Source organism: Echinococcus granulosus, assembly GCF_000524195.1.
Source record: "Echinococcus granulosus chromosome Unknown EG_S00005, whole genome shotgun sequence".
Lineage (NCBI taxonomy): Eukaryota > Metazoa > Platyhelminthes > Cestoda > Cyclophyllidea > Taeniidae > Echinococcus > Echinococcus granulosus.
The window spans coordinates 1179370-1321126 of NW_020170385.1; the positions used below are offsets into that span (position 1 = coordinate 1179370).

Here is a 141757-nt window from a genome sequence, read left to right on the forward strand (position 1 = left end):
TGGGATTCCGGTGCTTGGGAAATTGGCACAATCCTACCGGTGTGGTGGAAGTCTCCAGATACTGCTGCTGGTTCATGTGTTCCCCTGCACACTAGAAGAGCGGAAATTTATATCTATGTGCAAGCAAAACTGCGTAAACTAAATTATGGATAGAGGGAGAAATGGCAACATAGATTTAAATCCGGCCGAAGATCAAACTTACGTATGAGCACTGGTATGATTCCGAATAAATTGGACTTTCCAAGCCTCAACAATGTATCAGTTTCTGCCGAAAACGATAAAAGTAGCAGGGACTTGGCTAAAATGTCTTGAAATAGGGAAATAATAGAGTCCGTACCATGTTCATCCATGTTTTATGTCTCGAGAGGAATTTGGAGTGCATACAATGAATACTGTCAAAGGGATGTCATTCTAACTTTGAGCCGCAGTTGCTTGATTCTTGGTCATAAGTAATGGATGATGTGTGCATTGGAAGCAGATTAAAATCACAGTATGACACTGTTGCTCTGTTATGATTAACTGCTTCCGAGCATTTATGAAACCCTCGAGCGGAGGTGAGGGGAGGTAAATAAGCTACCTTAAAAACAAACTGATCAGTAAATTTCTTAAAGTAGACATTTCTTACGCCTGGAATTTAAAAAATCGTTGAAAAACTCATAAGACTCTTACTGTATAAATCTCTAATTCCTTAAATTACTTATCACCTACCAACAAAGGAAAACAAGTGGGCATATTGATAAAATCGAAAGTGAATGTTGCATAAAACCCTTAGGACTGATAACAAGCGTTCTTAACTCGGTAGCGTCCAGCATCATGCTTGAAAATGCTAAACCATTGAGAGAGGTAACCGCAGATTCTGTAAATCAAAAAATATTCTCTACAAAATGAATATGGCATTGTCAGAGTAGGGTGTCGAAATTCTGAAGCCAAGTAATCAGAGTGACCCTATTCTAGAAGTATCGCAACAGTTTACCATTGTTGAAGTAACTAGCTTGTCGGGTGCAGACGTGCAACACAGGGTCGTGTGTTCACATTTACTGATAGGTGAATGCCGTACTGGCTTCATTTAAGTGGTGCCTTTATTTAGGGACCATTACGATCCTCTGAGAGAGAAATGTGACGCCAATCAACCGAGTAACAACACCCAGTTTAATTCCACGTGGTCTATCTTCGATATAAATATCAACTCTTCCAACTCTGAGAGATGCGAGCCCCCAATGTAACCGATCAGTGTAACCTTATCCACACATTTACAAACGGTTCCTGGTGGCCTCATAAAGTTTCAAGAAAGCAAGTTTGGGAGATTTTCACCAAAAGCAGAGGCTATTGACTAAAATACTCTGCCGTCCTTCAAAATGCAACCCATGACAGTTATCAAATGTTTGATGCGACACAATTCGAATTATTTGGGAACACTACTCTTGGCTACCCATACAAATGGAAAGACGATGGGTGAAAGTTTAGCCAAGGCGCCTAAAAGCCAGACAGACACTACTATCGCCTGTCACACCACCGAAGGTGAATGAATTCAGCGGAGATGCCTCGTAGATGAATTGAAAGAGCTGCCCATTCCCTTTGCGAACGCGCTCAAACCCCTGACGCAGCTCCTCGGCAGTCCAGTTGCAGGATGTTATCACCAGTATGCCACCGGGACGGAGAAGGTGGTGGGTGTTGAATAAATAGAGATTGCGAGACCTCTCCGAGACTCTCAGAGGGTTCGCGTCGTCGGGTGTCAAGGTGACGGCATCGAAGGTGCCTTTATCAATGGCAACATCAAATAGACCCTCTTGGGAAGTGAAATCGTAAACAGACTCCGAAGAAAGTAGATCCAAACACTAAAGTGGAACAAATAAAAATAGGTAGCTACCTACTTTAAAATTAACGCTAAGTAGGAAGAATAATGTAAACCTAATCCATAAGTAATTACATGAAAGAGAGTACCCTACTTAGCTCCCAAAACCCTTAGTTTGACCAGCTTTTTATCGGCAATGCGTTATTAATCACAACAGAAGAACCTTACGAGAATAGTGTAGCAAAGAAAATCATTTAAAAACTGATTGTGACAAAACGAAAACGACAATAACAAAGTTGTCAGCTATGCCCCTTTCGGGGAAGTAACAACTAGAAATGATGTGTAAGTCGAAAAAGAAGATAAAGTATTTGGTAAAATTTAGTGGGAGTACCTTAAACTTTGTACTTTCCGAGATTTGGGCAGATGTAGACAGCTTCCGCGCCAACTTAATGGCATTTTCGGAATAATCTATACCGACGACGGACACATAACCATGCGTCGCCTTCAAATACAAGGAAATGTATCAGTGGTAGATACTTCTTACAAGCTCAAGGCAAAAGTGACCGTTACCACTTCCCAAATCTAGTATTCGGGAATCCAAAGGAGTACCACAACTTGAGAGGTATTTGATAATGCGCTGTTCGCTCGATTTACCGAACCTAATTGGTCCTATGAGCAAAGATATTACTCAAAAACAATACCATATATCGCCTGTAGCATTAAATTCGACGAAATTCTCCAACTCTTTCTCGTAATGATTATCCCAACTACAGGAACATAATATCCATAGACGTGTTGAACGGACCTACTACTGTTTGGTTCCAAGAGGAGACGGTAGCAAATCGTCCATGAGAAATACAAATCCAAAATCTGAAATTACGGAACAGTGTGTATCTCGAAGACTGCCATGCGAAGGTGAGAGAATTACAAGTAGCCCCGGCGGAAAATACGCATAAAGGACATTGCATGGTAAAAGTACACAAGTGTTTGAAAAATTAAGTCCGTTTCTCTGAGAGTTACAAGAATACACCCACGTACCTGACAGCCTAAGCAAATGCCAACCGAGAGTCCTAAAAACAATTCTGGTAAACAAGTACTTAAAATGTCGCATGATATGGAAGGACTTTACCAGAGCGTCTGCATGAAGTGAAAATTTTAAAACGAATAATTGTGCAAAAATGGTCCTGTCTTCAGTCCTTGAAATCAGTCATTATTTATGGTTGAAGAAAGTTACAACATGAGTTCTCAAGAAAGTACATACTACTCAGAGCTCAGCATTTTAGAATAAAATTTCGTACAAAAATTGTATTAAATTGTAAATTTTCTTGCAAAATTTTTGTTTTTAACTCTAGACCTGCGTTTGTTTATGCAAAGCAATGCGTTTCATGTTATAAGTCTAGGGCGATGCTGCCCTGCTTGAAAAGCGCCGCACTTTAATAGCGGTAATGTCTTTCAATGGGATGTTCATCGAGTCTAGGATTTTCTTCACTGGCCTTTACAGGAACTAGATGGAGATCTTTTACCTTGCTAGGATTTTTCCTGATTCAAGTCATATTCGCATCTGTCATAATCTCCAATTCTTATTCCGATAAATTGACCTGGATTTCCTCAATCGTTGTACGTGGTTGTTATTTTCTTTTTGGAGGGTCCCGTTCTTGTAGTTCCAGTCGTGCCTATAGTTTTCTGTTGTCGCTTTAGACCTTTGAATCTTTACACCAGCGGTCTTTAGATGCAATTAATTCGTAGGAATAACCTAACAAATGTAGCCATCGTGTTTATTCTCCTTCCTATTTGATCACATTCGCGTTCGAGAATGCGGACTTTTGAAATATGCCAAACATTATACCAGGGTGCACGTCAAAGGAGCAAATGAATCCAAGTGCTACATTTTCTGCTAAGATGGTATCCATATAAATGTTTTTCGTGTTTTACATCGAACCTGGTAGCCTTGACTGCCTTTGAGTTGATAAATTTTTGAGTGATTCCTAATAGGCCCCCATTTGAATTTAGGGTAATCGGAGTCCTCCTCTATTTGCATATTTGCAGAGGCCCCACTCATCCAATGCGTACGTTTTAATTCTGTTGTGAAAATTTTTTTGCATTTCAAGGCAATGGTATGCTCAAAATCGCATAAGTGTTTTCAGATGCAGATGTTGTAGTGATACTGCCTTACCTAATAGTTTACTGGTGCACTGCTGCGCCGCATATTTTTTCTATCCTAGGTAAGACGCTAAATTTTTTGTGTAGATACTTTTTACGCGTTAGGTAAACTTATTCGCATATATTTCCCACCTTTTGTGGTATATCACTATGCTCAATCGGGATCTGGCTTTTTTCATGGCATTTTTTAAACAGGGTAAATTGTGACTCATGGGTGATTGGTAGCTTCCTGTTAAATTATAGCAATGCAGATGCTTGTGACAATTATCTGCGTTAGACCATAGGAAAGAGGAAATCGGAGGTTTTCAGTAATGCGCCTTCCCACTGAAAATCAGGGGAATTTTTACGGTATTTATCAAACTTGATCTCACTAGTCATGCTGTTATATTATCAGTACTCCATCCGAAATAAGTCAAGCATGTCTTGATTAAAACACTTGTCATTTTCCGTTGGTTCCAAAAGGTTTTTTCCCAGTATGCTGACTTGACTGGTCCAGCTTTTAACTATTTGCTTCGAACTTATCCCACTTTCATTTTGTTTAAGGTTTACTAATCTCACGCATCATTATGCGCCAATGGCACGCCTGGAATCTGCCATGTTATTTTCACGGGAACAACAAGTCAATCGACTGAAACGGCGGAATAAACCTAAAAGTCGGAGGATTGGTGAGTTTTTTCTCTGCTCTGCACTTTTGTGATGTGTTGAATTTTAATGTATCCACTACATCAAAGTGAGCCTTAAACCTGTCTGAAAATGTACAGATGTGCTAGGAACTCTGTTATTGATTATCGGGTATGTTTCTATTACTTATCTTCAAATTTCTACCACCTTTCTATAACACTTTGCGCTTTTATTGCACATTGATTCACTGAATTGTAATGTCACAGACGCACAACTTAAGTAATATCTTCGTCTGCCCAAGGGATTAATGCAAATAATAACCCCAGCAGTACAGCGCGTAGTTTCTAAAGTGTCTTCATTTTGATTTATCTAGTACACTGTGCTAAAACACCTGTGATCAAGCCACTGCACATCTTATTCACACAGATCAAATTAGAAGTTAGCGTTATCTCATGAGTGGCCATATTGTCAAGCTTGTTAATTTCTAATCGCAAATATCTTACGAGGTAACAGCAGTTGTTAAGTGGAGCTCAATTGCAGCCTTAGGCAAATTTATTTACAGAGACCGTTGTTTTTTCGTCCACTTCCATCCCTTGATGCGGGCACGTCCTTCGCCTTTTTTAAAATGGTTAATTATTCTAAAAATATCTGTATCTTGTTAATTGATTCTTGCAACTTTTCCCCGTTCTGACTCACTGCCCCTACTTTGCATGAATAATATGAATGCTTATATTGGCTTACGCTTTCGACTTAATCGGCTTTGGACTGTTTATTAAGAGTGCAATTCTCAGTTAATTCATTCCGTGATATTTGGCGTTTGCAGTTTTATCAGCAAGCTTTGATAGTAGTTTTTCACCCCTTCCCCAAATGGCGCAATCTGATGAAATCTGAGATCTTTTTCGAGTATGTTTAGGATAAATCGAACATATAAGTCATCTACACGAATGCTAGGCTATCTCGAAATTCTTGTAGAATCCTCTTTGACCGCCCCTCATGTTTACTACGGAGTATGGTATTACCGCGTGGTAGTTGCACGCCACCAATAAAGCTTTAGAGACGAAGAGTGGTTCAGACTTTTCATTTGATAGGAATTTTCGTGCTTAGTCATCCTAGAGATTGCAACAGTAAGTCGCATATTGTCAATGCAAACAGGACTTGCGATTTTGCTCTACTGAAATCTGATTTTCATTTTCCATCCGTTAAACTCTCTTTACACCGCTCGGACATGAGGCTCTGCATATATGACCGATCTGACGTTTGAGAACTTAATTTCTCATTCTATAAACCTCGTGAAAGTAGCACTTTTCCTTGCTTGTATTCTCATTATAATGTTTTGCTTGGTGACTGGATCTAGCTGAAAAAAATGCAGTCTTTCACGTAGAGAACCACGAAATTGCTCTAACTGAATTGTAAATCCTAGGAGCAATTCAAGATTACTAATGACAAGACTTCTGTATGATTTATGAGTCCATTAGATGGATTACACTTTTAAAATGGCAATTTTTCTAGTTCCTTCATGTTTCAATGTTTCATGTCGTACTCGAGTTTGTTTTGTTGGATTGATTCTGGCTCGCCTTGTACTCAAAGCATATTCATTGTTTACAGGGCGCATATTTTTACTATGAGAATATTTACTACGACCCTTTAGCCTATATTTCATGATATCTCTGTGCACTGTCATTGGCTCCAAATCCTATTTCTACCAGATGCCCGCTTTTTTGGGCTTGCTTGCAAATATCATTGTGTGGGTCGAATTACAGCATTTGTATCCACTTATTTTTTACATGTAGCTTACACTCACTAAATCCAACTACTGGAGTAATGTATACATGGATACTGAAAGTTCGATGACAAATCGTTCGAAAAGCTCTATTTGAATGAATTATTCAAACTATCGGTATGCGTTTCTGAGGTGGCTGGCGTACATTCCCCACGTGATTTGCGTTCATTTGTCTAGTGTCCAGTTCTCTGCTTATGCTTTCAAAAGAGCTTCGATATATGCGGTCAGGTAGCCGAAAATTCTGGCGTGTTCCTTTCAATTCATTTGTTCCATATTCACCATTTGCACATTTTTTAATTTGCAATTTCAGAGCAATCACCAAGGGTAGTATTTCGAAACATCACCGCTGCGAATAAAGTAAGTTAATCGCATTCTTGCGATTTCTTATGCTTTTGCGTTTATATCACCTACAAGGTGCGGAAATCTTGTGGCATTTTACGGCCGAATTACGACCAAATTTGCATGTTTGGTCTTTCTAAATATCAAGATCCTAGTCTTACTCTATTTAATCGCCTCCCATTTAGAACCTGTTGTAAGGAAGATCTTTACTAATATTTGGAACATCTTATCGTACTTGGATGATACCCCCAGCTGTTAGGCTCCTAACCACACGTTTTGCGGGTCTTCATATCCTCGTGTGTAATTTAAGGAGCAGTCTTTTTTCGCATGTAGCGAACAGCCCTCTTACATTGGCAATGTTCATAGCAAAGACTTAGTCATCTCCCCACACAATTTATCTTACGTCAGAACTTACGCAGGTTGGTAATTTGCTATCGTAGTGGCCTGTCCATTCATCTAAATCTCATTCCCATTCTCTCCTTATGACTGTGGCAGTGTTAGAAAGTAATTTCACTCCACTCCTTGTACGGGTAAGGAGTATGTAACCGTATATCTATCCGCAGAAATGAAATGTTTTAAGCATATTCGATCAAATATTGTTTGCTTACCACTGGAATTTTCTTAGTGAACTCTATCAACTCTCATAAATAGAGCACTAATTTAGAATTTATTTTCTTGAATCGTCGATTGCTCTGTCAAAAGAATTGTACTGTTCAGGTCAGCCTCTGATGGGGCAAGGTATGATATCTGCAACCTAATGTAAATTATTTAATGCCAACTATTGTCTGTCTTGCATAAGCACGTTTTTAGTCATAGTTTTCCTACCTAGTGCGATTAGTGTAGTATTTCGTGGGACTTGCCCGCAGTTGCAGATGCTAACGACATATGGTTTATTTGGCGTATGCATGCACATGTGTCACGTTAATTTTCCATTTAGTGAAAAATTGTTTTTCAGGGCCCAAAAACTCCTGGACAAGTATTTTTGCCATGTTTGTGAGACACCTGTGCCTTTTGCATAAAAAATCGACTCGCATTTTCACAGACAATCTTGGAGCATTAGCGTGACTTGACTTTGAAGAGGGCAAATACCTTTGATAAGTACCACCGATTAAAGCGCGTGGACTAATTGCTCGCCCTACTAAGAATTTAGGTCACTTGCTACTATCTGCGCACTTTTCTAACCTTCCCATAGTGATCAAATCCATCATCTTATATTTACTTAAATATCACAGACTTATGCACCGATCGCTCCTACTAAGCCTTTGGTAACAAAATTCGAGAACTTCAAGTTGACTAGCACCAGTGACTGCTCATAATGCGCTAACCCCTTCTTAAACTTCATGGTTATTTTATGTTATAAAACTTGTCATTTCGGCAATTAGAAGTAGTAATCTTAGTAACCGCCTTTTATAAAAAGCGTTTGCGGCCTAATTTATTGTAAGGCGACCAGTGCTAACAAAGAATAAGTCAATTTAATTGTCATGAGCCATTGTTCACTTATCCGTACTTTTTTGCATTCCAGCCAACATCGTCAAATTCTATAAGATGAAAAGCATTCTATGCTCATGAGATTTGGCTTATATTTTGATAAACATGGATTGTTGAAAAGTTCTTCATTTTCCGGGAAATTGAGTTTGAGTAGGATTCTAAAGATGCCGTTCCTACCTTGATAAATCAATGGCTGGGTGTGTACATAATATGGACCATGGAGTTACGTGATCTTCCGAACACACCAGTAATAACTTGAAATTTGAGGTCATATCAGCAGTAGTACTAATTACCACCAGAATAAGTATCTGTGGACGGTGAGATGCGCCAGGCAGCCGCCCTCGCTAGGCATGGTTTAGTGGAATATGGGGCATATGCAATGAGATTAGGCTTGAAAAATATTGCAATGCTATTTAGCAATTGGAGTTTTAGATCTGTACGCGATATCTCCCATCGCTGAAATGTACATGGTTCATGCGAATGGAATCCAGTACCGGGAAGTTGCCTTCAAGATAGCTGATGTCGCCTTGTCTCTGGAACTTCATTCCTCGACCATATTGTATTACTGACATGTCCTCTATTAAATGAAGTTTACCTGGGTCGTTCTGTGGTAGATTAAACAGGCATTAGTCTATCAAGAAAGTGTTAACAATTTCTTTGGGGCTTCCATCTAAATTTTACTTCGCTTTTGGTGGTCACCCAAACTATCCCATCCACTCCTAATGAAGAGCTTTTTTTGAAAATGTGTGAGTCGCGTGTATTGACACCATAACTTGTGCATGTGCGTGTTGAAATTCGGGGATTTTCCTCCATTTCCGTAACCTTCAAGTACAGAAGGTAACTTTACTTACGTGCGCACGTCCACCCAAGTCCAGGATACCTGTAGCATTAGCGAACTCCTTTCTTATCCTAGATCCTCCACCCTGTTCAAGTGTTTCATCGTCCTGGCGGGGAAGGGCCCTACATTGTGGAACTCTACGTTGTAGTCGACGAAAAATTTGTAAGTGTCCTTAGGTGACCCTGGCCATGCATGCACATACGCACCCACAAACACCCTTACACACCGGCAACACGAGGTTTTCTAGCCTTTTTTTGCTGGTCACTGTAGCACCAACACTTCCTCGCCTGTGAGCAATGAATGCTCCTCAATTCTGTTTTGGTGTGTTCTTGCAGGGCGGTGACATTTTGTCGGCCATGTGTCACTGGTTGGCATGAGTAGCCATTAGCGCGCCTCTTTATTGCGTTAGCCGACGACGCGATTGGTAGAGCTAGCCTCGGGTTTTTTTTCATAGCCGTCACGCCTATTCATCAGAGGGGTGTGCCACTTTAGTGCTTTCCCTCAATCTAAGTCATACGACGCGTTATCATTGCACATTTTGTGCAGTTTATTCGTTTCTTTTAAAGTGGACTGCTGAAGAAAGGCCTCAGTCTGTTCCAGATGGCTTTTAAAGTTGGGCGCTCGCGTCAGTGCTTTGAATGCTAAAAGGGTCAACCTAATTCGAGTACAATTCAATTAATCACACAGTGACTTCAAAGGCGTATCGTTATTGATAAAGGCATTCTGTCCAATCATCTTTTTCTTAATCTTTCGTAAGACTAAGTAATATTTTGTTAACTCATAACGGAGTACGTCTTTTCCTGGGACGTGAAATTTTAAGGATTTTCCTGCCTATTGACTCGCAAAAAACATTTCGTCAGCTCACGCTATTTATTTGTGCTCAAACTATCAAATACTTTGGCGAGGCGGTTATTATACCTCATTGTATGAGGAGTTCAAAACGTATTAACACTCTTTCCAACATTAGATCCATAGTGGAAGCTAGATTGGATATTTGAAGGAAATAGCATAAGCTTTGAACGTTCAGATGGCGCAGGTGAGGTTTAGCTGGGGTGAAAGTACTTCGATCTCAGAGGCGTTAATCTTAATGATAAAGCCATTTGGGATTTTTAGCTAGCAATCTAATTGACTTTAGTCACTCGGACGGATTTTGGAGCTCTACAGAGGGGCGCCCACTTCAATTTGGATATTAGTTTTGTATTTAACTTATGTAACAATAGTTATCTGCCTACTAGTTTTAAAATAAACCGATTTTTCTTCATGGTAGTAGCTTGAATCCATTTCCTAGGCCAATAGACCCGGATACACGCGTCTTGGAAATTACCAGACCTGGGTGATTGGTGGTGCCGGGCCGGCCGCCACCGCCGAAATTGTCGTTATGCTGCAACTGATTCTGTGCTTTGTTGTATCTAAAGGCCATATCTTAAAAATAAACAAGTTTAATCATTCCTATTTACGACAATGAAAATTCGTTTAGTTTGGGCTGGGAGACTTTAGCAATAACGCATTGCAAGGATTCCATACGCCATTTGAAATGAGTCAGTCTGTTGTCTGCCCTTGCCTGCCTTAATAGGCTAAGTTGACTAGCTGTGGACCATATAATTTATTCCTGTTTTCGTAATTCTCGAAAACGCCCATGTTATTTTGGTGTAGTTGGTAGGCTTCTGAGGTTTTATCATTTTACATCGAAGTTCATTGCTATGAATATCTATTAGAGTTTTCCACCACGATATTTTTGAAGAAACCTGATGGATCAAAGTCACTTTTTCTGTTGGATCACTGCCTGGAACAAAACTTCCAGTAATTTTCCATGTTTTCAGAAAAAGTAAATCAGATTGCTATCAAATCAGTGCGTTTTGTGTGTTCAAAATCGAAGATATCTACCAGTCAATGTTCATTTCCCCACTTCAGAAGTATTTCTCCGTATACTGAGATTGTGTTAATTGTCTTATCCTTCGATATTGACGGATCGAAGACGTTGTTCGCGATATCCATTTCGTGAAGAAACAGTAGGCCAGAGGTGAATTCTTTGCTTTAAGAAGCGTGCTTGTTTTTTTGGTTAAATAGTATGGCTAGATATCTCACTCGATTGGAGTTGTTTTCTACTGGTGATCCCGTGTAAGCAAATCATTGTGCCCAAAATTGTTCCTTGCGATTTAAGCGTTTGGCGGGATATAATGATGCTAAACATCTCAATAATCAGCTTCCCCTTCCTTTTTATCACATTCACAGTTGACGGCTTCTCTATCAAAAGCATAGTTCTACAGTGTCAAATTTACTCAGAATTATGCGTTTCTTGGATAATTTATGCTGAAAAATTACATCAACGCTCGCAAACTTCGGGGGATAAGCAGGACTTGAATCACTTTTAGACTTGAGAGCCAACAGTTGTTCAAAGCCTCTGTGTGAATGGCGTACTGGCAGTCAGGACAGATTACCTCTTATCTTTAAACATTGCGTTACTGAGACGCGTTGCTGATAAAACGCTTTTCGCTACTTTTCATACTTTACGTATCATTAGGTCAACTGGCATAAATTGAACAGAATTTGCGAACAAAAGCAGGCAATTTAACGTACGTTAGTCCTTGGTGCCGATGACAGTCGTTGAAAACGTCACGATTTGTTTGCAAGGCTTGAATGGATATTCTTCGGTTATTTTGCTATAAATAAAGTTGATAGGTGGTGGACTATGTTGGCTGAATCTCCTATTCTAAGCAATTTTTTGCTTGTGGTAATGGTGATCCACTTTCTGTAGTTAGCCCTGTTTATTAACTGCGTACATTACTTTTAACGTCATGCAGTCAACATGACTAATTATGCCTACGGAAATTAGCATAATTTCGCATAAATATGCCTTAGTCTCCTTTGCATTAGAATGTTTTATCCTGCCTTCGTAGGTGAGCTCTTTCTCTCACGATGTTGTACAGATCGTAACTCGCGTCAACAGTATCTTCCAGGCTGTAAATGGAGTAAGTCCATTATTCAGTTATGCGTAACGTTACCGTTTGATATAATGTATGATGAACTGACTTCACTTTGAAGTCTACTTTGTCAATGGAAGTAGTTAATTGGCCTTCCTTCAGGTCTGGAGGCTGCGATTGCTTTCACAATCAATCAGGTGCGGTAGAGATTGGCATGAGATCTAAGAGCTGTGTGCCTGTAATTGCGGCATTTGCAGTATATTTAACAATGGAAACTGAGGTTTGCAGTATAATATTTGACAAATAAAAGTGGTTTTGATTTGATTTACAAAAGTTGCTGCTGTTTCATTGGAGGATTGATAAATTTGTATGAAAAACACCTTCATTTAATTTCAGTTGTTTGCTCAATTCAATGTTCAGCTCATCATAGTGGGTCTAGAGATTTGGGAAAAAAATCGTGTGAATCTTGAGGCAGAAGAGCACTTTTTGAAAACACTTGCCAGTTTCAAGCGTACAGAGGTGAATGTTCGACACGACTGCTTGTTTGCCCTTCTGTAAGTACACTCTCTCCCATCTTAACAGGATTTCAATCCATCCAGATTTTTGTCGCTCCATAAAACTCAACACCATTTTAAGCGCTTGAAAATTCACGTGCTTTAAATTATCAAGGGTTGCATGGCATTTCGTTTGATCAGCTTCGAGTAGTATAAACGTAGCGCCAACTCGTAGAAACACAATTTAGTTTAGATTAGTCCAATTCTTTAGGTTTTTTTGAAATTTTAATTCAGGCAATAACTCGCATATTAAAACAGTCTTTAGTTGTTTCTTAACAAGAGATTAGGGAATTGATTAAAAGTCGCATTGCAAAACGGATAAGGAGAAGAGCTTTTTAAAACATGCATGCAATTTTTATTGAGATGTCAGCAATTGGATCACTTTTGTGAGGTGAACTAGACATATTACGCGAACTCCAGTTTATTGTTTTACAATTTAGCATTAGTATCCTTCCCACTCAAAACACAGTCATTTGGCCTAAGTTATATTTACAAAAGCTTTGACTGTACCATTTGTCTAACAACGCTTGATGAAGAAATTCTCATGGTTTTATTGGTTTATTTGGGGTTCCATTTCTCTAGCTCTACCAGCTCAGTTTATTCTTCTCCAAAAATATGTCTTCTTCTTCTAGCGGAGACACTGATCAAGCTTCAAACACTCGTGGTCGGGCTAACCGGGAGGTCATGTGCAAACACTCGTCGTGTGTCTCATTCGTCCGTGTAAGTTTACACCCTCCCCCCCCTCTCTCCCACTTAGTTCAGTTTTTAGTGGATTATGCATCAAGCTGAATGGGTTGGCGCCATGACCTTATCACCGTGTTTATGTGAGTTGCGTTATTTACTTGCTAAACTAAACACCACGCGCAAATGATTCCTTTTCTTTTCCTACTTTTCGATGTTGCTAACACCTAAAAAAAGTCGGCTCTGACGCGTTGGCGGGGGGCAGAGAAACGACTAAATGTAATGTAACGGGAACCCTGCCATTGCGCACCTTTTAAGTACAAGCGGGGCATAAATAATCAAGCATGCACTTTATTCGTCAGGGTGTTCCACGCATCTTCATAGATCAGCTGTATGTAACCCCATCCACAGTGTAAGAGGTGACTAAAGTATTCAGTCATCGTACGCATCGTTATCTCCGTTCCCCGTTATTTTTCACCATCATCATTACTTCAGCTGAAAGGTTGTCTTAACATATTACTTTCACTTACAATGATGCGGTCTTGACTACCTTATGCAATACAGGAGATGGCCTGGATACTATTTACGATTGTAGTAGCTGATTTGCTGGAACTCAATTTCACGTTTCGTCAACTTACGACGTGCGGATTTCTAGATAATATTAACATTACTTTTGAAGTAGTAACATCTCATTGCTTTCATATGCCGTATTTAAAGGTTAAATATTGATCTAGGGTTAAGTAAGGTCACACTCCTGAAGTAATTTACTTAATCTGCAACCGCCTTTTGAATGGATGTTTGTCGAATTTTATTGTGAATGGGGAAATTGGGTATCATTTAGTTACCTTACCTAATCTTCATCGTACAGTACGGTTGGGTAGTGTTAGTGACAATCTAACCACAACACTGAAGTGTGTGACCACCAGATCCGCTACAGTAGTCCAACATCTCAATCAATGGGTTGGACTTTCGGACTGAATCTGGAGCATTTTCATGTGATGAAAAGCACAACGCTTTCATGTGATTTCCCTTAAGGATTCCCAATACATGGAGGTAAACGAGACCGCTCGGACCGCGGCCCATGAGTTGGGTCACAATTTCGGCCTCCGACACGACACCGAGAATTGCGAGTGTCAGGGCTGCATCATGGCTACCGGCGTTGAGTAAGTTTGCCATTCAGACCCAAATCGATAGCCTTTCACCTATTATTGATTATTATTGTATTAATACAAATCGTTTGCATAGGATGTCTTTGCTTTTTGCATTTGATTGGCCCTAACCTAAAATTGGAATGCCGATCCCATTAAATTATATCGCGCATAAAGTTCATTGCAGCGTGTAAAAATTATCGGATATTATCAGATCTTTCTTAACCGATGCTCGTATTCCGCGTTCTGGCTTTGCCAAATGGCAAGACTGACAATGACGCTGAAATTTCCTGATTTTTTTCGGAATGCTTGAATTTTCTGAATAGCTGGAACTACTTTACTCACATTGACTCGTAACTTTTGATGGTCTATTCTTTTATGTACACGAATGAAAAGCTTCCATTCGTATAGCATTTAGGAGTTTCAGTCGTACAACATGTTTGCTTAGTGTATAGATTCCACTTTGGGACAGGCGGTGGAAAGTGTACTGACGTCTTTAAAGAGTTTTGTTTTCTTGTCCAAAATATAGATTTGGAACAGCCACAACGGAATGGTCCCCCTGCTCTATCCGCGATATGCCCAACTTGCTACACTACGGAATGGGTGCGTGTCTCCACGACGTTCCAGTACATTCACACACCAGCCTCTTACCACGACAAACTCGACTGCTCGAGGTCAATGGACCTAGTGTTATCCATACCTACACCGCAATGAACACTCGCCGAGGTACTCCGGAACTATTTCAATCAACCCCCACATCTCTCAAGAGGTCTCTCTGTGGAAATGGAAAACTGGATCCTGGTGAGGAATGTGACTGCGGAACTGCGTAAGTTGCATGTATAAAAATTACTTAACTTAATGTTTGTCCAGTCTATGAGCCTTTATACATCTTCATTGTGGTTAACAATATTTTGTTCATTAAATGGTTTTTAGTCCGCTATTCGCTCCGAAATTGCCGCCAGTTCATATTGAAACTCGGCTTAAGGTGTGGAGTAACTCAGATGATCATTTTCATCCATGACCGGCCACCTAACACTATCTTTGCTACCCACCTAGATCGGCTTGGAGGTTTGATAAGTTCTACGACCAGGATAGGGAAATGTGCTTATGGAAACAAATATATGTAGTCATCGCAAAGCGGATGTGTTGGGGTGTTTTGTTCAAGATAGTAACTTACAACAAAAGAAAACGTTGATGAACCATGTCATTCGTTTTCCCACGTTCCTCAAACACTTTGCAACGGCTCTTTTAAACGAAGCATTTAGGTCTACTCTGTGAATAGTTCTGTTTACATTCGGTGGTTCATAGGAAATTCTACTAAACGTAAACTTTTTGACTCGAATTGCTTTGAATAGCAAAGAGCTATTATGTCATGACATCTAGTAATGCAAAAAATCTGTCCTTAGGTTGAGACACAAGATCCTGTTATTAAAAGCACTAACTACAAACCAATATTTACGCATTGGAAGATTTTAACACACCGCTTATTAACAGAATGGAGATTTTTGTTATTCTTGAGGTTGAATTCTGTGTTTGGTAGTTGTCTCAATGCGCCCCCTCGTTAAACAATTGAGTCACAGTTTATGTCCTCACTGACAGTGGCGGAATTTATGGCTGCAGTCATCATGGGGCATGCAAGTGAGGCATCACACTGTTGTGCCCTCTACCAGATACCTGCCTTGATCAAGAGGCTTTAGCAAGGAATCGTTATAATTCCACTATAGTGTAATTTGCTCTTTTTTAATTAATCCCTCCATCATCAGTTAAGCAATGTTAGGTGCTTTCTCCGGGTATTCAGCCAGAATATTCTTTTGTTCTATAAAAATGCGTTAAAAATGTTAGCTTTCCCCAAGGCTGTAATGATAGCAGTGTTGAGTTTTGAAAAAAGTATTGAACTACAATTTCTTAAGCTCTTCCATGATTGGATGTGATATTTTCACTTCGTCGTTGTGTGTTGAATCGACTGGTTCGAAAAGATTAAATTTGCTGTTGCTGCTAAAGATGTTTCCAAGATTTCCTTGGTGCATGTTTTGGGAATTCAATGAAGATTTTTGAGGAAACTCCTTTGAAGAGCAATTTAAGAATAAAATAAAGTTATTTGCTATCTTGAATAATTCAGGATACCTTTAGTTATGTTAATTGACCTAATGAGAAGTACAACGCTTTGTTAATTTCCTAATACAAGCGACAAATATTTAGACATTAAAAACGAAAAAAAACATAAGTGTTTTTGTGATGAAAAGGACTATGGGCGGGAAAATTATTTTTGTGAACATGTCATGAAATTACTAATAGTTATTTCACAACCTTTTCCATTTTTTTATTGTTACTCCACTGTTTCTTGCAGCAGGTCCTGTAATTCCTCCAACGCTGCTCCATGTATACACACACGTATATTTGCAGTGCAGCAAGTATGTGCCACTTCAATTTTATTAAGGATGGTTTGTTGGAGAAAGTCTTAACTTCCATTACACTCCTTTGGTTTGAGCGCGACCCTGTAGCTCTGTAGCTGAAACAGATGTTTGGCATGGCCACTGCAACACTGACTAACCAACCACACAAACCTAAATGACAGGCTGCCTTGTATTTTTGACAATAAGTACATTTACTCGGCCGCGAGTGGAGTGGTTTTGGGGAGTTTTCACTACTTTTAGTGTGTTTAGGAAGTCTTTTATGGGTTTTAGTTCTAAAATTCCTTTTTAAAGCTTCATAAAATGACAAATGCACGGCACCTGATACAAGGATACGCTCCCAAATGGCCTTCAGTCGGTTTGGTGATATCCCACCCACTCAATGTGCAGAGAATCTCACTAGCCGTTTCTGCTGAATACAATTACTGCGTTGTTTTAAGAGCATGTTTAGGACTCCGTCGTGTTTGCGCTCGCGGGTAGTATCAGGTCAAGAAGGTCTTGGTTTACATGACTCGGCGTTTCAAGACGGCAGTATGTACTTTAGATAATAAGGTTTAAGGTCATTCCCTCAAGGTCGATAATTTGATAGTTTTTTTCCGGTAATTCACTTATACACACCCATTTGTGGCTCATCAAGAGACGTAGACAACGAAGTGTTGGGGACAAGGCCTGTCCGTGGCTTGTTTTTTGTCTTACTTTTTAACTCAGCCACCGTACTGATGAGGGTTAGTATCACAGTTTTAGTCATTAGCGTGTGTTGGTGAAAATGAGTCGGCAACCTATTTATTGTTGCATTATATTGGATTTATTGGGAATGGGTTCTCCTTTTTTACGCCGCGCCATTTTGTGTCGAAAGCTAAACAGTCCAGAAGTTGGTGTCTGCTGTTTATTTTTTTTCAGAAACACCGATCAGTCTATTGAGATGCGTAACATACTTCACCTTCCACATCTACCACTCAATTTTAGTCCTGGAGGTATTCTTCAGCATGTTATTGAAGGTGAATTTTGCCAGGACTACTCAAATTCTATTGATTAATCCTGGAATTTTACATCTAACGTAATTTGGGCTCTATTTTGATGCATGTTCGGAGTTTTTGGCCTTTGCAGCCCAACGAAAACGCATATTAGCGTAAACTGTAAGTCACTCAAGATTTGGTTTACAACCTCACCTACGAGCAATTGATCAACATGTAACTTATTTGTACACATTCATTTAATCAGAAAGTTGACGTGTTATTCATTTCACTTCTAGCAATGAAGTGTTATCCTAAATTCGTTTCTATGTCCTTCTATTTTTCTATCATTCTTTTGGAAGGGCTTGCATTTTACGCCATGAGACGTCAGATTCGAACCGCTTTGTTTCGTGTTATCACGCGCATGTTTATCTCGTTATTTCCACTTTAAAAATATGTACCTGTTCACCGTCTAGAAATAATTTATTTTCTTCAATTTACCCCAGTGCCAAAGTACGCATTGAAAATGGTTTATTTTTGCAAGTATGCAGCAGAAGCCGTGTTTTAATATCTCGATCCGATGTTGATGGTGCTATCCTCAGCTTATCCAAGTTAAAAAGGTATCAATAACGGTAGGGTTGGGTTAAGCTATCTTAAATGAAACCCCTCATTAAAAAAACGCTTTACAGAGACACCTGTCCAAAGGAAGTGCAAGCGTGCTGCGATGTGAAGACCTGTAGTCTGCTCGCCGGAGCGGAATGTGCAACTGGGCCCTGCTGTGACATCCAGTCAGCCTTTGGAGACCCATCCCATACCATTTGCAAACTCAAACAGAGCGGATCCGTGTGCCGTGAGGCGGGTAACTCTTGTGACCTTCCTGAGTACTGCGATGGGGGGTCGGAGTGGTGCCCTGCTGATGTATTTAAAACTGACGGTGAAGTCTGCTACACAAAGGAGGGCTATAAGGTGAGGTCAAAGTGCAGTTACCCTTAAGGCAGACGATCACGCAATGCCAGCCTAACAGTGCTCAAGGGGTTGCTGTCTAACTTTGTCTGCATAAAGTACGCAAGCCAAAGCAATAATGGCCTGACTTTTAATGCCATTTTACTGAAGTTTGGATTACTGTGGTAGCTCTATACCTTTTGCGGATAAGTGCGCCCAGCCGCCCTGCAAATGATACTATACCAGATCGAATAAATCAATTTATTCTACGTACTTAAAGTTTGATGCTGGTGGGTACGCATATCTCCCCACTTTTCCTTGTGATTTTCGGTGAAGGTTCGAGTAGATGAATTGCGTGAATTCTCAGTGTTTTACTTGTAATTATCCGCGATTTTCACATTGATAGAGAATTTATCAGATCCAAATGTAGATGGCGATCCAATGGTTGTCAAAATAGGCTACGATTTTAACACAAAGTATGCTTCTTTTGGTGATTACTTTTAATCAATCAGCTTAATCGGTTATTAAATTTTGACTTTTTAGCTCATTAGTTTCGTTAATCTACCCAAGGATTTGTCAACAGTTAGGGGTACTTCGAACGTGAATTTTCGTAAATATTGGTTCATCGTAAATGTTGGATTTCAAAGAGTTAAGTTTTTTAGTGCTAGGTATCACACACGGTTGTTCAACAATGGGATGTATCATTGCATTTGTTTGATGCATTTGTGATTTAATGTTTTCTTTTGTTGTTTTGATCTGCCTGTGAATCTAGTAAAAACTCAATAGAACGGGGATTCAAAGTTTATTCAAAAGTCCCGAATACATTGTTTGCTCAGAGTTAAACGCCAGGCGAATGGGGAGTTTGGCTTCCCGACATATATTAAAATAGTGGTTTTATTGTTTGAAGGCGGATTACTATTTTTTGGCGACTTCGAGATCGTATTTTGCTTTTTATGGTACCGAATTTCGCAAAGGTGACTTACCCCCGCTACCTATACTTGGCTTTGTGAGACATTTTTGTCAAGGCGAATTTGCTTCTACCATAATGAATCTGCCTTCTTCCCACCCAGAAAAAATTTTCTCAGTGCTTCATTAAGCCGATGGCCTTATTTGCATTTGGTGGTCAGTCCTTCATCGTATCTATCTATCTATGACGTCGCAGTCAATCCAAAAGTGATAGATAATCCTTTGTTGGCCAATTCATCCATACGCAGACCAAAAAAGCATTAATTAGAATGTATTCTCTGCATAATATCTGCACAGAATAAAGTGCCACTAAATAAGACCAACTCCACAACATTCACCGCTTTATGATCTCTTACAATTAAGTGCCACCGTTTAAAATTTCATCTTTCCATCTAAAATAACGACCACTACTATGCATTTTTCGAACGTCAAACCGTTCAAAAGTAAATATTGTTACGTAAGTAGCACTTAAGACGGGTTTCCTTAGGCTGTTCTCTACCTTTTAGCATTGCGTCTTATTTTGGATGTTATGGCCATGTGTATTATAGGGCGTGGCACCATCCAGTCACAGGCTTTACGCCATTAAATGTTTCTTTAGTCACTAGTCTTATGACTCGTTACGACATTCGGTATTTTAAACTGCGCGACATCAGCTTTACTAAGTGAGCATCTTTTGTACCTTTCCGTAGGTACTGTATTTGATTTCAAAGTCATTTTTATGAATGTATAAAAGTAATACGGTGGAACATCACGGCAAAAGCATGCAGAACGAATAACAGGGGATTAAAAAGATATACGTGCCACAATGAATGCTCAAAATAGATGCAATTTTGTTAAGCATTTCTGTTTAGGGTAGGTAATAGTTAAGTATTTTTTTGCTACAAATGATTCAAGTTGAAGACCTCGTGATATTTGCTGTCGAATGCTACATGAATATGCCAAGAAGTTACGTATTTTAACGCCTTCAAACTTTCAAAATGTATATTGAAGTGGTTTTCTTTCTTGATATGATCGAAAATGTCGCCATTAAGGGAGAAAAGAGTTGGGTTTAACAGTGCGTATGGGTGAATAAGTTGGTGTGCTTTCTCGTCTTTCAGTCTCACTGCATCCGTGGTGGATGCAATGCGCCGGACGAGTGGTGCCGCGTGCTGTGGGGTCCCACGGGCACGGCGGCGGGGCCGGGCTGCGTCGCCTATAATATGATGCGGGATGATAACCACGCTGTCGACAAGGTTGCCAACTGTGGACGTCTAAGACCCAGAGGCGACGAGCGCTGGCGTGAAATGGATCAATGGCCCTCCAAGGCCTGCAGTGATTGGCAAGTTTCTTTTGCCATCTCTCACCATATTCCCTCTGCAATTCTTGCCTCTCACAGAAAAAATCTTTTTTGGCAAGCAGGGTTATTATTTTCCCTGCCTCGAACATATTCAAAAACAAATGTGGAACTACTCTTCAAGTTGGAGTAGTTTATTTAGGCAACGGGAATAAAAGGCCAATTTCGATTCTTCTGCTGTTCTTACTTGATTGGGATAACTTCCAAAGAATTCTGCTTTTGGAAGAGCGTCTAACCTGTATTTCTCAGTGAATAAAAGTCGCTCGTTCAAACTTGCTACGCAGTATGGTATAGTACGCCTTAATGATAACTTACAATTGTTCCTATTGGAATCAAGAGAGTGCGTTATTTTCTTCAAAATCAACCGTTTATCCTGGCATTATTACAATGGAATTTGCTGTAGAGGATCCTATCTTGGTATCATTAAACTGGAGCAATGCTTTAACTCTTTTCACCCAGGTTTTGAGCGTTATTTTAGTCAAAAGTATCTTTAAGTGGGGAACAGTTTCTAACCATTAATGAAATTTTCTGCCCTTCTTTCGCCTGACAGGGCTGATGCGGAGTGTGGTCGGCTGTGGTGCACGCATCGAAACGAGAAGGCGATGCTGCTCGGTTGGCAGGAGCAGCAACCTCGTATGGAGCCGCACTCCCAGAGAACATGCGTGGCGTTGGTGTACGACCCTCCCGATCCCCTACAGCACTCTGAAACCACCCCCGAGACGGGCTTCTTTGGTCCGGGTTGGGGCGACGCCGCTTCCGTCACTCAAGATGCCGGTATGACTCCTGATGGAACGCCCTGCCAGCGAGGGGTGAGTCTCTCTTCCTGCATGCCTGAGCTTACTGTCACATCGTAGTAGTTACCAGTTTCGGCGCTTCATAATGTAACTTTTTATTAGTTCCCTAACTTGTTGCACAGTTTTGTGATTAACACAACATTCACAGCTGAACACCATTAATCATTCAAACATCACGTTTTGGTGGGAAGGCATTACCACATTCCAAACGTTTTTCACTGTATTACTATTTCGTTTGAGTTTTATTGATGAAATATCTTCATTGTTACAAATGTAATCAAGATTTTCCATTACTGACTGACCCGAAAGGCAAAAATTGTGCCATAATGATTATGCATGGGTGAATTATTGAATATGTGCCACTCTATCATGATCTTACTGGTACATACAAATCTGTAGGGGGTGTTATGATACTTGTGAAAAGTTTAACGCGAAATTGTGCCACCTTTGTGGACTTGGGACCTATACGGCGCCCTTAGGTCATCCTTGTTTACTTTGTTTACCACCTAGTCAATAAAATTAGTAGTCGGTGTTACGATACCCTTTTGACGTAACTACATAATTTGCCTTACGATTATCCGTATTTGCTAAACAGTTATGCTACAACGGAACTTGCATCAGGCGAGATCAACTCCCGTTTCGAAAAATGTGCAATTGCAACTACAATGGGGTAGGGATATCTAACCTTTTTACCATTACACGCTTTTGCGAGATTGAATCGCATGCACTTTCCTCTTCCGCCTGTAGGTGTGCAACAATCTAGGGCACTGCCACTGCAATATCGGCTACGCTCCGCCAGACTGCACGGAGAGCGGAAACGGGGGCTCGGTCGACAGCGGACCCCCACCGCCATGTAGGTTTTTTTGTATAGACCCGTCTTTTCGCACTTCACAGCCGTACTTTACTGTTAATAATAAGCTTTGGATATAGTCATTATGTAACACCATCCTTTCGTCGTCGAAACGCGCTCCTGGGAGTCCTCTCGTTCCCCTAAAAAAACTTTCACTTATACGTGACCTCTTTAGAGCTCAAGTGACACCACATCAAGTGGGGATGGCGTTTGCAGAACCGTATTTCATTAAGTGTGATAATTTTATCACAAGGTTTCCGGAATTGATGGTGCCACTGTAATTTCCCTTCACAGATATTCTGCATTGACACTTTGAAAGGGTAGAAGGAAGTTGCGATGCATCATAGGGACGGCCAAAACAACAATCAACATTTAGATGCTACAATGCTTCTTGACACAAACCAGATGAAGATAGGTGTGGCATTTGACAGGTTTGTACGCAATCCTGCTCGCATAGGAAGTAACTGAGCAAGTAACGAAACGCCTTATTATCGCTTTGTTAGTATAGGTTTTATTTATTTCCCCATTGTTATGCGAATAAAGGTTTTTTGTTAAATGGTCATACGTATTCGTTGCTCAATTCAGAGCTGCTTCGATCGGTAGCGTATGGCAAACGTTGGAGACCGTGACGGTGTAGAGATTTTGACAAAAATGTGTATACTGCTGTATTTTCGCGCTTTGTGACCTAGCGAAGGGGTGAAATGAGTGCGCGTTTCGCACCTGATCGCCCATCATGTGGTCGAATGCGCATCATTCCATGTGTGTAGTGCAGGCATGGATGCGGCGGATAGTCTGAATTACTGAGTTGTCGACATAGGTGAATATGCTTACTAAATATGAGTAGTCCCATAAAGCATCTTGTAACGAGTTGAGTGCTAAAAGTACTCATGTGCTTACTGCATTAGTGAAAACGTGCATTTTATTTGCTGTGAGCGGGAAGCTTCCCTCACCTTCTAGTATTTTGAATTTCTTTGGTGTAAGTTTCCCGGACGGTCTCCCACGACACCTTGATGAAAAGGACTGGTGATTACCATTTTTTGCATTGAGGACCTTTGATGAGAAAGTAATCATTTGGCTAGACCGGAGATTTTGTGCATCTTTACTTCTTGGTGATATCCATTTCGTCTAGATAAGCAGATGTGTGTATGATACTCTTCTTATTAATATCAATAGAGGTCCTCATAGGAAAATTGTTGAGTGCGTTGAAACCCTCATCCCTTTTCAGAAGTGAGCCTAACGAGATTACTAACTGGTTTGCTCTCGTAAAACCGTAACATATTACACCTCTTCACTCCATAGATAATAATGTCAAATCATACCTTGGTCGCAATACTTACAATGGATGATTCTCCCGTTTCCACCTGCACTCATTTCCACTTAATAATCTTGTACTTCTCTAACTATTTGACGTTATGATCGAAATACCAATTACGAAGGCATTTACCGGAATAAATATTTATAGTTCGCTAAATCAAGTGTCTTCCTTATTTGTCAGCAATATTCCTACCTTTTTCCGAATTTAAAACAATAACAGGTGACGAAATTCACGTGACTTGATTCAAATTTGATTTCATCTGATGATGAACGATAAGCTGAACTTTTCTCGCTCCACCAACTGGATGGCGTTCATAATGTCTTATTTCAAAACTTTTAAATAGGTAGAACAAAGTCCGGTGTTATTAAACGTATGCGTTTACTTAATTGAATAGCAACGTTTAAGCATAAATGCTTAGCTTTGATAAGACTTCCAACCTTGGATCTATAGATACGTATTCTCTCTACAATCCTTCATATTTTAGCGTGGCACGAATATGGCTTCATATTCGCCATATGCTTCATCGTATTCGTTCTATGCCCAGCATTCCTGCTGTGCATGTATTGCTTGCTATGCCGATGCCGAAAACGAAGGCTCATTTTCCCTAAATCTGGGCCCCTACCACCACCTTCCTCCTATGGAGAACGGTTCGACTGGGGCGGGTTCTTCAATTCTATATGGTATTGCATTCCGTAGCAGTAATCAAGCTACTTAAATGACTGTAATACTAGAATATATTAAACGTGTTCGCATTTACCAACCAGGCAATGCTGTCGTGAATGCAAGCCGTACTTTGATAACGATCCTCCGATAATCGTCGCGTTTGGACCACCGGATTCCAAGGATTTGATCAAGGTTGGTCACATTTTCACGACAAGTGGAAACTCCTCGCTGCGAAATGGTCATTCTAGGAAGGCGACCACAGCGAAGTTAAACGGCAACGCCTTACACGCGGTCGCGTACCCAGTGGCAACAAATGAGCCACATGGTTTCTCACCTGAGACCTTTCGTCGAGAGCTCATGCAGGAGTTCAGTAAGGGTAGTAAGAAGCCAGGCTTTTTAAGGTAAGATGTGGATACTTTTCTTGACACATTACAGCTAAAGATGTGCTTTTCTCACAGACGTGTTGCACAAAGTGCCTCATAACATTTGACCAATCAACCTTGGTCTCTCACTTCATAATCCGCCTTAATAGTGATAAAATTTACAACACGAATTCAGGAGTCATTTAAGTCTTCGACCTTGAAGGATTGTCCCTAAGCAATGCGATTATTTGTGTGAACAGGAATCTGGAAATTTTCTTTATAATACTAGATACTGAAAAGTTTACATTATGTACAGATTGTTAGCGTCGATAACTTTTGGGTATTTAATGATCCCGTACCATGCGTTAAGACTGGTAAATGTTTTCGTGAATATTGAATGAAATAACGGGTTAGTAGCTGAAAGAAGTAAACTTCCTGTAATATGAATGTCTCAGAGATCTTGAGACTGCATGGGAAGCGGCAGAGCGCGAGACGGGTACATCAAAGAACTCGTCTCTGGGTTCGTTGACATCCGGGTCCGGATCAGGCGGTGTACGTGTGGAAATCTCGTCGCCACGCTTGGAAAACACCACTTTCAAGGGCGAGACGCGTTCATTGGCTTTGGCCGCCCGGATCCAACAGCAGCAGCGCACCGCCCGCCGTCTGAGACTGGCGGACCCATCCATTTCAAAAACAACCGTCCAGGGCTCGCATCACCCCATCTCATCCATCGGTGGCATATCAGCTCGGACTAAGCAATACCCCACCACCCCCAGCGGACCAGCCAAGCCTGATATATCTGCGCCCACACTTCAGACCTCAACGTACAAGCATGATCTAGTGGAGCTTCCTGAAGCTTACTCCACCCTAAAGAATCCAAAAAAAGGTTAAGGAATCCAGACAGAGCAATAATTAAGGCCCGTTTGTATTAGGAGTTTCTGCTCTTGCACTTCTAAGTTTTCTTCAACTAGAGGGGATGTCCAGAGATCTACAGACGAACAACCATTCCACAACTCTGTGAATACCTTGGCTATTCCAAAACGTACACTATTTTCCTCTTTTTTGCCACCTACCCACCAAACTTGCGCATTTCAACGTCTTTCTTTAGTCAGCACAAATTACGTTTAACAAATACACTGGAGAGACCTAGGTATTATCTGGTGAACCGCTGATTACTACCAAGTCCGCTTTACTTCTTGCCTTCAATTAACCATTGACGCTGCACTTGCGCTAACACTGCTTTGGGATTGTCTCTTTAATTTTGATACCTATGTATATGTGCAACTACTTTTCTACGGCCAATTTCTGAGGTGTCTTGCTTAATTCTGGCCCAGGTAAACCCTGCTCTGTTCTCAGGGTTACTGAGCCTAAGCGATGAAGTTGCGCAGACCTCCCCGGCTAGCGAAAAAGTAGCACCTACTGCGTCCCTACAGTGCGAATGCAGTCAACTCTTCAGACATCACCTTCGCTGCATACTTCTATGCCGAGCAGCTCAGACTCCTTTTTGAAGCATTCCTCATATAGGAGTACAAACTTCAGTATACCCACTTACTAGACGCCATTCCCCACCACCTGAGTGCTGCACAGACTCCAACTTGGGATATGCCCCTCAGCACAATTTATCAAGTTTAAACTTGGAGAAGAAACGAGTAGTGACTCATACCGTTTCGCGTAATGCGATGTGTAATTCAGAATGAACGGAACATTAATGAAAAAACGAACTTTGTACAGAGATTACAATTTTTGAGCCTTCAAAGACGCATTGCAGTTAAAAGCAGTCTCGAATTCCACCAGCCTAAAAGCAAACATCATTAATCGGAGTTGAGAATACCAAAGATGTGCCTTAAGGACTATTCTACATTTAATAAAAATTTCAAAAGCGTGTTCAGTAGGTAATGTGATCAAGAAGTCTTCCTTATATTCGGAAGAAAAGCAGGCAGAGGGGAGATTTAATCCATTAGGAGGCATCTGGTGTAGGCAATTCTACAACAAGCAGTGGGGGGAGGGGTTAGGCGGCAGTGACGTACCGTGACCTGATAAGCGGCAGTGCCGGGTGGCCGACCAGGATGTTTGAGCAGTCGGGCAGTGCGGCGCTGCTCCGCGTCAGAGCCCTCTGCCTTAGAGAGGAGGAGGCGCACCGAGCAAATGTGTCCCCAACTCTCCCCCAGCGCGGGCACTAAGGTGCTGCGAGTGGTGGCAGAGGTCTCGCTAGTGACAAACTTCGTTGTTATCTGGTTTGTCATGATCACCTAAGTAGTACAAATAAGGAATCGGCGCTATATTCAGAAATGTGAAAGAGAAGAATAGGACGAATGCCGGTACAATATTATAGAAAGAGGGATAGCGCGGCTAAATAAGTTGTCTTGCATCCGATAACTAAGAAAGAATCACCAACGACGAGATGGTCGATTAGAGCTCGTTTTATCGCTGTTGGCGAGATAACTATTGGGAACTCAGCAGAGCCTCGAAATAACAAACAGTATTATTTTTTGCTCTGCTTGCACATAGGGAGCATGAATGGATTTTCAGCCTGAAGCGCTGAACGGATAAATAACACACAGGCAAACCTACAGCGGCGTTTTGCGCACTGGCAGTTGAGAGGAGGGATTGAGCAACGGCCGCCAACAAGCGGTTACGCTGCGGAATGTCCTCGAACTCGTAGCGGAACGGAAGAGCAATGCTATCCACTATAATGAGCCTGATCTACAAATAAACATGTGCTCAAATTCATGAACGAACAAGCAACTGAAAATTTCCAGCTGACAGTAATGTATCTTGAGATGTGGTGAGCTTACATTAGGGTGGTATTTGCAGAACTCCCCCAGTCGTTGAACAGCCGCAAGCAGCTGAAGATAACCGGTACATCTGATGTAGTGGACCTTGCTTAGTAAACTTTCTTCCGTGGGTATTCTTGACAAGGCCTCAAGGCAAGCGACCTTTTCTTCCGCATCTGCATAGCTATCATCTTGAAAGGAGAGAACATGTGTTATTACAACTGTGCAGCACATAAGGCTTGAAGTGGATCACAGACTCAATAAAACGCATCGTAAGGGATTTGGAGCAACCAAACCAGATTGGGCATACAAAATAACGTTTAACGAATCTAGGGCAAATTATGATTGCAATCATGTGGTGATTAATGCTTCGGAAAAAGTCTGAACAATGTGTTTTTAAGGAACCGCCTAAGGTTGACATTCTAATTTGATTGAGTAGTAACAAATGACTCGGAGTAGTTGAAATGTTTCAGATATCAGAAACTTGCCAAGTCCTTCCATGTACTGTTGGAGACAAGGGGCTAACATAGTCTGACAATGTTTGACTAATTCGACAGCCATTTGATGTAGGCGTTTTGGGATGAAGCTGCCCTCAGTATCGAGGAAAATGGCCTCCCCAGCCAGTCCGCCACACCACTGGGGTATCTGGACCGTCAGACAGGTTTGTAGACTACAAGCAATTAAGAGTGGACCAGTGCACTATGTTTATTTCAAGATGAATCATACTAACCTAAGTCGGAGACAAGGTGATGGCAAAGTGAATTGGGTTTCCACCGAAATTCTACATTGAGCAACTCGGAGATGAATTTTAACTAGATATTCCATCAATAACAAATGATACAAAGTCTACTGCATAAAATTGTTGAAAAAAGTAGAGCATAAAAATATACAAAAAGTGGGACTGACCAAAACTGTGTTTTACCAACGCCAGGTTGGCCACAAAGCTCAGTTATTCTGCCGCACGGAAATCCCCCGCCCATAAGATCGTCGAAACTAGTTTATGTGGCGAGTTAAAATGCAAAAAAACTAGTAATCCTAAAGACATAAGTGAAATTTGAGCGAATTAACTTGGAGACTACATCGTCTATTAACGTTTACAGTCTGATTTTATTACTGAACTTTGAAAAACCAGATTCAAAAAATGAACCAAGTACAACAGGACTCATTACACATAAGCTGAAAACATTTATGAGGATAAGTCTCCATATTATAGGCAAAACGGATATGTGGACAAACAGGTTACCTTTTGGACATGGTCAAGACATTTGCCACACGAAATTCGCTTGGATTGACTAGATTCGATAGTGAAGGATGCAACATTTGGAGAGCAGAACGAGGATAGAACAGATTCTTGTTGGGAAAATTCGTAGTGAAGACGCTGTCTTTTCTAAGACTAGCATGCTCCTGGATGATAGTAGCGATAGAGGCAGCTCTAGGCTTCGGTATCTTGCAAACTATTAAATGAGACAAATAAGAATACCTTAAACGTTTACTTCCAAAGTTGTACGAGCAAGGCTATTTCCTGCAATTCCCCTTGAGCTATTGGAATGCAATTAACAAGCGCTTCTTTTGGGGGTTAAAAACAAAGCAGATGGATGTAACAGAAAGATTATCACTACAAAATCAACCAAAAACACAAAAATTGCGGAGGATATACAACAGTGTTTAAGATAGGAGATAGGGGGTAAATTTGATAGGAAACTTGTCAAATATAAACAACTGAAGCCAATTTCCGTTCATAACATCTTAAACTAGATAAATTAAAGTGCGACGTGACAGCGGAAACAGGAACTTGATAGGATTAGTTTTTAGTCACTCATTCTGCACAGAATGATAACTGCCGTGAAAGGTGCAAATGTGCACTACAACTAGATCGTTTCTAATTGGTGATAATAAGTTTCATAATTATTTGGGTGCAAGCTTTACTCAGAATTCGCTGATTAAGTCGAGGCAATAAATAGAATAGATTATGTCCACGATTATCACCTTTACGGGCCTTACTGTACAGTGTTGCTTATGCGATCTTCCATCTACGACAGCCACTTAATAACCACACAACTCCAGCATGAATCAACCCATCCAATCCGAAACGATCAGGATAAAAAGTCGATAAAAACAAGCTACCTATCATGAAGTTCAATAATAGCATCCTATGACTAGAACCTAGGTAAAGTTGAAAGGTTACCTGACTCGATTTGCTCTATGGTTAATCCACTGATCTCCCCGACATTGCTATAACCAGCTCTGGATAACTCTCTGAGTACCGATGTTGGAAGGGGTAGCATCACAAGTTCTCGAAAATCGGGATCGGAAAGCATCGACAAGTAAGCCTTAGCGAATGAAAGGATAAGAAGTGACAAAATACGTGCAAAAGGCAAACGACAACAATGGGACATAGTGAATTTTAGGCCAAATCGCGTCAAACGTGTAACTACGGCAATGATAAGGCATTGGTGGCATTAAAAGCAACCAACGAACCAATTACCATTGTTCAATATGTGTTAACGAAACAGGAAGTCAAGGTGACTGAGGAATAAAGAGGCAACAATAAGTATAAAAAACTACTTCCGAGCAAAAGCTGTGCCACCTGACTAACGAGTAAGCCCTCAATTTGATACTAAAATGGATCAAGGTAATGAAGTCAATGAAAAAGATAGAAACGATATGAAGCTAGAAAGAATCGTTGCACTTAACTACAATGAAATACTGTCAAAACTGTTGGGTGAAAATAAGACAAATATACTCCATTAGTTACTCATGAAAGTCAGTTAGAACAATGCAAACTGCTCCTTTAAAAAAGCTAACAAAAGCGTTTCACAAACTTTCCAAAAAATTGATGTAATTGCACCAAGTGCTTGCGATAAGATGCAATGTAAGGCGAAGAATGACAAAAATCTTATTGTAAAGCCACGGAAATGAGTCAGAACCCGAGTATGCCACAGAGCTATGAATTCACGAAACCAAACGAATGGTGCCAATGTGCCAAGTATAAGGCAGGCCTAGGTACATCTGGAAGAAAACAACGGTGAGGATAACCCTTGAAGACTCGCATTTGATGTGACTAACTACAGTCCGATCCATTCAAACACGACATAAATAATTAAGGTAGGTGTCTTCCGAAACAAACGTGCATCACAAGTGCAGAAGCATAAGTCGATTTGGGGAAAATACAATTGACTGATGTATGTTAGTCTTGGTTAGTGAGCACTTTTTTTGAATTTTGTTGACCCATTGCTTCCAGGGCTTAAGTAAATAAATTCAACTGTTTGATTGTAATACATTCAATAAATACCAAAGTAAACTCACTTTTGGTGCCTGAATTTAGCTAACGATTCCATTGGACAGTAACTCCTGCTGCACTACAGGTTTCGTCATTATTTTAAGGGAGAAGTTTGTAATAGTTTTAAGTAATAATATTTTACAAGAAGTGAGAGGCATAATCTTTTAGTTAGAACCGTCCTATAGCAGTCTTACTAGCCCTTCATTCTACCCCTGTTTAAAGAATCCTAGATTCATAAGGTTTGTTTGTGCTGAATACTATGTACGGATGAAACGTGTAATTGTACGAGTAGTTTAGGTTTTGTAGGAAATCGGGTTCTAACACCTCCATGGGACCTCTCGAGCATGATGTTGACCCCATTTACTACCTAAAAGTGCAGTCAAATAACCATATTACAGCGTAAACTGATACTAAAGACCTCCCATCAAATTCAGAATTTTCTGTGTTTTGTGCGTTAATTTGTCTCAGTGGATCTGGACTGATCATAATACCTGCATTACTTAAGTTTGCAGCTCATTTATGTTAAACATATCATTCCGTTATTCATTTCAAATCGTATGGGTGCGTGTAACACTAATATGGGGGATTTTGTATTTGTGAAAGGTTTTTTGACCTGCGGAGGGAATGGTAAATCTTGTTTCTTGTGTAGGGATAGGATCTGCTTCTGTGCTACTTTGACTGACATTATTTTTTCAGTCGATTATAATCGACCATAGTCACATCGACATAGTCGACTAGAATTCGTATTTCTGTATCCATGGTGTTGCACCACTTCTACAATTTCTCTGGTATGTTGACTTCTCAGACCGTGACCACCCATTTACTACAACTGCGATCGTTCAAATGCATGCATTTATTCCATCTCCTCTTTGCCTTTAAATCCACTGCTTATATTACAGTCCATGTTCGATCGACTAGCAATAAGTAAGCTCCCAAAAAGCCTCACTTCTCCCTTCAAAAGCCAGCGTCAAAGTGTGGCTTTAAACAAACTGAAAACAAACATGTGGATGAAAACGACACTACTTTCAAGGCTAATGAGTGGCGCGAAATCCATAGAGGTACTCTCAACTGATGTTCGATAACCTGTACTGATTCCATCATCTCTTCAGTCTTGAAACTGAGCAATTATTCATGTTTTTCAAGCAATCAAAATGGAATTAGAGCGACGAAGAATGTATTCATCCAGTGTAAAACACTGGAAAAATTAATTGATAAACAGGGTGTGACCTGTCTAGGAATGCCTTAGTGTGTACAGTAGGTGTGGTTGGAAACACCCTTTTTGGATTAATGTTTCTTCGTGCCAATACTCTACTCTTTTACACGATAGCAATTTTCCGAAAAATTGACCCTACAACAATGCTCTTACAACTGTCACGAATGCGTGAATTAAGATTCAAACACAGGAATCCAATTACTAATACGGTTTGCATAAACTCTTTAAGTTGTTTAACTTATTTCGACAAGTTTGTTCAGATACCAGTGTCGAACTCACAATTTACCTCGCAAATAGTGGATCATGAAGTATCCTTGATGAGGGTGTATAATATGACTGTTAGCAACGTCGACTTTGAAGTCGTGACCATTATGGCATATGAAGTTTCAAGCGTCAGTCTACAGATTAAAGGATAATATTTATGCTAACATTATTAGGTAATAAATCACTTTTTGTATTTCGGTGAATGCCACCACCAGCGCGTGAAAGTAACTAGAGGCTTACTCGAGCAAAAGGGAGGCTAGGACGCGTAAGTACATCAGGTAAGTTGTGTTGAAATTTAATCGGCGCTAACCGCTGAACTGATCCTATAGACAAAATAGGCCTGAACGCCAAGACTTATGTCACCATAAGAGCAACAAGACATGCAATCGCACATTCGAAGCAAGTGCCACAATCCACGTCCCATTAATCGGTCTTTAGGAGTTGGCCATCCCAAAAATTCTTTGTTGTGGATTTCGGTGGAAATCACTCCCCCAGCCAGATGTTAAGGCCAAAGCTAAATAGCACTATGAGTCAATGTTTATTGCTCAAATCTACAACAACAACGTCGATCCTTTAAGTGAACTTTATTATGACCAGACAAAAATGTTGCCTTTTAATGCCCACTGCATGAACATCAGAGAAAGATGTTGAAGGAGCGAATAGATAGCTTCTTAAGTGATTGACATTAGTCCCCTTCAAGGTCATGACATCCAGGTCACGAGGATCACAGTTAAATTGCCTTTTTTAACTGGAGTGAGACCTCATATAATATCCGTGTACTGAAGCAATCCAAAAGAAACAACGGTTGAAATTGCATTCAACAGCGACATACACGACTTGACCCCCGCATGCCTCAAAAGAAAATCCTTTACAACTATGACGCTCATGTACACACATGAAGTAGAATAGCACCACCATCTCATATGAGCATGCGATGCACTTCGAGGTTCTAGAAGATATGAAATTGCATGAGATGACTGGCGACAGCACTAAGTAGTCACTGCGCCAAGTTTTGGATTATTTTAAAACATATATTGACTAGGCAGATTGCATGAAATCTGTGGGTTCTACCACTATTAACAAAGTTAAAGTTCGGAATAACGGGTAAAATCGATTTAAAAACTTTGACGATATGAAAGCCAGATGTTTTCACCCCGAAAACGAAACTAAAAGTGCGTAAAAAAATGTATTTTGTCTAAAGCAACATACATTTCACTCCTGTACTATATGGGTAGCACTATCACTAGAAAACTAGAAGAGGAAAGTTTACAGACCCTTGTTGTAGTAGACGAGTTTTGGTACAGGCTTATCACCAAGATCTTTGATGATCTTCTCCTGAAGGTCCTTCTCCAGTTTATTGAATGGTCTTGAGCTTAGTTGGGGGAAAAGAGCGCAGCACATGGGTGTCGTGAAGGTGAGGCTGGAAAAAAGACCGAACCAGGGGTTTCGATTCCTTTTCAAATTACGGTCAAGGATAATTGGTGATAGAATTTTAGTCCATCATTCTTTTACTTTACGCTTTAATGATTACTTCAAAACAAGTTGAAAAACCAGTGTAAAAGCAGAGAAACGACAGGTCGAGTAAAATAGAAAGCTTAATAGAGATACCCAAGGAGCAATCCAGCTACGTGGCGCATAAACAATAGCTACCACACCCTAACTTGAAAGCATGCGCAGGTCAGACTCATTTCAGCGCTGGCATTGTTGGAGCTTCGTATATGCAAAAATGGCGCGTTTATTCAATTGGAAGCAGGAGAAAACTGTGAAAATTTGCTCTTACATATAGGGAAGCTTCCCCAATGGAAAAAGGATGCATTTAAAAGTACAGTTCAAAGGGCTTACAAAATGCCGCAAAGAACAACTTGAAGAGGAGCGCTGATCCAGGGATAGCGGCGTAGAATGCCTCGGCGTTCCAGAGCATCCATCAAAAATGGTGGAAGCACTTAATGGGTAATAGCGAATTAAAATGAAATAAATCTGCTCAAGTACATTTGTAGACGGATCGAAATGTTTCCAGCTGGTCCAAATAAAATAATTAAAAGTTCCACTCAACCTACTAGTGAGCTTATAGACTAATAAACAAACGTCAAAGCTTCGACTGAATCCTCTAAACTTCGTGCATAAAAGCAGAGGCAAAACTCTCCAAGTTTTCTGATATCTCCATATGAAAAATAAACATCTTTCTACCAGATTATCGCCGACTAATAGAGCAAGTTATCAAAGTGCAACAATATTACATCTATTAGTCATATTGACGACCGAAAATAACATGCTCAGTTTGAAATGCGTATGAAAAGACAAAATATACTTAAGCCATATGATAAGCGGCAACGAAACCCAATGAAACATTGTAAAATGTAATAAACCTCATTACCAAAATTGATGCTAGCAAATAGGAGAGGAGGGTAGACTGACCCATGCCAGGAGAGGCCATGAGCACACGAGAAAGAGTGACTTGGGCGATAGCGACACGAGCAGTGCGGACTGATTTGCCCAATTTCTTACCATCCTCATCGGTCACGTCAATGCCAGAGCTCAGCTCTCCGCTGCGCATGCAGGGAATGTTGATACAGTTGGCCACCGCCACCGCCGCATAGGGCACCAAGCGACCAACTACCGGCGGGAATCGCTATGACGAAGAAATGAACTGCAAAGTAAGTGGAACTCATGCGTTTTATAATGCAAACACTAGGAAAGGGGATTTGTCTTTCAGCAATATATACTCATGAAGCTGATCCTTGAAACATGGGAATAACGCTGTGTAGGTGCAAGATTTATTGCGCAGCACAAATCGGCCATATCTATGTTAAACCAAGGAAAAGTCAAAGCAGAACTGGAACGAATAAAGAAAATAAAAATGATATAACAGAGGCAAATAAAACTTATTAAAAATATGAGGAATATGTACATGAACAGTAAATCACCGACATTAACTATATTTTCCTCTGCGATGAAAATAGGCAATTGCTGAGAGCATTTACGCAACACCAGCCTCAAATCAGTCCTAAATTAGTGTTGAGAATGAAGTCTAACTAACTCAATACGTCTTGCAATTTCGTTAATGATTAGATAAGGTAGAAAAATTACCGAGACTTGTTTGTTGATCGCCAGCGCACTTGTAACTGCACCCGCAGTTGCTAGCACGTATGAGACACCCAATCGGCTAAAGTAAACATACTAGTAGGGATGAGTGTGCGAATAAAACTATTCTAGTACCAATGTCTACATACGTTGTGGAAATTGGGGCATCGCCACTTCGATTTGTATAATTCACGACTGCGTTGAAAGACTGGTTAAACCATTGCCAAAAAATGACTGCTGCAGGAGTCCTTAAAAGCGTAAACAGAAACCGCCAACTTAATTATAAAAATACGGTTGAGATATCACACATTTGAGAGAGTACCCTACAAATATTATGGAAAATGAGATACCTGAAATCTTTTTTTATGAGCACCTGAGGAATTGTAAAACTCAATAAACAAACTAAATCATATTGATTTACAAAAATATTAAACAGCAGAAGCATCTAAGATAGTATTCTCCAAAGCAAAAGGGTTCTGTCATTATAGGGGAATATACTTGTAGAAAGTTAGAAGAAATCCGGTGATGGTCATATTGCCAGGAACTTGAAAGGCCATGCGACCGAGAATAAACATTTTTTCACCAGTGTCGGGATGGAATGCTGAATCATAGGTTTGCTTTGCTCGCCAGAGCTGATCTTCGGTCAAACCAGGTATCCGCTCGCCAGCTTTGTACTTAAGAACAATTGTCTTTGCTTCGTCTAATTGTTTACTCGTCTTCAAGCAATTGAGAGGGTTGGTGGTGATAAAAAAGTGTTTGGCACGACCAGTATAAGTGGACTGGTCATAACGAGGTTTATCAATATTAATACCCAGAGGAACCTAAGCAAACATCAGAAATGAGAATCGTAAGAACAAACGTGCACAGTGTGACTCACGGGACGCAAAAGTTGTAAAGCGATTAAAAAGGATTCAGCGGCCCTGAAGTTGACAATTCACCCAAAAACAATCAATAAAACGGGAAAAAAATGAAAATGTCTAAAATGAGTGACCTAAATGTTACTGATTTTAAGCCACTCAAACGCCCAGGGAAGCCCTTAACAACCTAACAACAAAGCTAAAAACCAAAACTCATCAATATCCGTTCCGGAAAGGGATAAAACTTAGGGGGATAAAACCGGTACGAACTTCGACCATGGTACTCCGATTAACCGACTGGTGAGCCAAGGCGAGATTTATAAAACGCTCGTGGCGCATTAAAACAAAGTAGACAGAAAACTGATAATTGATGCGACTCATCATTTGCAAAACTATGACTATTTATCAGTAATGGCAACAATTAGTTGTTCACATATTTAAAAATCATCCTAAATAAGGCGCCAAAATAGACAAAGTGCAAATGAAGGGCGAATATTTGGCCTTGATGTTAACTACTCAATCTCTACAGTCTCGGGAATTTTGTACATTTGCATCGCATTACAATCTTTTTTCAAACCAGTGACACAATGCAATTCGTTGATTACTCGTTCAACTGTAGGTTTTTGTTAAAGGACCACTGTGCATTGACCATTTTACCCCGGCGGGGGGGGGGGTTGGCCTCTAGGCCATGTCACTATCAAATAACTATATGTGTTTTACCCAAGTATTATGTACTCCTTCATTTTATGGAAGTCTGTGGGCGCTACATACCATGCACACCAATGCTTTAACACCGCGGACTTAGCTGCACGGGCATTTCAACACTATTTTAAGGTTGATTTTTAGGCAACCAGCTTATTGCATGGTCTATCTTCTATTTTAGCATCCTCTCCAGTGCTCGCCTTGATTGACTTCCCACGTCAACCATTACAATGTTATCCGTGCTGTAAGAAAACGGCCACGCTTTAATCACCTAGTCACCGATTTTTCATACACCTAAGAAGATATTTGACCACAGCGTCACTAATCTTGCCTGGCAATTTTTCTGGATCTGGACTTTAGTCCTGTATTGAGACTAAATTCGGGGACGGGGAATGTGTTGGTCATTACGCGTGTCCATCGTTAGTTGTAGGAACACTGATCCAAAAGCGAAATCAGATAGCAAAAAACGGTATTTAAAATAAGTTTCTAGAGGTAGGACTTTGCGTCCGTTACTTCTTGCCATATTCATTTGGATTCTATTCAGCTCGAAAAGTGGTAAAGAAGGTATCTCGAATCCACGTAATTAGGGCAGTTTTACTGGGGGAGTAGACAGACCTGTAACAGACTTTTCTAGATAGTTCGTGGTTATTGTCGCTTCTAATGTTAGTAATTTTCTGGTAGACAACGGGGCTGTAAGAGTTCTTAAAGGAAGACGTCATTTGAGGCCCTTCTACTAGGATGTGTACCTATCTATACGCATCATGTTTTTCCTTCCAGGCTAGCTCTACGGATGTTTAGAAGTATATAGGTTTAAACAGAGAAGTAATGTGAATGTGGTAGCTTAGATGGTATAAGTGATCCATTAAAACTCGCATAGAAGTCGAATGGTAGGAGTCTTGAAATACCTAGATAGTCAGTTTGACAATTAGAAACAAATAGCCCTTCATTACAGCACTATCCTTAGCTGATGCCTGGAATCTGGACATCAATTGGGTGGCTTTGTTTCTTTCCTTATTGGTTGTAGTTTCGAGCATGTTTTTGGTAAGATTTCGGTCAAGGGTGGCATGCTTGAATTTATTTGTGGGCAAATGCAGGAACCAAGAATCTGTCACTTCACGTCGTCATCAACGCTGAAACGCTAATCTATATCGTCTCATTCAATATGGGCTCACCATTCGACACTGCAAGCGTTCGTCTTTGAGAGCGATGACTGTGTTGAATTTAACACGCCCACAGAAAGATACTTCTCAAGTTTAATTTTGCCGCAGGTTTCGCGTTGATAATACATCCAAAATGTAGTCAGCCATGACGTGTCCAGCCGTTCAATGGACTGCAGACCTGAATGACTGGCGCACGTTGGAAAGACCCGCATAACCAGCAGCGGTGGTGATTGTCACTGAGCCGTTGTTTTCTAAAGATCGCTTTTAAAGTCTTTGCACAATTTTACTGGCCCACCGCTGTGTGGCTGCTGAGCATCCCATCATCGTACTACTATGCTGAGTTCGAGGTCTTCAATAGACGCAAGTAGATATAAGTAGCTGCCCTTTGGGTTTTATGACTTCGTTCACACGCCAATTCGTTCATCACATCTCCGTGCTACATGCACCCGCCCACTACCATCTATGTTATCTGCTTTTTTGATTAATGGCTCCTTAACTTAAACGGCCCACAACTTATTAAGGCATGCCACCTACTACTGTGTGTTGTGGCGGCATAATAATGCCGATATTATGCATGTAGTGTTAAAAGTTCTGAATGGACTTGACATTCTGCCTAAATGTTACTTAAGTGGCTCACTGCTTTCATTCCTCCTTTCTTCAGACGCTTTCAATCGCTATGGTATTCAAAGAAGCACTTCGCAACAAAGTGTAGGAAAAAGGGTCACTTTTGGCCTACCGACACCTGACGATCACTTGTGTCCTCCTGCTGCTTATTTTAGCAGCGTTTCATTTCGTTTGACCAGAGTGGTGCCCAACCTTCCTCACGATTGTTTATTTTTGTCTTTGTAAGAAAGTAGAACGAAGCTACCTTCCCTGTAGCATTGATAAGCTTTCCTCCCTTATACTCCACGTACGCCAATCCTCTGGCAATTCTTCGCCGCTGTTGTTAACTGTTTCCTTTCGTGTACAGCTTGCCTTCGCCTTCTCTCTGTACTTAGGAAATGTTCTTCAATTGAGAATATATGCTGAAGTTTGATAAAACTGTTATTTGCTTTCTCCCGTCACAGTTTGAATGGCTTAATTCACCTGAGACTTTGGACTAATACCATCGTAGAACCTCGTTTCTTAAAATGTCATACATGACTGTGCAGATATGCAACGAAGCTGTATCCTGGTACGTATGGTGCAGTAAATCCAACTGCCACGAACTGCAAGGATGTCGAATGTGGCAAAATTAGGTGTTAAAATTTTTTATCGCTTTTGCATACCATATTGTAACTCTTGGAGCTTTTTCGTGCTCTTGTAGTAAGGCCACCTCTAAAACGCTAGGCCCTATAATGTATGCAGGGGTTACTTCGGTGCCATAATGTAGCAAATGAGGATTACATATTCGCCTTGAAAGAATGCTGTTGTCAGAATGTTTCTAACTGCTAGTTGGATTTGAAAGACAACAGCATGTGAACTCCATTGTTTCGTTCAACAGTTACCGTGCATTTTTAACTGAGATTCTAACTTATTTTCTAACCACTACACACATTTGCTGTTGTAGCGGACATCTTGGGATTTTTTTATGCCCTGTTAAGAATTAGCTTACTAAGACCTAAGGAAATTGTGCAGGAACTAGTACTTCGCACCCTCTGGAGGTGCCATTGGACGGCTCTCTTTATCCTCAAGGTATATAGGTCTCCAGTTTAGATAGCGGCTCACGATATCGCTGAAAACTCGTGGCTTGGCTTTTGAGATAGCGGCAGGAACATTTCACATGAGCAGGCGTTTTCCAAAAAGGGGGGCATGACACATCTCCTCAGCCATTGTGACAGTGTTCTTTGTGCACTTTAACTCCCCCTTCTTCCTCCGCGCCATTGTTAATGGCCAATCGACTGACTAACTCGCGCCCACACACGCACCTGCGTCTATACTCCCTCAAGGTCATCGAGTGGCTAAGCTTAGTGCGAAGCCCGTGTACAAGCATCTCAACTTCGAGTCAGTACCGCCAATGTGCAGTGGGCGTCTTCTTTTACTCGTGTTAGCTCTCCTCTCCTCTGCATCATCGCATCAACACCCTCCACCCTTCAGTCTTAACGGGCTCGTCTTCAACATTTCGACGCGCGTTGCAGAGGGTGCTGAGGTGTGTCTCCACTGCGAGTACTTCCTTCGACCACAACCCAAATACGGTTTCACAATGATCATCTCCTTTTTGGAGGAGGTCAGCTTAACCAGGGCAGAAGTTGCCGCGGCCGCATCCACTCAATTTCGATTCCCTGGCAATCTTCGGGAAGCTCATAAAAAGTCTGGTAAAGTGGTGAATGTAAGCTTCAATTTTTGTTTTGTGGGCCTATGACCCACCCTTTTCAATCGACCAGTCGTCTGAACTAGGTGCAATTATGAATGCGCAGATGCTTTTTCTCCTTAACCAGAAAAATTAGGGGCTTATAAATGGAGAATTTGCAACAATAATAACCCAATAGACTTTCATTTTAAATAAGAAAACTTAAAGTATTTCAAAAACGAACGTTGTGGCCTCTTTGGAGTGGCGGTTATTCCCACTAATAAGGAAGGAAAAGCAACGGCTTCTCAAAGCACCTGGGTTTGATGTCTAGGGCCATTTCCCGTTGAAAACCAACACCACTTACAACTATATCCTTTCTAGAAAACAATTTATACACCATCGATGAGGGGTGCAAAGAGTATATTTGTCTCAAAAAAGTTTTCTATGTCGTCAAAGCATGCAGGTTCGTACATCTGTCAAATGATTCCTGTTAATGCAACCTCGACTGAAGGGTGGACGCTGACAAAGTGGATACTCCTGGAGCTCTACCATGACACAGTGTGTAAGTCCTATTTGATTGGAAAGAGTCTCTTTACGGTAGTGATTTCATGATCTGCCATTTCCTGATTCCACCCAAGCTCGATTGTGTGTGCTGACGAAACAGCAGTTAGTGTCTCTTGCCTGCATCCATGCGACATGGAGTTCACTCGTCCCCGCCCCATCCTTGGCCCAATTCGTTTAAGGTGCTATCTGCAGAACCTTGAATCTCCATGCAGGTACATAGGTTTAACCGACGCTGCTATTTTTATGGTACATCAAGGCATTAAAAGAATCGTTGGGTCATTAAGCATGAAATGTCATTTCCCTTATGTGTTTGCTGCTTTTGACTCGTTAGTTTAGTCATTCGTGGTATTTTCGGCCAAGATTCGTCGTTTCGCTTTGGGCAGCTTCAATCCGTTGAACCCCCTTTTTAGAGTAAATTATTTAGAGATCTTGGAGTGTAAAGCCTCGTTGGTGAAGAGGATGCAGTGATGCTGTAGTCTTCCTGCACTGTTTTGTCTAAATAGTATAAGAATCTCTGTCCAAAAGTGTAATTCTAAAGACAAGTCATACGGTAGATTTGTTGTGAGAATAAAATGGGAAATGGTTAATTGACAGCCTATTATTTGGCAATATGATTTCATGCATTTGTTCTTTTAGCAATATGGGGTCTTTAAAAACGAATCGACGAGGTAAGGAATCCGAATTCAGTGGTTTGGTGGATCAAGTTAGCGTTAGAGGCGATAAAGTTCCGAAACTCTCACTCATTCGTTGTCGCGGTATAACTGCGTATTACCTCAGGTCTTGGGCAAGATCGTTCCTCTGTATCAATTTTAAAGAAGTGATGAAGGGGGGAGCCTTTAATTAAAAATATTAATAGATTACCCTTCTCGAGAGGCATTACTGGCTCGATCGCAAATCCTTCCCACAAACGTCGAAGCTGAATCTGAAGTACTTTGCCACTATTTATTTCATTCAGCAGATGTTACATGGGCTGTAAGCCATGCTTTCCAGTCAGTGGGTTACCTCTTGAGGGCTGTAAGTGTGCATTTTGAATAATGCGAGCGCTCCTTGTTTGGGATATGATAAGACTGAAACCTTCAAAACTAACTTCTGTAGCTTTATCAACCTCCAAATAGCAGCTCTGAAATTCACAAATATCAGAAGTTGAAGAGTAGTTCCCCTTTTAGCTCTCAAGTACGTCTGGCTTATTTTTGCGTTTGGTGGGCTGCCGATCTGCCTGTTCCTCATCTGGTACTGCGCTTGTCGTCCCCAACGAATGATTTTCAAGCGTGTGCTCATCGAGAAGTCTTTGCTCCACTTCGCAGGAGCACCCATGTCATCTGGGGGACACCACCTTGCCAAGGTGACGCTGGTGCCCGAGCCGCGTCCTTCCCTTAGAGTCTACATGAATGCACTCTACCAGCGGAGAGAGTTGGATCACTTTTCAGAGGTGGATGAAATTTGTGAAGGTAGGCTTTGCTTTAAAAATCTACCTCCCATTTCTCGTCGTGAAAATGCTCCTCAAGTATTGAAATAGCTGGTGTTGTAATTCTAACCAGATGTGCAGAAGTTGGCAGTTTTGGTGGTGTTAGTGACAATTTCTTCTAAATTTGATTTACCGCTAGCTTAAAATTACCTTGTTTGAGACTGGCGGAACACTAGGTTAACCGGTATTTGAGAGCGTTGCTGGAAAATTCGTCCCAAACTGTGGCCAAAATACAACTGTTTCATTTTTTTCTGTGCAACTTGTGCCCTTATTCTTATTGCCAAAAGTCGTGAAGAAAGAGAAGGAAAGAGCGAAACTACGCGTGCGTTTTCTGATGCCCTCTGATCCAACCTACGAGGTACCCTTTGGTCGCATGCAGGTCGAGGGGCGTATTGGTGAGGGTGCCTTTGGCCTTGTCCTCCGCGGATCTGCTATGCACCTGCCTGGGGGCATCATCGGTCCCCTTCCTGTGGCTATTAAGACGCTTCGAGGCAGGTTTGTTTTCCTTTTCCACTGCTACCCTCCGTCCACTTCCAAATATTTGTGCAAGATAAAAGCTGAAGGATAGAATCCTAACTATTGCAACCTAAGCCACTCATGTCTGGTGGCGTGGAGTCTGCGATTTAGTAGAATCAGGACGGATTGGACTTAGGTGGTAGACCGTGTTTTACTTATAGCAACAACAGACTAGTTTGCTTCTAGGGACGTCTGACGCGTGTCTGAGGATGGCCACAACTAAACAGCTTTGTAATATTATATACAACTAAAATTTGTCATATGAGTCTTTTTTTTAACGAATACCATTTTCGAGGCTCGATTGCCATACTTTGACGCTGGTTTTTGCCTCCAACTCTTCAAAAAGTTAGGAGTGGGCTTGATTTAACTGGTTCATATTGCGGTTAGAAGGGGTTTCGATCTTTAATATAGTCAGTTTGTTGAGCAGCTTGGAGCGTCACGCTGTTTATTAAGCGTATTAAAATATTGTTTTTGGAGGGAGCTCTTAAGCATGGATTTTTCGCATGCCAAGTGCACATCATGAACCTGTCCAAAGTTAAATGTCATTTCAATGGTTTTGTGATTTCGACGCTCTACGAGCATCTGCGTGGACTATCACTGTAATGTAAGGTGTGGCCATGGAATTGTTAGTAATTTTGGTTTATTTGACTTAAATGTGTCAGCGGGGCATTTGAGCTACTTGCCAGTGAGTTCGGTTAGCTTGATCAACCTCTAGACGAGGATCAGGTTTGAAGTAGATTTTCACTTAGTTCTTATGCTCAATGTGTACAAGGTGTGAACACTCCGAATTACGAGTGTTTTCAGTTCTTGTTCAGCTTCATTTGGGTACCAGCGGTGTGACACCGGCGTAGTAGGACTGAAAATGCCTAACCCCACCGAACTTTTCTAAGGGTGCGGAGGAACCTCCAATTCCCAGGTTGGAGTAGATGCCCAGGATGTAACGCATCCGGCAATGCATTAATTTGAATGACATATTTGGCGATCTCGCAGCACCATACGTTACCTAAACAACGGTTGGCATTGCACTAGCACTCCTTTAGAGAGGCATGGACCTTGCTGTCACTGCGTGGTCCTGATTAAAAGTATTTGCCAAGCACAGTTAAATCACGATCAAAAAGGGCTAGTGAGTGTTGAGGAATCCGAGTACGATTTTCACTCGTTGGGTTCCTTATGAGTATCTGTATAACCTATCAGATTCCATTGTAGGTAGTGTGATTCCTTTTGTTTCGTACGCTTATTCTACTCGTTTACGATTACTACAATTTCTTTACCTTTTTATGCGCCACAGTTGATTCATCCGATGCAGACGTGGTCGCCTTCGTGCAGGAAATTGAAATGATGAAATTCATCGGCAAACACGAAAACGTGATTCAGCTCTACGCCACCAGCAACCACAATGGTAGATTGGATCTGTTTTGCTCCATCAAGTGATTTAACGTACTAGGCGTCGGTTACGTCTGCGGATTCTCGGTGTCATCTGTGGGCAATAGCAATTGTTTATCTTATGGATGTCCTACGATTAAGTCGACCGCCATTCATGTTTTAATAATGGCTTAAACCTTTTATGTCTTGTAAGAATAGGCTTGCAAGTTTTACTAGCTTAAGATAGAACTACATAGGCATAATCCATTTTAGTTACAGTACCTTAAGGGAGCCAAAATTCATAGTCATTTTATTCCTAGGTCGTCCGGTGATGATAATGGAGTACGCTGCCGAAGGCAGTCTGGTTGACTACCTCCGGAAAAATCGCTCATGGCTTGCAACCCAACCACGTCCAATGACGGAATTGGTCCTCCTATGCTTTGCTCGTCAAATCGCCAATGGGATGGTCTACCTCGCCTCCAAGGACGTAGGTGTCTCCTCTTTTAGTGTTTGGCCCGTTATTGCTAGGCGGAGGCAAACTATATATGCCTTAAAATGGCGTAGGAACGGAACTTTTAAGAGCTTTGTCTTCGATTCTGCGTTCTATCCTGTTGATCGTTTTGCATACTTTCCGCTTACCCTTCATGTCAATGATTTAGATTGTTCTGTCTAGAATAGTCAGTGATTGATCCTTCTACTATGCTTTCGTGCAACCACTTTTTCGCTTTGATTTATAGCTAGAATTTTACATTAGCTTTGGAACTCTCATCGGCTAAAATGAGCCAATAGAAGGGATTCTGTAGATCTGGGTCGTTTGAACCCGTTGGGTTCGTAATGGGTAGTGGATCCGGTTGGTAAAATTCGAGGATCCAAACGTAGTAAGTAGGTATCAGGTCAGAAACCTCGGCATTAGTAGGTACAGACTTGGAGGTTCTTTGATCACTTTGTCTCAGTGCAAGCTCTGTTGTGTGTCCGTTACAATCCCGTATTTTGGTGGTGATCTCCGCTATTTGTTGCGCTCACCTTTCGTTTAGATTGTTCATCGAGACCTGGCGGCCAGGAATGTGGTGCTGACGAAGAACCTAGTCGCGAAAGTCGCCGATTTCGGTCTTACGCGCAAGGTGGAATTCTACTACCGTATGAAGGGAAATGTGGGTCCTCCCATACTTGTATCTAATCGCAACAATCTCGTTAATCGGTGCTAATTCGTCTCACTCATATTTATGGATGCACTATAAAAGGATATATGGTAGATCCTTTAACCTGTTCTGCTCATTTTACTTTTGTCATTTGTCGTGCAAGTAATTATCAGTTATCCTGTCTTTAACTCCGGAAGAAACGAACAATTGTATTGTACAGTGTATCACAAGGGAGTTTCACTATTCCACAAATTTCGTGGTTGCGTGCGAGCGAGTGTGGGAAGCATGGTTCTTAAATGCGTTTTCTTCACCAATCTTCCTACTTCTCTTGAAGGGTCGTGTTCCTCTAAAGTGGATGGCACCGGAGTCCGTTTTCCAAAAGGTCTTCACAACAAAATCCGACGTGTGCGTCTTAATTGGTTTCCTTTTGTACTCCGAGAGGAAGGTCAAACTACTTTTGCACTCCTTTAGATGGTCTTTTGGCGTGCTCCTGTGGGAGCTTTTCAGCCTTGGCGATTCACCAGCAGCCGATCTTTCAGTCAATGAGTTCCTCGAGGCTCTGCACCTAGGCCCCTCACACTACACCAAGCCCAAGTATGCCGATGAAGAAGTCTTCTCTGGGCTCATACAGCCCTGCTGGGAGCGCCAACCTGAGTGTCGGCCCGCATTTACCGACATCCTCGCTACACTGTCAAAGTTCTTACAAGGGTGTTGACATTATCTTGTTCTCTCATAAAGTATCAACTCGCAAAGTTGTGATTTGCTTACCACTCTATCTATTACCTAAGGAACAATTGCACCTTAATTGTCGAAAACGGCTATTGTTTCTCATTTGGCAATGTTTGAGATCAGGAAAACAAGCATTAATGAATACACAGTTCACAACAATCTGAGGAGTGCTGGGCGTTTCCTGAGCTTACAATCTTTTACGTATCCGTTTCTCTCATCACAACTGTAGTCGCTACATTCGCACATCTAGATGGACCGTTTTTTGGGGTGCTTCATTTGCCACTGCCGTTTCGATACTCTCAGTCACCGATGTTCCGTCAAATAATTCAAAACAGGCAAGATGGACAGTTGCATTCTGGCCTTTATGGAACAATTTCGTTTGCAGTCCTAATTTTTCAGTAGGCCAGTGAAATAAAAGCCGGCAACTATGCTGGAGTCAGTGAATTAGTAGCCTAAGTGACTGTCTTCTGTTGGAATGTTCGCTGATCCCGGCCCAGCTTGGTTGCCACCTTTCTGTCGCAATCTTGTTAGTTTTCAGATGAAAAAACATGGAATCGGAGACATTTTAAAGCGCTTGAAGGTAGTCAAAGGTGGTGAGTGGCTAACCGCGCTTACCCGTAGGCTTTATCGCTGCCACAAATGGTTAAATATAAAAGTACAATGTAATGTGACATCCGTAAGGGATAAATCCCTTACTAACGTCCTTAGGCCTTGGGTGGAAGGTGGTATTGCAACATCTCAAGCACTTTCAATCGTCCAATACTACTGCTGTGGGCTCCGATCTAGGTTTCTGAGACAGAAATGGCGACTGACATGAGTCAAATTTTACGGTTTTAGCAGCTATTTCTCATTGATTCGGGCCCGTTGTTGAATGGATCTTATTACCTTAATGTAGATCAGAAATCAAAGATATTTCTGATTTTGAGGCACAATTTCACAGAATAAGTTCATATTTGAGAGTCCTAACATCCAATACATTCACTTAAAGCTAGAACTGCATCTCACATAGTTACAAATAGTCATTGCTTTAGGCTTCCCATCATACCCATGCCAGAATTTAAGATCTTCACGTAGGTACAATGGACTTATTTGGCACTTTTACACAAAGGGGAAGGGAGATCAGGCGAGGTGCCAGGGTTGATTGATGCCGTCGTCGTCTCGCGCTGTCTATGGCGCCTCGGGACGCTGCATCCACAACAGCAGCAGGAGCTAGACTTGACTGGTGGCATTTCCGCCCGGGTGTTTCTTCATATTACCCTTCTTATGCCTTTTCCCATCAACTTATCTTAATCCCATATCCTCTATCCAACCACTCTTTTCTACCTTTTCAATTCGACCTCATCCGTTCGTACTCCTCTTTCTTTTGCCAGGCTTGTAAGCCTCCCGAAGATCGTCAGGGAATTGAAATTGAGTGAGTACGGCTGTCGTAACTTCTGCCTTGGTCAAGTTGACCTCCTTCACAAATGAGATGATCGCTATGAAATCGTAGTTAGGCTATGGTTGAAGGAAGTACTTGCGGTGGACACCCCAGCGCCCTCTACAACACGGGTTGAAATGTTGAAGACGAGACCCTTAAGTCTGATGAGCACCATAGCAACAGAGGGGGGTTCAGAGGTGATGTCCACTCTCCCTTCAGTCTGAGTTGAGATAAGCCTTGACGTTATCAGGCTTTTTTGCGATGCAGCTTTACTGCGGCGGCTGATATTTGATTAAGGAGCGCCACGGAGCGAAGCGAAGATTTGGCGTGGTCCACGCTCCCATCCTAGTCTCGCAATGTCAATTGGCTTTCTGTCTCCCGTGCGTGCACAATGCTAACGACGAATACCTGTGAATGGAAGTTGCCGCAGGTAGTCTTTTCCTCTCTTTCTCCCTCTGTTTATGTTATCATTTCCCGCCATCGTACCCACTGTAAATATTTTGTGGCAAAATTCCTCGCAAAGTAGTAGGATGCATTTGTTTAAAGCCTTGTTCTCATTTTCATTTGGTTAACCAGGTAGTAGAGGATGGCGTTGGACAAAGGAGCAAAACTAGAGTCGCCTGTCTGAGGACCTACCTGTCACTTCATCTATCTACCGACCTATCTACCCTTATTCAAATATCTATTCTCCTGCTTGCGGAATGTGTAAAGGGTCAGTGCGGACAGCATATGATAGATATATGAGGCTGGTCGAGATGGATCTGCTTACAATGTTCGCAGAAGGTATTCAGATCGTGAAAAATGAATCTATTCGAATCCCTGAGACTCTAGAAGCAAGCATTCCGGTCAGGTGGACGGACAGAAAGTTAATGGGAGGAGGTTGGAATATAGTACCAGGTTGACACATTAATTTATTCGCTAGTCGTTGCACCGCTTAAGGATCAGGAAGGGAGGTGCCATGTTCAGCATCTCCAAGAATTAGCAGGCTCTGACGCAGATGAGATGCAGCGATGTTGAAAGGCTAGCTTGCTCACTAGGCACCCAATGACGACGAATTGAAGCAGATCACGGCACGAGGCAGCCGTGTTGATACCCCATGCTATGCCCTCAAAGCTATCTTCCAAAGAAGTGCAAATGATGACGTTTCTAACGGCCAAGTAGAACATGTTCCACACGATTTATTCTTCTGTTGGAGGGTTCCGCAAGCTGGAATTGGTGAGTTAAAGGTTCAACATTCCCAAATTCAAGCAAAGAAACATGTCGGCAAAGTGTCATGACAACGCATAGATTGAGAGGTCGAAGTGAAGAGCTAGGGTGTGGAAGACTTACCTGCCCCAAAACGTGCAGCCCATACCAAGCGGTTGTGCAGTGCACCGATTGTTTCATGCTGGGTTTCACTGAAGGAGGTAAAGCTTGGCCAATGCGTATTATTGCTTCACCTAGCCAATTGCCTTGCATTAGACACCCAAGTCTGCTATTGTCGCAGTGATTCCTGAACATATGCTGTTTATTAGCTTAGAAAAATGGAATAAATAATTCCACTACTCGAAGTGATGGTTGTTGAAGTTAGGGAGGAAAACTGGCCCCTGAAGTCCGCTTTGGAAGTATGGCTAACTACTGGGAGTTCGCAACGGGACTTCCAAAGGACCGCAAATGCATATTCTTCGTTTGCACCTACTGTTCTGTTTAAAGGCTGAAAAGAGGGTTAACGTGGAGGACATACAACGGGGAGAAAGAGGAGGTTTGCGAACTTGCTAGAAATCAGATTAGTCGCTGTGCTCTTGAATGCAAGGGCTTGCTTTGCTTGGTGTCTTTTCATTCATCCACTCCTCCATCCACCCACACATCCACGGTAGTTTTCAAAGCCCAACTTGCCCTAAGCTCCAGAGCCTATCGATCCATCGGTAATTCGATTACTTCACCACACACACAACGACTGCACAACAGACGGTCTTAACGATCCATCGACCGGTCGACATGCAGATGAATCCCAGATACGAAGCGCACGCTGAGTGCATAGGGCACCCATATCCAAGACGTCCACTCATACGACGGCGGCTGCCTAATCACGGCACCTGCATGGCATTGTGCAAATGAGCACTCCAATTGTGGTTAGTTGTTCAAACTTATCCAATCCACGCCCAAAGCTTGGAAAAACCGCATTCATTGTCATTTTGTTGTAAATATAAACAATCTTTCTTAGAAATCATAAGCTGCTAAGAAACACATGTCACATGTCTGTGACGTGACAAAAATCACTAGTCAGTTCCCTCAGCTGGATTCCAACTGTTGACGTGTTCAGTAGCGTCGTGAAGGCAGTCACGTAGCCGTCTACTGTACATAGGTAAGAATGATAGTAATGCAAACAGGAAATATATTCGCCACCTGTCTACTAGAGTATAAACCAGACTGGTATACGACTAAGTAGTACCGAAAGAAGAACAAAATAGGAGTGAAGGTGTTTGGAGAAGCACGGAATTGTTGAATGTGATGCTACAACACCAACGGCATCAACAGTGCGCGACCAATTTGAGGTGAGGATAGATCAGCTTGGCTTGAGTCAAAGGTGAACACCTCAAGGCTTCTTGCAGGCGAGATGCGGTCAAGCCAGATGCATTTGTCGACTCGAGAGATCAGGAAGAATGATAGAGCCAAAGGAAGGGGACGATAACGGTGACGAACTAATGAGGACCAGAGTTAGGGGAACAGAAGGTGCACACGCCACACGGAAAACTGCAGACCAGCCCGCACCGACCTCGTTTTCGCTTTGGTCAGCGATTTGCTTCCTTTGCCTCTGCGGCTCATTGTCCTCTTCCCCAAGCCACCAACCGATTCAAGCGTGATACCATCACGTGACTCACTGCCCCCTTCTTACAGCTAGCCCCAGTCACACTGAGGTACGCTTTTTATTGGCTACGCAGAAGTCTAACCACTTTGCACATCGCATTGGTTTGTCATCGCTACCGTCCCCTGCTCTTCGCGGGCTGGCTGGGGTTAATGAGACAGCAACAGGCCACGTCCAGCGCCACCGTTTCAGGATGGGTGCGTGCGGCGGCCCTCGATGTCACCGCTGTTGCGACCACTTCGTCCCTCGGCGGCATCGTGGGCACTATCATACTGTTTATCCTCCTCCATCTCGCCGAGAGGTTCCAGTAGAGAAAATGAAAGAAATAACAGGAGCAAACCTACTTCCGGGTTTTAGCTGCACTGCTTCTGTATTTATAGAGCTCATGCAACCTGGATCTTATACTTTTCCAGGATGCAAACTAGGGTATAACGTAAAATGGATTCGAGACAGTAGATTTAGAGTATTATACTTCCAAAACTATATTTGGACGGTACAGAAGGCAAACAAAGGGTGAAACGGCAGTCACTTCCTGGACCGATTTCCACACTACCCCCTGGTTTGCACTAGTCTGGCCAAACACTGTGGAACTCACCGCTCTCATCGAATTCATCTAAGAAGAGGGTAAGACCGACGACGACCTACCGGAATCAATAGCCCGGCTCCGGGAGAAACACACACAGCCGATGTCCAAGTTCACGGTTTACGAATTTCCTGATCGTTGCCATCATTAACACATTTCATGAGGACTAGGATATGGTTGATGCTACTCTGACTCATGTGGACGGATAGCACAAAGGATGAGTCAGCCAATTAATTAATAAACTGGATAATTTAAATTGCAATAGTCTTCATGAACGCATCCGTCATGCAAAGACACTGATAGGGCCCCAGCGACGTCCACATTTCACAACGATTTAATAATAGGAAGCATCTCGTGACGGATCTGCGTCTAAATCGGTCACAAACACAATGTGATTTTCTCGATAAAAATAAGTTTAATAAAGTGTACAGCGTCATTCATGATGAAATTGTGGTTCCAAGAATCCTTTCCACCTGGACTGACAGTGGTAGGCCGAAGTCATCGAAGGTCCCCTGTGGGTCTCCCACACTGCTACTACCAGCAACATTCTCCAGACGGATGTTCAGGAAGGCCATCGCGCCAGCCTCCTTGCCCAGCCGCCACCTTCTCTGCTGTTCATCGATCAGAGTCGCTTCAACAGTGATTCGACACGCTTCGGTCTTAGTCGGTAAGCTCAAACAGAACTCTCCCGTGAAGAAGTCACCGCTGACGGGGAGGAGTTTCGTGATTAAGACCTCGCGCGACTTACATTTATTAGCCTGTTGGCGGTGAAGGGTGAGAATTAGACTGACTCCAGTTACTGCTCGTAGGGGTTTGCACCGGCTTTTCATTTGCCTTTGTGTCACAACACCCATCACCTGGAGCACATGAGAAGCACCCGGAGGCAATGTGAGAGGGTCAGCATTGTTGGTAGAGGGGATAAGAACCAGATATATTTGAGTGAATTGTTTTCGAACGAAAAAGAAGGTGGGCAGACTGGAAGGTGTCATGGACACCAGAAGAGTCAACATGTGGATTAAAAGTTGTGGGGAGGGTGATGCAACAGAGAGGTGACGGCGCAAGACTGCCGCCGCTGTCTCAAAGCTATCATGGGATGCTGCGGAAACCAGATCCTTTGGATCGGCACGCACGGGTATCCCATCTTCCCTACAACAATAATACTTTTTCAGCTTTTACTTGTCTATAGCTGTCGAGTAAATATCAGTGTACTCCACATACCAACCTTAAATATACAAATAGTTAAATGCTATAATTGTAACAGTTCTTTTTTTATAGATAAACATTATTCAAAATATAACAAACTTTTTTTCTAGAAAAAAAGAAATCTGAACTCAAGTCAAGTAAATAGACCTAATCTGGGACAAAACTACTGAGGGTTACTAAAGAATAGATGCGGCGGTGGGCGAGGTATTTTTCACAGCAGTGTGAAATCGCGAATAGGTGTTTTCAGCATTCGAATGAAATCTCGGAAGACTAATAAAGCCGAGGTTACGAACAATTTCAAATCGAAAACAGCGAAAAAAAAGAAATAACTAAGAAATGACCCACGATGTGCCAGGTCCACATTCTTCTAAAGCTTGGACGAAAATGCGAATGAGGTCCAATATACTGAATGTATCTATGTCAAGGTAATAACAAAAACCAAGAAAAATAAAATTCGCTTTTAGATGCACGGCAAAGTGAAATAACTAGAACCCAGCATCGTTATGGGAACACAACTGTTACAGCGAGGCTCCCAACACAATCCTGAGAGAAATGTTATCCGATGGCACTACTTTGTAACCACGTAAAAGGACACTCAATAGCAGAGTACCAAAGTGGATTCCAAAGAGGTACGCCTATATTATTTACAAAAAAGTAGTAGTTCAAAAAGAAGTTGGCAAAGGATACCCATTCAAATGGCGCAAAGTTGAAGGATCAGCATCCACGCACTGTTGAATGAGGGCACACACCCTTTTATCGAGGTTTTTCCACATCGACAGCAAGGAACCTAGCTAAAGATAAAATGAGATATCGTTGCAAACTATTACGAGTTCATGACAGCACCATCAGTTTGGCGAAACACGGTAGAAATGAAAAGCGGCTGACTATTCAAATCATAATTCAATTGAATATTGAGCAAAATGCACGGTCTATGAATATAGGGAAAAGCCCTTGGTAAGGGCACATGCAGCAGAGCTTACCGACTTCAGGGGATGAGCCTCTGACAAATTAACATCCTCGAGTTTGAAAAAATTTATTTGGCGTAGATGCTGCCACCGGGTGCAGACGCCAGACGGCGAGAAAGCGCCCGCTTGGAAGGCCTCGTCACATGTTCTAGCAAGGCACGCCAGCAACTCAGCACGTATCTCCGTGTAGGCCGTTTGGAAACGATGTGCAGTTTGCCCGTCCACTGCCTAAAAACCCATGAATACGCACTAGCGCTACACTTGAGGGACTAAATCACCATGAACCACCTTAACAAACTGATGTCAAGAAAAACGTCTATGCATACCAGGAATAAATGATGTGCCCTCAACATGGCACTCGACGCTGAGCTTATTGCTGCAGAGAGCTTCGGTACCCAATTACCGCTTTGGGGCAGATCACAAGCAGCGTCATAGAGATCTGCTTGAGCGCGATTCAACATAGCCAGGCCACGAAGCCAGTAAGTGTTCTTCAAAGTAACGGTCTAAAAAACGTTATACGGGGTGCAGTACTTGAATAAACCAATCCAGCAATGATTGAACGAAACCGTATAGAACCGCTTCGAGTACGAATAAACAGGCTGATTAGGTGTGAGATGCGTGACCAGTCAACTGTTTTTGGACCTGGGGAAAGCCGAACTATCAACGAAGTCAAATAAAGAATATGATTGTTTTGCGACACGACCAATAGATAATTTCAAGTTTAGTTAATAGATGGTAACGATTAAAAATGAAATGGAGGTAAAAAAGGATACTGTCCCAAAAAAATCATTTTTCAAAATCGCTAAAATCCCCTAAAGCATGCAAGCCATTAATGATGATTGAGAAACTACCTGATGGCAATAAAATAAGCCAGTACGAACGGAATTTGCCTTACCAGTGAAGCTAGTTGTTCAAACAGGTGAGCAGCGAAGCGTGGTTGCCTGTACAAGCTAGCCTTACATGCGAGTTGATAGACAATCCATGGATCCAATGCAATCGACTTCGCTTCCGTTGGATCGACCCCATAAGCACTATCGATAGCTTGAGCCAGAGTAGTGAGGAGATCAAGCTGTTGTTCCTTTAGCAAAGGACATCCATTGGCTACTATGAAGACGAGCACACAGACCTGAAGAAGATTGTCAGGAGTGCCCTCGGGAGAGAGTGGCATACGGGTAGCCTTCAACTGCCCCAAAAGAACCGGTAACTCAGGTAGCCAGAGAAGGTTGGTAACGCAAACACGACCAAGGAACTGACACAGCAGAGCCATCCGGGGATCACCACCTGCAGAGAAGCTCATGATAAGCTATAAACTTCTACAGGGGCCATACGTGTCAAAAAGGGCCCTAAATTCGAGTTTTACAGATGAAAATTAAATAAAATGAGAAAGTAAACAAAATGGACTACCATCTAAGTACTTGAAGGGCAAACTAGGCGAATGGAAGTAATAGGGGACATTTATTTACGACCAAAAGTTCTTAAAACAGATGTAACACGAATTAAGACGCAATGCCGAAGACCATAAGCACACCCACTGCATTCGCGGAGATATTTAACTAAAATGTTAAGATGACGCGATACGAATGGACCACGTTCGAGAAACAGGGATTTGAAAATGGCATGCTACCGTAAACGGGCGGATAGGCGGAAAAAACTTACTCATATGAACTTCTTTAAAGAATTCGATACGGTCGATGATACAGATAAAGGAGGGGAAAGTTTCGATGAACTTGAGGAGTTCAAAATAAAGAAGCTAAAAATTCAATACAATAGAGATCATGTTGACAAATTATGCTGAAATTAGGAGCATTACAAATAGGGAGCAAGCGCATACCTTAAGCGCAAGAAAAGGAGGCCCGGAATCACTCAGTATCCAGGAGCGGGTGCGGTCAGATTGTTCGTTTACTCGACTGGCCGGAGCAAGAGATGCGACGAGCATCGAGGCAACGAATTCCGCATTAAACGCTTCATCGGTTTTACCACATCGAGCGATCTTACAAGCCAACGCGAGAGCGTTTGGTAAAAGTGAAGATAACGGAGACGGCTCACAGCAAAGGGCCTGTGTCAAGCACGCACTAACACTGACACCGTCTGCAAAAAGTTTGTTTAAACTGTTAGATATATTATGAATAAGCCATTAAAAATACCCAATACACAAAAAAACGTGAACAAAAGTTGGCGCTGGATGGTGCAGAGAAGTGAATACCGTAAAAGGTTCGGTTATAGAAAAAATAAAGATAAAGCAAATGTTTGTGAATGCAAAAAAGCGGGAAATGGACTGAAATACTACACAGTGTAGGGAAAATACCTGAATGTGGTACACGAATGAGCAGATAAAACGCCAATTTTGAGTAAAAGAAACGAGGTTAATAATAGAAGAGAATACGGATGACATTACCTGATTCCTTAGCGTCGCCATAAAGTACATCATAGTTGAGAGACGAAGTTAAACGATAAAATATCATGAGAATCACCTCTTTTTCTTCGTTTGTCGCGGAAATGCTGGAAAAGACTCTACATAAATGCTAAGTACAAAAAAGGAGGTAACAATGCCAAAATCCGCATGATATTTTTTGACACCTACTGAAATATGAGACTGAGTCCACTGATTTGGAAGTCTGTCCGCTAGGCTCGACAAATTGGAGAGGAGATTTGCTCTCACCTCGGTGTCTGCGCTGGCGTCGAAATAGCTTAATATAAGCTCAATCTAAAAACCAACAAATAGCCTAGCACACCTCATCAGTTTAACGCATAGCATTTGTAAAGAACATGAATAGGACAATCAATGGCCCAATGGAAAGGCATTTTACCTTAAAATGCTGCAAAGCTTACATGATTAGAAGTACAGACGGGAGAATGGATTTCCAGCTTCGTTAAAGTGTCACATATGACTGTCACAAATCCGGCGACCTTATGAGACCTAAGAAGATTTTTCAAACAATCTCGCATCTACCAGTCTGGTGTGGAAAAGTAATAAACAAACCTCGGGAAGACAAGTCATATCATGGTAGACATACTCGCCAAGAGGTATCAACTTCAATTTATTATCAGTAGTAGTGGTAACTTTCTTTAATAAGTCACACAAGATAGGACATAGGCTTATGGCAAACGCTCTGGGAGAAAATGTCGCAAAACCAGCCCAACGTACTTCGATATGGAGGCAAAATCATAAGCGACCGAGACGGCGGCGTTTAACTCAACCTCATAATGTGACTCAAGCCTTGACATAACGATATGGTGTACGCTAACATTGTCCTTCACAATACCACTTAATACACCAAAGAGGCTAACAATGAAAACGAAAAAATCATACTTCAGATTCAGAGCTCTGGTATTAGGATCACTGCTGCTATCGAGCGGAATGAGCTTCCGAACGATGTCATCAGATATCGTCAGTTTGAGCAACTGGCAGCGACACTCACTGCACGATTGCAATATGCACATTCGTATAGAATTGGTTCTGAAGAAGTAAACTAAATTAATCTAAAACGAACCCGCTACAAAAAAGCTCAGTAATTTTGAGGAAGAGGGAATTAATTACGACAGGAAATGGGTAGTGTTCAAGAATGCGCGGAAACTCGGCCACTGCCTTGCATTGCTCGCCAAGAATTGGTGACGACAGTCCTAAGATAATTAACGAAACCTTCACAAGTTCACACCTCTATTTATTTCCATTATCTGAATGGAAACCTCCCGACTTATCCCCGTCCCATCGCCCATATCCACAAAACCAACCCTTAAAACAAAACAACTGTGAGTGTAGTAAAAGCAGTGGGTAAAAAACATACTTCTATAAAAGTTAGGAGGAAACAGGCCTCAGGAGAACAAAAATATATATGCCTTATAATCAATGATTGAGTTGCATCAACCTCTGTACAGACATATCGCATCAATGTGCTTTACATGATAAAATTTATTGAAATTTCCGTGGGAAATAAATGCGCATATTCTGTTAGATTCCTATGCAAACTTGCAAAAGAAAGAATATAATTTCAGCAAAATTCCATCGTCTTTGCGAACAATAACCACCCTGTCATAAATATAGGCACCAATTATGGGGTAACAGTTTGTTCGGCATATGGCGCCCTGGGGCCTTATTAAATGCCCAATAAGACATAACACCCGGACAGAACATATATGCTTGACATATAAAATGTATTGGGGCTACCGACATGGCCCTGAGATTAGCCCGCCCGGAGGGGCACGTCGGCGAAGACAAAGTCGTAGTCTGCCAAACCAGGAGTCAAACCAACCTATTACAGTGTTATAAGCCTACAAGAAATCTTAAAAAGGTCAATACAATTTTTCGGCAACTATTTTGCAAATTTAGCATGAAAACACACTGGATAAGATATGAATTTTGAAGTCTTGGGAGGGCACACAAGCCTATTTTAATTCAATTACAGCCATTGGCTTTGTTTAAGTGAAACAGTTTAAAAGGCTGTGATGGATAATAATTTTGGCTAAAGTATATTTCTAAATCTATATCCACCCAAAGATTAACACTTTTGTTTAGGCTTATCATTTGCCTTGCCGGACTCTTTGGTTGTTACTTCGAGTGTCTTGTATATATCCGGTATGGGTCGTGCCTGCGCGGAGTGCCTACGAATGGTTCTCGTTATCTATAATTTCATCCTTGTGGTGGGTTTTCTGGAATTTTTTAAGCCTTTTGCCCTAATGTTTAGTACTTTTACATGTTTCAAGTCTGCCATGGTTATCTATTTCGAATGTTTAAGATCGCGCCTATACCTGGTTCCATATACGTCAATTTATTTGCATATGCCATATATAGTCACTCACTGACGCGCTCCATTAGATTTATATTTATGGTTTATAAATGATTTGTTTTTTAGAAATGTCCCATCGTCATTTATTACCCTGCTGATACTTCGTGTTTTGGTCTTATTCTGTCATTTAGCTTACGACTATATATGGTTCTCAACCCACCTTACACCTTTTATTCGTCCTTGGAGTATCTTATGAGGTATTTACGTCCCCAGTTTTGGACTTATATCTTCTCCCTCATTTTTGACGTGACGTTTCTTGTTGGTGTTCATGGTAAATAGACGATGTGACAAATCAGATATTACAGCGGCGTAAATTTGTTAATTTCTAATTATTTCGGATATTTTGCAGAGGCTGGTACTGTGCAATTAACGAGACACGGACTCTGAGTTTCGTTCAACCAAGATACTTATTGTTTTTTTGCCCATTTAATTTATAGAACTAATGTGAATCTGGTGCTTAAGCTCCGCTTCTTTATATTTGTATTAAGGAATCGGGTGTGTTAAAGTTAATTAGGCAGCCAGAAATTTATACTATCTAGGCAATTTGTTACTGTATTGACTTTTTGAGTTATTTCATTATAGCTTGCGATGTATATTCTCAGCTTTCAATCACCTTATTGGCTTTAGTTTTAAAAGACTGCAGCAGTCTGGGTTTTCTTTCCCGGTTTATTAGAATAAAAAGAGCGCATTTTTTCACCTTTTCAAGAATTTTTTACCACAATAATTGCCTTTACCCTGCTTACAATAATCCGACTTCAACCCTGGATTTATGAAGCATTGCGAATTCGTAACTACGTGTTCGTATTGTTTTCTACATTCAGAAGCATGACAACATATTTTAACCTTGGTTGCGTACAAAAAATCCATGAATGTCGATCCTATTTTGACCTTTTGCACCATTCTTTTGCTTGGGACGGGTGATGAGTCATCGTATCCATTTGCTACACCCAAAAGCTCCTGACTCCCGGGTTCGCGTCGTTATACGCCCATCCTGGGTGAGATGTTGTACCATTAATCACTTTGTTGGTTGTTTTCAAGCAGCTAATTGTCTTGGGGAAGAAAGCTTGTCATTACACCACTTTGTTTCATACTCTTTATATCGTTTTGCTCATTCAGGTTTGGGACACATGGGTACTCAGATGTCAGTTGATTGTCAGACTTGACCGGAAGTATGTTCTTGCATAGAATGCAAGTTGAAACTTAGTGCCAGTAAATCTGAATTAGGTCCTGGCGTAGGATTGCAGAAAATTGTGTTTCACTTATCTAAATCACTTAATTTATGTTCTCTACGGAAAATGGATTAGCTTTGTTGAGTCTTTTCCTATTTGCGCAATAGTTTGGTTAATTTTGCGTTGAGGCTTAGTTCAGTACGGGATGCCGTGTTGTCTTCACTCAAATATGCATTTCCTGAATTATAATTGTGTACAGAGATCGTGTACCTACTTTGTTTTTGTCTGTAGGATCTTACCATCCACAGAAATATGTTAAAACAATAGTTTAACAACAAATGATGTCAAACGACGCATTTTTTTACGATAGCCAATTCACCGAGCAGCGTAACATCTTAAAAGCATTTATGACCACAACGGGAGTACGCGCACAGGCACCACAATCAAATGGAGATAGGCTTTTCACAAGGAAGATATAGAAGTTGTCCCAGTCGCTTACGACCGTTGTAAAAATGGTTGTTTTCCTATTGAGTGCAAAGGAAATTCTAAATGATCTCCGTCTGTAACATTTTAAAGCGACTGAATTTAAGTGGCATAACCGTTTTTGGAGAGCCCATTAATTTAGCACCATTGAATAAGATATTTTTAGTGCTTAAAGGAATATAGAATATCAATAGGATAATTTATGATAACATTACTTTTGTTTTTGAGCCTACTTGTCGATCTACAGTGGGCTCAGGCATGCGTGTTCGATGCGTGAAAACAAATGTCTTTAGGCCAAGTTCTTCTCTTTTCTTTGCGACTATTGATGGATTGAACGCGAATCAAAGGTGTAGTTTGCCTTTGGTTATGTGTTTAGCTGATAGGGCTGGTGATTCTGGGCTTCGCAGTGTACGCCTACATAGAACCGGTAGCGCAGGAGTTGATAGAGGTCTCCAACCGCCGCACCACCGCTACGGTGGTGCTCTTCGTGCTAATGGGCCTGGGCTCGCTGACCCTCATAGTGGCGCTCTTCGGCTGTTGCGGAGCCTACCACGAGTCACCCTGCCTCCTTGCCACCTATTTCATTTTCCTCATCATCATCTTCGCAGTCCAACTGTCCGGTGCCGCCGCTGGCTACTTCTACAAGGAAAAAGTCTGTTCACTTTCTTTTAACCCCTACTATCTCCATCACATTCGTATGCAACTATTTCTCAAACTGGTCAGGATCATCTTCACTTGGGCCTCAGATTCTTGGCTTAATTCACTCATCTTTGCACATTCATACAAGTTGATTAAAACGCTGCTAGTGATAGAAAGGTTTTGTTTTTATTCACCTGTACTGTTCATTCAAAAGTAACGTTTAGTATAATGGTTGGCATAATGTAATCGATTAAATTGTGGTTATTTACCTCCCGCAATTGTCTGGAATTCTTATGCGATAACTTATGTTGAGGCTGTTCTTTCGACCCCTTTGGTGACTCCTATCACCCAGGCTGGAATGTTTCTGCAACACCCATTTCACGTCGACGACTTGTCGTTTTTGGAACTCCGCTGCATTGGCTGGTTAAGGATATGCTTAAAAATCAATCCGGTGGGAGTTTATGACTCATTACATTTTCAAACATTCTCTTTGGGAGTACGCTTGCTTTGGCGTGTATGGCGGCACTGCATTATATGAGACGCAATCTTTTGTGTCGTTTTAACATCTTACGATTAAGAGTTTTTTGTGAAAGCCTGAAGACGGACCGGCAGGAACACCCGATGCATGAAAAGTGCCTTAGCTTTCAAAATTAACAAAGAAACAGGAATATGTGTTGATCAAATTAGTGTTTGCCCTTAAATGCCAAGCAATGTTATGGCGCGCAATTGTGCTATGGTTCGACATATAGGACGTGCATAATATGCGGAACTTATGGAATTCAAATTTTGGAGCTCGGGACGCGTAAATGACCAGACTACGATACCTGAAATATTCTTGAAGACGTTGTACGGTGTGAAAGTTGAGGTGGTTTTAACGCTACTATTCCAAAATGCTTGAAGGCATTGAGGCCGAAACGCGGTGAAACACTTTTTTCTTATAGCTACGTACAGTTAAAATGATCACAATTGTGCTATAAGTCTCGTTGATTTTTTCATAGTCCTTGTGAAACATTTACAAATCTTCTGAAGAGGTACCCTTCAAAACTTTTTCACCGCCTCATTACCTTTGCTATTGTGGATCATTAAAACAAGTGGGTTAATGAATTCGTTAAGAATAAGTTTTGTCAAAATTCATCATGGTGAAAATGACACACTCAACTTAGGTTAGGCATCAAAAGTCGGTGACTTTCTTTATGCTATCTTTGAACTCCACAACGCCATGCGATTTGTGCTCGGTGAGTCCAGACTGTACCATTTATAACGCTCACGCTACACTTTTGGTTAAAGAACCCACAACTTCTGCTCTCAATTAAATGGTCTCAATAAGTAAATAAATACATCAAGAATGTACATAATAATGAGGGGAGAGGATTGGTAAATAACTGAGTTCTACTCGTTCCATTAACGTTATTTTTCCTAGATCCATGTAAAGTGAAAATTGAGTACAAATCCTATAAAAAGCTCTTACTTATTGGCGGATCAATGCGATAGCTTCCGGTGTAGATAAGCGCCACTTGGTGAAGGTCTTTTGAAACAAATACAATCATGTAAACAGGTCTTCAGTTGTATGGTTTTCGGAAAATACGTCTTCAATTTTTATATTTTTAATTACGTAAATGGCAAACTGTCAGACCTTTTCACCATATCTACCCATTCTGAGGCTATAAAAGGACTCTAGTTGTTTCAAAAGCCGAGGTCGTCTTATCGTTAACTTGAGTTGAGGTAAACAAGGAGTTATTATGTCGTAGGCAAATAGTCTAATGACTCTTGCATTGGTTTGGGTCCCTGTTCAAACTTGGCCATATAGCCCATACCGTTTCATCAGATTTAAATTTCTGGTTACAGGTGGATCACTGTTTTGAAGTTTTACCAGCTATTGATTTTTTCCCCACACTTTGGCACTATCGAAAACTATGGGCTTCCAACAAGCGTCCAAAAGAACTTTCTTCAATCTGGTAAATACAACAAACTCAGCATCACACTAAAGTAGTTAATCTTGTTAGAATTTTTGGCAAATTGCTTTCGTTTTTTTACTTTTGCCATAAGTAACTCAATATTTGATTAAAAAGTTGTCAAGTCAAGGTCGCTTCCTTGAATGCCTGCGCTGAGAATACAGCAGCAGTGTAGAGTCATAGTTACATGGCAATGATTATGAATGGCACCTCTTAGATTAAGCTAATAAAATCCACACTTGGAAGAAGAAATACATCTCTTCAGAGATATATGTAGGATGAGGCTCGTAGGTCCCCCCTTGCTCGATCCTCATACTCTTAGAACACCCACGTTGATTTGATTTTGACATGTTTATTAGGGTAAGGAAATGGGGAGTCAGTACAGAGTTTAGGGGGTGTGGACACGTAACCGCTCTGTGGTTTGCAGAACGTTGACTTCAGTCACGAGGTTCGATTTGTATCCCCGCCTCCTCTCTGAAAGGAACATTAAAACAACATAAGTACTACATGTACTCCAGGTAGTCTATTGCATAACATACTAAAGACAGCGGCAATGCGGTGTTGTGTTGTTTCATTGGACAGTATAACATAAAGCCTTGAAAGTCTGTTCTTCTACATGGGAGGGGAGGGAACCAAGTTATTTCCGGGATTGCGAACAGGTAGTGGAAATAGGTGGAAAAACAACTCACGGCCATCGTGCTTTTGAGTGAACTGAAGGCTAACGCAGATTGGATCGGCTGACTAAACGCACACCCACTCTGCCCACTCCATTTACCAGCACTCAAGCTGTGCCCACTATTATTGATTATAGATATTTGAAAACACCGAGCGGCGGATGCGCGAGGGCGTGTTTGAGCACATGAAGCCCATACCCACACTTAATCGACAGCCCGTACTGATGAACGCGGTGCAGAAAATGGTAGGTTTGCCTTTTCCCTTGGTCCCAAATAACGCTTAAGATGTATTTCTATTGGTAGGAATTTCGCACAGCCTACTATTATTTTCCGGCTCATTGAGGCACCTAGGCAGTATATATAATGTTTGATATGCAATAAATTACACGAGGGACAATTGATTTGAAACTTTCACCACTAGAATAACGTGGATTTTTTTCCGGTTTTTACCAAAACACAAAGGCGCGTCCGCTTCAACCAGGATCGAAACAATGATTTAACTGAGTTATAGCATTGTTTGTAAATTTAGCGGTTGATGTTTATTTTATAGTCTTGATATGGTCTCTTGTTATATAGGGGCGCCTTAAAGATGGGACATAACTTATAGCTTTCACCAAAGCAGATGGGCCGTTGCATTACATCATGCAGTCTGGTAAGACCTACCCGATTTGTGGCTGTTTAGCTTTTCTGTACAATCCACCATTACGTGGGATAATGCTTAATATGGTGTTCCCACTTGCAAAATGTTCATTTTAAGTCCTTATATTGCTCGTAAATTATGAAGGTCGGTAAGTTACTTTTCGTAATTGTAATCTCTAGACAGTGGTCTGAGGCATCCACCCACGGCTTTATGGATTATCAATCTGGAATTGACGGTTTTCACCCGAAGCACTTTAACCCTGCCGTTGTTTGTTTAATTTAGATTAATATTTTTTGCTTAATTAATGGGCTAACATTCCCGTTCAATTTGTTAGCAAATGCTGGAATCATTTTGTAAAGTCATAACACTGGGTTATTTTGTTAATGGTAGTTCGCTTGCTCTCATATTAGTGTTCAAGGCTCTTGCGCAATGGAATATTCATTTACCCTTACTCCTTTCATAAAACCGGCAAATATGATGCCCTCATATTCGCATATTTAGGTCAGCGGTAGTCGTTAAAATAAAAGGTGAATATTGCCTTTCTCATTTCCATATTTAGGTTTGGAGTTTAATTTGAAGTTTAAAAAAATGCTTTCCAGCAGTGCTTACCATGATCTGCATTCAATTTTTTTACTGATTTGATCTTCGCTTCATTTAGAATATGGTAAATTAAAAAATATTGAAGATTGCGATTAATTTTCCTCATTTCCAGGGCGCATTTAGGTAATCTTAAGCATGATTTATCTTCCGTTCACTGCTAATAAAGTATGTGAGAAAACAGCATTAAGACGTTAATCTCTTGATTAACTTCGAGCATGTCAACATATGCTCCAAAAAAAAATTGGCATTCCAATTATTTTCCACAGGATTACCGCGAAATTATCATAATGTTTGTTAACATGACAATAACACTAGTATTCTTCCACTGCAGTTTTGTCACTACTAAAAAAAACACTGCTCCTTAAACTGGTGTACTCAATGACATGCTTTTACCATGCAAAAAGTATTTTAACCAAAATAAGTGCTGTTTTACTAAATTCGACATTATTGGAACTATCAATCATGTTGTAGATTTTAGGAAGCAGCTTCATATTGTATCATTTTAGGGAGTTTTAAAGTCACAAATCCTCAAAATTTCTCACATTTTGCCTTATTACTATTTTTTTCTTGCCACAAGATGGTTATCTAACCGTTGTGCATCTTCGTCTAGCATTTTCCTTTCTTTGGCAAAAGCGGGCTGTAATTTTTAGCATTGCAACTTCCACTGATTATTCATGAACTAAATGCCCTTGTCTTAATTGGCGAATTTACAGTAGGAAATTTCTTCTAGTGATTACCATATATTTCTATGCGCAATATCAATGCTCGAATTAGAAAATCAGGTGGTTGTACACCAAATCATTTTAGAAGTTACTAATTGGATGTCAAAGCTCACACATCCACATTCCTTTTTTCGGGTCGTTTGTTTTGTAAATAGTATCACAGTCAGTTTAATCAAGTCTGTGCTAGATCGCGGCAGTAGTTTCTTAATGATTGCAAATTTTTCGACGCCTTTGCTAGGATGGTGAATTTATTTGTAAATTAGTTGGCCAATTATAAGTGGTATTTACATGATATGTAATGATACGTTCCTTTCGATCCTATGTCTTTGTTATGAGAAGGTTTATTCGACATATTTAGCATTGGTAATGGTATAAAGTGTTCAAGCTTCCGGGTAATGATTACCAAAAATCCGATTTGAATGTCGCTGGTTATTTGCGCATAGCATTTAGTTAAAATGTCTGAGGGGTTATAGCAGTAACAACAAAATATTCTAGAAAATGGGTATGACGTTTTCTTTCCACGCACTAGCACGAGTACAAAGCAGCTAATTTTGAAGGATAGATAACTTACCCGGATGTTTTTTATTTGAGTGCTTCATTCGATGCATACGTATGAAGTGACACTAATTGAAGACTAAAGTGGACACTGAGGTCTTGCCACTTTTTTCCAAACGAGCCTAATTTAGATTAAACGCCCTTTGGATTAATGTGTGCGTCAATAATGCCCTGCAGAAGTCATACTGTAAATGTCACAACCTGAAGTGTTTTGCAAGTGTCGCAGGTGATTCGATTGATGTATACAGAAGTGCCACAATAGGCTAACGCCGGATAACTCTCGAAAAATGACCTGCAATTTACCTAGGTTTTTGTTAATTTCCCTTATTTGTCGAATTCAGTTAAACGCTACGCATTGACACACTTTTTCCCTTAGTTTTATATCAAAAGAAAAAGTTATTACAATGAAAATTGATTGCAATTCTTACTCAAACGATCTGGTTACGCTCTTCGTTTTCTCTCAGTTTGAATGCTGCGGTGTGCAAGGTCCTAGCGACTATGACGGAAAGATACCCATGTCTTGTTGCATCGCCTCACGGAGCTCCTGCAACACCGCGGAATTCAGAGAGGACGAAATTTACACACATGTGAGTCAATGCGCTAAACTTTCCTTTGTAGCCTATCAACGCACGGTTACTGAGCCGGTTCTTTCGAGTTTGAGAAATACTTGAACTTTCTTTTTAATCTCCCGCTGAAGGTCTGGTTCATGCTTTGTTTTACCCATCTATCGGTTTTCGAATGCTTTCTGGTTGTATGCTCAAGCTGCCTAAACAAGTAGGCATAATCAGGGTAAAATATCTGACGTAATCATCCCTACCATTTCGATGGCTTAAGCGAAGATCATAAGTTAAAACTGTTACAACTTTCTCAGGCAGTGAAAACAAATTTCTCCTCCTGGTATTGAGCTCAGCCTTTACCTCCTTTCAGGGCTGTCTGGACAAGTATAAGGAGGCTGGTGTCTCCTTCTTGCAAATCCTCTTCCTTGTTGTGTTCGCTATTTCCTTCTTTGAGGTAAGGCGGCTTCTCTGGAAAAAGTTTTTACTTAAATGCAGAAACTGCGTTTTGTGGTTAATTTGGGGTCCTCCTGGCATTCCAACTTACTTGATTAATTATTGTGTAGCTAGAACATATCTCTCTATTTCGTCCAAGTTTCAAACCTTAGTTGCATCAGATTGATTGAACTTTCGGAACTTTTCTCACACGCATCAATACTTGCACACTGAATCGCTTCTGCAGAATTCATCGTTGTTCCATTGAATGCAGCGCTTTCCCATTGGTCTCTTGTGTACATTTTCACGTGGCTCAGGCAAATGTTCTGAATGCTCGCACATGTAGTCATAGAATATTTGATTTGGGATATGGACCACTTTAGGTTAAGGGAAGGATAACTCATTATAAGATGGCAGGTTATTGCTGGGACAATTTATTTAATTATTTTTGAATGAAGAACTCTTCCGTTATTAGGGGATGCACATAAGCTACTGCATTAAATACATCGGCTTTCTCCAGCTTCGATTAACAATCCTTTTACCTTCTTTTACTTCCAGGAAAGCATGGCCAGTTTTTTGTTACCTTAGTAATTGACCCTATGTATGCTCCTGTTTGTTGGGGTAAAATTGTGGTTTGCACAAGTGTAAGTTGTGGGTCTGGCACCGCATTCGCCTAATTCATTCAACGTATTCAGTGAAGCGCCACTATAGGTTCTATCTCATGCATTCTTGAGGTTATGAGAATGCCTCGTTTCGCAACAACTGTATCATGATCAAATCGCAATGCAATCAATAAGCAATAAGAATGGAAAGTTCAGAAATTATGTGACAACCCCACAACCTTACAAGTTTAGGAAATAACCAGGCCAGAGCCATAACTGATGTACTTATTGATGGATTATGGGTAGTAATTGCAGACATGAGTTTTTCCCGTAGTCCCGCATGTTATTTCGACACTGTGGGAATCGGTTTGTCCTTTGGAAATAGATTTCAACATATTGGAATTACGAGAGTTCTGGGTTTGGTCACGTGAATAGGGGTTGTACATCAACCAACCACGACCGCTGGCGCGCATCTGTCATAGTTTATGCGCGTCTTCCGACGTTTTCATTGATCGTGCGCGCAATGACATGTGAGCTTAGGCCAATCAGATTTCCAAAATTATTGTATCTAACGTAAATACAAGATGTGCGTGCCCCGTGCACATGTGCCCCAGATTTGCTATGTCGGATCAAAGCTTAGGCGCCACTTATTTTGAAAATTTTTCGCCGCCGTTTTTCGTATCAATGAAATAATTATTGTATACTAGCTTTTATCTTCCTCTTTTTTTTCTAGATATTTGGCCTCCTTTTCTCCATCATCATGTGCTGCATTGTGCGAAAGTATACAGCGGATTACTACGAGGTGGACTACGCGCCTGCATCATAAAACTGAGGAATTAAATCCACCTCCGTGAATTCTTTCTTCTAAAACTACAAGCCCCACTCGCATGAAGTCCGTCGCCCCGACCTACGTCAGAATTTCACGTTCGCATTTCAAGACCTTTGCCAGTCTGCTCGTTCCCCCTCATTTTAGAAAAGTATCATTAGTATTTTTATTCGTTTCTATAAAACTACGCACCCACTGTACCGTATTAATGAGAAACTTCAATCTCGTCCATATTTCTGCTCGCGCCAGCTCTGCATTAGAAGTTGAAATCGAACAGGTCTCGAATACCAGGCGTTATTTCAATCCAAATTCGCCCTCCTCCAATTTTCTGTATTCTCTGCTGCTTTTTTCCAATGCGGCCCCATTGTATTTGGATTCTCGATGAATGAAACTTTTCATGGTGGGTGCCACCTATGAATTAATAAATGAGTTCAAGCGTTTACGCCTTTCATTCAACCTGAATGATCCCCTTGTATTCCATCAACAAATCCATTAGATTCTTCGAAGTGACTTGTTTGACGCTCTTCCGCTCGTTGCGTTGAGGGGGGTTGCTTGCCTTAATACATTCAAAACAACACGAGTATTTGATGTGCCATTCCCGCTGTTGTCGTTTGTGCCGTTGGGCGGGCTGTTGGGTGTAAGGATTTCTTCGCCTTAAGATGTGCTGAATGCAATTCATTAGTGTTCTTGGGATTTCGTGTGCTACAAATGCGAGGATATACGTGAAAACTGGTGGGGGATGATACACGCCGTGGGTTACGTGGTTGTTCCTAGACGAAGAACTCTTAAGCTCATCGTTTTCACAAGGCTAACCACGTGGCATGCCCCTCCTTTGATCGTTTCACTAAGGGATGGTTCTTGCTGAAAGTCTGCTTTTTTCTATTCTAAAGTTACATTATTTGGCGAAAAATGGCTCTGGAATGTTTTCTACTAGATTTTCAGTCTCCATCTACTGTTGGGGACGCAATCTGCCAGTGACACTTCCTTCACCCCATTTTACCGCTACGATTGATTGTTATAAAACTATGGCGGTGGACTGTGTTGTGTCGCAAGCAACGTTCACTTCTTGAGGCTAAAACACTACCCCAAATATTTTTATGGAAATTTACTCACCACTTGTTTGATAAATTTGTTTATCCAATAAGTGTTTTCTTTCAGATGAGCATTAAAAGCGTGCGCCTAGCTCCAGATACCAACTGAAGGCTTTGTAAAAAGTCACTTTTTATTTCATAATGCTGCTTATAATTCAGGTGCTAAGTGATAAAGAATATTCATGTAACTCTACGCCACTTTTTGTTGTTTACTAAAGTTGGGAATACAAGGGAGGACTCAGTTCTACTGTTTGAATCTAAATAACCTTGCAAGCGCTAGTAGATTGAGAAAAAATGTGACATTCACTTTAATGATATCCCGAATTAGTTTAAGTTGATGCGGTCAGAGAATAACAAGAAAGGATTCATTACCTCAAGGGGATGGGTGCAGAATTCAACTCAGATTAATCAGGGCAAATGCAATGTTGGTACCATTTGCAAGGACATTTATCATTCAAAAATATGCAATATAACAGGAAAAGCGCCTCTGCATACTAAAAAAACTATCCCGAATATCCCAAAGTGATTGTATGAAAACCGTCAGATTAAATTTCTACATTTGGCAGCATCGCAATCGTTCTGTTAAAGATGTTACTTTTGCGGAGCCTCTTAAGGCTGTCCACTGCGCTCCTACTATCACCTCTTATGGTGTGAAATAAGCTCGATTTATTCAACATTTATAATGTTCACTTTCCTTCAAGACACGCGTGATCCTGTAGCCCACTGGCCAGTTGCCCTGTTCATTCGAGATAAACGGGACCACTCCTCACCAAAGTCGCATGCGCGAGCTCCCATTTTGGCCCCGATAGTGGAAAGGATTTGTTTTTATCCGTAACTGGACCACCCTTTCCCTCCAGCAGGTTTTTTAAAAGAATTTGGCGAAAGTGATGTAAGTGTAGCCACTTGGCCTTTTGTGAAGGCTAGTCACCAGTCCCATATTACACCAACCAAGTAGCAAAATAGGCATCAAAAAGGATTTAATAAAAGCATACGCATTTAAACCTTATAAACTGATGCAAATCCACTATTTTTTGACTAATCAAAGTGCTCTTCAAAGTGTACAACAGGTCGTTGGTGGGAAATGTGATGCTAATATTTGGCGTATTGCAAAAAAATCAAAAAGAATGAAATGAATCTCTTGTAAAATGGCTTCTTAAATAGAATTTGCGCTTATAGGAAAGCAGACGATAGGTAAGAAAGCCACCCAAACAAAAGTTAACTTACAGCTTCAGCCTATGGACTACTGCGACAAATGCAGAAAAATGAAGTTGCACTTCTGTCGGAATCGCGGTAAATCCGGGGAACCCAGACTACGGGTGATCCAATAATTGAAATGATGTCTTTACCGTGTTCCCGTTATCCTTCCACCTCACCACAAAGATGGCCTCTGTTAAAGTATATGATGAGAAACCTCTTCAGAACGGTAAAAATTTTATCACAAGTTCTTCAGGCAAATTTATATGGGGTAATTCACTATAGAAGGCATTTTTCTTCTAAGATGTTTATTGACAAATTGTTGTTCCAGGGGTGATACAGCTCGTTGATTAATCGGCGTTTACGTGAATAGGTATGTTTGCAAAGCTTTCTCTCTAGCAATCGATCAAAATCTTTAAAGAGCAATCGCAAATCACGTAGCTGTGATTTTTCAACGACAACGACGATGATGTTGATGGGTATGCATCCGTTTGAGCATAACGCGACATCATTTCACCTAGTAATGTTTCAAACGTGCTCAAACACTCGCTTTATTACGAAGTAGGCGGTAAGCACGCAGGATCATTTTGAGTACATGTTTTCAATGGTGGACATATTCCAAATCGATTGTGAGTTAAAAATGTCGAAATGGAGCGTCCCCAGTACATTTGAATGCTCACCTTTTTTATGGGAAGGGGGACTTGAACTACATGATAGAGTATAGCGTATTGCCAGGTAAATAATAAAAATGGCCACCTCATAGGCATCGGCCTAAACCTGCAAAAGCACACAAATCAGGGGCATCAGAAGAACAGAAAAATCTGCACCTTCTTTGATAGGTCATGTGTAAATATTCCTGGCTCGCTTCTAAAAGTAGGATTTATTTGCACGATAAAATTTATAAAGAGCTCTTTATGGTGCAGTGAGTAAGCAGCAAAAAACTCACAAACTGACGTAGAAGTGGGCTTATATAAGGCAAAAGCGAAAAATGCACCCTGCAATTAGTACAAGCATAATTATTCAGATGTGCATGATTAAGATAAAGATATTAAGCAAAATAAACCGATTATCTAAAGAGATATCAAACGCATTTACAACAAAAGATGTCGCAAACTTGGAAAAAACATTTCTAGAATTTTCACCCACCCAGCAGTTCTGACTGTGCACATTCATTACGCTGACCATAATGCGTAAACTGCTTTGCTGAAAGTAATCACATGAGTTATCAGCAATTGAAGTCGTCATATGGATTTTGATATCTAATATTTCGAATGACCATTGGGCTATGTGCAACAGTTTTCTTTGTTTGAATTAACAGTGTGGAATATTGTACTCATGCAGCCAACTGTAAAATAACAAATGCTTCATAGCAGGCGTAAACGACTGTTTCGGTCATCACTTCGTAGGCGGTGGTGGGAGGAAACACCCACGAGCCGACCATGCCAGTCATCAAGTTCCTATATAAGTGAGGATATACTTGACTGCAACGTCACTGATCCCTCATTGCATTTCAACTGGGTCTGGAGGTTTGTCCGGTTTAAGGACTGGATTCAGGGATGGGAAATTGTGCTGGCCAATACGTGTGTTCAAAGTCAGACGCAGGAACACTGGCCAAAAGGCAGATTTATCCGAGAAGGAACGGGTTTTAATCCAGATCTTCGACGTGGAAAATTTGCGTCTCTTATTTCTTGTCATGATGTTCTCACTTTGGAGCTGCCCAGTTATGACTATCCGGGCTCTATGTAGCTAGTAGGGAAGTGGAGCAGGTATCGCAAGTTTACTTTATGAACACCTCTATTCAGGTAAGATAGGAAAAATCTGTAGCGGAACCTTTCCAGATAATTAAGGGCTAGTGCCGCTTCAGTTGTTAATATTTCCTACAAAATATGGAACTGGGGTAGTTGTCGAGAGCAGACCTCAATTTTAGCCCCTCTGTTTGAGGTCATCACCAATTCCCCCGCATGCAGTAATGTGCACTTCTTCCGTCACGCCAAGGCGCATCAGGCAGTAGTAGAAATCAGGATAGCTGTGCTTTAAAAGGAGTTTACTTTCCACTGCTACTAATGTAGAGCTTCGAGACTTCTCTGAAGACGAAAGGGCACATAATATTCGGGTAGAGCATATACAAATGTATTCTACGTACAGAAGTGCTGAAGGCTACTGGAATGACCTGGCGGCTAACCCACTCACCGAGACAATGGCTAAGACACCTGATGCCCCTTATTTGCAAAAATTGATCAAACCAAATTTTGGAAAATTCAACAAAGTAGTTAATTTAAACTTCTAGCTGTTTTGACGTTTTCTAACAAACTGCCTTGAATTGTCAAGTAACGTTTGATGGGTTGCAAGCGCAGCCGCGTGTTTTGACACCCTGGGGCGTCGAGGATGGGGGTGGAGCTTTGGCTGCTTCTCCTCGTGTCCTTTGCGACGGTTACTGTGATGATAGCCTTTTTTGTAAATGTGATTTTTACAGAATATTTATAGGTTCTAATTTTCCTTTACTTATCAACGAACCCATACCCTGATATTGATAGGGAACTGACCGAGAGGGTATTTTACGATCCAATGAATTCAGAGTATGTGAGGTTCCCGTTTGGACTAACTCATCGCCCTGAAGTTGAACTGTCAGTTATTGTTCCGGCCTACAACGAAGCTCAAAGACGTAACGTTATTTGCATCTATATCCGATTATGCTGTGATATAGTTCCTACAATGATGGAAGAGGCTCTTGCCTATTTGACATCGCGTATGGCATCGCAGCCCAAGTTTACATTTGAAATTATCGTTGTTGATGATGGGAGCGTTGATAGCACTTATCAGGTCTGCTAATACTTTAGTTTAAGCCCTGGCTTTAGGTTGCAATATCATACTCTTCGAAGTACACCTCCAATGTCGTTCGTGTTTTGAAGCTTACGCGTAATCGAGGAAAGGGTGCTGCCGTTCGCATTGTAAACCTCTTTAAGGCTTACTGTGTTCTTTTTTCACATTTATTCTTAGATGTACTTTATTGTAGGGAATGCTTTCTGCTCGGGGCAAGTTCCTGCTTTTTGCTGATGCAGATGGTGCTACACGCTTCCGGGACATCGAGAAACTGGAAAAACAAATGGCATTTATGATTGCATCGAAATGGGTACGGAGCTCTTTTTGGCCGTCCTTTTAAGGATTTTATTAATACCAGGTTCCGATTGTTAGCGCTGAGGTTTCGTTTTAGGATGGAAGGATGGCAGTCATATGTGGTTCCCGAGCGCATCTACAAGCAGAGGCAACCGCTAAAAGAAATCCACTTCGCAATCTTCTTATGTACGGCTTTCATTTTGCCGTGTGGCTGTTGTGTGTACGTGGCTTGAGAGACACCCAATGCGGTTTCAAGCTATTTAGCCGTAGGGCGGCGCGTCTTCTTTTTATGAACCAACATGTCGAACGTTGGGCATTTGACGTGGACCTTCTCTACCTCGCCCGACATCTCTCTGTCGAGATATGCGAGGTTCCAGTCACTTGGCATGAAGTCAACGGTACGATTACCTACGCATACACTCGTGCAGGGCTGGGTGGAGGGTATGATGCCCACACCACCGTTTTAGATCACTCTTTGCGTTATTTTCCTGAAACGGCTTGTAGTTCCGTCCCCACGCTAACTTAATTTCAATTTCAGGCTCCAAAATTATCCCACTTTTCTCTTGGATGCAGATGGCTAAAGACTTACTCCTGATACGTTTGCGCTACGGTCTCGGAGCGTGGAAAATCGAACAATCGCACCACCTCGAGTAAATGTACACGAACTCCACCCCATGTAACGAGTTATTTCGATTAAATCACAATATCTTGACGCAGCACGCATGCCACCTTTCCACTATTGTGCCTCGTCGGTGCTTGCTTCCAAGACCGCGTTTTAATGCCAAGTTTCGTTAGGCTCTTGAAATATTGCAACAATTCTGCACTCCTATATCGCTTGAGAAAACCAAAGCATATCTAGTCCACTTTTTCCACATAGTCTATTTCAATGCAGGGATACTTCGTCTCAAGTATCTAAGGCAGGTCTATCTAATTTGAAGTGAATCAACAAGCCCCCAGAACAAGAGTCAGGCAGAGTAGATACGGGTCTCGCCCGTCAAATATCGTGGGATTAACTATTTAGGTACCCGGTTTCCACGAAGTCGGCGATGCGGGTAATTGCAGAGGAAAAGCGTGTCGGTACGAGCGTTATTATTAGGGCGTAGGTACTTTCAGATCACGCGGAGCTGATTGCCCGGTGCGAGGGCAACATTGTGTTCAGTCATCTTCTGGAACGAAGATTTCATTGTCCTCAAGGAACTTAGCGCCAGCTTTGCTTATATATGCACCAGTGAAAAGGAATGGCGCAACAATGCAGACAACTTTCAAGAGACCAAAATTTGTTTGATGTGGTGCATCCGATATAGCCCCAGTTGATCTATAAACTCCTTCTCCGCACAGATAATAGTGATTGTAGTCTATCCTGGATCTACTAAAAATGCGAAAGAGAGAAAACCCCTTGCCGCACATGCGAGCGAGTAGCAAAAAAAAACCCCAAACAATTAATGGTTTTGGTGAGTTGAAACAATCCAAATACTCCGATAGGAGATTCGTTGTTTTGGCACCACATAAGATAAAAAAGACTTCAAAATAGAATAATTAGAAAAGAATTGGCAATATATGCAAGCAGGTAGCGACAAAATTATCATTAAATCTTGTTTAACTGCACACGACAGAAATTTCTGGCCAATTGCAAAGATTTTGTGCTTCAGTGAAACAGGCCTTGTACTGTTACTACATGACGATACAAAAATACGTGTAATGAAACAAGAAGACTAGGAAATGGCAGCCCACTATTACACAGGCGTTTTTCCTCCCCCCTTTATAGAAGTTGGCAGTCTTCTTCTGGAGTACTTATAGCAAAACCTACAAACAAGACAAATAAAACCCGTCTCAGACGTGTTCACATGCGCTCAAATTGATAACACATTAAATGGGGTTTCTATTTGCGCAAACCTTACCAGTGGACGTGCCGGCCCAGATACGTACTTGGAATTTGTACCAGCGCCGTATTCATATGCCGCATTTTGCAATACAGTGACTCAATCATGCAGTGTGTCTTAGGTAAATTATAGCGACGTGCTTAAGCAACCTAGATATAAGTGGCATGTTAACGTATGTTACTATAGTCAATGTGAAGCGGCTATTTTTACAAAAAATATGAATCCGCATGTATATACAGAGAAGGCCGTCAGATTATCAGTGTATACGTGCTTCAATGGAAATCTCTATGTGAACGCTTTTGATATTATGGCTAGTTTAACTCGGACTAAATTCCGAAAGTTGATTCAGTTTGCTTCATATCTGCCCAGAACCATCACTTTGTAGAACCTGTACTTGATTTCTAGGTCTAGAAAGTTAGTTCGAACTTTAAGTAACGAACTTCTATCCTTTCACAGAAGAAGCAAAAAACCATACCTATTTTTATGCTTCTCTATTAGCCAAGTAGGTAAATTCCCTTGCAAGCAACATTCACAAATTTTTCAGGACTACAGCCATGTGTCAAATAGGTATCTTTAAAACTTTTTAAAACTTCGTTATATTGTCATTCTTAAAGTGCGAGTTGTTGAATTAGAGCATTTAAACTAATATAGTGATATTAATTTGTTTTGTAACTACAAAATCTGCTGCCATTTTAGTTTTTAATCAGAAACATTCCTGATTTTTGGCAAGAATAACTACCTTGAAGATGTCTTTACTGACGCCCCGCTATTTTTAAGGCTAATCGCTCCTTTACTGTGGATTGATATTAATGGCTCGTTCCTGAGATTTACTTGGCCTGAATTTTCTCCTCTATGGTTATTTTTCGTATTAGTTTTTTTAGGCAAATAGTTGTACAAGTTTTAACTTTGACTTGCTTTGTCATGTACGGTTGACAACTTGTTTGATGTTTGGTCTGAATGCAGCTGTGATATAGTGCCATGAATTCTTCTCATTCCTTTTCATTTCACACTTTCTAAAACCCGTGATGCGCTGAAAATTTTGTGTTTCTATTAATATTTTTCACCCAATGTAGAGTTTTCTAACCTCAAAATACATTACACTTTTAAACTGGTTCACTTTTGAAACCCACAAAAATAGCGGAATTTTTTCGAGATTTTGTACGACTTTTTTCAGGAACCTAAAAACAAAAGCGTTGGGGAGAATGTTTTAGCGCCTAAAAGTGCTATTCGGCCGCGAGATTTGCGTTCATCGAACAAGAAAGGCTTGGTATCATTCTCTCGAACATCTGCGGCCCGTCCTTCCCTCGGTGCCACCAGCTATGCTTGGCTAGAAGCAGCGGAACGAATAGAGGCAGAGTCTGTTGTGAAGGAGCAATCACCGACAACGTGGCCAAGACAAAAAAAAACCACCTTGATTTCGGCCAATGATTTGATTAGGGAATATGACAAATGTTTGATCCAAAGAGCTAGAATGGTTTCGTGCGAAGGTCCTTTGAACTTTGGGCAAACAAACTGTATTTTTCAAGCTATTTTTGACAAAGTCATAAAGTAAGGCTTAGGTTTTCTCTTGCTTGACTCATCAAATAAAGTATTCTAAAAACTTTTTTATTTAGAAAGTACTGGGGGCTACGTATAGCGAAAGTTGACCCAGCCCTACAAAACCAAATCTCTTTGTGGTCTGATGAAGCTATTGTGAGGGTTAATAGGGAGGAGTTATTTGGTGAATCTAGAGACAGGTGAGTCATTATATAGGTTTTTTGACAAGCGTAAATTTGATACACCCAAACTTTATTGTATTTTAGGATTTTGTCAATCCTTATAAATGAATTTACAAAGCCTCAAGTTACTAGGATTGCTTTGTTAAAACTGGAGGACCTTCCAGTTTCCATACCTGGCCCCTATCCGCTATCCTGTAAGCAAATAATTTGGTGTTGTTGGTCGATTTCATAAACCTTGTTAATGTAGCCTCTATTTTTTGCAGCTAATATGGAATCACCCACCACACAAAGGCATTCAAGTCGCTCGGCCATGTCCCCAGTCTCGTATATCAAGGTAATTTATTCCATTGAAAACCAGCTATATTCTTTTTTTTCGTCTTGTACGAACTACAAATATAGTAATTTCTTTGTCGGCAATTAAATGCGGCTTCGTGAAATTTCCCGTGACTGTATTACAACACTCACTGTTCTGATTATTAATAATTGTTCATTTGAAAAAGAGACGAATTTGTTTTACGTCTTGCTTCTTTATTATTAGGCCAATAACATGCACCGTATTTCTATAAATCTATTTTCGTGGTTGTTTTCATTCTCAGAAGACTGTTCAGATAGTTTTAAACTATTTAGCCAGCACAATGCTGGTTTCTGGAATTATCCCGAATAATATCTGCCTCTGAAATATTATTCAGAATAAAGACAAGACCGGCTATAGCATGCTAGTGAACTTTATTTCCTTTGCAGAATCTGAATGCGTTCAATACCCGTTCAATCGGACAAAGAATTACGGTTGACCTTCACAAGCTCGCGGAAGGAGGATTTGGGATCTCTTTTGCTACTAGAGATACTTTAATTAACACGGAAGAAATGCAGCCTGTTTTCGTAGAAAGGATAATGCCAACAGGTGCTGCGATTCACGATGGACGTCTTCAGGTAGTTAAAGAATGTCGACTTATTTTTTTGTTATTCAAAGTTTGATGATTAAATTAAATCATTGATATCCCAAAGATAATCTTGGCTATACTAATCGTGATGTTTTAGTACCTCACGTCCTTTCAAAAGGCATAGTAAAGTATTCTGGCATAAAAGAATGGCCTATTATTAGTGTGCATAAGGGATGGGAGATATGGGTGCGATCTTCCGATTGTGTTGCAAGATAAAGTTACAAGATGTGGGGGTTGGAGAGCTCCCGTAGTTGGATGTACACTAAAACGATGTCAATAGTAGCATTACATGCATATCCTTACAGCTGTATTCCGCATGTAAGAAAAAACTGATACCAGATGCCAAAGATGCATTCTTCAAAGTTTGGATGGAATGCTACTCTAAATATTCCACTGGACAGTTTTAGCTTGCTATCAAAAACATACTTTTGTTCTGTGACAGTTTGGCGACAGGCTCCTCTCAATCAATGGGATTCAAGTAACCAATTTTAAGGATGCTATGGCGACACTCAGATCAGTTTCTATCGGAGACAAGGCGACTCTAGTTTTCTCCCGTCAGGATTCTGTAGTCGTTGCGACTCCACCGACCTCTTCACCCAGTCTCATTGATCTTACTACGGATCGATCTTCCACATACACTTCCAATACCACACCCGATCTTGTTTCCGAACCCGTAAGAGGCATACATTTTTGAGTTTAATTCTATTTTTTGCGCTTACTTCCCTCTCTGAATCCGGTTTAACTATAACCGAAATGGGTACAAACTAATCGACGTCACTCTACATATTCGATTTTAGCCCCTGTGCCAAACAATAATTTTCGACATCCCAGTCCCTCATCGTGACTCTGGAACTTCGAGTTTGGGAATTCGATTTGAAGAGTGGGCAGAGCCTAGAATAATTCACGCCTACTCCGAATTCAAAGGACCCGAAGTTATTGTCGACCACATGGTTGGAGATACAGACAACCTGGAAGATAATCTTTCCGGTCTCTTTGTTAAACAAATATTGACTGGTAGTCCTGCTAGCAAAGAATTAACCTCGGGAAGCATTAGACCAGGTGATCGGCTAATTGCCGTCGATGGTCATAGTGTCACTAATCTTTCGCTTACAGTAAGCTCCTTGTTGCATTGCATACCTGTTTTCGGTAGTAAATATTAACCAAACTTTTATTTTTTAGGAAATTTCTACAAAACTTAAATTGGCCATTGAGAAAGCTCAATGTAAAATGGTGGGGAAGAGTAAACAAGCCTTTCTTGAGCTAACCATGAATCGCTTCTTCCATTGCAGCGATAAGCAAAATTCTTGGCCCAAGACTAAATCTATGTTGAGGCCGGGATCAGACGCGATTTTTGACAAATTGACAGTGCAAAATAAGTATGCTTATAAATTGGATTACTTTGATGCACTTATTACAAATCACAATTTAGTTAAAATCCAATATTTACATAAACAAGCTGGATAGCGATTTTATATTTACTTTATTTGCTGCGGATATCTGCATGTATTGACTTTACTAGTGCCATTACGCTTTGGCAAGAATGATTAAAGAAACGAATTCTTTTCAACATGGTTGATCTCTTGAATGTGGTTATAAATCCAGTCCCACTGCACGAATTTCCTAAGCTTTAACACAAAGGTTAAATACATACAACCTGTAAGGCGTGATAATCCCCCTAGCTTTTGCCTATGCTATCCTGAAAACTCCGATGTTCAATGAATACTGAATATACTGTAGTTTTTTTGCTATTTTGATAGCTCCAATGGAGAAATTCTGATAAAAAAGGTAAATATGGTAGCTGCAAAGGATAGAAAAGATTCGACCGAAGTTCCATCGCGGCGACTGGCACGCACCCCCTCAGTGGACTCGCGTTGCCGCTCGAGGCGAGAGCGAGAAAGCCGCTCACCATCAGACTCTCCCGTGCGCTGTCAGTCGGCCTTCAGTCGCGACGGCGTAGGACGGCGTAGCGTCTCTGAGAAACGCCACGCTCACATAAGTGCTACCAACTTCTCGCATTATAATGACAACGCTCTGCCCTTCTGCAACAAGGGTGGCGAGCAGGGTATGTAGCCGTGATTGGTCATTCCTTTCGAAAACACTCCTACCGTAGTGTGTAAGTGCTGAGATCAGGTACGCCTTCGTTTTAAAAGGTCGGACTCTACTTCAAACTAATTACAGTCAGCATCGCAAGTAAATAATTGCTGCAAATTTTGATCTTCCAACGTGGCAAAGCTAAATTATGTTTTAAGGACCCGTATATATTTGGCGTACCTTTTCTGTGCAGCATCTCGCCTTTACTCGACAATGCCATCTTCGCGAAAAATTCGGCAAATTCGCCGCTCCAAGCAAGATCGTCCTTCGGGTCCAATTAAGCCAGTCCATGCAGAGGAGTTAGAGAAAGCTCAAGAAGCAACAGGAGCTGCTGCATCCCAAAGTTTTTTGATTCCTCCCACGCAAAAGCATCGAATGGATGACAGTGATGTCCTTCGGACGGACGCAGGTAGGTGGAGAGGTGCATGATTGGTAGAGATCGCCTTTGTAATCTATACTTTTTTTTCGGAAGACCATCTCGCAAAAAATTCGAAACAGATCTACTGGACCTGTTTCAATCAGTCAAAATGTTTGAAATATAATCTCTGTAGGATTGGGTGTTTAACACTGTCCACATTGGCATAAATGCAGGTTGAAGGGAAAATACAAGCGAATAAATTATCGGTTTTGGGAAGGTAGAGGACCGGAGAAGTTTCGTTTGTCAAACTGATCCTGATGCATTGGCCATTGTTTAAAGACACTCCATCTAATCCCGCTTTTACATGAGTAACAGGTGATTTCGCATGTGTGTATGGGCGGATTTAATGGTTCGCGCGCCCTCATTTAGAACTCAGTGGCCTACTCAACATCACTTGCTCGGGTGATTCGAGGTTGCAGTGGCGCGCATTGGTGTACGGTTGTGTGCAGGCGCGAGCTCTCCACCACGTGCCGCAGCTTGTGGCATTCCGTTTTTTTGTGCAAAACAAACGTGGACTTCGTATCCGTCATTATTACTGACAAACTCACCACATCAACCAAATCGAAGTCTTGGGGATGCTGTTTACTGTGGAATAGCGATCTGTAGCATTCACTCAACTTTACTCGCGGTAGACTATTTGGTGGAAAAGATTATTCAACTGGGCGTTTTACTTGTCACTTAAACAGTGTTGCGAATGCTGAACGAATGGAGGCAGAACTTCATTAAGTGAAAAAGATTTAAATGGAGTTGGTGTTTAATAAGTAGAAGCAAGAAACAAATGTGGTTTGATAGTTCCTAATTAAGAAGTTTTTGTCAGAAAATTCCTTGTAGGCACGTTGTGCCATTTGTATTAAAGTGATTAGCTCAAAATTGAAACATATTATAACATCAAAATCAACAAAAAAAAATGCTCGGAAATCAAACGACGAATTTCCTAAACAAGGGGATTGCGAGTTATGCAATCTATGCAAAGTCTTATTTGATTGATTCCGAATTAGTCCTTATTCATCACGAGAGTGGCAAGTAACTCCAATCTGCTCTCACAACAGAATAGTAGGTTCAATTTAGTCATCTTACTCTTGCTTGCGTTTAATTTTGTGAAGGTGGACGGCGTGACAACGTAATATCTCCCTCCAGTATTTTCAACTAACCCGCTCTTCGTACCCAGCCAAACCCGTGTTTGTGCGAATAACGGTTAACGGTTCCGTGATTGTGGGGGTCTCGCTTTTCCATTGGCTGGTGTTCAGAAGAGCGTGGTTCGCTCACACAGGAACCGCGCACTCTAGCACTTTTTCCTTGAAAATGCTCTCCTACGGTTATTTTCTGAAATCCAAGTGGCTATTTAACTTTGCATTGCCAATTTACTATATATCTCTGAATGAATAAATTTCCTTCGAAGGATTCAATAATAGTCGATATCAGGAGGCTGAAATTTATGAATTGCACTGTGACCTACCCAATTTGCTAATATTCGTAGTTCATTCACATTTCACGTATGAACTCGTTACACCAAGTCCTGATTTTGAGACTAAATCGCCTACTTAGATTATGAAATCACCAGTTACGTTCAGGCTCAATGTGTCCGAACTTCCTTTTTTTGCTTACCTTTTGTTATTTGCGCGAATTTAGCTTAGCTTAATTCCTACGGCTCTTAGGTAAGTATTTTTTTGCCAGTCATGTAGATTTTTATTTTACATACCCTCTTTCATAGTGTGCGGTGAAGTAGTGCACGTTTGTTTGTTTCTACTGTGGTCTCTCCCGCAACAGCGTGGCTTCAGCCCTAAACTCAGGTCGGCTGACGAGGCCTTTTCGTCATGCGACACGCATTTGGTCTCGTGCGCGTGCCTGCATTTGCTGGGGGCGTCACCCCCAAACAAGTTGTAATAATTTGCAATTTCACAATCCGCTTTAATAGTATAACAATAAATAATGACGGCAGACAAAATCGCTAGCTGTGACGGTGAGTTAATCATTTGCTCATGGAATTTAGTACCACTTAAATACCATCTCAATAAGACTTTAAAAATAATAATAGTAACCACTACATTTCCTTCGCTTGGCTATTTGTAAAGTGGATTTTGCTGGTATAAGGACATATTTTGTTCAAAATAAAGGCAAACAAACTCTGAAACGTACTAAAGACTATGAGAGTAGGTGATATTTGCCATTTACATCAGTATGAACACAACATATAAAATTGAAATACCTAAGTCCAAAGGTGAATGGGGCCAGACTTTGCAGCAGGGTCGCCATAACTTTCTAGTGTAACCACAAAAACTGCTTTGGGTAACCTCAGGTGACCTCGAATTCACGCAGTTCCGGTAATACATGCAGCAATTTTGACGCTTAGAAACGTTAACTAAAGCCGGGGTGCTGCGTTTACTGACTTTATTTCGATGCGCTAACTGGATGCATGTGTAATTGCCGCAATGGAATTCGAAAAAAAATACTTTCGGTTCCGATCGTACGTGTCTGTGTTTCAATAGGATTTTATTGAATTAATAAATAATTTCAAATAAGGAACGGTCGGGTGCACCTTTGTTTGCTGTGTAAAATTATTGGATATGCTCTTCCTTCTTGGAGCATCTATGCTCAATTTCTATTCAAAGAGCATTAAATAATTTGTTCTTGACATCGCACAAACTATAACATAGTCAGACATGATTGGTATTTTCAGTTATGTCTTATTGTCTTTGTGAGGCACTTTTTAGTCAGGTTGAAGTGCATTTATGATTGCGTATTTTTTTAACTATTTCATTTGTAAGTACCTTCTTTGATTTTCAGTTGATGACCCTCGTGCTCGGTCTCATAACCACAGCTTCCGAGCCGCAGTAAATCCCGAATCTGTTCATCGATCACCGCCGCCAACACCACCTAAGCCCACCATAGACTATTGCCTTCAGAATGACATCCACCGGACAGTCACGCCCCCCCTTCCCGCAAGACGTTCCAGAGTGGTTCCACCCACTACAAATTTCAGAAGGAGGGACAGTGCTCCCAAACCTACCATTCCATCCCCATCGCCTTCACTCAGTTCGCCAACATCATCAACAGCTACCGCACAGCACAAAATGTTTGAAGAAATTCTGCAGTAAGCTTGTTATGATGTGTCGCCTTAGTGTGGGATATAAATCCCAATAGCAGTTGTTCTTTGGTCCTTGTGGGAATGAGGGTAGTATTGTTACTTAATGCCAATATTTCCTCAGTAATACAAACCTAATGACTTTGGCATTCAAAAGAACCTCCAAGTGCCCAAATTTTAATGATATTTGGTCACCGTAGTTAACATAAACAAACTGATGTACAAAACGGTGCCCTGAAAGAGGCTTGATAATGCCTAGTCTTGATTCAATCTAATTATCATTTTGTCCATTATGCAAAGAGTTATTAGATGAAAATGTACTTTCAACGAAAGCATTCTGAATCAATTTCACCTGTTAGGATTGCTTGGAAAGGCATCCAAACAGGTGAATGAGCGGCTTCTAGACTTGTTATAACTTATTTGGAATCAGCTAAGCACTGTGTTGGAACGAATCCATTTAACTTAATATGCTATCACAATAGAATTCCATCACTTCAATTATTATAATGTCGAATTTTTTAGTTTCCTCCGGTGAGTGATAGTTACTGCGGTGCTTTTCTTTACACTATCATGTCAAGACTGCATGATTCTGGCAGTTGTAATGCATCCGCGGCGTAGATCATCTTGCCCTTTTTTCATCTACACCTTCAGTTTTGAGTTCAAAAAAAGATATTTTAAAATTATTTGAGTACAAATGTGTAATGTTTGTGGCAGTCAAATCGAGTGTAAAGAAGCACAATTGTTTTGGATATTGTAGACTCCTATTTGCACTGAGTGTGATGAAAATATTTGAGTTTTAATCTCACAAGTAATATTTCGGTAATAAACCTTTGTTTGTATCAGTCGCCTGACTTTTCATTTTCATCGTTAGCCTATGTACACCAGGGTCACCGTGACCACACCAACGCGCACTGCTAACCTATATAGATATACCATAACCTATATACGTGACATTTTTTTAAATAGGTAAATTAGGGGTCTTTTAAGAATTGTGGAAACCTTTACCAAGCTTATTTGTTCAATTGCGCCACTATTACGAGGTTTGCTTCTACATAACAAAAGCCTAGCTATGTCTTCTATTCAATCGCCCTTCTCGTTAAGATTTATGGAAACAAAGTGTGTGCAAGGCCACTAATCAGATTTTGGAATTCGCGTTCACAATGTGATTGATTCTTCAAGCGAAATAAGGCAGATTTTAGTAAAACCGGCACAATGTTAGTTAAATAATGCGGTATACTCAGTCATCAGGGCTGACTGCAAACATGCAAGAATGATGATTTCATGATAGATTTAGGGAAATAATTGACGCAGTAAAGGAGGACGTGGGAAGTATAGTTTTTGCGAGACTGAAGAAACACAAATAAATAAAACTTCCAGATTTGAGTACATGGCGCTTCAATTCCCATCTTTCCCTTTTTATTAGGTCGTAGATCGGGGCAGTGGTGTACTGTGGACTTGCATTGTAAAAACCTCCACATTTTCATTTTTAAGAGTGCATCGCAGCGACAAGAAGGATGCTCATTGCTTTTCCTCTTCTCGGAAAGTATCCCCTGGATCGTGTGATCGTGAAGAAGAGTCTGTCACATTCTCTATCGCTAGCCTTCCACGTAGCTCCGCCAAGCATGTTGTCCTTACCGATGTTAGACCTCTGGCCTCTGAGCTTCGAAAAACCCCCTCTCCTGTTGAATTTAACGCCTACGCAGTTGAACAAAAGGAAATTTCTCATTTTTCCCGGCCCTCAAGGACAAAATCATTCCCTAGTTTCCTTGAAGAAGTAGAAACCAGCCTTCCCAAACGACGCATCAGTCGAGTGAATGAACCTTTGCAGGTGGAGGGACCGAGCTTCAGCGCTTCCGATCCCGCTGCCACATGTACTCGAAAGGATCTTCTGAAACTTTCGTCTCCAGCCCTTTTGCACGATGGTTGCATCACTGTTCCGAGTATGATGATGCATAAAAATGATGTTTCCAACGGACCCCTGCCTCCACAAGCTTTCTCAGTTTCTCACTGCGGCTCAAGGAATAATGATAACAGCGTAAGTAGCATTCCGGAGACCTGCCTTGTGCTTTACCACTTAAAATTTAAATTGTCTGGTAGCCAAATGGTGAACTGAGTAACTGGTACGCTTTAAGTCACTTGCCCGAAATTAGAGAATCTCTCAACCACTCTTGAGTAATGAGGCAAGCATTTTCATAGTGTAGGCGTAAACCGCTCGGTGTAAGCGGGTAGCAAGGATGCATAAATTAGCATGTCCTTATAATATGGAATTGTAAGGTGTGACCGTCACGCAGCCAATTATGCAGCATCATCATAAAACCCGTTTATCAAAAATCATAGAGTGGAGAATTGGGCAGGAAGGACTTTTCCCTCAAAAATCACATAATCTAGTGGTTTCATCAATTTAGGCTTGAGACAAACTTTGCTCTTATTTGTTGCGGCTGAACTGGTGTGTACATGAGGCGAAAATGACGCGTGCTTTGCGCTGCGCCTATACCCACCTCCGAAATTACAATCGTGCTGTTCGGTATCACTTTTTTCGCCTTTATTTACTGTTTCCTTAGTTCATGCGTACTAAATAAGCAAATGTGAGAATAACACATGGTTTTCGTATTTTAATTAGCCATTTCTACTGAATATCAATTATACCCTTAAAATCGGATGTGTGCATTACCATTATCATTAATGATTTTACAGATTACTTTTGGTGCTAGCTTATATTCCTTAACAGCATAACCTAGGACCAATCGAAACGTCCATTTAGCCCTGCTATTTGCTCTTGCTTATCGAAAGGCTTGGCTGACAATACCCAGGTCAACCATGCAAGCACATATCGCAGCTGTGAAATCCGACTCGCCCCACGCCATCGTGCGCTCGCGCTCACCGTCTAGTATCCACGTGAATGAGGCAAGGGGCGACTACGGCAGACCCTCGACCAGCACTTCTTCCGATCGCTCTCGACGCCTCTCACACTCCCTCAATCGACCCGACAAAAGTTCAACCAATCCCCAGCATCAACCCAGTCCCAAGAACCAGATCACCTATCCACAGGTTAGTTTTCGCTTTTTGTGTAAGTTAGTACTATTTCAATTGCTCCACACCACTCTCAACCTGGGAGTTGAATATGAATATAGAGATGCAGTAAAACGCTACATCATTACAAAGTCATAGTTGCAATTATTTGGCACTTTAACCCATAAAACTTTTAAAGCTTGTTTTATAGAATCTTATCTTACCTTGCAGAACTAATGGTGAGTGTTTTCAGAGCATTTGCAAATCATTACAACCTTTAGCTTCAAGGCAATTTTGTGACTCCAAGTCATTCACAAGCTACACTTGAAAACTTTAGAGACGCAGTAAACACATTAAAATGTATGTCAAATCTTCACTGAAACCACAACACCAACACTTTAAGTAGCATAAGGAGAATACATAACGATCATGGATACAGGTCATTTTAGATGAACATAAAGACTTCTAGACCAGTTTAGAGATGGATTACTCCTTAACTCTGTTTTTGTGTACATAAATCCTACATTTCTAATAATTATTACACGTTCGGAGCCGATACTACTTCGTGGAATACAAACGAGGATGCAGAAATTCTGACACCTTGGCCTTTCGAGGGCAAACTGAAAATACCAGTGACTTAATGGTATCAGGTGTGCATACTGCAGTTTGTCGTTGGGATGTTTTAGATGAAGGAAATAAGGGAAGTTGACACACACTTGCCTAATTTCGCCACACCTCAGATGAATACATGAGTTGTAGGCTTGCACACACACACACACACGCACCTACTCTCTGAATGATCAAATGGCAGTGGTTTCCATACTTGGTAAGGGATGAAAGCAAGTAGATATTCGTTGCATGTCATCAAGCAAGGACTAACAAGTCATGGGCCTGGTTGCTGCTAGATTAATTTAACAGTTTTAAGAATTTGAAAGAGGTTCAATAACGCTTCATTTGTTCTAAATGCATTCCATTGCACACGAACCTGCATTCAATAGCTATTTGAGTGACAGCATAGTCCTCGATACCACCCTCCGAAAATCATTATTAAAACAGCTACTTGACCACTTTGTAGCGTTGGCCGATCACAGAAAGCAGTCCCGCCAAAATTTTTGTTACATTAGAAGCATAGGTTTGAGAATCATAACGTATTACGATTAGCTGGAGTCGGCGCAATTTTTGATGTGTTTCGGGTATTTTTTTGGCTGGAGTCAATCGTTTTGGGACTTAGCTTGTGCTATTACTTTCCTGAAACATGCAATTTTTTGCTTCCGTGTCACAATCACTAATTAATATTTCTAATGTATGCTAACACCACACGTAGTTCCTTGATTTTGTACATTTGCAGTGCATATTAACAGCTTTTTATTTTGCATAGAATAATTCTACGTTGCGGTGAACAACTACTAATCTTACCCATCTCTTAACCATAAGACAAATGTGTAACCACAAGTAATTAAAGTTAAGACACTCTAGACTTAAATGTAAGGTGGGATATTTTTACAATCTGGAAAATTATTTTGTTTAGAATTGTATCAACCCTTTTTATGATGAATGTGTGGATGGATTAAGTCCTTACAAAGTGGTGACCGGTTAATACGATTTAGACACTAAAACTAGCGTCATGAATTTGCGTGATTCAATTTAGGAAATAACCTAACTTCCAAAAAATCAAACATTGGGAACTCATGAGTTTAGATACAGGTTGGAAAAGCTTTTACTGTCCATTCCTGCCACAATATGCATGCTTCTATTCCTCTATAACGTGACAGAAAAGTAGGGAAACTGCAGAATGAAAAGGCGAGCAATTTGTTGCTGAAAAACCAAAAGATTATGATTGTCCGCGGCTTGCTGGGAACGATTCTGAAGTGGAATTATGGAGCAACCAATGGCAATTATATTGTTTCAGGAAGGACTAGGCGTAAATGCATTTCACGATTTGGAAAGACAGATCAAAACATGGTTTGAGCATTATTTTATACATTTCCATGATTGCACACTTATTTTATCACATAAAAACGCACACTAATGCTACGCCTTGCGCAACTTCACAACATCCTTCACCACTTTTTTTTGAAATCTTACCCGAGTTTTCTTTTTGTAGCCCTTCAAACATGAGCCCTATCAAGCTTGTGCTCCATTTTATTCTCCAACCACAACGGAATCCTATCTCATCGAAGTTGCTCGAGATAATCGGATGTACCTCCTCAACAATCAACCCGAACTCCCCTTTCATCCACTTCCTTTCTTAAAACTGAGCCATCCCAGATTACACACCTCACCACTGCTTACAATAACGTAAGCGTTCCAACGCTTTAAATTCGATTATTCTGTGAAATTTGAACTTCGATTAGACATTCTGCCAATAAGATCAAAATACGAGGTTATTGATCTTGTTAACCCCCTTTGAGTAAATAGAGTGGATCATTGCGAATCTTATGGCAGTATCAAATACATAGAGGTAGTTTTCACGAAAAAAGACAAATACAAATGCGAGATCCCCTTGCTTTAAAATTTACAATGATGTGTCAGCGCCTGCCTGGCTGTGTAGAACACGGATCTACAGTATCGTGATAAAGGCATCCGACCCCATCATCCTAATTGGAGACCAATATGACAATTATAATGCTCTAACTCCTTACAAATGAGTTATTTAAACTTTACCAAATATTTATTTTAGACAAGCACGTTCGATCAGGCGATGTTGAATTCAGCCAAACACTTTGACATCGGCCAACACCAGCGAATTACAGCATCACTCCATTCCTCCAACATCTTTTTACCATGCCTTTGCATTTGGACGACTCTAATTTCCTCTTACTCCTCACTCGAGGGGATTACCAGCATTGCTTACGTCTCCCCATTCAAGCTGATGAGACTCACCTCGCTTTTGTATGTCCCATTACCAAACATATCTGCTCAGTGACCATTGACCTTCAGACATCTTGCCCCATTGGTTGTCTACCGATTTATTATTTCGTGCGTATTTGAATACACAACGTGCTGTGAGCCAAGAAGCTAAAATTCGCTTCTCAGAAAATCCACATACTTGCTTTGTGTTGTGTTTGAGAGACCAATATACACTTTGTTGACCGTTTATTTGTCCTGAAACGCTTATTTTACAACCCAGCAACGACACCCTTTCTGGAGTTAGTATTGATCTCCAAATTTGCCGTCAAACTGGACAAGCGTTTGCTGCGAATGACACATGAATCAAAATAGAAAGTTGCCACAGATTGCTGTTTGTGAATGTAATCACGTCCGAAGTGGCGTCCAAGTAGCTACTAACCAGTAACCAGTAGGAAAAGTGAAATTCGACTCGGGAGCTGTGTTCATTAACTTGAGCACAATGAAGTGAAGTGCACTTACAATAAGGAGAGGAGAGAAATTGTCCAATTGCACAGTTTCCACGAAGATCAAATACTAGGAGTCAAGAGCACTAGAAACAAGTAGCCATGGCCCGTAACCTGTCGATTATTTGTGAGAAATCATCGAATGGATCGGCGGAACCGTTGGCTTCACTACCGGTACTGTTTGACATCTCAAACTCTAATAAGGTATTGTGAATGGCTTCAAAAGATAGTGGCTTTCCAGCAAGTGCCTCATTGAGCTTATCTAGCCAATGGTTGACTGCAGATTGGCCGATTATTGCCGAGGATATCCGCTGAAGCAAAGTCGATGCGACCAAGATTTTAACTTGCTTTAACCTCTTGATACGGCCTTTCTCGCAATCCAGACAGAGTAATGTTCCAGAATCCGTCTCCATAGGAATGGAAAATTTCGGTGAGGAACCGTAAATCCAATCCCATGACTGAAAGGTGGTTAGGTTCGCCTCAAAGTCTTTCGCATTAACCCACTCACACTCTTCACCAGCGTTTACAGTGATCAATTCTGCTTTTTCATCCTAAAATAGGAAAGCATACAGCAGCATGGAGCCAATAAGCACTACCAGAGGGAGGAAAATAGTTTAAATGTATTCAAAAAGAATCCTCTGGGGAGTGAAACAACAACCAAGGTCGTGGTTAAGGTGAACTTCATGGAAATGCTGCTGCATTGGGGCATAGAAAAATTGTTAATAAAGCGATGTGAATAAAAATAGTCGACACATTCACACCATAGTGCATTTTCCACTTATGATGCTACACTTTGTGAAACAAAAAGAAGCACTGAAAGAGCTTTGCTTCAAACAAGTATAAGTAAAACACCATACCACAGCGTCGGTTGTCAACCATTCCACACATGCCCCGAAGAGTGTGGACTTCAGTTCGGTTTCGGTGACGCCAAGATTCTTTACAGGGCTGCAAATACTGCGCGAGGCTCTAGTCTCTATCTCCGGCTATTGATATGAACAGTGTATTCATATAATACTCGAAATAGTGAGCATAATAGTAGAGAGTGAGCAGTAGATGAATTTTCATAATGAGCATCTATTGTTTAAAATATAGAAGATCGTTCCGGCCTATTGAAGACCACTAGTGGAAATAAACAATATGGACTCGCCTTAACAACGAGAAAATAGGCAAAGAATTTTGGTAGTAATTGTTAACTTTGATGTTATTATAGGCAACGAAGTTGGGAAGGGACAAGTTAGATGATTAAAAAAACGGATGAGAATGTGAAAACGTACCACAGCTGGCTCCAAGACAGCGGACATGGCGCTAACGTCTGTGTCAAACATGAGGGTGCAGTGATGCAGTCCTGCGGTGGACGAGTATCTGGATGCCGATCCAGAAAACTTGAATGCCCCATCAGGCACCTAAATTAGACAAAAGAGCAAGTTAAACACCGAAACCGCGATAATAATTTCCTCAGATAGTATAGAGAAGTTACTTTAGTGATGTGAAAAGGTCAAAGCAACGTCCTCGCATGCAGGATAAACCAATAATGGAATGCCCCAATAGAAAATGGTTGTGCTGAGTCAAGGCACTTAATCACACTTCACGTCACCTAGAACACCGCTGAACACATCAAATAAACCAATTTACCGGGACGATGGAATAAAAATAAGACACTGCTTATTTACTGTAAACGAAAAACATGGCCACGCTCGCGTCGAGTTTGCCTTTCAGCTCTGTTTTTCCAACAATTGAAGTATTTACTAACAGGGTTCAGGATAAATACATGAATGGAATTCGCCTCACCTGGTAAGGTTTATACCTAACATGGATATAGGTTACGTTATTTTTATCACCATCATGCTTCCATCAGCCCACCTCAGACCACCCAAGACGAATGATCACAAGGCGCGTGCTACGTGAACATGGGTGCGTTAGTTACAACGGAATTTGGAATAGCAATGGTGGAGATGCTCAACAAATGCTAAACCTTATCGATGACTGAACCTTGTGAATTTATCATAATGCCTCTAATTCACACGTGAGTTTAGTGTCCAGAAAAGAGGTGTCAAGCCCGAATGTGACATTAATGAGGCAAATAACTGATGACCGATCACTGCCTTTATCTGAAAAGGGCTCGTGAAAATGCTATGAGAAACTGTTATAAGTCGATCCTGAACTAAAAGCAACAACTAAGCCCTCGACCAAGACATTTGCAGATGTTGCCTACACTGTGACAAAAAACTTTGTGTGAGATTGCCAAATGGATGGCATAAAGCTCAAGTGAACCAAGTTATTGTGCAGTCATTAAAGCCAGAAGGGGTCTTCATCACCCTGATCTCTTGATGCTCCAATTTAGACATATTAACGTCTTTATTAAAAATTAGCGAGATAGCTGATGTTCATATTTAGCCAGTTATTTTGCTGAATTTTATCGAGTCAACACAAAATTATGAATAGCTACTAGATTTCTAAACAGGTTCAGTCTATTCCATTGTTTGGACTCAAATGTGACTAGTTACGAGAAGCGCGATATGCTCGAGAATCGAACGAACCGTTTTAGTGTTCGCGTCTACTGACAAACCAGGAGGTAGAAGCCAGAGATCATGACGTGGACCAACAAACACGTTTAACTTCGTCCACCTAGACATCAGAGTCTGCTGTAGAAATTCCATACATTTGCGCCGGTCGAAATTTTTCCGAGACTCTAGAAAACTGATGTTGAGGTTGCCGTGATCATGGAAGACAGCACCGCCTCCAGACATGCGCCTGGCCAGAAGCCACCCACGGCCCTCCACCTCGCGGGGGTTGGCATCGAGCCAGGCGATCTGGTTGCGTCCAATCACCACGCAGGGATCGGAGCGCCAAATCACTACATCAGCAGGTCGAATCTGCGAAGACGGCTCCGTGGCGTAGCGTGTATTATTGTTAAAAAGAGCGGTCTCAAAGGCAAGGTTGCGGTAAATGTTGCCTGATGAGAGCCAATAAACACGGTTGAGAGTCGGCTGAGAGGTGAAATTACGGAAAATCCTAGCTTCGAAGAGGTGTGAAATCCGGCAGAGCCTTGACACAGAAAACATCTAAAGACATGCGCAAAACTGCTAATGTGCATTAACAAGATTTGATAGGGCACTACAATGATTCATCTCGGTAAATGGGAAAAGCTTACAAGCTGGCTCAAAAAATACACAGAAACGTCTCGATCCAGCTGTGAGGGCTCGATACGTACGAACCTCAGCTGACATCATATATTGCAAAAGGGTAACGAACATGCCATTTGCAGGGATGATTTTGCAGCCCTGCACTATTATTGCTATGCTGAAAACACCCATAGTGCCAGTCATTCCAACGTATTAATTATGAAACCCAACCAATTTACAATGCGTATAGCATAACTAACATTAATCATTAGCTTGACGGAAGTAAAAATCAACCGACAGACGTGAAAAGGCGACCGTAAAAGAGCTTCAAGCTTCGCAGCCGCGACTCCTCAGCAAAGTTCTGCTTCAAGGTCAAAAAGCGTACCCAGTCAGTATACTAATCACCCTAAGAACCAATCGAAGAACGAGACTCAAAAAACACACCTGATATTAATGAGTTTAGCACATTGGACAGTAGCCGACACTCGACTCAATAATAATTCCATCAAGTGATATGAGACCGGCACTTTGCGGAGCTAAACCATGTCGATTAGAGATCTACGTAACCGTCTACACTACACTACACCAACAGAGGCAAAACTCACGGAAATACTATAAACCTAGACAGGTGACATAAGATCGAAGCCTTAGAAAACCAAAACACCATATACGCAATTCAGCACAAACAACTTCCGAAAATAACTACTAAAACGTAGATTAGAACAAAGAATTTGAACAAGATGGCTCTATTTAGCGAAGACTGCACGAAGATGATCCCAAAAGAGCAATGCGCTTCGAGGTCCCAATCACAAAGAAGGGGCTTACGTCCTTTTTTGTGCTTCTTGAAAATAAATGAGCAGTTACAGAATTTGGATTCGAGAAAGAACAAAAAGGAACAGAATATTAAGGTGGTTATCTCCCTTTCATAGGCAAAAGAAAATGAGGCGCGGCAGATTAGGGGTATTTACAGGGGATTAAGAAACCGTCAAGGAGGCAAGCAATGTTCTAGGTGTCCGTATCATCCCAGCTATCCTCCACACATGCACGCACACGCTTTTCGTATTCCCGCCGATTTTCAACGTATAACTGAGCGGCAACACTGTTGGCTGGGGAATTAGGATTAGGTTCATCAAGCAGAGATTGAATCGACGTCAGGATGGCAAGAACGTCATATGTAGGACTCCAGGCGTTGGAGAGAATATCCAAGCAAATGCTTCCATCTGCATATACATTGGGATGGAACATTTTCGAAAGGAAGACAACACGGGGCGCCTTGTTAGGATATTCTTCAGTGAATTCAAGCTTTAGTTTGAAAGTCCCGTCTTCGAAAGCAGTTTCTTCTGGTCCGAAGATAACCGCATTCCAGACCATTACGTTATCAGTTGGTGATCCACAAATTCCTGGTGGTGGGTCATTCTGTAGGCGTTTCAGATCCCGCAACAGTCGCCGTTGCGCAGGCGTCGACATTCGAAGCGGATCTTGGGAGGAAATAATTTGGTTAGGTGGAGGCCATATAGGCAACATTCCTTAGTTACTGCGCAATACTCTAGTACACCGTAGCATTCCACATTGCGTAGGGAAATCCAAAAAGCTGAACATAACTCTTAAAGTAAGTAGAAAAGCTGTATGTTTCAGAGATACTGAGGTATGTGACTACAGCTTTCCGGTTGAACTTTTGCGCATTGTTACGAACGTTCCCGTCAAATTTAGGAAGTAAGCGCATTTAAATAAATAGACCAAATAAATAAATAAACAGACCAAAATTCTGAACACGCAAACATCATGCAAAGAAAATGACTGCTCAAAAAAGAAACGCTCCAAAGATATCACAAACAACCATCACTGTTGCACCGGGTCAAAAAATATGGGTAATGTTACACAATCCGTCACGCAGTATGCAGCAAATACTAATCGAAAGTAAAAAAATAGACGCTTGTGAAAAAAGGTTCATTTAACGAAATAGGACAAGTCAAAAGGCCAACGTATGAAAACCTTACCAAAAAAACTCCACAACAATTCAAAAGTCCCAAAGCAAAGACGAAAGAAAAGCGCGCCTACCTGACTCCAACCAGTTAAACAACAGCAAAATCAATAATAACAACATTTAATGTTTCTACAGACTTACATAGAAATTTGTTAAAATTATTAAGTGGTTAGGACATCCAAAAATGGTAAATTTTTGGATTAGTGAGCAAAGAGTACTATGGAAATATAAAATGCATGACAGTCTTGATTCGAAAAGCTTATATTCGTTTGCATTTTTTCAAGAAATTTTGTAAACTCTTAAAGGGGTTTTCAAAGTACATATATTCGTTTGTGTTACCTGTTTGGGTAAATTTTGATGAGGGACTTATGTACAGAATAGTTACGGTATTTCCTTTCCATTATGGATTTTATAAGCCCTCATGCGGAGTACCGAGACTTCCCTGAAGACAAAAGAAGACCAATACTCAGAAAACATATATTTGATATATTTGGTGCTCTAAAGAAACACCCACGGGACGGCCGTACTAGTCATCATATTTCCATGCAGCTGAGGAGATACTTGATCTCAACGGCACTTGGCAATTTAACAAGATCTGGAGTTTCGTCCGATTTGAAAGCTGATTTCAGGAACGGGGAATTGTGCTGGCCATCGTGCGTGTCCATTGATAGATGTAGGGAACACCGGTCTAGCAACAAATTTGTGTAAGGAAGGACGGGATTTAACTCAGGTCCGCAGGGAGGGGTTTCACATCTGTTCCTCCTTGCTACGTTGTTCCCATTTCGGAGCTGCCTAGCCATAACTACCTGGGGTATGTTCAGCTAGTAGGGAAATGGCGAAGGCATAGCGAATTCACTTTATCAATAGCTTTATGCAGGTAGGGTAGGAAAAGTCTGTAATGAAACTTCAGGATGTTTCACAGCCAATGTTGCTTCTGTTGTTAACAGAATGTGGGACTGGGGTAGATGCCGAAAGTAGACGTCAATTTCAGCCCTTATGTTCGGGGTCATCATCATTTGCCATGCGCGGCATATGTACATCTTCCGCCCCACTGTTTATCAAGCAGCAGCGAAGATCAGAATAGACGTCCTTTAGGATCAGATTCGCTTTCCGCTGTCATCAATGTAGCATCCTGCGACTTCTCTGAGGACGATGGAAGGCATAATATTGCGGCAGAATATGTATATTCGGCGTACGGAATGTGCTAGGGCCACTGGCATGGCCTGAAGGCCAGTCCACCCTGTGTGGTACAACGGCCAAGCCAAAAGTGGCTTCTCACTGAAACGGAGCATTATACAAGCAACGCATTACGCTTATGTAAAATAAGTTATTTTAATTGTGGAAAACAATATTAACTTAAGTAGCAGTTGCATTTAGTTAATGATGATTGCTACATGATTGTAAACTCATCTTGTCATTGTTTGGGTGGTCTATTATTAAGCTTCTGGACCTTTTTGGTTTAATTTGTTAGTTTATTTGTATTATTTGTCAAATTTATTCGGAGTATAAATAATTTTAATGGAACAACTTTAGTATGAAAAGTAGAGCCACGATCAACTGGATACTCAGGTAGGTTACTTTGGGCTTTCGGACCGTTGTTTCCTAGTTAATCTCATTCATTTTTATAATCCACAGGAAGCCCAGAACTTAGATAATAATCATGAGACTTAATGCGTCTCATCTCCTGTGCCTTACATGAAGTCGTAGGAGGTCACAGTAGTATGACTGGAAATACACTAAGAATGCATAGAAAGGTTTATGGGCTACCGTCATGGTCCGGAGGCCATACCACTGGGAGGAGGTACAAACCACGGGGACATAGGTGGCAGCGTAATCAAGGGCAGAGTGAAACAAACGATCAAAGCATTCCAATAAATAGGTGACCACATGATCTGTAATTATTTGGATCAATCTATGGATATGTTAATATGACGCTAAAGGGAAAAAAGGATATAGTCCTTATGTTTTCTGATATAATGCTTGATCTCTGGTGATCCCATTTTCTCCATTTAAGGGGATTTGGCATGATAGGTCATTGCTGATATTGCACATATTATATATGGTGTTTAACTATGCACCAAACTGTGCGGGCTAATCATTCGGCTAGTCATTATCTGCAATCTCTACTTCTGGCTTTGCGGCGTGATTGAATGGCTGCATATGTAGGGCATTGAATGTGTAGTGAAATTTCCCGTGTATTAGTTTTTCATATCTAATACTTAACGGCTGGGAAAAAAGAAATCCAAGGAATTATAAGAACAAATACGAGAACATCCCATTTTGAACCAGGAAATTGTCTGAGCAAACGACGTACATTAATTTCAGAAAATCAGATAAGATGGCAAGTATAATCTCGCAGAAAAATATGTGCAAAGAGGTAATTATCCTGACGTTTTATACCTCCTTAGCTTATCAGTAAGTTACATCTCGAAGAGGCTTATGACTTTGAAATTGCATCAGTTTAGCTGGTCTCCTCATACAGATTACTGACTTCAGGGTATAGTATTTGGTGGGGGTTTGCGGTTTTTAGTGAGCGGTCATGGTTATTTACTCGGATTTACATGTTAGCGCGCTCTTAAACATAGTAAAATTCTACCCTACTAGTTTCACTTGGTGTATTTTCACAAGAAGTGGAGTGGACTTTTACAAACTTAGCACTTAAGTAAGAGTTCTGTGTACGTTTTTTAAGCAATGGAAGTTTGAACCTTGAAAAATATGCGACGCATGCGTGCACCAACAAATATGCTTACTGGCCTTTGTTGTGACGTTTATTCCACCTAATCCGTTTTACCATTGCAAGTTGAATTATTTAGCATAGCAGCAGGAATTGGCTCGCGATTTTAGACATTGAGCTAAACAAACTCTATAATTAATTTTGGATAATGTTTTTGCCTGCTACAGAAAATTCGACCTTCCATTTAGCACAAAAAATGCCCCGCTTTTTAGCTCGTTCAAAAGAAATGATTTACTCATGTATGAAGATTTAACTTGAATTTAATGGACGAATAACTACTTCATAATTTAAACTAAAGCAACAAAATTTTCATCCTAAGAGGTGTTCAAGTCTAAAATGGTGAGGCGTTAGCGAAAATTTTCGGCTTATTAAAGGCAGTCCGTTTTCTGTTGTCCTTCAATAGTAGGTACCCACACAAGTTCGCTTGCAAAATTAGTGATACGCTGTGTTAACATGTATTAAAGGACTGCCGATATGATGTATTGTAATGCATCAGCGATCAATCTTGAATGCTGTGGGGCTTATCAAGCTCGACAGCAGGCAGAAAAATCAATTGTGTGGGTGGGGCAACACAACCACGCATCCAAGTTGGACGTGTCATCGGTCCCGACACAGTTGGAAGCTTGAGACAGTGGATGACTCATGCATGGGCAGACGGTTTAAGTACAGTCACGATCTAGACACCGACTAACCACAAATTAATCATCCAGATCTCCAAATTGACTATTTACTAAACCCATCGCATCGTCAACCTCGCTTGACCCATGCGCTCCGGTCGAACTGCTTCTCTGCTAAGAATTGTCTCCAAGGCCGATATTTTTTTTAACATTCAAGTTGTGGTGTATCGAGCAGGTAGATCTAAACCATGATTGTTTGGCCTTCACCAAGAGATTCGCAGTCTACTCCACCCAGGGGGCATTGTCTTCTGAGAATGACACGGGGCCTTGTAATTGTGGGATGGACGACGAGTGGATCGTTGGGACATGGCCAATGAAATGTTGGTTTGCCCAATGCTGGATTGGGAAGGACATTTTAGACAACTATTCGGTCAGCAGGCATTCCTGTCCTGACGAAGCAATCTTGTGGGGTGAAAGAAGCGGTGAAGGGATTTAGAGTCTTTGAAGCTCATTGTTTTCTGTTAATGCCTGAAAGTGGAATCCACTTGCCTATCCTCCACGATCCCCCCAGTTGAATGTTAATGTAAATGAGTTGTTTCATCACTTACGGCAATCGTTACTGAGAATTATTGTTAGGTGCGCTAATGGTTAGTTACTGTCAACCACCTGTGACGTGTAAATCTTCATAAACGTGATGCATGGTTGGATCACACTTCTCAAACCAACTCTGGATTTCATCTCCTACTATCGCACTCTCCACGAATCGCAGACAACATCTTTAGCTTGCTGCATTGGCCCTCTATGACGTGTAGGGGATTGTAAAGTGCATGCGGTGACTTTTATTCATATCTTGTAAAGCATGGGCATGAATGAATTAGTTACGAATCCGTCTGACAATATTCCTTCTTGCTCTGTGTAATATTTTCCCGTTCTTTCGACCCTTACGATGAAATAGTGGTTAAAGCTAGCGTGATTCGTATTTGCCTTTTTTACGAAACTAGTTTAGCTCTAATTCAAAGCTGATGCAGAAGTTTCTTGTAAAATGCCACGAACTTTTTTAAAATGCTAGACCAAATTAGTATTCATTGTACCTCGTACACAAAATCATTATTATGATATGACTATTTCTTTGGCGTTTTTGCTTCGTTGTAGATATTTGTTTTGTAAAATCATAGGAGCTTTACTTGTTGTGGTGTTTTTGAAGAGGGTTCATAAAATTCAAATGTTAGGTTGGCTAACCTAAGCGGCGCGGTGTTGTAAGATGTTGCAAGGAAGATTGTCATTTGACAAAAAATATTGTGTAGCTGCTTAAGCCAAACCGAAACTCTTTGGATTACCATTGTACGGTATGCACCAAAAGACGGAACGCTTTAGATGACTGAAACCAATAAATCGAATGACTATCATATCTTGTGACTAGAAGTTAACATGTGTTGACTTAAACGGTTTCCTATCGAAACATGAGCACATAGTAAGTGAGTATTTTTGCTGCAAATTTCTACACAAATCAGTTGTTATAAGACTAATAAAAACACTCATTTACATAATCAGGTATTTGTATGTCACTATTGTTAATTCAAGCTATGCTTTAATTGTATTTATCTAGGAAGATGAGGACTATAAATATTTTTAATTAATTGATTTTTATCTAATACAACAAGTGTTGTATACGCTGCAATTTATTTCGTAAACGAAGTCCAATGATAGCCTGGTTTACTTAGTGGTTATAAAGGGACTCACTGGTGAACAGTTGTTTACCTGAATGATTACCTTCTAGACGCAGTCCCGACAATGGAATGCAGATATTTCCAAAAACCAAACCTTCTCTCAAGACGCAACGGAAGCTCCAGTTCACAAAGTGACTTTTGGTGAATGCAAGGCAGGCTGTCTTGATGATTCCGACAAGAGAGAGAGAGAAACCAAGAGTGGAGGGCTTAAAACCCATTTTTGGGGAAATAACCAGATGGAGACACACTAGGCTGGCTTCGAGAAAGTCTTCTTTCGAGTGATGTGCCTATAACAAAATGACTTAGGCGACTATAATGGTACGAACTATTAACTTTCTGACATCTGTAAACAAACTTCATCACTGTACGAAATGTCGGTGTTAGTTTTTCTTGGAAGTGTTTTACTGCTTGTAAATAGCAATATTGCATAAAAACTGAGGCACTGCTATTAGAATTACTTCAGCGAAATCATATCCGTACAGTAAGTTTTATTGAATTAACTTCGCTGGGTCCAAGGCAAAAGTGATTTATTGATACCAACAGTTCCGAATTTTAGTCCGTCAGGTAATCTTTTGTCACGGTACTTGTCTTAAGCGTAAGAAAGGGTTACAGGCATGCATCTCGAAAATTGACTATTAAAATTCTAAGTTGTCAATTTTTTTTCAATCCCCTATTTGCAATTTTGATGATTATTATCTAATAAATTCTATCAAAACTAACAAATTGGAATGTTTCAGCTAAGTGTGTTGAGTCTTGAAAATAGTGTAGCTCGATAACTCTTAGTAAGAGGCGAATCAAGCCGTTGCTAATTTGCCTTCACAGCAGTCCTGTTGCCAACAGTTGACAATTAATGTGCTCTTATTAAAGTTCTACCAAATCCTTATTAATGTGACCTTCAAAATAAGATAAAAGTCGCTTGCTTTCATATAGCATGAGTTTATGTTCTCCCACAACAGAATTACCCTTATCAATGAGTCCGATCACATGTTGACGCTCTCACTCAAGGAAGGACACTGGTGTGCACAGCCATTCGTCCATTAGCCCAAAACGGACACCAGTCAAATAACGCCCTTCTTCCATTCTGGTGGTGCTATCAAGGCGCCATCGCAATGTAAATGTAGTAAGCCAGGGCGCCAAGTCAATTAACCGTCGTGGACAATCAGCAAACGAAGTAATCGTTAATTAGAAAATAGTCCTAACTCATCAAGACCAATGGGAAACAGGCAACAAAAGCTGCGGTGCAAAGAATTTAACAGCGTTATATAAAATTTGTGCATAACTTAACACTACTTCAAAGGCCCATACTGTTAGGTGTAATATAAGTCAACCTGAAGAGCCCTTTTTCGTGAAGCAAATGAACACAATTATGAAAGCACCTACTCTACATCATTCCGTTCCACACAAATAATTTATTTGCCTGTTTGAAAAAGATACTTAGCGACAAATGGCTGCCATCGCTACTTTTAATCCCTTTCGCGTATGCTTAATTTTTCAAAAAAATGCGATTTGGCACCAGAGTTCTGGCATGTGCGTGGTTCAGTCGAGGCCACTGTAAAGTATTTAAATAGCATCATTATCCAGGTTCATTGGTATTTTATTGTTGAACTGAATATGTTATATCTATCGCTTACATATTTATAATAAATTGAATATGCTGCATTGGTGAAACATTTGACGGATCCGCAATTTTCGACATTGCTTTGTTTGAACTTTCATTGCTGTTTGCAAGAGGTAGCCATATAAGTAAGCTATTTTCTCAAAGGTACATCTAAATTTGGCAATATGTTCCAGTTTTCACTCTGTCTCTTAAAGCATTATCCGCTGAAAAACTAAAACTTATCGCAAAATATGTTGAATATATGATAAGGTGAAACTACTACATTTTGCACTAAAGTATTTGATTGACCATGATTAATTCTGACTTGTAGCGCTGTACTTTATGCACTAAAATTAATTTTGCAGGCCGGACACTCCACAGTTGTGTTTGCAAATTACAACCCATAGTTGTTACCTATTTTTGAGTTGTTTTGTCCCCTTTAGTGCTTTTAATTTGCTTCGCTTCTTTTTCAATGATAAACAGTGGCTCCTCTCGGTTTCACAACCATGCTAGGCTGTCCAGACCATTAATGCAGTTGTAGCGATTTCTTGAGAAACGCAACGACTTTTAACAGGTGGGAAATATTACTTCCAGATTAGGTGCTCTAACTTTAATTAACAATTCAAAATTGTAAAATTCATGCAGGCGGCATCCTTTTGTAATTTTATGAGTTATTTACAAAACATTATCGATCAGTTACAATCAGTAGCAATCACATCTACATCTGCTTATGCTTAGGATATCATTTATTTAAACAGCGTTAGGAAAATGGGCAGAATTATACTACCTAAATAAATAAGGATTTAAGAAAAATATAATTTTAGAAGGAGTAGTGCAACCAAATTCCTCTGTACATCCAATTTTGCAGTTCAATTACTTCATTTTGTAGCACCGGTATTTTACTTGTATATCCATTTTTTCTAATTAAATTCTCTACAACCATTGTTTTATTTGCAATGTAGATGCAAGGTGGTCCTAGTGATGTTGTCAATCGTAAATTTAATGATCCAAAGGCATTAGTCTTCATTTAGAATGCACTCAGTCTCACATTGATTCTTTAAAAATAAGGGAGTGAACATATCACCATGCGAACGTTGATTTCGGTTAACAGTTCTTCGGATGTGGTACAAAACTTTTAAACGCCGTTAAACCCCACTGCTTGACTGATGGCCTGTTTTCTCTGAGTTGGATTGTTGAGAGCAGTGTAAGTCTCGTTGATTTCAGACAAAACCAAGGTTGTGGGCAGAAGTCCATAGTTATGATTATCCGCGGATTCGGTGGTCATAACTCTTCTCTCTTGACATGGGGAGATATTTCCAAGGAGAATCGCTTTTCTTGGATGAAGTGGTGCGTAAATCGGCGGGGCTGCATACTTTACAATGAGGGCATTAGAGCGCTCACACAGTGGAGATTGAAACATGTGATTCCGTGTTATGTGATTTGGCATAGCTTGACCATTTGATCCTACAACATTAACACGCAAATCAACGAAACCCTTACTCTTCGATGGCCATTAGTAATTTTGTTGAATAAACTCGGAGGTAAAAATGTGTTGCAGCGATTTCATATTTTATTTAACTGTGCGTTTAACCATACAGACACCTCAGTCTCGGAGGTTGTACTTCCGCTCTGCAGCATGGCCCTTGGGCCATGCTAACAGTCTCAGGCATTCCTCGGGTTAGTAATGTATGTTCTGCCATACTACTTTGGCTTATGATGATTTTGGTGAATGAAATCCCTCATTTATGACCTACCCTAGTTCTTTTTCATCCTGTTCAGGACGAAGCAAGGCATGCTTAACAAGAATCCTTCGTTCCAAATAAAGAGCTCACTGAAGGAGTAATGTTGAAATTGTTTTTAGGTGACCAGCGTTTTAACCAAGCTCGTCAAAGTACATTTGTGTTTGTCTTGCATGTAGATTTTGCAAGTCATATATTGTAGAAAAAAGTCCCACTATTTTCCTACAATGTTGCTGCATTTTAGTTGAATCCACTTATTAATGCAAAAATGAGCGTCATCACATGGATAATTGTGGAATTAATTCACAAACGAATAAACTTTTACCTAAATTAGGCTATCTAGGTGCTTCTGGATATTTGGGCAAATTTGGTGCAAACTGGCGAATGGGGAGGTATCTGAATAGTTGAGCCACACAACATGGCTAAAAACGCTCATTTTCTCAACACAATGGATCAGGAATCATGACTGGAGAACAGCCTCAAATCGTGTAATCGAGGGCGTTTTTAAGTTCTATGGAAGTGCTTTGTAAATTGTGGTGTTAAGAACGATACAAGGATAAGGGAGTATTGACATACCTGTATTTTCAGTTGTAGGAATTGAGCCTTCTTCGGTTTCACTAAAATTAAGTCCGCTCTAAAGAAGTAGAATACGCAACCATGTCAAAATTTTTTGCATTCCCAAACTGCGCCGAAGTTTTCCGTTTGGAAAAGATGCAAGTAGGCACGCTATAGTAGGCTATTTTAGATTAAATTTGTAAACAACTCATTCACTCACTTGGATTGTATAATATCATTATGTTTAAATGAATAGAGATGCTGTAAATCATGCTACTTCGTGATTTTATATTAGAGGTCCGAATACTATAACTTATTCAAGGGTAGTGCAAATAAAAAAGGTGGTTATGAAAGAGCCAGATATGCTTTCAAGTGTTGAAGTGGCTAAAGCCGCCAAACTTTGTTAATTGGTGAACCAAGGGCTACCTTGCTTGTGTCATTTCGCAAAGCTATACCATTACAAGAGGTGAACACCTATTGCCAAGACAGGGCCAATTGTCCCAGGGGTTGAGCCAAAATCACGATAATATGTAGTAGTGCGACAAATACTCTCCTGATTTATTCATAAATCTATCGATCGTTGTGCGCATAAATATTACCTTGCATTTCTAATTGCTCCGTAATTAACAGTATTTAGTCGTAGTATTTCTAAAGCAGACCACATGCATTTCCTCCAAAGCGCATACCTAAAGAAACTGCGAGATTTCGTAATATTTATGATTCAGTCTCCATTGTCTTTTTCATTCTTGCAACTAGTTTTCCAAAAATTTACGATGATTGGAGTTATTGGAATCGTTTTATTTGATTCCTGACAAGCAGCTACTGAATTTAATAGCCTAAAATATGTTCCCATTTAAGACTGTACCACTTCACAGTGAAGCCCACTGTCTCTCTTGAGCACTTCAAGCGTTTCATGTAAAATATATTTGACAAAGCGCGCAAAATGTAATAACAACCATTCGGAAATAAATGTACACTAGCTTGTGTCTGTTGGCTGATAACACGTCTACGTGGTTAAATATTACCTAGTTTTACCTAGTTTAGATCCTACCTCATTCCCAATCAAAAACCGTATTATATCGCTACCTTGAAAAAGCTCTCGCATATTGTTAAATATTTTTGATATAATCTTAATTGATAAAATATTTGGTAAAACATTTTAGAGGTAAGGTGGACTCACTTCTGGGGGTTTGAATTCGCGAAACTGGAGATCCTGCTGGCTTCCATTTATGATTCTCGATGTGTTACTAGATGTAAGTTGCAACGTAGATTGCGGAGGGGGCGAGTCTCCTTCAGAGGCAGTTGCATCGCATTTTACCGATAATTGGAATTTTGACAGCGAGACATTTCCTGTTTGAGAGGATTACAAATTGTTGGGTGCTTGATAGAGAATGCGATGTCGTCAAGTTTTATCCGTCCCTCAGCAAAGACAAACCTGCTTTTGTCAAACACTAATCTTGCAGAAGTTCTCGGTGATTTTATTGTAATATATGCTCCTGAATCCTGATAATCAGACGAATGTTATAATATATTAAATTAAAGATTTGACACTTGTCTAAAATGCTTAGAGGAAATTATTCAAGCACACTGTTTTCACTTTACAGACAGTTTTATCGCTAAATGCGCTGGTTTTGCTTACACTATCTTAAACAATTATTCCTTAACCTCTAGATTATTTTATTTGATGACAGTATTCTTTCAGTTGACTTAAGATGTTTGTTGAAATTGCCGTTGTGTTTGAAGAAAAATGCTCATTAGCTGTTCTAGTTCCTTGTTAAGGCGACTTCATTTCTTGAACCTATGGCAAATGTCTATGGAGAGAGCTATACACGACTGAAATCTTCAAACATCGGAAATGTCTTTGATGATCCAAGCGGAGAAATGAGGTGTTAGAGGACGAAACATTTCACTAAACCACTGTAACCGATTACTTTGGATGCTTACATAATAGTCTAATTTTCACTTATTGAGAAAAGAATAAAGTCGGAAAAGGATCCAGAAAGCCGATAAGCCTTTTAAACAGAAAGGTGGCCTAGGTAATTGGTCATGGATGTGTTCAAACTAGGGAATATTTATTGTTATCGAATGAGTATGATTCCGAAATTTAGAAGACGGGCATCATGAAGAGCGGTTCGACCTCAGAAATTCAAATTAACTGACCACCAACAAACTCAACACCTTCCCTCAGCTTTTAATCAAGGAAACTTTGACTAAACATCAAGACAACAATGCGGCGTTTACCATTATTTTGATGAAAGCTGGAAATATGTGCTCATGCTTTCGGTCAATGCTAATTAAAAGTATTGTCTTAAATAAGAACTGCTAGAAGATTCCTAAGAAGCAAAAGCGTTTGACTAGAGATTAGTTTCAATTTACAATAAGGATTAAATAGACTTTTCAATATTTAAATGAAAATGACAAAAATTGCATGTAATGCTGCACAAATGACTGAACTTCCCTTGAGGTAATGTAATGCCATAAGAGTAAAGGCATGCGTCACAACTTGTAAACTCTTGGCTACATCCAATGTGTTTCTCCATTTTTCAACAAAGCTTTGATTGAGTAAAATGAATCAGAACAGCAGTACATCAAGAGGAATGACATTTTAACGTTGTCAGTTTGCTTTCCATTCCCTCAGCTGCTTTGCAGGCGCAGTGATTTAAAATGGCATCACTCATTTAAAATTAGAAAACTTTTTTGTAAACAGAAATTGACTTAAGAATAAATGAGTATTGGAAAAGTGTGATTGCCCAAATTTCTAATCCTATTCTAATATATTATTCTGTGCTTGGAAAGTTGTAGATATAAAACACACAAAAATAACAAAATTGGACAAAAATCGCATTAAATGATTTGCTGCCCCATTTCAGTAGTTTTAAAATCGACCCCAGTGACTATAAAATGCCAGCATGGCTTGTATTCATCTGGGAAAATGGGATTTTCAGTTCTCGTGGTCAGTAAGATCACACCAGCCTACCAGCTTAAAACGTCGCACTTGTTTCGGGAAAAAAAATTTCAAAATAAACAAATCATTGTTGATGAGTTATTTTCAAGGGATAGGTGTTAGGGCAAACTGCTAATGAATTATGTTGCTGAAATCTTTGGCAAGTTAAGAGCTATTTTTGGGACCTGTGAATGTGATTAACATTGTGTGTGACTTAAGAACGTCATATTAGCTTTCGTCCAACAAGTGACTCCTCTATTTAGGCAGGATCCGGCATTTTGAGGTATTTTTGATATCTCATCAAACAAATGCTTACCTAATGTTAGTGTGAATCAAACTACAATTCATAGTCTACTTGTTTATTAAAACACTGGTATTAATGATTGTGATAATGTAGAAGAATTTTTGAGTATTATAGAGTAAAAAGTCCGCCTGCAATAACGCGGCACAATACCTCAACTTCCGTCTGATCAGCAAAGGATATTCTTAATCACTGTCTATCAACAGCTGAGGATCGTCTTCAGCATTAATAATTGCAATGAAATACCATTACATTACCACTCATAGTGTCTAAGCACTTTTAATGCATAGCAAAGCCACCTTATATCCCAAAGAAATTTGATAAAATATCAAGGATGTAATTTATGCAAGCAAGAATTTCACACGCTTTTGGATTTTATTACAAGTTATTGTCATTATTGTAAAAGGTAAAAAGGATTTTCAAACCGAAATCATTCCTGATGCTGACGAGCCACTTTAGTTCGGAAAAGAGGTTGCACTCACCTCGACTGGTAGTGCAACTTTTTATGCCACACGCATGCAGAGTAAAAGAGAAGCAAAGCGTTGCGTATTCGTCTCACTGATTTCTTCTGTTAATTGATATGTTCAAGTTCTTTGGTAAAATATGCTCGATCACCTTTTTTCCCTTTTTATGAATATCATTGATCACCGAATTTTAATGGTGTCTTAAAATGCATACTTAAAGTTGCTAAAACACTCCTTTTGGTAAAATTATTACTTTAAAATGATGGTGGTTAAAATATGTGTGAATAATTATCAAAAATTTAGACGATATTTAATTATTAAAACGACATTTGTTTTTCAGCATTTGTTTTCTTAACAAAGTACAAATCAGCTGTAGTAGTTGGAGTTTATTTCTACCCTTTCATTCTTAAGCAAAAAATACTTTTGTTTAACCGAATGCATAAGCACAATCTCCTAAGTTGTAAAGTGTACTTAGTCCCATCTCCCAAGACGACTGACTTACTGGTAGGGGTCATACTATTTCCGATTCAAATTTAGAGTAGCCGGACATCCTGCGTTACATAAGAATATATCGAACCAGCCTCATCTGTTCCTCATATCTACTTAAGTTCCATCATCCTTTCTGTTAGCCCACCGTCGAAATAATATAATCTGAATTAACCCATTGTCCGAAGTCAGCCATCCGTGGTCAGCATTAAACGGAGAAGGGTAGCAGCACTGGCGTAAAAAGCGCCTTTCCGTTCTGGTCAGTGAATAGAACCGTGCTGCTTCTTGCTCCAAATACGCAAAATGTTACAGCGCTAGAAATTTGGAGGACAGAACAGACAAACTGCATTGTGCTTCTAAGACAAAATGATGAACGAAAATATCGTTTCTGCAGCACAGGCGGTATTGTTAGCGCAATTTTCGTTCATAACTTATAGCAAGCAATCTGAAAAAAGGTTTAGACAAGATTCATTTTGTGGTTTTAATAGAACTGGCAGACTATTAGTTTTGAATTATTACAAAGGTGAGGGATTTTGCTCAACCAGTGGAATAGACAGAAAGGTAATAAGGACGTTGGATCTAAAAACCAATTTTTAAAAACAGAGAAATTTAATAGAGTATGCCCATGGTACTTAGCGTTACATTCTACGCAAACGTACCTATATAAGTGAAAAATGCACGGAATAATGGGTTTTTTACAAAAGTGATCATGAAGAGCGGAAGTTGAATTTATACAAGTTCCAAACTGAGCTCAATTGGGTGATGCACCGTCGATTAAATAACGCCTCTAAAGTGGTGGACAAGTCCGGAAATATCCGACTGTTCTCATGTACATAGCAACAACTCTCCTCCGGCCATTTGTATTGCTAAAACGGAAACCGTTGTGCTAGGCGCCAGACAAAGTGAAGTTATGCCGAACCTCTATCCCTTCATGGGAATTCAAACATACACGAGGGAGTATTAAAGCCAACATATCGGCCGCAGTTCTTAAAATTACGCACATTATTGTTTTAAAATGAAATTTATTGGTAATCTGCAACTTGATATTTACTTCTCGTCGACTAAGGACTGCCTCGGTTCAACAACACGCATCTTGGGTGACTGAAACTCAGTGTAATGTTCCACTCCATATGCAATTTTAAGCTGAGACAGTGAAAAAGAGGGGAATTCATCATTGCTAGATACACATAATTGGTTGCTGGATACCATGTTCACACAGTTCAGCAGTAGAATGAATGGAAACTGATTTGTGGTAATCATGAGTAAGAGTAAATTAGTAGACCTCCTCTTTGCAACACCAGTCAAGACTGATTTCTGTTCGATCAGGCTACTGAAGACGTTTGGGTTTGTCGGACACATGCAAACGATTTGCTATATTATTATACCAGCTTTATTCTCTCAGAACAAAGACCGTTCTCATTTTTGCATGCTTATCTTGGTAACCGGAGTGCCTTCAAATATCGCTGGGCGATTTGAATAAAGGAAGACAAAAAACCCTTACTTTTGCTTTTTATTCAACCGCTTTATTTGCGAACACCTAAAGTCTAAGTCGCATAGATTACTTTGCGAAATAATTACAGTTCTTGGCATTTTCCAAGCAAAACATGTCTGCGCGTTGCCTTTTGTGATCCCGAAATTCAATATATTACTTTGAATGTGCTCGTCGAAGCAGAATACCAATTTTCATTGCATGAATTTCATCAGTTGAGGATAGACCGTTGGCTGTTTGTTTAGACTCTTTGAATTGAAGAGTAGGTGCATTTGCCAAGATGCATTCGTGTAATTTTCCAATCTGACCATAAGCCATTCAATACCGCTTCAAAAAAGTACATGAACTTTATTGATACTATTCATGAAACCCTGAATCCATTCCTCTTTTAACAGTTTACAATTCCGTGGTACCAGAAAACCCGTTTTTTGATCTCACAGTCTTGTATTCATCATCTTGGGTGAGTCAGTGTTATAAAACATTGTTATTGAAATGTTGATAAACAACTATGCAATTATTACTTTGAGACACTCTGTTCAACGATTTTTTGTTCAAAAATTCTAAAAGATAAAGTAACTGGCAGTGGAGAAATTTAATGCTTTGCTTATGTCTGAAGATTAAACTTGAATGAGTGCAAATATCCCTCCCTAGGTCTCATATCTGATGACTTTACCATCACTTTTGCCATTCTTTTTCCCACCCCACTCCTCTGCGAAATTGGAAGAGTGGTAAAAAATTCCCCCGCTTAACTCTGTTGCATATGCGTCGCAGAAGTTTTCTTATATCAGTCACAAGTCTTTTAGTGTAAAGAAAATCACTCTGAGCAAAATGTAACCAGGTTTACAAAATGCTTACCCTGGGGATAGTCTGCTGCGTAGACGATTGGAACAGCTTGACATGTAGAATACGGGTGTGAATTTATTTCCCTTTCCTCTGTAGATGTGTGACGTACAGCTTGCTGTTTAAATGGAAAGTCTCGTATGAAGAGAAACGCCAGAAGTCCAAGAACAACGATGAACATGGCAAAAATTACGACGGCTACGATGAAAAGGTATTTTGCTTTTGCATGCCCCAAAGAAGAAGTTGAGTCGAATTCCAGCTTAGAATGCACTGTTTTATTTAAAGAAAAAACCTGTTCCATGGTAAGTTGGCTTCTTTTCACATCTTCTGTACGATGAGTCCAAGCATTTTTTGCCACTATTCCAATATCATTACTTTGATTCAAATTCCTGCCGAATAATGTTGAAACGTTTAATGGGGGATCGTAATGAATAAATATCCTTATCCTTGCAGTCTTGCTGAATGGATGAAAACCTAAGTCCATGACCGTAACATAAATCTGGTGTTCAGTCTGCGTTCTGGCATGTTTTAAGTCATTTCCTAGGAACATCTCGGTGAGAGGCTTTTTCACAATCAAATTGGTACATTTTTCATTGTCTTCAACCTCTTCTACAGATCCAATACCAAAGTATGGTCTCAAGTATTTTGCGCACCGCAAAGTGAAGTTTAGTTTGCCGTTTTCCTGCAAATCATTATCTTTGGCACATATTCTTAGTATGGAAGAGTTGACGGTCACATCATGAGTGGTGTTTAACGTAGCAGGTCCGGCATGAGGACCTTTCGAAAGAGCGCCTGGCTCAGTAAATACGGGACTATTATCATTTTGGTCTTGCAGACGAATAGTGACACCAATTTCAGATGTTAGGCGCTGATGAAAAGCCCCTGTGTCCGACACGACCACCGTGACTTCATGTTCTTGCTGCTTTTCGCGATCCAATACACCGTCTACGTAAAGCTGACCCTTGCGGGTTATCCGAAAGTACGCAGGAGGATTACTATGCCAAAACGGACCCGGTGTTTGTTTAATTGAAAACTCAAGGGTCCCATTTGCTCCACTGTCTGCATCGGTAGCGTTGACTTGGCCAATAAAGCGCTCCATTAGACGTTCCTGATCGAAAGACTCTGGAATTTCGAATACAATTCTCCCTGACTCATTCTTGTTTCCCTGGAATACTGGTGGAGAGTCATTGACATCCAACACGGTAATATTGACATCTACTGAAGAACTCAGCTGTGGATCGCCTTCATCCACTGCTTCAACTGTCACACAATAAACGGCCTTATTCTCCCTGTCAAGCGAACGCAAAGTCGAAATTTTTCCTGTGCGTTCGTCAATGGTGAAAGATAAGGTTGAGACGTTGTGTTTGCAGTTTTTAATGGAATATTTCAAAGCAGCGTTTCTCCCGAAATCAATATCACTTGCATGAACATAGCCCGCAACTGTTCCATCTGGCTCATTTTCTTGCACACCGATATCTCCCCTATGTTTAAATTTCGGTGCGTTGTCATTAATATCCCACACCCCTATGTCAACCATTTGGCGAGCGATGTTGGCTTGCGGACGGCCACGATCGGCACATACGATGGTCACTTGTACTCTTGACGTTGCTTCACGATCAAACTTGATACCGTCCCGTTTGAGAAGCATAAATACGGTGGGAACTCTGATAGCCGCAGCGGGCGTTTTTAGTGGGACAAGACTGAAGGGATTAGTACAAACTAGGTTATTCCATTCTATGTCACAACTCACGGCTGCATTTTCTCCTGTATCAGCATCAGAAACTGTTATCGTAGCGAGTTTAATTTCTCTTCCATCTTCTTCAGAAATCCAGATGTCAGTAAGTTTATAATAGCTCCAATCAGAAAGATTTTCTCTGGGAAGTGGACTAAGTGATGTAACGGTTATTTTAGGCGTGTTATCGTTACAGTCCTCAAGAGTAACATCAATATTTGTTACGTTAGTTAAACCACCTCCATCTTTTGCCTCAACAGCTATGGAAAATTTGGGTGTGGTCTCATAATCTAGCTGCCCTATGATGTATACCTTGTCGCCATGTACCACCACTTTATAACTTGCCTGAATATCTGATTTCCTCTGCACAACTTTGAACTTTATTAGTCCGTTTTCCTTGCTGTCCGCATCAATAGCGGCCAGTTGGATAAGAAACCGAAACGGTGTATCATATGCAAAGCCACTCAGACGTAGGAAGGAACGTAATTCAGCACTTGTTTTCCATAGCGATTGTTGAGATTGTTGAGCGCATTCGCGCAAGTGGACGTGGTACGGTAGACCAACCCATTGGGGGCTGTTGTCATTTACATCCTGGATTTCAACGGCTATTAGTAGTGCACTTGTCAGTCCTCCTCCATCATAGGCATGAAGACAGTAGAAGAGGTTTTGAAACTTCTCGTAGTCAAGCCCACTGATCTGCCTCAATTGGGGAGTATTTTCATCCGTCATAGACAAAGTGAAATAGCCATCGTCATTAGCTGTATACGAGGGACATGCTTGTGGACCAGAGTCTGAGTGTATACGACTGAGATGGTAACTACTTATTCCATTTTTTCCAAGGTCCGCATCCTTCGCAGGGGGCAGATAAAATAAGCCTCCAATTGGAGAGGATTCCGGTACTGATATTGTGACAGAAGATGGCTCGAAAATTGGAGAGTTGTCATTCATATCAATAATAGTTAGTTGAACTGTTTCTAGAAGACTCTCTTCGTTTGTGGTTATGTGAACTAAAAAAGCAACTTCACAGCTTGGACTTTCAAATCGATGCAAAACAAGAGATGAATTTGTTGATTCATCGTTTTGGCAGATAGCTTCCCTATCGATTGTTTGAATGGCAAGCATGCTCCCATTTGTGGGATGAATTAAAATATATTCAGAGAGAGGTTGTCCTGCAAGACTTGTAAACGTCTTCTGATGCTGAACAATAAGCTGACCAATCAAAGTGCCAGCAGGAGTGTTTTCCTTAATGTAAAACTGATGCATGTAGGGTGCCTCACAGGAAATCAGCGGTATGACGAAGACTGTCCATGTAAGTGCAAACATATTTAAAGCACTAGAAACCTTCCATTTAGTCGAATATGACGTGAAATGTGCTCTTTTGTGTCAATTCCAATGAGAGGAAGCTTATGAATCTACTCTGAGCAACCTATCGGCCAATCAAAATATGCCAAATATCCGATTGGTTAAAAAAGTCTGAGAAAATGCTTGAGTAGTACTTCCAAGCGGCCAATATTCATTTGTATATGATGCTATGCGTTTATTTAAAGTTATTTTGGAAACATTTAAAATGCCAAATCGATAGGCGCTGCATCCCAATTAGTTTATATACTACCAAAAACATGAAACAATAAGGGTTTAAAAAAGGGACTTTCGAAAAAAAAAGGCAAATCAAATGCTCTAAATTAAGGTGATGAAGTGAATGGCTGAAAGTTCCTGTCACATCATTCAGAATCCAAGTGCAAAAATTGTTTTACAATTCTGACTCTAAATTGATTGGAACGGAGTGAATTGCTGCAGTTTTTAATTCGCTTAAAAGCTTAGTGTTATTTAGGAAAATTAACAAAGTCAGCACTGTATGCCATAACTAATGCTTACCTGATCTGATGAAAGTTAAAAATAATTACTAACTCTCACCCCAAACTTCGAAAAATCCTTTGATTTGCATTAAAGTGCGGTCGACTACACTCCATTTCACCCCACTTAAATTTTTCACGCCCCTTAGTGCCCTATTCGAGAGTTGAATCAAGAATCAAGACGGGTGTATTTTGTCGGAATTACCAGTCATGTTGTAGCAAACACTCCCCTTCCGTCTAGCTTCCAAATTTAATAAATTGCGGGGAATTGGATAAGTTAAGTCGGTTTAAAAACCTTCTTTACATACAAGGAGGGAATCCGCGACGTGGAGTCAATAAGCGTTAGGCAATTATTATTAACTTACCAAAGGCTCCTTGAGCCCAATAATTCCATGCCTTGAAAACTGGGAATGACAAATTAGGTGGATAATTTTCCCCTTACTGGTAGCAAAAAGTGCAGATATGGCAAGAAATTGTGGTAAAGTTGGTTGAATGTGTCCAATGTTCCGAATTAAATTTGACTTCAGACATGTAAATATAGAAAATCTAAGCTTAAATTTCATGTTATATTGAAACTTGGATTTCACGCCTTTTGGCTGCTAACCTAAAAAAGGCCGGTAATTGATTTCGTTGAGTTGAGTAACCCTCTCTTCTGAGTAAGGGCTAAATAAGATATAGACGGGAGGCACCGAAGGCGCCCTTGATGTTAATTTGAGGAAAATACAATTACCCGTTTAAAGTCATTGCTACCCTCGAGTCATAAACCTCAACTAAGTTGATTGTGCCGAGACTATTAATTATCATTCCGAATTTGTTTTTCATGGTCCTTGGTTTGTAGAAAATGTTTAATTTTGTCGAGTCAGAGCCTTTCCTTTGTGTCGCGCCATTTTGCGTTAATTATTAGCCAAATCTAATGAAGAACAGCTTTAACTTTATTGTTAGTACAGCCTACAGAACAGCAAATTCACGCCCCCTCCTTCGATTAACTAGTTTTCAGCACCACCTATGCCTTACCTGCTTTAGTGTTCAGGGAGCTGACCCCTAAATTAACTATTTTGCAAGTGATTGGATTTAGTTTAAATGATATTCTGGTCAAAAACAAACGTACAATAATAGCCAAATCATCCAACTATATCCATAGGCTTATGGCTAAGACCAGGGGTTTTCTCAACTTGGTGCTTTCGAGGCGCACACCAGCGCACGACTTAAACCACTCACAGGCACAGCAGACTGACTCAACATTTGCGAGCAATGGGTGCTATATTGTACTTCGCACAAAGTGCAATCAAAGATAAAAATAAAATACTTTGCTACTAATGGCTGCGTTTACTTTTCTAGAACCGATTAAACTGCCACGAAAATGCAAGAAAATTGGGATTTTATTAAGCACTCCGAAAAACTTTGTTGAATATTTCACAAAGAGAATTGCTAACTAAATAACAATGGCAAAAAATCCTTCCAAAAAGAAGACTTTCTAAATCATTTGCCCATTTTTGGCAAGCACAAAGTCGACCCAGTGAAATTGAAAATGACCACTTAAAAATTAAGCTTGTTTTAGATTATGCAAGTTGACAAATATGATAAATTTTGTGCATAGTAAGATGAAAACAGTCGCGTAAAAAACAAAACCACTTTCTTGTGTTGAATTCTCTTAATATGACTTCGACCAATCTTGTTAATGCTGTTTCGAGTTAGGCACTTTGCGATAGCGGGATTGGAATAGTTAGTAATTGCCTAGGCATTAGCACAACTACTGTAAATTATCAAAAGTAAAAGTTTATTACAAGTAAAATGAATTATTTAGGTTTTTTCCATTACAAAATCGAAGGTTTCCAGATTACCATTGTGATTAAAAACTTTTACTTGACTATTAACTTCAAATCACTAAGTAAACATAATTATAAGAGCTTAGTCAAATAGCGAACTTCTTTTGCTTAGATTTGGAGTACCCCTTAGCAATGATATTTTTCGAAAATCTCGAAACCATTGCAATCCCAAAAAAATATCCAAACATTCACAAATTGAAACATAAAGGTCAAAACTTCCTCCAGTACAACAATGTAGGATTCATCTCAAAACGAATTATGGACAAAAACAAAGCTTTTTAGATTTTGTTCCTTACCACCCGTGAATCCTTCCCAGACATGTTCAGCAGCATTTCCGATAGCATGAAGGAGCTCTCAGTTAATGGTGTGGAGGGTTATTTCAGTTTTAATTATGTTTGCTTTAAGCAAACAGTGACGGCTTTGAAGTGGTAATTTTCGCGTATTATAACTAGATAGCATTACTTTTGTTTGAATTTGTGCATTTGTTTTTTTGCAAGCTCATTTTTTCTGCGGTTGACTAGGGAACGCTATTCACAGATTGCCTTAGTCTGATATCACTAGCATTAAATGCTCAAATTCGGGCTCACGTTCAGACCTTAGCCACGTTGGAGAAGCAACGACAAGTCTGCAGATAACGTCTAGTCCACCGCAAGGAAGCGTGACACGCATTTGCAAAATTTTCTGCGCAGCTCCCGATACGTATCTGACAGGCATCGGGTAACTCGTGGTTTGCTGCGGTGAAAATGTCGTCTCTTTTTGTTTTTCTCTTCCCCTACTCCCTCTCTCTTTTCCCCCATTTTTAGTGATACGCAGATTTTTTGGTCGTTTAGTTCAAAATCAAATGAATCGATTGTTCTTTACAATTTTTTGGAACAATAGCTACGAAACCCAATTCTGCCATATGATACGAATTAAGTGTAGTGGGAATAGTGAGAAACCACTTTGAATTGTTCAAACGCGAAGATCCCCAAATGTTTAGTATTCGTTAAAATAAAGAATGTTTTTTTCCATGAGAACTGATTGTGTACAAACAGGTATAAATACTGCAAGAATAAGACACAGTCGATTGACAATTTCTTTGAAATTCGATGTTAGTTGAGGTGTATCTATCTCTTTGAAAGTTTGCATTACCATGCATTCACTTTTGACTAGCATAGTATGGGAGGAGCAGTTTCGCTTCATTCTTCAAATTTAGTGTAACACAATTACTTTTACTCTATCACACGGTGGAGCACTAAATTGCAAGGTTTTATTCCGTTCAAAGCTCATTCAATGGTAGTGGATAAGAATCGGAGGGGGGTTTGAGTAACCTGAGCAATCGGTACGAAGGGAATAAAAAAATTTTTTATTAAAATGTCTCCGGCGTTCAACTCTACCAATTTTCTTCAATCGCACTTGTATCATCAATGTTTCTCCGTCTACAGATGACATATACCCTGACACCTATCAAAACTAACCAGAATCTGGACAGGATTAATCTTGATGTTTTTGTCTACGTAGGATGAAGAGAATGCAATCTCCATTATTCATCCCATCACACATACCTTCTTCGCTTACTCCTCCCCCACTCACCTTACACCCTAAGACATTTTGATAAGCATATTTCTCCTCTTAGCTAGTATTTTCAATTAGTGTACAACACCTAACCGCACCCAGTCTGATGACTGTATGCAACCTCCCTCACGCATTCAGTCGCTATCAATTAAACAAAGTGGGTTTAAGTATGTATGCAAATTCATGTCTCCCTCTCTCTCTCTCTCTCTCTCAATTCTACTTAAGTTGAACGGAGGATAGTTAATGAGGGTCGTGTGCAAATGTCCGCGATTCCGAAGACTCTCAGTTGACCGAAGTGATGTCGCATCCATATAGCAGTCAGTAACACTCAGTAATCTAGTTGGTGTTTTGGGTAGTTGATTCACATTCCATATACTTAGTGGTAGTCTTTATCAAAACGCCCAAAATAAGTCCAACGATGGCTTATAATAGTTAAAAAAGGTTTGCACCACAGGAATTATATAATTAATTGAAAGGAATTCGCCCACGCATCTGCAAATGGAATAAGTCGGTTTCCATATCCATCAAGGGATTTTAGTTTAATTGATTGAAATTTAGTAAATTGATTTAATTTAACTGATTTACTTTTAGCTAATGAATAATTATCAGTATTCATTCACGGTGGGTGTGCGAATTCAACCTAATCTTTGATATGCGCAGCTGTCTGAACACAGTGGTTGCACACTTATATACTAGGAAGTTAAAGTCATGCATACTTCCCCTTTTCATCCCTTTTCTTAGTCACAACCACCAAACTAACCTCATGGAAAACCATGGAGCACTCTTTTCTAAAGTTCTATCCTCATTTTCATTAATTTATTTCATCACCGCTGGTTAGCGCATTCGCGTGACAAATAGCACTCATTACTAGTTCGTTGTTTGCTTGCTTCAATCAAGACTGATGAAATACACGATTGGGTGGTGGTTGTCTAATGAATCTTCAGGTGTACAAGTAAAAGTGCGTATTTTATCATATCATTTATTGACCCGGCTGGATTGCGTGCCCGACCGCATTGTTATCCATTCTCGCGTAACAGAATTGGAGGTTCCGGTGAATTATCGGTGATAGGTATTGTTCCATTCGTCCTGGCTTGTGTTTTGCCCCAAAGACGAGCCTTAAAGTAAGTGCTAGCATGACTGTTGTAGTTCATTTTATAGTGAACATGCCTTCTTTCCAGAATATATCTTTGATAAGAGCATATTTTAGGGTCACCTAAGTGCAGAGTCCTTTGAAGATGAAATTAGTTGAATTTCTTGACATTAAACTCAATATAAGTCCAGGTATTTTAGAACCCGGTAAATAGTGTCTTTGCGCGTGGTTTCCCAAAAATGATTAAAACTGATAATTTCTTGCTCAAGGACATTGACCAAGTCAATAAAAGGTCATATTAGTATGAACTTACTTGATTTGTAAGGAATTTCAAGAAAACTAAACGGCACTAAACATGCGTTTGGTAAATGCAGGTTTTCCGCTTAATTATGCATTCACTAAAAATTTACTTCCCCTGTACGGAAGCACGCCTGAGCAAACGAGATATTGTTGAGGGTAATTTGGTTTACCAGAAATAGAAATTCAATTTAACTACGCAGACTTTGAAACAAACTAATCTCCCATTCTTCCAGGCAGGTGTATGGAAAAACAGTATCTCTGGAACTTTGAGCGGCTAGAGTAGCGTCGGTGACTTTTTAAACAAATATATTCCCCTATAAGTGACGATGGGGGGAGAGACATATTGGCTTTTTCCGGTTGAAAACGCTTCCGGAATAAGTTGGTGTCTAACTCTTCCCATTTTTGGTATGAAACGGAAAACCCTGCGCTCATGAACGTGATGCATAAAACGGAAGCACTTTTCAAGGAAAACTAACATTAAAGTGGTATTAAACGGCATGAGCTTTAGTTTACTTTTTAGTATAACTACCTTCAGTAACTATAGCATGAAATCACACTGTTATCAGCTCTAAAAAAGACGGCTATTCCATTCGTACAGTTAATTTATTGACATTAAGATGCTATTTTCAATCAGATTTTGAGGGCTGCAATGCATCTATGCTCCTGGTGAATGATGTCGCGCTTGGGGAACTCCATAAGCGAATAGCCGTAGATATTGCACTGCGTTAGATCTATGTAGTATTGTTAAGGGTTGGTTGAAAATGGTTTAATTATGAATTCAAGTGTGCATTCTGCGTATTATTAGGTGACTGTCACTCTTTGTGGAACCTATTGGAGAGTAAAAGGTTGCTTTAAGACGTAAACAATTATACTGTTCATATTACAAAAGCGATTTCAGTTTCTATGCTCATTAGATCAAAGATTCGATTTGATAATTAGGTAGTTTTGGCATGCTTTAATAAACTCTAAAATTATTCTACAGGGAAACGATGCTTGTTTCGATAAGCAGGCCAGAGTGATCACAACATAAGTAATGTATTTCCATACGTTTAAGTCAAGAAGAGTGCATTGATAACACTGTAACAATAGGCTTCATGAATAAAGCAGGTCGATTGTGAGCCGGTTGTTTGGCTTTCAGCAACCCAAGGTATCGCGGGGTAAACATTCCACGTGGCACACACTGTTACGGAGGTGACAGACGTCTATAGGTCTCCCCCGTCGACACAAACCCTTCCCAAGGGGTGGGGGGGGGGGGGGGAAGGGCGAGCTGCTTTGTATGTGCTCACACGTAAACGCACTCTGCCTCTCTTCACATAAGTAATTAATGGCCCTATTTGAGAGCGTAACCACTTCTGACCCCTGCCCCATAATTCCGCCAAGTCTACCTCAGCAAACTCCAGTTACAGCTTACGCAAACGCTGAAAAACACGCGGGTGCATACATATTCCTTTTCCTTTTCCTCCTCCTCCTCCTCCTTCGTCGTGGGAAGAGCTGGAAGGACAGGAGCTTGGGAAAAGCGGTTACTAATTGCCAGGTGAGCTGGGGACAAAAGGGCGTCACCTAAAGAACTGCAACAGCTAAAGCCCCTTAAATATATGCAACAGGAACAGAAAATTGAAGAAGGATGCTGGTTTTTAAGTTAAAAAATAGTTTAGGCTTTAGTTAGTCATTTATGGATCACATCAAACCTGTAGCTTTTCCTTTTTTAGTAAAGCAAGTGATCAATAAGTAATGCGAGTTATTTTTTGACATCAGTTGGGGCATGATAGAAACACGTCATTTAAGCCTTCCCAAATAAACACTGTTATCACTTGCCAGCAATGCATGCTACTAAGTGAGGCACAGGAAATATGTCTGTGCAAAATTAGGAATAATTGATTTCTCGCTGTTTATTTTGAGATTTATGATCTGGACCTGAAGTCGACACAGTTAAAGGAGAAAAATTTGATTTTGCCCAAGCAATTAATATTAGGGTACAGCATTTCTCATTTGAAAAAGTAAGCTAATCGTGAGTAGAGCACAACCTCAAAAATTCCTGCAGCATTTGTGGTGAGAAGATCTGCAATCCCAGGAGGTTTTCCTTCAAAATTCGGGAAGTTTCTGATTCCGTGGTTATTTTTGCGAACATCCTAGATACTGTCCCCCGCTTAGTCGCTTCTGATTACTTGGCATCGAGTTTAGTTACACTCCAATTGCGCTAGAACGCATTTTTAGGTCTAGGTTCATCTATCCTATGAATGCATGCGACTAAGACGACCCACCTACTCGGACACGGGCGCGCACTCAGTTGGTTTCCTCTCGTCGGCCGTGGGGCCAGCACGTGCGCGTCACGCTCCCGTGTTGATTCACACAAGTCAATAAATGGAGGCGTCTCCTGTGAGGGGATCCAAACTGCCTGCAAACACAGAAACTCCAGTTAGAGGCGACTTACAACAACTTGTATAAAAAGGGCCAAGTTAGGATGCCTTTCAAAGGGTTGTCGATTTCGCACAATAGAATGAACCTTTCTTATTATGATGTGATTATCCGCAAGCTGAAAATCAAGCATGAAAGTTACTATCTAGATTTAATGCCTAATAAAATGACGAACCCAAAGCAGGAAGCAAAGCTTGTGTAGGAATTTATCGCTTGATTACTATATTAATGGAATCATGAAGTCTGTGTTCCCATTGATCTGAAAACGATAAATCATGAATATTCTAAAATCTAATAGTGTTGATGTAATTGATGTCAAATTCACCGAACCTACTACATTTCCACGTTACTAATCCCAACACCATGTCAATGTCCTTGATAAGGTTAAAGCGAGGGTATGCTATTAATGTCACTTGATATTTCCGCCGTTTCCAATATACGCTTGTATCATTTTTGGTTAATGTACTGCAGAATCGGTAATAGTATCATCGGGTTTAAAATTTTGAAGATGACTAAAATCCACTCGATATTTTATGGGTTGCAGCACCCAAAACACGCAATTTGAAGACTCTGTTCATCACTATAGCAACACAACCAAAACGGAAGAAGTCTGTTTTGGGCTGACGGTTTCAAAATGCACACTACTACATGGTAGTTTTGGTGGACATTGTAAACCTTATTAGGAGATTGCACTTTTCTAAAATGTGGCTAATGGTGCAGCATAAAGTGGATTTTGTTATAATACTGGAAAAATAGTCAAAGATTCCTAGAACTCCAAATATTACACAATTATTGTTACCTGTCATTTATAAATTTAAATGTAATGATGTGACAGAATTTCAAACTCTGTGTTGAACTATGCGAAAGCTGTGGACTTCCCAGGTTGTACTGGATTAGCTGGCTTTCGGGTCATGCCAGTAGCCCCACACCATTCTGTACGCCGACAATAGATATTCTGCCCCAGTATCATGTCTTCCTTCGTCTTCAAGAGAGTCTCAAGACGCTACGTCGGTGGCAATGACAAGCAAATCCGATCTTAAAAAGTCAGTTATCATAAGTTCTACTACTGGGTGACACATCTTGCCGTGACGGAAGTGGCGTACATTGCTGAGGATGGGCGAATCTACAACGGCCCCAAGTGGAAGGCCTAAAAATGACGTCCACCTTTGGTAACTACCTCAGTCCCGTGTTCTCATAGAACGCTATTAACAACTAAAGTGACACTAGCCATGAACCATCTGCAAGAGTCCGTTACGGCGCTGTCTACCGTATGTGCATGAAGATACAAATTACGTGGACTTCTTCTCTACTAGCTAGATGACAGCCGAATGGATATGACTGGGCAGCTCTGGAATGAGGAAAAGGGGCGAGGAGGAACGGATGCAAGACCGCATTCCCACGAAACTATGCTAAACTGTCCTTTGTTATATGACTCTGCTTTTGGATCAGCAGGCCTACAACTAGCCACGGACACGCGTGATAGACAGCGCATTCCCTCGTCTCCCCAATACAATTCCCACAAAGGACTAAATTGTAAATCCAGTATAATGGCCAAGTGAGGTCAGTGACGTTGCGGTCAATTATCTTCTCAGCTGCATGGAAATTCGATGACTGTGAGGCTTGGCTCGTGGGTGCTTCCTCACAGCACTGATTACGTTGTGATGGCTGACGCAGGAGGTCAACCAAGTGGAAAGTCAAGGACGATGTGCGGAAGAGGAGGAGGTGATGTAATCCGTAATTGTATGGCTAGCTCGCGGTTTTGGCGAAGGGACCGCATTGGTTTCCCACCATTGTACCTTGGCCAGGTGGGCTAGCCTCTGGGCTATGCCAGTAGCCCCAAGTCCTGTGAGGTGTGGACGATACACGCTCTGCATGAGATTGACGTCATCTTTTAACCCCAAGGAAGTCTCGGGGTGATACATATAAATGGCAAACTTTTGCTGGATAAATATGCTTCAGTTAGAACCAGACAGTCCCTATCATTGAGGAATACTTTTATGCAAGTGCAAAGCTACCAAAACAACACAATTTAACCCAAATGGGATTTGAAAATTACTGTATTTTTGCATCAGCTAAGTGTAAAATCTGTTAGACTTCTTTAATATCTACTACAAAAGCTGTACATTATTTTGGCAAAACAAATTTTTTAAATTACCACATCGTCAAAAGTATTCATATCCTGATTTTAATGGGAATTCTCTGTTCTTTTAATAAGTAGTAATGGATTTGCATGAATGGCTGAATTTATTTGTGCATCCACTTTTAAATTGACACACTTTTAGTTAATCCAAATGTGCTGGTCTTTGGCGCTATTGCGAATCTGGCTTGGCCCGTTTTGTGGGTTCTCTCAAGATGTCGAAAACGTGTGCCGGTTGTATCAGGGCGCTGATGATATTCTTCAACTTCCTTTTTATTGTGGGTTTGGACTTTTTTACTCAGACCGGCCATTTTGCGCACTATTTAAGTCCTTTTCCGATATGTAGCTGACATTCCAATTATGGAAGCTGGACCAATTACTTGTTTTTTAATCAGTATTGATACTAGTCCGCAAAATTCCCTAAGTATCATCGAGAGTGATTTTCCCTTTTTTCTGAGTATGGTGAATGAAGTTGAATCGCTAAAGTTGGTTGACCCTTTCTCCTTGTCCCACCTTTTTGAGTTCTAACAAGTATCTGGTATCTTGTACATGATAAGTATGGTAGCTGGCTGATAGCAACCTCTTGCTTTTACGTCTGAAGGTTATGTTCGTCAGGATTCGCTACTTTTATCGGGTCTTTTGAAAACTTGGTAGATGCTGTTTCCTCCTTGAACCGCGAGTTCTTGGTTAACTATGACTATTTCACGTTGATTTTCCTTTTAAAATTGACTTCGCAATATTCTTATACTCATCACCAGTTCTTGATGGCCACTACAAAATTAGTGTGTACTTTTGCTGTCTGACCGCTTAATCTGACTAGTTGAGGCGTTAGCATATTTGTACCGACATTCGTTGCGGCTCAACTATTTCTGGATTGCCTTAATTTCTATTGATTTGCGTCGTTTGTTGACGTTTACGGTAATTGGACGTCTGAACGCCCACGCATAGTTGTGGCCCGCACAGTTGCGCAATGCCATTCTCCTACTGGCATGCATCTAATCCGCTGTTATGTTATCGCTCTTTCACTTGCATGCATTCTTCACTATGTATGCTTCTTTGAATTATTTTACCTATTATTTAGCTCATTGGCCTCGCCATCGTCGGGCTGGGTATATACCTCCTGGTGTCAGGATACGTTAGCAGCGCTTCCGGGGAGTTAAGTATCCTGGCTTATCCGTGTATTGGGTTAACCATTTTGGGGATTGTTCCGGTGTTTCTCGCAGTATGTGGTTGTTGGGGCGCATTGCGATACAACAGATGCTGCCTGGGAATGTATTTTACATTCCTCCTGTTTGTTTTTGCCGCCGAAGTCGCTACTGGGATTGCTGGTGTCGTTTTCAAAGATGAGGTACTCGTCTTTTACTATTCAGCACTTGAATATTTGCTTGATTTCCAGTTACGTTTGAGTACAATTGTATCAGCAGCTTTGATGGCTACTTCATGTTTAATTGTCAAGCTGCACTTCTATAGGTGCGAACACACATTCTCAGATACCTGAAAAAGGCTGTCGAAGACTACGAACCTACTGAAAAATTAACTTCGCTCGATCTTGTGCAAGCGACTGTAAGTTATCTGATCCGGTTTATAAGATCTCGGTTCTCTTATTTAATTTCAACCACATAAACGATCGATGAAAACCCATTTGGTAATGTGCAAGAATATATTGGTATTTTTAAATTGGTAACGCTCCAACGTACCTTGTGTGGTTTACTTCGATATGCCTTTAATTGTCTTCATGAATATAGTAGCTAAAATCACTTTTTTTGAAAATTATCAGATTGTGTTTTTTGCATTAGTTCCATTGCTGCGGCTATAAGGGTCCGAGTGACTATGGGCATAAAGCATTTCCTAAGTCCTGCTGCGGATACGCTGAATGTGACGTTTCAACCCTTCCAGTAAGTTGACTGTTTACCTTCTGGGTATTGAGGTGCACATCCTTGAGTGTACAGAAATCGTGAGATTCTTTTTTCTAGATGTGTGAAGTACAGTTTTGTATGGACTTTGGTTTCTTGATTCTAAACTATTGTCTGATGGTGTAACGTCCCTTTATTTGTTAAAATTATGTCTAACACAAAACTCCACATTAAGTCTGGACAAATTAATAGGTTTACTGTTTATGCCTTCAAAATAGTGTTCCAGTCACTTAATGCCATTGCCATAACACCGAAATGATACTCTATGAATACAATAAGACCATTTCTTTTTCATTAAGTTTATAAATAATTCCTTTTTTGGAATATTGCGTATAGAGACGTCCCTGTACATGCTTGCTGCTAGTTTAATGGTAAACCGCTGAACACACTTGTACTTTTTATTAATGCCATAACTTCGTCGGCATCATTGGCATAGTCCATCTAATTATGCAGTTTCTTGAAGTTTATGAATTGCCTCTTACTAGAAAAATCGTGATTTTATCGTCGGAAATTTTGCCTTTACAAGTCAATTCCTTTAGCACACAAATTTCGTGATGGTCTGCCGATTTAATTAACCTTAATTTATGTTGTCTGAATAAATTATCCTCTCCAATAGGGTTGCGAAAAACGCACGAATGAGATTGAGAAACATACGTTGATACTCTGTGCTATTATTATTGGATTGGCTGTTATTCAGGCAAGTTTTTATCCCTGTAAATTAATGCAAGACGTATCCATGTGGTTCTGGTGTGAGGTTTTGGTTATTTAATTTGAAACTCCTATGAAAATTGAAAGTAATCTTTTTTCCATCTCGGAAGAGATATTTCTGTGCATGTAGCTTGGTGTTTTAGGATATTTGTTAGGCACACAGCAGGAAATTCAGGTTGCATTATGAATCCACTGTATGGTTTAGTTGCCATCTGTCTGTCTACCGATAGGCTGATGACTGCTGTTTGTCTTTAGCTCGTTGGGCTGGTCTTCTCGATGATCCTCTGCTGCGCTGCCAAGGATAGACCCGACATGGAATCTTATGAACCTGTGCATACATAAGTGCCCATTTGCATATGCACACCTTTAAAAGACTTCTTGTAATTGTCCTTCCTATCAGTTAGCAATCCGTAAACTGGCTTTCAGCGCACACACTCCAATCACTAATGGTGATATCTGCATAAATTATTGCCATTTTGCATTACTCCCTCTTGCTGTTAATAACTTATTGTACAAACTATTGACCCATTGTTATTCCACGCATTCTTGAATGTTTCAATATTAATTACTTCATTTGATACCATTTCCTCAACTATCCTTTTCAAACTTGAAACGCTTACTTCGTGTCGCTTATTATGCCTTTGAAGTGGTATTCCTATGGTTTACTACCTGGTGAAATACTGAGATAGGTCGAACTACTTTGCTATAGCTTACTCAGTGATATTACCGTTGGCCTCCCCCTTCCTTGACCTTTCTTTTAGCTTGTGTGCGGGTTGAAGCCACATCAGCTCTAATAAATCGGTCAATCTCTTGATGCAGTAGCTGTTATCCAGTGGTCTATTATAGGCCAAGAAGGTCGGCATATCAGACAACGGTAGAATTCAATTCTACTTTAATTGGTGGTTTTGCCATCACATGACGCATTGGGGTAGGCTGCCGTAGGCTCTTTCAAAATGACTTGGATGTACTCAACTCGCAACTCCTTTTGATCCGCCTGAACCTGGGCCAAAGTATTCCTGTCTGGTGTCTCACGCTTTTTGATGGCGGGAAATTTTTAGCCAAGTGTCTCCTGTGAGGGTGCATTCTTCCGCAGAGGAACCCTACACATGTGCTAACAAGCAGAGGGTGACTCTTCAGTGTTTGCATGTGTAAGTGCCACGTTGTTAGCTGATGAGTGATGCGTTAGTTATCCATCCATGCTTTGGCGATATCTTCTAATCTTGGGATGATCAACGGCCTTTGTTTTGCTGTATGGATTACTAGGTTGTGGCTACTGATTTCACAAGGACTTGATTCCATTGATGGCTGTGATTCAATCCAATTTCGATAGATTGTAAAATAATTGTACTGGAAGTAAAGCAGAACGGACCTTCCAAGTGAATGGGAATAGCGTAGCACTTTTAAGCTGTAACAGTGGATGGAAAGGGGTTTAGGTCAGTGTTGTGCTTCCTTCTCTGTGATGTTACTGACGTTAGTTCACATGGAAGATTTTTGTTTACGTAGTTTTAACACACTAGGAAAGTTGGTAGTTTCAGTTCTGCTTGTAACATTAATTTTCCACAAGATTTAGTGCAGGATGGTAAGTGCCTTCAATCACATGCCTTACTTTGGGATTCTCTGGAAGGAGTACACGCATTTTATGGGCAAGATCGTAGCTATTACTCGTCTTATCAACAATCCGTTTACCGAAGAAGAAATTTTGTGCGGCACATTTAACTAGTCTTCAAGTACAAACGAGAGAACTGTGCTGACGGTAAATTGCTATGCGGTTAACTGACCACATAGCTCATTTCAACACAACCCAATGCTTGAAGGTACACTTTAATGTCAGCCCAGCTTACATGGAGCCCCATATGCAGCCTGCAGAGGTCTTCAGCACTATCTCTTACCTCTTGGTGTAAGGGCAACTATAGTAAGGATAGACCATAAAACAATGTCGGGCATTTGTCGACTCTTGGTTGAGAGTCAGACACCTACCTGTAGGCGTACCGCAACGGCACATCGTAGTTACTTATCACTTACTCGAGTGTATGAGTCTGTGACCTTCCAACCTTGCCAACCGCAGGCTGGTGTATGCAGTGTGGTTGGATGAGTCAGTTGTATATCGGCAAGGCTATGGATAACAGCAAGCGCGGGCGCCCCCATTCCAGCGTGTGCATGCGGTTCTTCTCTTGTTACTTGGTATCACATGCTTTCCTCGCGGTGAATTTTTGCAAAGGCACCGTAATCATCAGGAAACAATGATAGCTTAGACCTGAATGTGTTCTTGAAACGCAAAAACCAACGCGCATACATCATTCAAGATTTACGCACTTGTAAATCAGTATGACGGCTGATATTGCTGCCTCGTGTAAATGTCAGCCATTAATTATGGGTCGGGATCCCCTCTTCGTGATGTTTACCATTGTAATTGGGGAAGTTGAATTTACTGTGGTGAACCTATCTCCATTAGGGAGGCAGATTGATGTGAATGGATGAGATTGGGAATGATAAGTGTGTGCAAGCCCAGCGCACTACGTTAAAATAGTGATGGAAGGCATGATCTTTAAATGAATGCCAATGAGCGATAAGCAAACAGAAATCATTTGACTTCTATGATTTCCAGGGCGATGTGGAGCCAAGCGTGTCCTAAAGTCAAATGTCAACACACGAGCATTAAAACACACAGTTTTATCAGTAATCGTTTTAAAAGAGAAAACCTGGGTGTATGTAGCTGTGAAATTGATGAGTCCTTGTTTCTATGCCCAGGTTGCGCCCGAAGGAAGTAATTATGCAAATTGGGCAACATGGTATTCCGGTATGGAAAATAAATTAACCTCAAAGGTAACTAATACTATTCCCAGTCAACAAATGCTCTAATTGTTACATCTGCCCATTAGCCACAATTGATGCTACCATCCGTTAGATGATATTAAGTGTTGACAAGATCAAGTAAGCGCTCTAGGTGCTTACCTAATTAATTCCATCACTCTTTATAAAGATACCGTTTGACCAGTGTGAGTTAGCTGAATGTAATTCAGCAAATGGTGTCCTGACATCTGTATTCCGCAGGCACGTAAGAACTGCCTAAATGAATTTGTCAGGGTCGTTTAATAGCTATATAGGCTTTGCTCAAAGTTCCTGACTGGGAGTTTGTCATTACTTCACATGAACTAGTAATTTACGGTTGTGTCATCTGTGTACATTCGAAAAAACACATTGTTGGCAGAAATAATCCCCAATGTTTTTTTAACAAGACTTTCCGGTGATTGATTTTAATCATTCTTCAACCATTTTTGACGCTTGTAAGCACATAAACTTCAAGGGGATAACAATTGCATTACATAAAATCAAAATTCAACTTTCGGTTACAGTGGGAATAGCACTTTGCTGATTTACTAAAAGTAATGAAATCAGTTACGATTTCATTACCTGCTCATAAGCGTATAATAAAATTTGCAGGTTCCTTAAATTCGATCGTTATCGTTCCCTTTTATGATGCTGACAAATCATTGTAAGGCCAGTAGTGATAACCTCTGTAAGTCCCCTTAAGATTTGTGGTTAAGATATCAATTAGAAGATAGCAAATAAATACAAATATATAAAAGTCACCCAGGAATAATAATTAACACACGGGAATCGACCAGTAGCATTGCGATACACAACATTAGCTAACTGTTAATGGGTAATCATTGTGGTAAAACCATTAACCAATTGATAAAATTATAATTTCCACTCAGGCCTGGTGATTATGTGATGTAAAACAAAAGTGTCACCAATGGATCATCTTCATTTGTAGCTTGCAAAGCGTCATTTGAACGAACCGCTAGATTTGACGTTTCTTTCGTCGACGTAATATATTAAATGGGATAAATGCAGCGCTATGGAAACATATGGTGAACTGAAATGCTTCCAAGGGTGCCATTTTTATGAATCCATTGCCGTCTTTAAAAGTGAGTTGAAATTCGACCAGCTAAGTACGCCCTTTTGGGCGATTATGGAATTATAACCAAAATCCAGACAATGTAAAAAGACTTGCATAAATAGCCACGTAACTCCCCATTCTCAATGCGAAATTCAGGTCAAATATAAGAAAACCTGGAAATATGACCATCCAAATTAAACTTTCAGCGTATTATCCCCTGGTATGAAAAAAAAACCAGCAGGATCATTTTTGAAGAAATTAGGCTTTTTTTCCCTTAAACACATTTTAGTTGAAGTTCAAGCAAATAGCACCCATAATACTATTCATTGATTGTCAGGTATGAATGCTGATGCACCGTCAATAATAAAGGAAATAAAAGAGACAATGCGACGTCAAAAGATAACCATCACACGACTTCATCTCCAAGATAGTAAGGGAACCTTGTGAAAAAATCCATTCGCTGTTTTTCATTCACAAATATGAATATCTGATCCCTATAATGCACAATTGGAGTACCTTTGATTTCTCACTCTCTGGTTCAATTCGTAGTATTTACGCCGCAACGGTCACATTGCGCTTGTCGTTATTCATTTTGCAGTCATTTTCATTCACCACAAACCCAGTTGTTGATATCTGGAATGGTCAAAAACATCATCCACGAATATCAGTTAATAAATCGCCCAATTTGAAGTCATTTTACTCGACTTATTTAAGTAAACAATGCCTTGAATTGTTGCTGATAGTCAGACAGCATAAATGGTTAATAATTCTGATAACTAAAAACCGAATTTACTGTACAAAAAAAATAAAAACAATGACTGAACTCGTTCAGATGTGACTTCTCACCAAACAAAATATTGCTATCGGAAATGGGGCAACGTATTTATTGGCAGACCATTGTTACTTGGACTACCTTTCGCACCACAGCGGTCGTACAACCAACATTAAGCAGTTCTGTTGAAAACCGGGTCAAATCTCCGCAAATTTGAGGCCGCTGACAAGTCCATAATTTTCTACAAACCCGTTCATCATGATTTGCATCTAGATGGTTAACTTTTGATCGCAGAAGCCGCTGTGGAAGTGGAAGAAAATGTGAAATTATTCCTCTAAACACCTGCGTGCAGAAGCCCACGAGAATAATTCAACAAGTGATGAAGCCGCAATTTTGTAACTACGTAACTTATTTTCTTTAGTGAAATTTTTTATTTTAGAATGCAATTTTAAAAATAAATTCAAATGGAAATAAAACCCTCGGATTACAAGAACTCTGTAATGTCCTCGATCAGGTTGGTGTAGGTACGATTCCTCTTAAATAGTGTAACTGCCAACACTTTATGTGTTATGAATATATAATGAAAAAGTACGATTCATCTACAAATTTTTCATGCTCCAAAATATTTGATTTTAAACCTTCCTCTCTGTAAAATAATACCCAAAATAACAATCCTCTAATGCGAGATAAATTTACCAGTTCAAATCAAAATGAACAACGCTGGATGCAACAGTAATTAACTTGTGCAGCACACTATCCCCATCAAAACAGATAGTTAATTGAAGGCACAATAATAAGCAGGCATTTCAAAAGTATGACAAGTGGACCGAAACTCACAATTCAGCACATATATTTGAACGAATGCAATCTGTGTTAGGAGAAAGTAGCTTAAGCTGAACAGCATTTTTTTAAATGTGCAGGGACGAATGCATATGTACTGAAATAAGTTAATAAATCAGAGTACCAGGAACTGAGTACAGCAATGTTTAAAAAAGATCTTGCCTTTTTCCAAATAGTTTATCGATGAGTATTTTATGGTGAGGAAAAGAACAGCCTATATTCCTTAAAGAAACTGTTTTGCACTAGATTAAATATTATATTCACTGATTATCCGAGAGCACAAATTGAAAGGTAAGCTTCTAATACAACATTGCACGGTGTTAACTTTCCTTCCTGAGTTCCACGAAAACGGAGAGCTTCTATTGGCTGCTTTGCATTCCGTGAAGGGTGCGGCAGTCTGGGAAGATGGCTTTGTGCCAAGTTTGCAAATGCTATGGCAGCCGGAATCAGGATGGCTGCCTACTGTCACCCGATTGGCCGAGCAAATGCGGCGGGTTGATTACATTAAAAAATTTGAGGGCTAAGTAGCACTTACAGGCAAGGTAAACTTAACGTCTTAGGAAGCTCTTAAGCTGTTTAGTCTAGATGGATTAACTAGTTTTAGATCTTATTTATCGAAGGATCTCTTTGCGTCAAAAGGCAGAAAGTTTTATTGGTAGTTAAGATGGCTTCGTATTGAAGTCTGTCATAGTCTACCACCATAAACTACTTCTAAAATGCTAATGAATATATGAGGTGATCAAACTTATTGCAGAGAAATAATGAGGATAAATATGCAATTTCAAATAAATGAGCAAATATAGTGCTTCTGAAGGTTACTTTAAATGCTTTTTTAAAGTTTTAATGCAAGTCTGAAAGGAGATACGTGAAGCTTAAATGTCTTTGGCCTTCTTGCTTTCTTTCATCCATAGAGTAAACGAATTGCGTTCGTCTACTAAATTAAGGGTAGTCCCGCAAGAAACTTTATGTGCCAACCAGCCACAGCTTATCACATTCTCATTTTCGATGGGAAACGCTGGAGCTTAACAAAAGTGGGCCTTAAAATTGGCATTTTAAATAATATTTTTATATACGTAACAAGATGAGGTACTAAACACCATAGCATTATGTTAAAGTTAAATGAATGCTGACACGTGCTTCCGTTTATTTACAAGGAAACGAGGGTTGCTCTGCATCTTGTTAGCATGATAATTTCTGGAAAAGATATTTACTGGATATGCAAGGTAGTTTGAGAGATATTGCGGGAGGAGGAGGATCGATTCGCATACCCAAAGATGTCCAACTTCTTGTAAGTGACAAATAAACATACTTGAGCCTTCTCAGAGTTAACTCATAAAATTCATTTCTGAGTTTTTACAATGGTTTGCACACCTAATTTTATAAATATTCAGGAGTCTACACTCTTTTTTATTCCCTAAGGCTAACTTACCGTTATTTGGTGTAATCTTTTATTGCTCGAAGTCTGACTGATGTAATGAAAATATGAAAATGTTATTCAAGATTATTTATGGCTGTAACTAAGGCCACAAATTAAAATAAAATATTTATTCACTCCTTACTGTTAGACAAAATCAGCCAATAATAGTTCGATGCCGCTCAACTTAAGAACGCGGTTGACATTTTTGCACCACAGGAAAATATTAATATCCAATCATGGAGAAATTGGACTAGGCTTACCAATATAAATAGTAATTTTACGTCTTTTTGAATAATATAAGACTGAATTTTGGTAGCGGACGAAGACTCGGATTAATTTGGCACGCTATTTTACAATAAAGTTTGCAAATCCCTCAGAGTTTCTCAAGCAAAGAAGAACGGTACTTGAAAGCGGATAATGGTAGCCCATCACCTTGATGTTATTGTTTTTTCAAACCCAGTAGATTCATACTTAAATTGTCTACAGTTTCTGCAATTAGCTTACATTTACTCAAATGCGTATGGCACCGAATTCGCGTGTTCTACTCAGGAGTTTTCAAATTACCTACTGGTGTCTGTTTAAGTGAGCAAGTTAGAGACGTAAGGCATCAAGAGCACCTAACGATTGCTCGCGAATAGAGCTATGCAGGTTTCGGTCGCCAAGGTAACAATGGCTACCATAGCAACATAAACTAGGCAGAATTGGTACCAGTAAGAATAAAAAAATAATTGCACTGATTGTTTTTGGAGATAAAGTTGGTTGTTCGAGTACTCGTATTTACCTGGGCCACTGGTGAGCGCACCAGAAACCTAGATATCATTCAAAATTTTAGAGTTGTAATGTTTTAGCTTATTCTGTACTAAATTAGAATATTCTTTCTAAAATAACCTTTAAAGAATTAGGGCTTTGGCTAGCGCAACAATTTTATTGTTAACCGAATGACCAACTTGTAGATTTTTATTAACTTATATTAAGGACGAATATTGATGATTTATTAAGAAAAGCAATTAGCATAAATTTTGGACTTATATTAGTGGATGTGTAACTAAGGGATCATCCATATTCTTACGAAACATTGATTAAAGGCCTCAAAACAATGAATGAGATGGTGGCTTAATGTTCGCATAAATATTATACGCCGATTATTTAGAGCCGTAAATTTGTAAGCAAATAGCAATCGACTCAACTTGGGATGAGAAAGTTATAAGTCTGCTTTGTTTAGGAGGTTGATTGGGCTTATTTTGATTACAACACCAAGGTTTACGGTCAACCAACTGCAGGCGAAATTGACAATAGTACTACTAACCGTTGAAAGTAGAACTAAAATTTTGCCACATGGATATACACAGCAAAACGTTGTAAAAATGAAGTAGATGGTATCCTACTGACTGGAAATGGCACAAACTAAGCTATACTAGAATTATCAGCACATCTAATTATTGTCTTACTATGAAATCCTTAATTATTTGTTGGCTTTGAATGAGCCTTGTGTATAACTGCCGAATCCCCAGAGCCACCCTGAGCATAATACTTTTGCTTATCCTCCCTGTAAATGAAATGATTTTTTCTGCCTCACTAGATTACTATATCCCAACCATGATAAATCCACAGATTATAAGGTTATAAATGAGGCTTTTGTCCCTCAAATATTCAACCATTCAGTTTGATTAAATAATGACCATAGATATGCGAAAAAGACATTCAAGAGTGGTCATTGTTAGCTCACGGCTTAAGCGTATAATAGATGCAACTTTGAAAAAGGTCAAATTTTATTAATTTCACAATGGGAGTGCAATGAAGGTTGGATAGTTTGCGATGTTTTTAAATGTGTATTTTAATAAATAAAGCCATTGCGGATGCTTGTATCTTTTAATCCGACAGTGAAATGCTCATTAGGCACAGGTTTTAGGGCGTATTATCTACAGAAATTCAAAAATTCCAGAGTCCGTTTCGAGTTACATGTGATTTTTCTGGTTTTCTTATGAATTTCAGGTGATGTGCGCTTTTCCCCAGATTTATCACCACACAACAGCAACCTGCCCGATTCGATTTCCATTTCGCCTATAAAAGGGATGAATTAATTGGTACAAATGCTCGCTCACAAACTCGAGAAATAATGCCAAGCTTCTACAAGAAAACTCCCGAATTGGAAGCTGAGGTGGATCTCGTTTACCGGACGCCTTTGCCTGCACCATATTCGGATGAAGAAATTCGGCATCTTCTGGATAAAATCACATCAAGCACACGTGTTGACCCATTGACACTTCAAGTCACAAGGAAAAGGGTGATTTTTCGAAAATCTACAGACAAGAAGCCCACTGCTACATTTAACCGAAAAAATCTAGTTAATTTTAATCAAATGTCCGAGTCAGACTGCATTATTATGGCACGTAAGCTTAAAAGAAGGAAGCAAGAACTTCTGCTTATTCGCTTTATCGAGCCTAATGGACTGGAAAGATTCCGAAACATTTTCAATTGCTATGCAACCAACCGAATGCCAAGAGAGCCTTCACTGCCACCTCAACAATCTATGCAGGAGGTCTCTGCCATTCAGTGTCAGGCGACAGGCGAGCTAGAATTGCAAACACCGATGATGAGCTCGAGTGGACCGACGACTTCGGTCTATGTGAAAAAGCAGGTTGTACCCAAGGCTATGCGCGAGACGATGCAAAACCGTTCACAGTCGGAGCCTCGTGTCACAAAAAGCCAAGGGAAGCAGGGCTTCAGCAGTCCTGAGTTATACGTTGTAAAACGCGTCAAATGCTCCAAGGACGGTGGAAGAAGGGAGGAGTATAGCAGAGTAACTATCTACGATATTACTTCAAAAGCGTCTAGTGACATTTCGGATTGCTCGTCCGTGTCTCTCACCTATTCTCCACCTCCATCTTCTGCAGCTTCGTAAGGGTTACCGTCTCGGACACGATTTTATGGGTTATCATATTCGGTTTTAGTTGTACCGGATTTTCTGTAGCGACGAGATTGAAATCTAGTTCCAATGCTTGAATAAGATGTTATATGTAACGTTAACTTATTGACTATTAACTTTCCTTTGGTTCACGTGGATAATTTGATGGCGAAAATTAGAAATATTTTGAATAGCAAAATCTGTCATATTTTCCATTTATTAAGAGTAAATATTATCATTCTTGGAACTGCAGCACAAGGATTTAAAAAAATGTAGTCATTGGCAAGAAGGATAATTATAAGTGATCAGTTAGGAAGAATAAAAGTAAAATAGTGAGAAATAACCCCTTAAAATAAACAAAATGGCGAGTAAAAATATGAATCCAAAAATAACTTGGCATTCATTCAAAAAAGTCAGAAATAAAGTCCCTTAGCTGTAACAATGATGAACCGATAAACTTTGCTGAAAGTCTGAACAGGCAGTGTTAGTGGATAAACAGGAGTAACTGCACTGTCTTTACCTTTTACATTAAGACAAGGGAACTCTTCCTACTGGTGCGAGAAAAGACCAGAAGAAAAAATTAAAGCGAGAAGATGTACTCATGGGAGAGGTTGCATTCCGAGCAATCTGTTGAAATACCTTGTTTCAAAAGTCAGATAGGGACGATGGCCATTGAAATGGTGAATGAAATACGATGATGTGACGTCGCCTCCCAAAATGCTCATTCAAAAATCCTACTATTACCTTTCTTTAATCAAAATGTGCAGAATCAACAACAAATTTTTAAACAACTTCTCACTCAAAGGTATTTTAAGGAAAAATTTTGATTGTACAGCAACGTTTAAAGTTGAAAATATCAATTGAGGTTAGCTAAAAAAAGGGGTCCTCCATTCACATGAGAATATAGGTTAGGTGACCCACGGTCGTTCGGCGACAATATCATTTTAAATTTTATTTTTCACGCTACACAATGCTATTTTTCCTAATGATTTTGAAGAAATATAACCTAAAAATGCATGTCTACCCTTATCATATCTATGCCATGGACATCACTATTAGCTGTGGTTTATTAGCCCAAGGAATAATTTTATTTTCTTACCGACAATTCTGTTTTCGAATGAGATTTATCAAGTTAAGCACTCTCTGTACTTTGATTCGTGTTAGCTACATTCACTTTGACTCACAAGTGTGGGTGGAATCACTGACTGAATTCGCACCGAATCGCCTTTTAATGGTGTGAGGGGCACTTAGATTTGAATGAATGGCTCACTATCTCGTCTTTCCGATGTTATTAATAAGCCGAATTTACCACTTATGCACGACCATGCGATACATGTATATATATGCATGTGTGGGTACACATAACATTCTGCCAAACTAAATACAGTCATTAAACAGAAAATAACTAAGAAATCTGCTAACCTTCTAAACAACCACGACATGTTTTTAAAGGGTTTAAGGCAGTCGATAAGGAAGCCACCACGTTGATTTACACCGAACTTTTATGATAGCTTACTACTTACTTAAATTTAAAAATTCAGGTATATTCTGTAAAAGTGATTCTAATGCAAAATTTGTGTGGCTCTTTGAAAATCAGTCAATGGCAGAGCATTTCAACGACAAAAGGTAATTACTTTATAGCCTAATTCAGTATTGTGCCCAATTGCCACATGTAAGTGGATCAGAATTATTGAGTCCGAGTGAATGCTTAAAGCTAATGTATGATAATAGCTTTGTCCTATGGCGAACTTGCAGGGGCCACATTTGTTTAGCGAGAATGTTTGCTACTGGAACAGGGTTTCAACACTTCATCATAACGACACTTTGAATTTGTTACATTTATGGTTCATGTCGTTTATGTGCAACGTTGTAACATTAAAAAATAGAGCCTGACTTGGAATTCTGTAAATTTTTCAAACAAACAAGTTAGCAACACAATTTATCTTTCTAAAGTCAAGGGAATGCTCTGGTTACCTTACGATCCCTTAATTTCTATGGTACATGCTACTAAGTTTTCAAGACAAATAAGTCAAACCACTCATAGTTCTTTAGTCAATTACACAATCTTTGCTGGAGCTGTTACCACAAAGGATTTATAGAATTTTGGTTAGCATTTGTGTCACTGATTCTTCTCATAGAACAGCACTATGATTCTTAGGTATTTATAAATCCTCGCTGGTGGCATAGACACAATTCCACTTACGGTTCTCATACATTTCAATCTTCAGTGGCATACAGCATAATTTTCTCAAGGGAGTTACCTCAGATGAATGCAGCACGTAGAGTGGTAGAACTCGAAGTTGGCGTAGAGGTTGCACATAAGGCATCTGTCGTATTTCTGCTACCTCAGAAATGCTAAACGAGTCGGTTCACCAAAAAATAATAAATGGCATAGGCGATTGGTTGCATGAAACACAAAGTAGGTTTTTTGCAACCTATTGAGTGTTAGCAACATCACCTATGACTTGTCTTATTGTGGAACACCTATTCCACTTAAGACATTTCTTTTCACACCTGTTAGTCCGCTTGATTTAAATTTTTGGATGACAGCATAAAAGAGTAAAAGTGTCATCGATAATTGCATCTTCTGCCGATCTGCACTTTAGATTCGAATCACTTTGCTGAAACGTGCCAGACTATTTGTACCCTCATTAGATTCCAACCGTCTAAAACAGACAAAAGGTAATTTAACTACAATGAGTTTCTGAGAACGTAATATACCTAAAAATAAGACTATCTTGAGTCATGATATCATTTTGGGCCTTATGAATTCTGTATAGTTTACATTCTTCAGGTTGTTTACATTTTGCTATTTCGAATGGTTAACTATTTGCTTCTATTCAACCCATTAGCTATGCAGTTTTTTGAAAAAGTACTTTGTGAATTACGTGTTAATAACAAATGATAGGCATTATATGAATTAAATAAGCTTATGGCGTTAAATTTAAAGATTATGTTGAGGTGGTATAGATATGCAAGCAGTAGTCAAGGGAGCTTGTGTTTCATCTGCAATCAATGAAGTTAATCAGGAGTTGCACACGCTTTTCACATGAAGGAATGAAGTACAAAATTCAAAAGAATATTCCATCTGAGTGGCACGAGCTGATTATATCGAAAATGAGACAATGTCATTCAACCAGATGCAATGAATGAACACTTTTACAGAATTGCTACTTATCTCCTAATCCTGTTGGGAGAACCAGGAACCACTAACGGAAGTAAAGATGGTAGATTTTGGTAATTTAATGAATGAATTACGCATTACGGATCAAATCACAGGTGATTGCCTTGCATTTTTATGCACTTTTATCCCATATATCAGCGGAGGTAGCTTCTGTGAAAAGATGCAAAGAAAAGGACGTTGTATATTATGGCTGTTTAAATTATCCCTTTAGAGCTCCAGGTGGAGATTTGGAATACATAAATTAAGTAAATTAATCTGTCTCCCTATTATAAGACAAAGACATTATTGAAAACCATCAAATATATTCTAAAGAGTGTTGCAATTTCCAGCGTTGGTCGAAGACGTCATTTCAGAACCGGAAAGAACCCACATCTAATGCCTTGAATGTATGCAATAAATTCACGACTTTTGTTTGAATCAAAGCGTTAAATGTTGCATGCCCATGTACATCGATCAATTTATCTCTGCATTAATTGATGGAGTTATTTTGTTATCAGCTAACTGTCAAATGACCATTTCATGTTTTAATGTAAGGCAAATTGAATATACATCTGATACCTTTCAATGGAAAGCATCAGAGAGAACTTGAGATTCGGTTACGCAGTGCGTAATTATTATACGCCTAATTTAAACAACCATTAATTACATAAAATAGACAATATTCGTACAGTTGCATGTAATGTCTTCAAATAAGTGTGCGTGATATTAAGAATAGCGGTTTTCATTCTGCATTTGTACGGTGGCTCTCAGCAGTCGATCGATGTACTGCGACTTGGGTGACATCCTCTCTCCGTAAAACACCGACTCCTTATCACGACAGATACAATCTGAATCTTCTGAATCGTCGCCATAGGAACTATCGCTTGAGCAAGTAGATCCACTAGAAGCTTGTGTGTTGTGATTTTCTTCCCCTTTGCCACTACGGTAAAAGGTTCTGTTTGGACAGTAATAGGTGTAGGTCTCCGAAACACGTTTAGATACCCGAATAAGATCAGAACTCAAATCCTTTGTATCACATACAGAGGGGGATAAAGAGGTTGCAAAGTAGGGAGCATTTGGAGGTTGGAGAAGCGATGATTTACTATAGCCAGCATTAGATGCATCGGATCTTGGGTGCGAACCCTTATTTTGTGCATTTGTAACATTGTCCTTAAGTGGAGCCATGGCTAGGGAATTGTTAGCTTGATGAACAATCTTTTCAAATCTTTTTGACATTTGAGGATCAAGCCATGCAAAGAGAGCGGTAAATGACTTGGCTTTCTTAGATTTGGGGACGTGAAGTAGGAAAGACTGAAGGTCTTCTGGTATCTGAATAATTTGTCCAATAGTGGTATATTCGACCGGTCTCATCTTTTTACCCTTCTCAGTAGGTTTGAACGTCACCTTCTCGGGGTAAATAGAAGCCATGTAGATTGGGAATCCAGATTTGGATTCCTGTACAGAATGGTAAATATTCTTAGCTTCATCCACAGTATAATTTTCCTTTTTCTTATCTTTAATCACCTTTCGAAGCTGGCATTCCGTAGTTATCAGTGGTGCTACGGAGGACACCAACTTCTCCTTTTTGGACCCATTTTCCTTTGATTTCTTCGTACCCTCTTTGTCTTGCTTAGTTTGTTTCGTCATATATGATAGCCGCCAACTGCTGCAGACAGAAATGAGGCTGTCGATGACAGTTTATTTGAAGGTAACTGCATTAACTCTAGGTCAAGGCCCAATCAGAAATAGCCTAGATTACCGTGATTGGCGCATGAACTAACCAAATGGTGATTGCAGCCTTGTAAATGCGTAAGCATGATGATAAAACGAAAAAGTGAGAATTTTGATGTTACGCACAAGAATAATGAAAGTGTACGTCATTTTTAATATTATGCGAAAGAGGAGTTATTAGAGTTAGAACAAATAAATTTCCATTTAGAGATCCTTGTAATCAAAATAATTCCATAAACTTAACCGAAGAGGCCTAGAAAAATTTGTTCTAAAAGCATGAGAAGGTAAACGCCTTAATGACATCCCAAATCCTAGTACTTTTATGGAAACCATTTTACTCCCAAAAAATACCCTTGGTTTCTTGCCACTTCCAATGCTTCAGTAAGGTTACTCCAACACATTAACAGGACTTTATCAGAATAAACAACAACAGCTTAAGGAACTCTAAAAAACAAATCATTTGTGATGGCCTTAGTCCTGTTTAACGGGATGCCTGCGCGGCTCGTACCACCAGCTGTGCTTGTTTTGGATTATTGTCACCTCAGAGAAGAGTCAAGACGCCGCACAGCCAATTAAAAAATACATCAAACCACAAAGCAACAACTTTTACAAATTTTACTCTACTGAGTCACAGGACCCACATACCATGGTATATTACGGGTATGTAGTCACATTAAAAATACTTTTTATCCCCGAATTTTCCACTCTTAATATTTATCGTCCACCACAGTAAAAGGTGTACATAAGTCTCTACAACTTTTATCGAATACCACCAAACAACGGTAAAGAGCAAGCTTAACGAGGCCAAAAGTAGTCTTTGAACAGAATTTCTGCTTTACATTAATGTTACATGAAAAAACAGTCTTTCTAGAAAACGATGAAATTAAAAAGAGGATACAAAATTTGAAGTTCCATTCCAATAAATTGCCTATACGTAAGGTGTAAAAATCGTTTAGTTCTTTCAAAAACAATCGGCAGATATAATAATATATTGTAAATGACAATGCGCACAATAAATTAGTTGTTTGTTTAACTGTCACGTGGCCTGGCATCTAGCCCATGCCAGAAACACC

General features: G+C 40.2%; 15 protein-coding genes across 15 annotated transcripts; 8 read left to right on the forward strand and 7 right to left on the reverse strand. All coding sequences in view use genetic code 11, as the record gives it.

Moving 5' to 3' along the window:
• Nucleotides 1-3854: 3854 nt before the first annotated feature.
• EGR_01384 (Disintegrin and metalloproteinase domain-containing protein 26A) lies at nucleotides 3855-25802 on the forward strand (the record flags this gene model as incomplete). Its single annotated transcript, XM_024490633.1, has 17 exons — nucleotides 3855-3862; nucleotides 4496-4617; nucleotides 6664-6710; nucleotides 9094-9180; nucleotides 10307-10423; nucleotides 11916-11987; nucleotides 12336-12493; nucleotides 13126-13213; nucleotides 14210-14337; nucleotides 14852-15148; nucleotides 18376-18652; nucleotides 20692-20916; nucleotides 21491-21736; nucleotides 22469-22574; nucleotides 24371-24566; nucleotides 24651-24950; nucleotides 25367-25802. 17 exons carry the CDS (start codon nucleotides 3855-3857, stop codon nucleotides 25800-25802), a joined length of 2910 nt encoding a protein of 969 aa, XP_024354957.1.
• An 877-nt stretch (nucleotides 25803-26679) lies between these two features.
• Nucleotides 26680-30766, reverse strand: EGR_01385 (DNA repair protein RAD51; the record flags this gene model as incomplete). Its single annotated transcript, XM_024490634.1, has 8 exons — nucleotides 26680-26706; nucleotides 26939-27160; nucleotides 27483-27614; nucleotides 27707-27876; nucleotides 28129-28355; nucleotides 28929-29139; nucleotides 29871-30015; nucleotides 30647-30766. 8 exons carry the CDS (start codon nucleotides 30764-30766, stop codon nucleotides 26680-26682), a joined length of 1254 nt encoding a protein of 417 aa, XP_024354958.1.
• A 2942-nt stretch (nucleotides 30767-33708) lies between these two features.
• EGR_01386 (Sideroflexin-1) lies at nucleotides 33709-36719 on the reverse strand (the record flags this gene model as incomplete). The annotated part of the gene is made up of 7 exons (XM_024490635.1): nucleotides 33709-33895; nucleotides 34285-34384; nucleotides 34858-35071; nucleotides 35530-35605; nucleotides 35673-35771; nucleotides 36022-36344; nucleotides 36651-36719. The coding sequence occupies 7 exons, from the start codon at nucleotides 36717-36719 to the stop codon at nucleotides 33709-33711; spliced, it is 1068 nt and encodes a 355-aa protein (XP_024354959.1).
• Nucleotides 36720-40110: 3391 nt separating this feature from the next.
• On the forward strand, nucleotides 40111-50859 carry EGR_01387 (Fibroblast growth factor receptor; the record flags this gene model as incomplete). Its single annotated transcript, XM_024490636.1, has 12 exons — nucleotides 40111-40225; nucleotides 40273-40550; nucleotides 42250-42523; nucleotides 42828-43035; nucleotides 44251-44258; nucleotides 44345-44455; nucleotides 44739-44905; nucleotides 45453-45569; nucleotides 45892-45962; nucleotides 46029-46253; nucleotides 50443-50542; nucleotides 50581-50859. The coding sequence occupies 12 exons, from the start codon at nucleotides 40111-40113 to the stop codon at nucleotides 50857-50859; spliced, it is 1953 nt and encodes a 650-aa protein (XP_024354960.1).
• Nucleotides 50860-51568: 709 nt separating this feature from the next.
• On the reverse strand, nucleotides 51569-57016 carry EGR_01388 (Integrator complex subunit; the record flags this gene model as incomplete). Its single annotated transcript, XM_024490637.1, has 15 exons — nucleotides 51569-52277; nucleotides 52680-52739; nucleotides 53022-53125; nucleotides 53315-53527; nucleotides 53626-53802; nucleotides 54195-54580; nucleotides 54956-55049; nucleotides 55131-55387; nucleotides 55695-55821; nucleotides 55881-56003; nucleotides 56129-56245; nucleotides 56280-56409; nucleotides 56445-56756; nucleotides 56791-56920; nucleotides 56956-57016. 15 exons carry the CDS (start codon nucleotides 57014-57016, stop codon nucleotides 51569-51571), a joined length of 3000 nt encoding a protein of 999 aa, XP_024354961.1.
• Nucleotides 57017-57874: 858 nt separating this feature from the next.
• On the forward strand, nucleotides 57875-67934 carry EGR_01389 (CD9 antigen; the record flags this gene model as incomplete). The annotated part of the gene is made up of 6 exons (XM_024490638.1): nucleotides 57875-57937; nucleotides 60112-60387; nucleotides 63138-63245; nucleotides 65982-66104; nucleotides 66445-66528; nucleotides 67842-67934. The coding sequence occupies 6 exons, from the start codon at nucleotides 57875-57877 to the stop codon at nucleotides 67932-67934; spliced, it is 747 nt and encodes a 248-aa protein (XP_024354962.1).
• Nucleotides 67935-72604: 4670 nt separating this feature from the next.
• EGR_01390 (Dolichyl-phosphate beta-glucosyltransferase) lies at nucleotides 72605-73987 on the forward strand (the record flags this gene model as incomplete). The annotated part of the gene is made up of 7 exons (XM_024490639.1): nucleotides 72605-72673; nucleotides 72704-72881; nucleotides 72924-73039; nucleotides 73075-73167; nucleotides 73233-73349; nucleotides 73431-73731; nucleotides 73872-73987. The coding sequence occupies 7 exons, from the start codon at nucleotides 72605-72607 to the stop codon at nucleotides 73985-73987; spliced, it is 990 nt and encodes a 329-aa protein (XP_024354963.1).
• A 1443-nt stretch (nucleotides 73988-75430) lies between these two features.
• Nucleotides 75431-89398, forward strand: EGR_01391 (Partitioning defective protein; the record flags this gene model as incomplete). Its single annotated transcript, XM_024490640.1, has 16 exons — nucleotides 75431-75502; nucleotides 76388-76761; nucleotides 76827-76949; nucleotides 77016-77125; nucleotides 77195-77265; nucleotides 77673-77861; nucleotides 78315-78545; nucleotides 78670-78984; nucleotides 79052-79248; nucleotides 79630-79934; nucleotides 80157-80372; nucleotides 83166-83472; nucleotides 84955-85498; nucleotides 86254-86511; nucleotides 88577-88770; nucleotides 89158-89398. 16 exons carry the CDS (start codon nucleotides 75431-75433, stop codon nucleotides 89396-89398), a joined length of 3747 nt encoding a protein of 1248 aa, XP_024354964.1.
• Nucleotides 89399-89911: 513 nt separating this feature from the next.
• On the reverse strand, nucleotides 89912-92887 carry EGR_01392 (Lipoyltransferase; the record flags this gene model as incomplete). Its single annotated transcript, XM_024490641.1, has 4 exons — nucleotides 89912-90376; nucleotides 90683-90808; nucleotides 91100-91228; nucleotides 92330-92887. The coding sequence occupies 4 exons, from the start codon at nucleotides 92885-92887 to the stop codon at nucleotides 89912-89914; spliced, it is 1278 nt and encodes a 425-aa protein (XP_024354965.1).
• A 1065-nt stretch (nucleotides 92888-93952) lies between these two features.
• Nucleotides 93953-94414, reverse strand: EGR_01393 (Ubiquitin-conjugating enzyme E2; the record flags this gene model as incomplete). Its single annotated transcript, XM_024490642.1, has 1 exon — nucleotides 93953-94414. The coding sequence occupies one exon, from the start codon at nucleotides 94412-94414 to the stop codon at nucleotides 93953-93955; it is 462 nt and encodes a 153-aa protein (XP_024354966.1).
• An 8327-nt stretch (nucleotides 94415-102741) lies between these two features.
• Nucleotides 102742-113278, reverse strand: EGR_01394 (Protocadherin beta-11; the record flags this gene model as incomplete). Its single annotated transcript, XM_024490643.1, has 5 exons — nucleotides 102742-103070; nucleotides 103922-103979; nucleotides 105081-105250; nucleotides 110440-110622; nucleotides 111049-113278. The coding sequence occupies 5 exons, from the start codon at nucleotides 113276-113278 to the stop codon at nucleotides 102742-102744; spliced, it is 2970 nt and encodes a 989-aa protein (XP_024354967.1).
• A 10268-nt stretch (nucleotides 113279-123546) lies between these two features.
• EGR_01395 (Tetraspanin-33) lies at nucleotides 123547-126257 on the forward strand (the record flags this gene model as incomplete). Its single annotated transcript, XM_024490644.1, has 6 exons — nucleotides 123547-123609; nucleotides 124413-124679; nucleotides 124802-124894; nucleotides 125128-125226; nucleotides 125861-125945; nucleotides 126208-126257. The coding sequence occupies 6 exons, from the start codon at nucleotides 123547-123549 to the stop codon at nucleotides 126255-126257; spliced, it is 657 nt and encodes a 218-aa protein (XP_024354968.1).
• Nucleotides 126258-127253: 996 nt separating this feature from the next.
• On the forward strand, nucleotides 127254-130694 carry EGR_01396 (hypothetical protein; the record flags this gene model as incomplete). The annotated part of the gene is made up of 4 exons (XM_024490645.1): nucleotides 127254-127285; nucleotides 127470-127531; nucleotides 130194-130286; nucleotides 130480-130694. 4 exons carry the CDS (start codon nucleotides 127254-127256, stop codon nucleotides 130692-130694), a joined length of 402 nt encoding a protein of 133 aa, XP_024354969.1.
• Nucleotides 130695-135001: 4307 nt separating this feature from the next.
• Nucleotides 135002-135787, forward strand: EGR_01397 (hypothetical protein; the record flags this gene model as incomplete). The annotated part of the gene is made up of 1 exon (XM_024490646.1): nucleotides 135002-135787. The coding sequence occupies one exon, from the start codon at nucleotides 135002-135004 to the stop codon at nucleotides 135785-135787; it is 786 nt and encodes a 261-aa protein (XP_024354970.1).
• A 3892-nt stretch (nucleotides 135788-139679) lies between these two features.
• Nucleotides 139680-140600, reverse strand: EGR_01398 (hypothetical protein; the record flags this gene model as incomplete). Its single annotated transcript, XM_024490647.1, has 1 exon — nucleotides 139680-140600. One exon carries the CDS (start codon nucleotides 140598-140600, stop codon nucleotides 139680-139682), a length of 921 nt encoding a protein of 306 aa, XP_024354971.1.
• Between the last annotated feature and the right edge of the window lie 1157 nt (nucleotides 140601-141757).